Genomic DNA, 144,179 nt, shown 5'->3' on the forward strand with positions numbered 1-144,179 from the left:
AAACTGCCTTGGAGATGACATGGTTGTCTATGTAGAAAATCTTAAAACAACAACAACAAAAATCCTAAAAGTATAAGTAATTATAATAAGACACCAGAATAAAAGTTTAATATACTGAATCCAACTTCTTTCTTATACACCAGCAACAACAAATTGGAATTTGATATTAAGAAAACAAAACCATATACACTAACATTAAAAACTCCCAAAACACTAAAAAAAAAAATGTAGTAAAATTGGTATAACATCTATATGAGATAAACTATAAAACTCTGATGAGAGATATCAAAGAAGATTGAAATAAATGTAGAGATATTCCATGTTCATGATCAGGAAGACTCAGTGTTGTCAAGTGGATCCATAGATTCAATATAATCCTAATAAAAATGCCAGCAAATTACTTTTGGATATTAATAAAGAAATTCTAATGTTTCATTTATATATAAAGCCAAAAGATCCAGAATAATAACCACAATCTTGAAGAAGAGAATGAAAAAAGTCAGAAGACTGACACTACCTTATTTCAAGACTTACTCTTAAGCTGTATTAACCAAGAGGTGTTGCATTGGTAACAAAACACACAAAAAGATCTAGAGGGAAGGGGGTAGGGGGATGGGTTAGCCTGGTGATGAGTATTAAAGAGGGCACGTACTGCATGGAGCACTGGGTGTTATACGCAAGCAATGAATCATGGAACACTATATCAAAAATTAATGATGTAACGTATGGTGATTAACATAACATAATAAAATAAAATTTAAAAAAAAGATCAATGGAAAAGAAGAGAAAGCTTAGAAAGAGACCTACACAAACATAGTCAACTAATATTTGACAAAGGACAAAGGCAGTTAGATGTAGAAAAAGGATATCTTTTCAACAAGTGGTGTTGAAACCACTAGAAATCTATGTGCAAAAATGAATATAACCATGTAATTGTAATAAATTATCAGTGGGTTAAAATATTAAACATGTAGTTAGATGCATCTTTCAAAAAATCAATTAAAAGTGTATCATAGAACTAAGTATAAAACATAAATCTATAAAATTTCTCTAAGGTAACATAAGAAAATATCCAGGTGACTTTGGTTTTAGTAATGACTTTTTAGATACAATACTGAAAGACAATCTATGAAAGACAGAATTGATGACAGGACTCATTAAAAACTTTTGCTATGTGAAAAATTGTTTCAAGAGTAAGACAAGACAAACCACAGATTGTGAAAAATATTTGCAAAACATACTTGATAAAGGAAATGTATCCAAAATAAACAAAGAATTCTTGAAACTCAACAATAAAAAAATAAAACAAACTAAAGTAAATCCAATCAATAAAAAATCTGAACAGAAATCTCACCAAACAAAATATACAGATGGCAAATAGCATATAAAGAAATGTTCAGCAACATCTATCATCAGGGAACGGCAAGTTAAAAAATGAGATACCACTGTGCAGGAGCTTCTTATCTTGATGAAAACCCAACAGTTTGCTTTTGTTTCCCTTGCCTTCAGAGCCACGTATAGTAAGAAGGTGTTATGGCCGAGGTCAAAGAAGTTGCTGCCTGTATTCTCCTCTAGAATTTTAATGGTTTCTTGTCTCACATTTAGGTTTTTCAGCCATTTTGAATTTATTTTTGTGTATGGTGTAGGAGAGTGGTCCAGCTTCATTTTTCTGCATATTGTTGTCCCATTTTCCCAACACCATTTGTTGAAGAGATGGTGTTTTTCTCATTGGATATTCTTTCATGCTTCATTGAAGATTAGTTGACCACATAGTTAGTTGAGGGAATGTTTCTGGGTATTCTATTTTGTTCCATTGATCTATGTGTCTGGTTTTGTGCCAGTACCATACTGTCTTGATCACTATAACTTTGTAATATACCTTGAAGTCAAGAATTGTGATGCCTCCAGCTTTGCTTTTTTTTTTTTTTTTTTTTTAGGATTTCTTTGGCTCTTAGGGGTCTTTTGTGGTTCTATATAAATTTTAGGATTGTTCAAGCTCTATGAAAAATGCTATTGGAATTTTGATAGGGATTGCATTAAATATATAGATTGGTTTGGGTAGAATAGACATTTTAAGAATGTTTGTTCTTCCAAACCACGAGCATAGAATGTTTTTTTCATTTCTTCATTTCTTTCCACATATGAGTGAAATCATACGGTATTTGTCTTTCTCCACCTGACATATTTCACTTAGCATGATATACTTTAGCTCCATTTATGTTGCTGCAAATAGCAAGTTTTCATTCATTTGATGGCTGAGTAATATTATATATATATATATATATATTTCTTTCATAAATTTATTTCATAAATATTCTATAGTGTTCCTAGGTATCTTATTGTTTTTGGTGTAGTTGTAAATGGGATCGATTCCTTGATTTCTTTTTCTACTGCTTCATTATTGGTATATAGAAATGCACCAGTTTTCTGTACATTGATTTTCTATCCTACAACTTTGCTGAATTCATGTATTGGTTCTAGCAATTTTTTGGTGAAGTCTTTCAGGTTTTCTACATAGATTATCATGTTATCTGCAAATAGTGAAAGTTTGACTTCTTTCTTGCTGATTTGGATGTCTTTTCTTTCTTTTTGTTGTCTGATTGCTGAGGCTAAGACTTCCAGTACTATGTTAAATATTAATGGTGAGAGTGGACAATCCTGTCTTGTTCCTGACAATGAGAAACTCATTTCCCCTCAAAAACTGAGAGTTTTTCCCTGTTGAGGATGATATTAGCCGTGGGTCTTTTGTATATAGACTTTATGATGTTGAGGTATGTTCCCTCTATCCCTACTTTGTTGAGAGTTTTCATCAAGAATGGAAGCTGTATTTCATCAAATGCATTTTCTATATCTATTGAGAGGATCATATGGTTCTTATCCTTTCTTTTATTATAGTGGTATATAATATTAATTGATTTTCGAACATCGATAAAGCCCATGAATAAATCCCGCTTGATCATGGTGAATAATTCTTGTAATGTACTGTTGGATTTGATATGATAGTATCTTGTTGAGAATTTTTGCATCCATGTTCATCAGGGATATTGGCCTGTAATTCCCCTTTTTTTGTGGAGTCTTTGGTTTTGGAATCAAGGCAATGCTAGCCTTATAAAATGAGTTTGGAAGTTTTCCTTCCATTTCTATTTTTTGGAACACTTTGAGAAGAATGGGTATTAACTCTTCTTTAAATGTCTGGTAGAATTCCCCTGGGAAGCCATCTATCTGTTGGGAGATTTTTGATTACTGATTCAATTTCTTTGCTGGTTATGGATCTGTTCAAATGATCTATTTCTTCGTGTTTCGGTTTTGGTAGTTTGTATGTTTCTAGGAATTTGTCCATTTCTTCCAGGAAACACTCAACAAAACTAAAAAGTAGTCTATGGAATGGGAGAAGATATTTGCAAATGGCACATTTGATAAAGGGTTAGTATCTCAAATCTATAAAGAACTTATCAAACTCAACACCCAAAAAACAAATAATCCAGTTAATAAATGGGCAGAAGACATGAGTAGACATTTTTCCAAAGAAAACATCCATACAGCTACCAGACACATGAAAAGATACTCAACATCACTCATCAGGGAAATACAATTCAAAACCACAATGAGATACCAGTACCCCCCTGTCAGATGGCTAAAATTAACATGAGAAAAAACAGATGTTGGCAAGGAAGGGAGAAAGGGGAACTCTCTTACGCTGTCAGTGGGAATGAAAACTGGTGCATCCACTCTGGAGAATAGTGTAGAGGTTTCTCAAAAAGTTAAAAATAGAACTACCCTATGACCCAGCAATTGCACTACTAGGTATTTACCCAAAGGAAACAAAAATACAGATTCAAAAGGGTACTTGTAACCTGATGTTTCTATGTTTATAGCAGCATTATTAATGATAGCCAAATTATGGAAAGTGCCCAAAAGTTGATTGAGTGATGAATGGATAAGGAAGATGTGAGATACATACATATATAAAATATACATATATGTGTGTGTATATATATATAAACATATATATAATATTACTCAGCCATCAAATGAATGAAAACTTGCTATTTGCAGCAACATGAATGGAGCTAGAGTATATCATGCTAAGTGAAATAAGTCAGGTGGAGAAAGACAAATACCCTATGATTTCACTCATATGTGGAATTTAAGAAACAAAACAGATGAACATATGGGAAGGGGGAAAAAAAAGAGGAAAACAAACCATGAGAGACTCTTAAGGATAGAGAACAAACTGAGGGTTGATAGAGAGAGATGGTTGGGGGATGGGTTAAATGGGTGATGGGTATTAAGGAGGGCACTTGTTATGTTGAGCGCTGGGTGTTATATATGTAATTGATAAATCACTAAATTCTACTTCTGAAACCAATATTACTTTATATGTTAACAAACTAGAATTTAAATAAAAATTTAAAAAAATAAATGAGATACCACTATACATATATTAAACTGCCTAAAATCTTAAACACAGATAACACCAAACACTTCTGAGGATATGGAGCAACAAGAATGCTCGTTCATTGCTGGTGGGAATGCAAAATGATACAGCCATTTTGGTAGACAGTTTGGCAGCTTTTTATAAAGCTAAAGCAAAACATTATTATATAATAGGATTCAGCCATCACGCTCCTATATATTTATCCAAATGAGTTGAAAATTTCTGTGCACCCAAAAATTTGCACATGAACATTTATAGCAAATTTATTCATAATTGTCAAAAACTGGAAGCAACCAAGATATGCTTCAATACGTTGAGTGGTTAAACTGTGATACATGCACACAATGGAAAGTTATTAAACCATAAAAAGAAGTGAACTCTCAAGCCAGGAAAGAAAAAAAAAACAAACAAACATGGAGAAACCTCAAATGAATGAATTCTAAAGCAAAGAAGCCAATCTGCAAAGTCTACATATTACATAGTTTTAACTACATACAAAAAAGGCAAATCTATAGAGATAGTAAAAATATCAGGGGTGGCCAATGTTTCAGGGGGAGGGAAGGAGGGGAGAATGAATAGCTGGATCACAGGGGATTTTTAAGACAGTGAAAATATTTCATTCAATCCTGTAAATGTGGATACATGACATTACTCATTTGTTGAATCTGATAATCAATGCCACACTAGTAAAGGCAGGATGTTAATAATAGGGAAACTGTGGGGCTGGAGGAAGGTCAGGGAAAAGGAGGTATATGAAAACTCTGTATTTTCTGTTCCATTTTTCTCTAAACCTAAAACTACTCTAAAAAATATAGTCTATTAGTAAAAGAAGAAAAAAAAATCAATTCCACCCCAGACACAATCACAAGCTGAATTTCTGGTTCTGATATTACAAATTAGTATGCTATTCAGCTGTAAAGGTTATTTTAAATTTTTTATATATATGTTAAAATTGCTTAATATTCCTTTTCTCTAACAAAATGCCTGCTTCAGAAAAATCACATAATAAATGCACATATAACTGGCTAATTTAGATATAAGAGGAAGAAACCAAATCTTGTTAATAGAAAATTATTTTTCCCTGCCCTCATTAAAATAATTATTTGAAGATTATTAGTTTAACTATTTGCCATTTTTCATCTTTCCAGGAGTCCATATGCCTTGGTCTAATTCATTCTGTAGTTGGATGTGCAGATTCTTTTAAAATTCAGAGAGACACAAAATATACCTTATTTTTCATCTTCCACAACAGAGAATAGATTGAACAGTGTGATGAGCAGTCTTCCTTCCATATGTTCTGTTTAAATCTTGCCAGTTTCTACGCTGTAAAAGGTGAGAATAAAATGAACAACCTATTTTTCATTCTGTATGATTCTCAAGTAAAGGGAAATTGCTTTCACATTTGGTGGTCAATAAAAAAGTATAATAAAAAGTTTAATTTAAAGTGAGTCTTAAATAAGATTATTTGTAAAATAGGCAAAGAAGGAGCACAGAAGTCATAGCAGATGTAAAGAGTTTGGTGAAGGGAAACTAACAGGCAATAGTTGGAAAATTACGCTGTGGAAGTTTAGAGAGATTGATCACGGCAGAAAGGTGAATTATTTACACTGGGGAAAAGCTATGTATCATAGAGTTTCTTTTAAAAACGAGAAATTTGAAATGGCTAATGATACTATCTTTCACATGCTGAGGCACAAATAAAGCGTATTTATAGACAAGAAGAGGGGGGTGGTGATTAAAATAAGACATTCATTTCAAGGGGTTGGTAGTTCAGGTCTTGCAGATAATAGGGTGTGTGTGTGTGTGCGTTTGTGTGAACAAAATTCCATTTGAGAAGATTATAAGGGGGTGAAGTAGAAATGTAGAGCAGTTGGTGGATTCTAGAAAATAAATGTCATATTGCTGACAAAATTTGGGGGATTTACAAAGAAATGTTATATTTGAATGAATGAGGTAATCAGAGGTTTATTGAATCAAACAATGGCTTACATGCAGATAGACTGGGGATATGAATGTGGCTAATTCTCTTGCTTGTGATATAAAACAAACTGATATTCTTCTATCAGATTGATGTAGCATACCTGAAGTCCTGAACCAACAAGACTGAATTGCTCTGAAAAATTTAGTTAGGCTATGGACTCAACAACAAACGGATGGCTTAATTACCCTTTGTTATTTTTATTTTAAATCACACCTGCTTACTTAGTATGTTTTACTATAGCCTTTAAATATTAGGTTTTCATTGGTGGGTGTGTTATATAGATAATATAATATGCTAGAAACATTACAATCAGAATTGCAACTGAAAATTAATTCACATGTATCTTTGTTTCAGCCTACAATTGATTGCTTCAAGTTTTTATTAGTTTAAAATAACCTTTCTATTAAAAATATTATCACATTTCTTTTAAGTTGTTTAAACTCTTTTGAAATCCTCTTTCATGTCTGTGATAGTGTACTTCCAAACATGGAAAAAAATAATCTCTCCAATTAGTTGACCAGCCTCTTAAGTACATTACCTTTTATGTACTTTATGTACCATTAAGTACATAAAACTGAATAATTTAATATTTTGCAAAATAACTTAATTAAACAAAGAGATTGTTCAACCATGACATGTTTTCTTTAATTTTTTAAGTACTTTAAATATTAACTTTTTAAAGTCGGGAATTTTAAAATCTAGTTCACATCAATTAACATATCAATGACTACACAGATCTAAGAGTCCCAAAGCTTTGTTTTGTTTGTTTGCTTTGGCTTCCAATGGGCAGTTGCAATTTGTACATCATAAAATCTATGATGAATATTCAACACTAGTTCAAGTTAGGTAAATTCAAACTACACTTGCATGGTTATAGACACTTTGTTAGTAATTGGCTAATTTTTTCTCATAAAATGCTGTTTGCATTATCCAAAAATTAAATAAATATATATAGTACATACGTGTATATATATATAAAGTTTATTTTTTATTATATGTAAGATATATATGACATATATGTTTATTTATTATATATATATATATATATGGAAATTCATAATGCCTGGTTAGATAACATTTAATAAACACATGCCTCCCTGGATGAGACTAGTTGAAAAGCAAAGGAGTATCTGGAAAATTGGATCTTCTTTAAAGTTTCTGGGCTGAAAACAGCCGGATCCTTGTTGTGGCTCAATACACTTTCCCAAGGAGTAAATGCTTAGAAGAAACATTCATCTATGGCGGTCGAATACCGCATGTACTCCCTGTCCCCACGTGCGTCGTGTGTAAGGAGCACAGCTTGTCTTAATCACACAATACTCCTTTGTTGCATTGATAACATTCACAGTAAAAGTGGAAGCAGAGTTTGGCTCGGGGCCTTTCACCACTAGAGTGTCTAGTACCCAGGCCCTCTCCTTTGTCCTACTAACGTGTCTGGAGAAATCCTTTCATTTGCCGCCTCAGGGTTTGCTGGGCCAAACCCGAAATATATCAAGAGTGTACACAGTGTGGATAGATAGGTATGGATATATGGATATGTATGTATATGGAAGGCAAGTTAACACCTCTATCCTAAGAAAAATACTTTCACCACTGTGAGGTTTAATTTACATGTTTGGTAATAAGGTGTTTATACAAAGCAGTGTCAATTTACATCAGAAATTCTGCTCAAAAGTTTTCTACATTTCATGACTTCTCACATAACTCAAATATCTTTGCTCAAATGTCGTATACTCAGTGGGATGTATTTTGACCACCCTGTTTATTTATTTTTTATTTTTATTTTTCAAGATTTTTTAGTTTTTATTTCACAGAGAGAGAGAGAGCACAAGCAGGCGGAGCGGCAGGCAGAGGGAGAGGGAGAAGCTCGATTCCAGGACCCTAGGATCATGACCTGAGCCGAAGGCAGACGCTTAACCATCTGAGCCACCCAGGTGCCCCTTGACTACCCTGTTTAAAATTACATCCCATACCCTCAATAAAATGCTCTATTATTTTTCCTATAGTTCTTATCATCTTCTGTTACCCCATGTAATTTATTTATTGTAATTTTCATTCATAGTGCCAGAAAAGCAGATAATTTTTGCCTATTTTGCTCAAGTCCAAAAGCATAGAACAGAACAGATGCACAAAATTATTTTTGAATGAATGGATGAATGGGCAAATTAAATTTGCTCACATTTTCTCAAATTCTATGAAAGATTTTGATGTCTGTATCAATTCTTAAAGAAAAAGTGCACTTATATCCATTTAAAAACATAATTATCTTTTAAATAGAAAAAATAAATCAGGCCGTTATTACACATTTAATTATTATGAGAAAATAAATGGTAATATAATTGTAATAAAGATAATGTCTATGAAAAAGAAAGGGCATCCTGATTGGTGGTAGATATCACTTGGGATGATCATTTCTGGTAAGCTTGCTGCTGTGTTTGGAAGAAGCAGAAATCAACCATTCAGCTAAGGGCATGCAGCTGTGCCCCTATAACTGAAGTTTATCCACTTGGCCTTTGCTCATGGGGTTGGTGGTGGGGTCACAGTTTTATAGTTTTATTTATGATGTTTGGTTCCGTCTTGTTAGGTTACCCCTTCGCTACTCCTTTGACTAGAGTGGGCTACTTTTGTCTGCACCCATGGATATTTCGAGGTGCTCATCATTTCATTTTCAAGTCAAAAGCAGTAAGAAAACCCAGGAAATTCACTATCCAGTCAGTCCTTGGATACCAAGGATCTTGGACAGTGAAATCCCTAGCTGGTTGGTCTTTTGCTCTCTACTTTGATTTTTTTTTTTTTTTTTTAGGATTTATTTTACATATAATGTCCAGAGCTTTTAGTTTTACTTAGGGGGAGGAATGGAAAAAAAACATTTTTACTTTGTACTTCTGGATACTGAGCTAATTTAATTTTTACTGATTTTTTTTCCTCAAAAAAAGCTTTTATTTTCCATTTTTTTAAATGGTGTTGCAAATTTATCTGGAAAAGTTCCACAACTGAATACTCTAAATTTTTTTTTTAATTTTTATACTGCCATGCTTAAGCAAAATTTCCCTTTCCAAAATCTGAAAATATAATTTTGGCATTATATAAATTCTCTTTATTTTACTGAAACCAGAGTTCAAGTAATATATAAGAATGAATAAATCAAGCTATGGTATTTCTTTCTATCAGCATACTTAAAAATATTGAAATAAATGTTTCTGCATATTGAGTCTAAATTATGAAAAAAAATTTGTGCTAAATTAAATCAACAAGGTACCAGCTAATTTTTTCTTAATGTGCTTCTCAATTATATTTCTCTATCTTAGTTCTTTTTCCTGTTTAAAGTGGTCGTATTTATCAGGACAGTTTTATTCCTAGGAAGGAAGTTTAAATTCTTTAAAACATTATATCTGCAAACAAGTAAAATGGACATTTTTGTTTGTTTGTTTTTAAGATTTTATTTATTTATTTGACAGAGAAAGAGACACAGCGAGAGAGGGAAAAGAAGCAGCGGGAGTGGGAGAGGGAGAATCAGGCTTCCCGCCGAGCAGGGAGCCCGTTGCGGGGCTCGATCCCAGGACGCTGGGGCCATGACCTGAGCGGAAGGCAGACACTTAACGACTGAGCCACCCAGGCACCCTAAAATGGACATTTTGAAAATTTGATTATTTCATGTATGCCCACATAGTTTCCTCTCTTAGAGCGATTATAATTGGCGAACACTACTGTACATTTATGTTGAGGTTCTTGAACGTCATAGCTGTTTTGACGTTGAGGTCATTGCTTTTATTAGGGGATTGTTCATTTTCTTACCAGATAAGACTCTAACTATACTGAATGTGATAGATGGAATAAAAATGTAAATAAGGCTGTGAGGGCACAATTTAGTCATCCACATTGGCTAAGGATTAATGCTTCCTTGATTAACATTATTTATAAAGTTAATGGAGAAAGTAAAGTTTGCACAGAAAAAACTTAGGGAAAGTTAGCATAATTGAATTACAATCAAAACGGTTGTATGCAACACTAGTGATGAGAATTTACATATATCATTAATGTTTAATAAGACAATGTGCATATTAGTATACACACCACTATGTGTCTATGTATACATGCTTACATAAATGTGCACTTTTATTCTTTTAAATAACTCTCATATTAATTGATAAAGCTTGTGTGTTGTGTCCTGAACTTTACTAAAATGCAGTAATTTTAACAATTAAACCATTTTCTTTCTCCTCCTTTTTTTTTTTAAAGATTTTATTTATTTATTTGAGAGAGAGAATGAGAGAGAGAGCACATGAGAGGGGGGAAGGTCAGAGGGAGAAGCAGACTCCCCGCTGAGCAGGGAGCCCGATGCAGGACTCGATCCCAGGACTCCAGGATCATGACCTGAGCCAAAGGCAGTTGCTTAACCAACTGAACCACCCAGGCGCCCTTTTTCCTCCTTTTTTAAAAGATATATTTATTTATTTATTTTAGAGAGAGAAAGCACATGCATGGGGGGGAGGGCAGAGGGAGAGAGAATCTTAAGCAGACTTCAGGATCTCCAGACCCTGAAATCACAACCTGAGCCAAAACCGAGTTGGATATTTAACTGATTGTGCCACCAGGTGCCCCTCCAATTAAACCATTTTCTAACCATATTTCACACATTTGAAATATCTGTCTCTGAAAAATCTGTCTGTATGAGGTTTCTGTCAGTTTGTCAACTTATCATCTATAAATAGCTGGAGAGATTTTAAATAGTTTTGGAAGGCATATTTCCATAAATTAAAATATAGCTAATATGGGATATATATATACTCACACCCTGGGTCATAATTAAAAATAAACAAAAACAAAAATATAGTTATATTATGGACTGCCTGAGCAGAAGTGCTATAAGAAGCTTGTTGAGAAATATTCTAGGGCCGCACCATCCAATATGGCAGACACCAGCCACATGTGGCTACTGAGCACTTGAAACATTGCTAGTAAAACTAAGGAATTAAAATTTTAATTTGCTTTAATATTAAATAGCTTAAATTTAAAAACTGAAACAATACAGAATACAAATCAAGTACTTCCCATGAAAATTTAGCATTCGATTTGAGATATTCTGTATCTATGGAATACATCCTGGAGTTCAAAGTCTTGGTACTATCAAAAAGAATGTAAAAATATTTTGTTAATAATTATTATACTGACTACATGTTTAGATAATGGTTTTTGATGGATTAAGTATAACATATTACTAAAACAAATTTTTTTTTAAAGATTTTATTTATTTATTTGACAGAGAGAGACACAGTGAGAGAGGGAACACAAGCAGGAGGAGTGGGAGAGGGAGAAGCGAAGCAGGCTTCCCGCGGAGCAGGGAGCCCGATGCGGGGCTCGATCCCAAGACCCTGGGATCATGACCTGAGCCGAAGGCAGACGCTTAATGACTGAGCCACCCAGGCGCCCCACTAAAACAAATTTTATTACTTTTAACTTTTTAAAATATGGCTTTAAAAATCTCCCTCTGACTCCTTGACCCTCTATCTCTGACTCACTCTTCTCTCCATCTCTGACTGACACTTCCTCGCTCTCCACTAAAAGTGGAGGTAGTACTCGTTCACTTGTATTACCCTCAACAACATACTTTCCTTCACCTTTTCCATATGTTCAACAATAAAGGGAAGCAACTGGTGACTCAAATCAAATAAAAAGAGTACTAAGTACTATGTATGTTGCTGTTGATCTTGAGAATGCTCTTTTCTCTGTATTTACTTAAAGACTCTGAAAGGCAGTTTGTCTTTTCTTGGCAGGGACAGAATCAAAGCTTCAGTGTCTTAAGTCAGGGCAGAATCAACTCTTCAGCTCTCCATCCCAAATTATTCAGGCTTATCCACCATTTTGACAAAAATCATTCCGATTGGACCTGTTCGGTTGGAGTTAGCATATAGAATAGATGCATAGAAGATAAATGTATGCCAGAGGCTCAGAAATATCATATGACCATTAGGAGGCATTCAAAGACTCTATGGGTTCAGTGGTATAAGGCATCTGCAAGATGAACACCGTATTTACATATTCACAGAAAAGACACATACTTACTGGGTCTCCGAATTTCAGCAGCAAACCTATACTTTGTTTGGACTTACTATCCAGACTCATTTGCCAATTAAACTGTAAGTTTGGAATAGGTCTAAGTTTCCATGTTAGCTATTCTGCCTTTGCCGTTTGACTCAATGAATCCAAGCGTGCTTTAAGTGCCTATAGCAAATATATTTTGTACTTTAAAGCAAATCCAAGTTCTCTTCTGCAGGTATCTCCCCACCTTGTGATTAACAGTTAAAGCTTGGTGCTGGACCCCCGCAGATACAGAATACTCGTCCATAGCTCTCAAGGCACCATGACACTAAGAGAAACCCATCATGAATTGAATGTAATCAGACGCAGCAAGCCATGGATTTGGGTGTGTGCAGCCATACTTCATCATCAAATTAAAGTGCTTCGCATGAGATGGACTGGAACAGAGGCAGTTGTGGCCAGATGCGACATTCACAGAGAATTCTCATTATTTGTTTTCTACTTATTTTGCAGCAGTATTTTGAGATGGTTGGTGTGAAATTTTTCAGAGATTTTGGAGAATTGCAGCAGTTTCTGGGTGAGATTTTGAGAAACAATTCCTTTTGTACAGCGAGGGATTCAGTATCTGCTGCTTTGTCTTTTCAGCGGCAGTTCCCCTGACGTTGGCAGCACTCTTACCTCTGTGTTGAGCAAGCCAAGATTCTGTAAACCATAATTCCTACAGTAAAGTGTTTTTCTTCCCAGAATTCTTGACTTGGCTCTAGTTTTGTGACTGCCCCCAAACTACTGACAACAGACTGCTGTGTCCCCTGATGGAGTTATATGAGATGATCCAAGGCAAGTGTCTTTCTAGTATACAGCACATAGTAAAACTGAGTAAGTCTTTGTTGGGTGTCCTTCACTACTTAGTTATATTGCACTTATTGTTCTGTGGTCTACAGAAAACTGTAGTTGGGATCTTGAAATTAATGGACAGCCAGTTGTATCTTGAAACTTGTTAGAGTCAGCCTTGTGTATTTTGTTTTGTTGATAGATAACCACACTTTAGACATATTTTAAATTTGAAAATTTTGGGATAATCTCACATTCTTTATGACTTTATCAACTCTTTATGGCTAATATTAGCTGCAATTTCTTTCAAGATTAGAATACCTGCCAATTTTCCATAGCAAGATTATTTTATCATTTTACCGTTTTCTGATAGGTTCTTAAGGCTTTACTGAAGTTTAGCATATTTCAATACAATTCCAGAAAACACCTAATGTTGGTGATATGTTACCTAAATATCCCATCTCTTGTGTCAAGAAGTAAAACATAGGTGTGTTTTATCGATTTAATTTATCAATAAAAAGAGGCATTACTGTCCCATAAAGTACTTTAACATGATTATCATAGTTTATGCATCTGAAGATATTACCCGATATATTCCATGCTTTATTTGAAAGATACCATCAATGCTAATGTTATTATAAGCACTAACTCTAAATTTTACCGGGAGTCTGGAGTGTCCTAATTGTGGCAACCATCCCAAGGAATCAATATCTGTCTGTATCTGGGATAACAATATGTGTCTGTGAACTAAACAAATTGAGACTTCGCTTTAATTTATCAATTCTATGCATCAGAGTTTAATGAACAACTCATATGTGACCAGTTGTGTGCTAAATGTCCACAATGCTAAAGAGTAAATGCAGATGTGTGGGTGTTTGTCTACAAGTGTGTCATGAACACGTGTGTGTACTAGGGGGATGCTGGGTAAGTTCTTCTTTCTCTTGAAGTAAGAAATGTGCAGTGGGTATAGAATCATGCTTGTTAGAACAAGCAAGTTGAGGCAAGTCTTTTTTCATAATTATGTCAAGGAAGTGTTTATGGGTACACTGGTCACATGACTTTATAATACTAGTTATGTCAAACAGTCTAACTCAAGAAGCAACTTTGTATGAATAGCTGTTTAGTCAATTTGTTCCTCCCCTTTTATTGTTGGTTTTCTGGGTGACACTCCATTTTATAAATGCTTCCTTCCTTTTGAGTACTGACATTTCTAATTTATTAAATTCTTCTTGTCAATATGTAATCTCTTCCCTTTAATTTTTTGTAAGAATGGTTCCTCTGAATCCCAAATACTTTAGTACTGGGGCTTTTTAACACTGGGATTGGGGGTTTATGAACACAAAGAGAATCTGATTAAGATTTATCATAAACACTCCATTCAGAATATTGCATACATTTCCTTCAAAGCAAGTTTTCGCATAAGATTTTAGACATTTTTCAAACTTTACAAGCATTTTCCATGAAGTATGAATTGCTTTAGGTACACTATATAACGCAATTCTATAATATACTCACTTATATAAAAAAAACTAAGTTTTAGCCTTGATATCTATGGTGATAGATGACTGAATACAATGAATGTTGATAATTATATTTCCTTCTGACCCTACATAAAATGTTTCTATGTCTCTCCTATATATTCAATAATTCATTTCTGGAAATTAAGTAGTTAAATAATCTCTAATTGCTGGTAAAGTAATCGTCCAGCCTTTTCTTCTGAGTTGGGCATGATATACCTTATCTTTAAAATCCCTATTGCCATTGATAAGCTCAAACTGAGTGGTTATTGGTACATCTTCTTAAAATATAACTCTAAGATGAAGCAGACTCCCCCTTGAATTTATCTTAAGGCTAATTATATTTAAGCTAATATTAAGTTGAGCAAGGTTTTAGAAAAGATCAACGTGTGTGTGTGTGTTTTTGTGTGTACATGCAAGTAGAATTTTACCATAATTGCAGATGTAAGAAGTATTAGCATTGAGCAGAAATCTCTAAACAAATACTAAAACCTCTTCAAATGCTTCTTTGCAAGTGACGCTAGAAGGCTCTACAGGGATTCTTGGAAATTTATGCATTTTGTAGAGGAATGAATTTTATAATCACATTCACAGTGGGGGCTGCTACTATCTTTACTTATAAGAATGAATAACTGTTGCTCCTGTCTGTTTGTAGTTGTGACAGAGAAGGAAACTTACTGATCCATTTCTCTCTCTCTCACTGCTCCATCATGAGAATATGGCTGAAAATGTGGTTTCTCCGCTGTCACCATAACTTCTATGACAGTGACATCAGCAGCAAAAGGGTAAATTTCCCTTTTTCTGAAATTGTTCCAACTTGTGCAGGTACAGAGCTATTTTATTGATTCACCCTTACAAAACAGGGAAGATGAAAGATGTACTCAAATCTAGAAATCTTTTAGCTAATGTAGGTTAAAAACACTAATTCCACTTACTCAAAGTAAGCTCTGTAGAAGAATGGGTAAATAGTGTTTAAAGCATTTTATAGTAATGATACTAGAATCATATAAACATGATGACTGATAAACTATGTCCTTCTATATTCTAAAAAAGGAATGAAGTTACTTTCTATAGCTACTTCATCAAATTAAAAGTTATACAGAAACATTACGTTGCCTGAAAACTTTGACCAGTTCTTCTTAGAATATAAATTCATTACATTAATGTAGCCTAGGAATAATACAAATTTATCTGAGGGATTTACAATGTACAGAATACATTACATAATGCATTCCTCCACTGATTGTTATATTTTTCATTCTTTCTTCCATTAACAATTATTTTCATTTTTCATTGCTCCCACATCTACCTCAGTAGTGCCCCCTTTTACACCACATTTTCTGCATCCTCCCATTCTTAATTTTTGAGGCCTTGGTTGAATATAACAAATATTTAATAATACTCTTTTTGCTGGCTCTAAGCTAGGAAGATTGACATTCAAAGATACATCACCTCTCCCTTCCCATTTTCACATCTACTCTTCTTTATCCTCTCTTTTCTCCTTCAGTCTATTGTTGTTGCTCTTACATAGTTCATAAATGTGATAACAATAGAAGGCCAACACAACTAAGAGTTAAAAATTAAACAAGTTTACCCTAAAGATACAGATGTAGTGAAAAGAAGGAGCATATGCACCCCAGTGTTCATAGCAGCGATGTCCACAATAGCCAAACTGTGGAAGGAGCCGAGATGTCTTTCAACAGATGAATGGATAAAGAAGATGTGGTTCATATATGCAATGGAATATTACTCAGCCATCAGAAAGGATGACTGTCTACCATTTGCATCGACATGGATGGAACTGGAGGGGATTATACTAAGTGAAATAAGTCAAGCAGAAAAACATAATTATCATATGGTTTCACTCATATGTGGAACATAAGGATAGCACAGAGGACCATAGGGGAAGGGGAGGGAATATTGAATGGGAAGAAATCGGAGAGGGAGACAAACCATATGAGGCTTTTGACTCTGGGGAAAAAAACTGAGGGTTGCGGAAAGGGAGGTGGGTGTGGGGGGTAATTGGGGGATGGGCATTAAGGAGGGCATGTGATGTGATGAGCAGTTATGAGCACTGGGTGTTATACTGAACTGATGAACCATTGAACATTATATCAAAAACCAATGATGTACTATACCTTGGCTAATTAAATTTAAATAAAAATAATAATTAAAAAATGAAACAAGTTTATATTGGATATGATTTTTTCAGCATACCAGAGGGATAGTATGTATTCAATACTAGGTAGAATAAATGCTATTATCTGCTCCGCAATTAACTTAATATTATGTTAACCTAAGTGGATTGTAAATTATTTCAAATAGAAAATAAGTGGTATTGTACTTTATTATATAAGTTTACAGGTGCAACTTGCAATAGAATAAAAAAGAGATTAATAAATTGTGAACTTTTCTGAGAAGTTTTCTGTGACTAAATGATCCATTACTTGCATGTGCAAGCAAATCAACAAACTCTGTCTTTCATATCCATCATTTTCATGTTTTTAATACAGTATAAAATATCTTTTATGAGACAACAATATATATATCTTTATATTATTATTGGAAGTAAATGTTAATTCAATCAATGACTATTTGCTGGCTACCAGACACCGCTCAGCACTGAGAATACAGCCACAAATAATACAAGCATGGTTCCTGCCCTCATGGAGCTTACATTTAAATGGAAAAAGGAAAAAATACATCCTTAATATACTCATATAACTTACTACAGATTATGATAAATCCTATGAAAGAAATTATCAGGCATTTATGAAAGGAAAACACCTGACCGTTTTGTATAGGTCAGAATTGTCTTTTCTGGGGGAGTGAGATCTCTATTGAGATGTGAAGAGTCGGACAGTGCGGCGGGCTGAACGTTTGTGTCCCCCCCAAATTTACAGTTGAAGCCTAATCCCCAAGGTGATGGTATTAGAAGGTGGAACTTTGAGAGGTAATTAGATCATGAAGGTGGAGTCCTGTATGTGATTAATCGTTTATAATAAGGACCCCAGGGAGCTCTCTTCCTCTCCTACTGCCATGCAAGACCCATCCACAGGAAAGACAGCAAGTCCAAATGTATATGCACCAAGAAACAGAACTGCAACATATGTGATACATGTGGAACAAAAGATAAATAGAATCGCACAGTTATCATGGAAGACTTCAACTCCTCTCCATCAAAAATTGATAGAACAACCAAGAAAATCAGAAAAAAATCGACAATATCAACCAGCACTATTCAATTGACATTTATAGAATATTCCACTAAACAACAGCAAAATACACATTTTTTTTCCAATTTTCAAAGAACTTCCACCAAGATAGATGAAAAACTGGGCCATAAATAAAATCTCCACTAATTTACAAGAACTGAAATCATACAGAATGTGTCTTCCAACCTCAATAGAATCAAAGTAGAAATAGGAAGATAATAGGAAAATCTACAAATACTTAGAAACAAAACAATACATTTTTAATTTAGGATAAAGAGAGAAAGTTTCAGGAGAAATAAAAAAAAATACACTGAACTGAATGAAAATGGCATAAGGAATTTCAAACTATGTGGGACACAGCTAGTGCAGTATTGAGAAATTTACAACACTAAATACATGTACAAAGAAAAGTCTCAAATTAATCCAAACTTCCTTCTCAAAAACCTAGAAAAATAAGAACAAAATTAAAAAAAGCATTATGTATATAAGACTTTTGTCATATATATTATTTTCAAATATATTCTCCCAGTTTTTTACTTTCTATTCACATAGTGTCTTTTTTTTTAAGAGTTTTTAATTTGATAAAGTCCCATTTTGCAATGAATGCAAAATCCTGGCAATAATCTCATTTACAAAAAGAAAATGTCCTGAAATTCCATCCTAGGTGAAATTTACAGGAGCAGTGAATGATCCAAGAATATCAATTCTTTTCAGTGCCACCAGTACACATTGAAGAGATGTGGGAGAAATAAGGAAAATGAAGACAGTCAAGAATTCTGATGATTAAGACTGAATCAAAAAGATCAGCTCTTGAGTGAGCTTCTCATGGCATTCAAACTGATATCTAAAAGCTGTCAACTGTGATACACTGCCATATTGAAAGCTAAGACAGTTTGGGATTTGGCAAGAAAAAAGAAAGTAAATATGGTGCATTCCTAGAAATTAATCAGACTGTTATAAAAAGATCACAGATACATTACTTTGTATCTTAAACTTCATGTAACCTTTGTTTTTGCTATCTTTGCTCTTCGTGTACAAGAGGCTTTAAATTCCTCCCTTATTACCTTGTGTTTAGGTTAGCGATGGTTTGCAAAAAAATTTTCTGTCTGCTCTCCTGTTACTTCGCATGCCCGCCAGTGAGGGCCTCTCTCCACCTTTCAATATCACTCACCACTGTTGCCCCTGTGACGCATGTGGAGTTAATTATCTGTTTAAGCCCCAATCTTAGGCTCACACTTATCTCTGGATATTTGGGGGTGTCAGTGTTCTTACCACCCTCCCCAGTTGTAACTTTCGGGATCAGAAGGCGGAATGCCCTTTCCTCATGAATAGAGGCTTCTTTCCTTGTTTGTTTTGTTTTTGTTTGTTTTTTTCCAGCTCCCTTTCTCAGGTGTGATGTGTTTTCAAAAGTGTTAAAAACCCCATATTCTTAGTGTCCAAAGTAAATAAATAGTTTAAATGCTATTCTTTATGTCAGAAGTTAGCAGCTGAAATTTTATTACAACACTCCTCATCTCTCCATTTAGTCCTGAAGTTGTACTCAATAGTAAGACTAAAAACATACATTTTTATACCTAGTTTATATTTTCAGGGTTTTGTTGTATTTAATGTTTTAAAGGATACTTTTTATTGTTTTTGAAATTGGCATGTAGTGTGATAAAGAATCATGAGGTTATGGTTAGAATAAAAATCCCCTAATAGTTCTATATAATGATTATTCATGTTTTATACTTGAGAAACAATCTATTCTAAAGCAACAAGTCTAACATTTTTGTGTCTGTTGGTCAGAATTCACTTAAGTAGACAAAGATACAAAATAGACACTTAACAGACAATGTAGTTCACTTAGGCAAAGATAAAAAATTAATGCAAAAGTGCTAACTTACCTACGTGATATAGAAATAAATGATTGCCTAAGGGAAATATTCACAATGGGAGAAGTTTTAGGGTATAGAGATAGAATTTTTCTCACTCAAAAATTCCTTGGAAGGATTAACTCCTTCCAGACTGCATAAAAATCAATTTACATTAAGAATTTACACTCTTAAAAAATAAAAGAACTTAAACTCTTGAAATAGATCAGTTAAAATACCAAATGGAAATAAATATATATATTTTACCTGAGGTATGAATATATCTGTCATCATTATAGTGAATGAAATTGTTAATGGATAATATATCAAATTCCAACAAATTCTGTTTGTCACCAAAAGCCTTTTTGGGTTTAGAGTGAGAGAGAGAGAAGGAAAGGAGAGAGAAGGGGAAAAGGAACAGAAGAAAATAATTTAATTAGCTGGGTAATTGAGCAGTTAGCCCATATTTAATTTAACTTCCCTCAAAGTATTGGAGACTTTGTGATTTCAAATCTTTGCTTTAAGCCAAGCACTATATTCTTAAGGGAAAAATTACAAAGGACAATTAAGTGGATAACTATACAACATCATAATAGCCATTATTATCACACGATATAAGAATCAGAAGTATAATATTCTTTATGGGAATACTAATAGTTGTCTTTGGAAAAATTATTGCTAACTATACAGAAATGTGCCACGTTTACCTACTGTTTTTTTTTTTTTTTTTTTTTCTCACTAAACCCTAAACTGTCTTAGCTTCCTATGTGGTAATGTGCTGCAGTTGACAGCCTACTAGAGGTCAGCCCATGGGCCATGAAATCTCACCCTTTGGCTGGCTTTGTATTTTCGATCTATAATAATTGGAATGAGCTTTCTACCATCTTCATTTCCCGTTTCTCACCCCCTCCCTTTTTTTTCCATCTCTTCTGTGTGTACTGGTAGCACTGAAATGAATTGGTTAGCTTCTTGGATCACTGCTCCTTCTCTAAATTCTCCCTGGTGTGGAAATCAAGAACTTTTTCTACAAATGGAATTGCTTCTAGTATTTTGCATTAGATGTACAGGATTTGGCATGTTGTGTTCTAAAAATGTATACTACCAATCGTTTAAAAATTTTATAAAGCATATTTAATATTTAATGTTAAATTGTCAGGAATTACACACAATTTCACAATCAAAATGTGGTTTCTGATTATACTGACATTTATTTTTATGTTGGTGTGATATGTGTGTGTGTGTCTTTGTATCTATGAATCAGTAGTTTCTGAATTTTTTCTTGAAGAGAATGTGAGGAGAACAATTCATAGCAGCAATATGTACGTATCCTCTGGGTTTACAGGGGAACAGAATTTAGAAGAAAATTATAATGTATTGTTGACTCAGCATAGTGGTATTAGCATACATTTCAGATTCTTTGTCATAGCATTCAACTGTAGCTGTGAAAACTGATGTTCTCTCGAATCTCTTCAGAACACTCTCCCTTCTTCCTGAAGAAAACATGTTTGGCTGGTATAATGCAGAGTTTCTCAACTTTGGCATTACTGACACTTTGGGATGGATAATCCTCTGTTGTGGGGAAGAGCATGTACACTGTGGAATGTTTAGTAGCATTCTTGGCCTTTGTTCATTGACACCAAGAGCACCCCTCTCCCAGTTGTGACAACCAAACATATCTCCAGACATTGTCAAATGTACTCTAGGGGACAAAAAGACCCAGTTTTAAAATCACTAGTGCAAAGGAAAGAAGCCAGCCCTTGGCATTAGTTAAAACTAGATTTAAATCCCTAATTTGCGGTGGTAATCCCTATTACTTAACTTTTCTAGGCTTCAGTTAATAACAGATACTTCACATATTTGCTGCAAGGGTTAAAGAACAATGTACGAAATACATATATTAGCTTGTCCACTACCTGAAATATAGCACTACTCCTTAATTATTTCAGAACTTGGACAGAGGCCACTTTTCTTAAAGGATCATTTCAGAGGCACTTACACTTAGAAGCCTTATTTTTACTCCAGACATTTTAACATATACTATATAATGTTCTTTTGTAATTCACATCCACTCCTCACAGGACTTAGTTGGTCTCTGTCTGGGGTGCCATACCTTCTGAGTCCCAATCTATCATACCATTCCCCACACTGACTAGATGTAAATTGCTGGTTTACATTCGTATGTATAGATCTATAGGATGACTTCTTGGAAGATAAGGAAGATTCTTATTTATCTGTGTTTTTCTTTCTGCTTGCTGCTCAGAGCTTGACCAGTAATACATGAAGGTGTGTATGAATAGGCCACTATCCATGGCATGTGTTTCATAGAGCCCCACTAAGTGGCCTCTGTTATTCACAAGCCTCTCAAAATGAGACACTCTGTTGTTATGTTTTGTATTCACAATTTCAGAAAATAATAGGTCCCAAAGCAAAACAAAATAGGGAAATGACAATGAAAACAAGAACAATAAAACACATATTTTGTTTTCAAGGGTTTTGAAGCTACTCTTTGTCACTTAGACTCCATGATAATATTTATAAGTCATGCTTTTTCAGGACCCTTTATGCCAGCCATATTCTTTGCAATAATTCCTTTGCTATTACCCATTATGCTATGTGTGTTGTTTTGTTTTGAGTCTATGTCATTTGTGGTTATCAAGAATGAATTACTGAATGGTGAAGTAAATGTAACAGACTGTGGGGGAAAAAGACCTAAAAAAAAAAAAAAGCAAAAAAAAAAAAAAGAAAAAAGACACAGAAAAAATCTAGAGGGATAAAACAGATTAAAAAAAAAAAAGAAGAAATGAAAAAATAAGTATCCCATTGTTCCAGTACCAGTTATTGAAAAGATATCCTTTTTGCCATTGAATTATTTTTTGCCTTTGTTTCAAATCAATTTATCATACAAATATGGATCTGTTTGATTTCTCCATTTCATCCGTACTTATCCTTATGCCATTACCACATTGCTTTTACCATTATATTGTTAAAGTAAATTTCAAAATCAGTTAGTGTATGTCCTCCACATATGCACTATGTTTCCAAGATTGCTTTGACTGGTCTGGTTCCTCTCCATTTTCTTTAGAATTCTAAAACTGCTTGTAAATTTCTAAAAAAAAAGGTTCCTGTGATTATAATTCATATCATAATGAACTAATCAGTTAATTTGAGAAGTAACAACTTAAAATGATCTTTTAAGATTTTAAAAAAATCTTTCCGTCCATGAACACAGTATATCCCTTCATTTATTGAAATTTTGCTTAGTTTCTCTTAGGATTGTTTTATACTTTTCAATGGACAGGACTTACACATATTTGGTTGAAATTTCCCATGAGTGTTTTATGGTTTTTAACACTATAGAAAACAGAATTTCAAATATTTCCAATGAATTGTGTTTTCCATAGAAATACATTTTATTTTTGTTTACTGATGTTGTATCCTGAGATTTTGCTAAATTCCTCATTTTCATAGTTTGTTGTTTGGTTTTTAGGATTTTCTACTTAATTATGCCATCTTCAAATTGAGATGGTTTTTAATTATTTCTTACTAATTATGCTTTTAATTAACCTTTATTCTTATTGCTCAGGATAATGATTAATACAACTGTTGAAGATGGACATCCTTGCCTTTCTCCCAACAATAAGGAAAAGGTATTTAATATAAAGAGACAGGCTAATAAACCTGAATAAATGAATTTTGTTCAAAATGTGTAATGAAAAATGCCACAGATTATAAAAAAGGATTTGCAAAATCTCTTATCCTTCAAAACTTTAACTGTGTCTAACAAAAGAAAAAACGAACACTGAAATATAAAATCATATAAATATCAGAGGCAATTTGTTTTTTTAGGGGGAGGGGCACAGGGAGTGAGCGGGACAGAATCTTAAGCAGGCTCCACGCCCACACAGTACCCCATGTGGGTGGGGCTCAATCTCAAAACCCAGAGATCATGACCTGAGCCAAAAACAAGAGTCAGACACTTAACCAGCTATACCAACCAGGTGCCCCCAGAGAGGTAATTCTTAAAATAATAAATGCAATTTGCTTTAAAAAAATATAAAAGCATATAACACAGAAGAGTGAGATAAATTCTGCCATCTATACTGATAAAGAAATAATGCCAATGCTTATAAATGTCTTTGGAAATACAGACTTTCATATTCGAAGCTGTTTGGGTATATTAGCCTTTAAAACATCTCTGTAGAAGGATTTAGAAATTATATCAAAATCTATTAAAACAGTAAAGACTTTGGACCAGTACTTAAAGTAGATCACAACAGTTTGAAATAAGATGATTTAACAAATATTTGTCTAGCGAAGGGTTATCTTTGACAATGATATGAAAAAGATAAATATCTAAACAAAAAGATTGTTAAAATGTGTGATCTGTAAGTGAAGAGGGATATTACATGGTCTTTCATGTTCACTACATTGCAAGTTATATTTATCTTTTTAACAAATATGTAGTAATTTCTTTAAAGTGAGGAAATGCCAAGAACCTCACTTAAGTCCAGGTCAGATGCTGAAAGTTTTGACATGTGGAGACAAGGAACTTAAACATATTCTGCAAACCATACTCCCGTGGCAGGCCTCCTCTTAGTTGGTGGATCTTCTGCTCTTCTTTTTGCTCAAGCCACAAACTGTGGACTCACCCTTAATATCTCTTTTTCTCTCAGTTCTTACATTCAGATAAATCCCACTGTCTCCTTGTTGGAAACCTATGAGGGTTCTTTTTTTTTTATTAAAGATTTTTATTTATTTATTCATGAGAGACAGAGGGAGAGAGAGAGAGAGAGAGAGAGAAGCAGAGGGAGAAGCGGAGGGAGAAGCAGGCTCCCAAGGAGCAGGGAGCCCGATGCAGGGCTCGATCCCAGGACCCTGGGATCATGACCTGAGCCAAAGGCAGACACTTAACCATCTGAGCCACCCAGGTGCCCAAGAAACCTATGAGGGTTCTAAAAATGTCTTACTGACTCTACTCCTATTCCCGTGGCCCAGCCTCTGTCCTTTCCTGCCTATATTAGTCTCCAATAATACTCTTTGCTTACATCCCTGCCTTAGTCACAAATTCCTCTTTTAAAATATGTCAAATTATACTACTCCTCTATCCCAATCTTCATATCACCTCCAATTTTATTTTACAATACCTCCCCTTGTCTTTACAATGGCTATAAAATCAGTTATGATCTGCCACTAATGTTTTTGAGTCCTGTCTAGCTATTTTTCTTTTTCTTCCTCAGGTCTTGTTATATTAATCTTCTTGAATACAGAAGCACACTCTCATTGTAGGATTCTGATCAAACTGTTCCCAGATATATGCTTGGCTAAATCCCTCCTTTACTTCAAGCGTATGTTCAAATTTCATCTTTTCACAAAAGACTGATCACACAACTATGCCACCTCCCTCCCCCATAATTAAAACTCCTGATCATCTTTACTTGGTCCGCTGTTACATTTTCTGTAAAATGAATTATTTTCTCACATATTATATAATTAATTTATTTTCGGAGTCTAATATTTCCTGTTTACCTTCTCCTGCTTGCCACGCTCTGCATGGGCATGAATCATTATTTTTGTTTTTTATTTTTTCATTAATGTATCTCAGGTCCTAAATAACTATGTGGCACATGATAAATACGTGATAAATATTTATTGAATAAATGAATGAATGAATGACCTCCTTTTTATCTTTTATTTTTTAGATGACTTCATATCTAAGTATTCATAATCAGTTATGTACACAGTGCATTTTAGTTTTCAATTGCTCTATCTTTATTGTCTCATTTTAGCCTCAAACTATGCTTCTTTTACCTAGCTAAATTATTTTTCCCAAATTCACACAATTCTATTAATGCAGACTTTATTCATAATTATAAAAAAGGGATATACACAATCTACCAGAAGTTAACTTATACCAAAATTCCCATACTTTCTTGTGAGTTTTTTTCAGAATTCTTCTGGACCATCAAGTAAGAAAGGACAGACTGAGGACACACAGATTCCAGCTGACAAAGAAAGGAAGTTTTGTCCTTGCTATCTGATTCAAATGAAAATTATGTTTGTGTAAGCGTGTTTTTGAAAGGATAACAAAGTATGAATTTCAAATATGGTTATTAGTGTTATATCCAAATAATTAGCCTTTGATGATAGTTTATTTGAGTAGAGCTGGAACATTTGGGAGCTATTTGTACATCAGTGGTATTCCTAGAATCTACCAATGTAGAGCAAACATTTGCATCCTTACATCTACCATGTAGCTTGGACTGTTTTGGATGTACTAAAATTGTTTCTTTAAAAAATATATATGAATAGTTGCATTCGTACATACTAAGATCTCTAACAAGTTAGGAAAAGAAACTGGCAAGGTCTAATATGGAAACTAGGCAAAAATAAAGAATAATTCTTAGAGGGGGCCTGCATGGGCATAGAGCTCATCTTTGTTGCAACTAATGATGGATCATTGAATATCCATCATTGGGCCACTGTAAACCTTGTCTAAATGAACATTATAGTTTATTTTATTTTTTTTAAAGATTTTTTATTTATTTATTTGACAGAGAGAGAAACAGTGGGAGAGGGAACACAAGCAGGGGGAGTGGGAGAGGGAGAAGCAGGCTCCCTGCTGAGCAAGGAGCCCGATGCGGGGCTCAATCCCAAGACCCTGGGACCATGACCTGAGCCGAAGGCAGATGCTTAACAACTAAGCCACCCAGGCACCCCTAAATGAACATTATAGTTTAAAATGACTGACTAGGTCTAAGCAAGAGCAGACACATTAAATTAATTTATCATTTCTGCTTTTTATTTTTTAATTTTTTTAGAATTGACATCCTGGAGCAGTGTAAAGGATGTGGGGTAAAGGGATTAAGTAATCTCATGGGATTGGTTACACGGTTTGAAGAAACAAAAAGATATACTCAATTAATTTAATATCACTGACTCCCATTTCTTTCCCAATGAAACGCCTTCCAATTTTTCATCAATTTCCTAAAATGCAAATGTATTTGCCACTATTACTCAGTTGACTTAAGCATTTTATACATTTTTTACGACTGTAAGGATAGTTTAGAATTTTAACTTTACTTAGCTCTTTGAACATAACTCTTCCCAGTCCTCTAGAAACAACATAGCTTTTAAGTAGACAATTTATCTCCTCCTGTAACATGGCCTATGTGTCTCCAGTTTTCTCCCATTTATATATCTTTTACATTTTCAGTGTAGTCTGGTTTCTGTGTTCATTCTCTATTTCACCATAGCACCTTACATGTAATTACCCAGTGTGTAATGGAAAATATTTTTTTTAAAGATTTTATTTATTTATTTGACAGAGAGAGAAACAGCGAGAGCAGGAACACAAGCAGGGGAAGTGAGGGAGGGAGAAGCAGGCTTCCCGCCGAACAGGGAGCCCGATGTGGGACTTGATCCCAGGACCTTGGGATCATGACCTGAGCCGAAGGCAGACGCTTCACGACTGAGCCACCCAGGTGCCCGGAAAATATTTTTTTATCCACCACTTAGTGTGCGTCCTTGAAATCATAGACTCTACTTTCATTTTTGTGAACAGCAGAATGCCACTCACCACAATCGTCCCTACATATACATGCATACACATACAAAAAAAAAAAAAGAGTGAATACTTGAATCTAGGATGGATTGTTTTTTCAGTTTTTAAGGATTTCAATATTTTTGGAAAATCCTGATTTATTGTTATCAATAACATACCACAGTGTTTATTTTTAAAATACAAATCAAGATTATAGTGGAAGGAAAGTAATTCATCAACTTCAAAACTTACTCAAGTGATACTTGTTCAAGAAAGCATGCTTCATCAGACCAAAAACTATAATGAATTCACATCCTTAATTTTTCAATTGATGACAAATTAAAATTAATTGAGAGAGCAATTCTGTTACAAAAAGAAATAACTTTAAATAAAGTAGTGAAAAATTAAAATTGACTTCATTTAATTACTTCAATTATAACTTATAATTATAATTTAATTATGGTTTAATGATAACAGAATAATGCTCTCCATTTAAAGTAAATGGATAAAATGCTGATTTTTTTCATGTAAGAACAGATTGGAATTAATTAGCATTACAGTTTTATAATAACAAATTTCTTAAATTGTTTTGAAGCTTATTATTTGTCTCTAAGACAAAATAACTTAATCATTTACATGTGTCTATATATTACATATAGAAATAAAATACAAATTATATATATGTATACACATATATTATCTAATAAGTATATTATTTTTAAATAACATATTATTATAACCTTTTAAAAAGAAGAGTAATTTTATTTAGCATATTTTTTGGTTGACAAAATTTTACAGACTGATTTTCAGTATTTGTGCAATAATTTAATTGGGGCGCCTGGGTGACTCAGTTGGTTAAGCGTCTGTTTTGATTTTAGCTTAGATCATGATCTCGGGCTCATGAGATCAAGCCCTACATTGGGCTTCTTACTGGGCATGGAGCCTGCTTAAGATTCTCTCTCTCCCTCTCCTCCTCTGCCTCTTCCCCCACTCCCTCCCTAATAAATAAATAAATAAATAAATAAAAATAATAATTTAGTGTAGGTTGCTGAAATATTTAGGAAAGGTTTTTAGAATAGTGACTTAAGTATGTAACTTAATCATGATTAATACAATAATATAACAATAAAAAACACAGCTGTATCAATTTTAAGTTAGAGGGCCCACTGAAAGCAAAGTGTGTATTTTCTCCCTCCATTGTTTAGAACCATTCAGAATACCCAAGAGGATAATCAGCCCTTAAATTAAATTTGAAAGTTCCCCTGATGTGCAGAAAGAGTGCTTTGAAGCCAAGTTTTTCATAAGAAAATATCCATGCTTTATCACAATTTTGTGACATTTTCTTCCATGTTTGGGATCTAAACACTGAGTTGAATAATTATTGATATGAAAAATGAGGATGGCTTTTCTTAAGAAAGACGTCTTTTAATTGTCTTTTAATTGACTTAAATGTTCTACCAAATTCCTTCAGGTAATTAGCCAAATTCTCAATAAAAATGGGTCTTAAAGATGGAAATATTTTCCTTATATGTCTCTTTTTAAAATAGTAAAACATGCTTCTCAGGAAATATTCAAAAACATTCACATGATTCTTTTGTTTCACTGAATACTAGTTTTCTCCAATAAAGAAAGGTTTAGAAGGGTGGCTCTAAAATTGTCAAATTGATGCTCATGAACTCAATGAAAAAAATGAATGAAGGTTCAAGAAAAAAAAATCTGTGCCATATGAAAGGCTGCACTATCCAAATCTATAACAAAATTGCAAATATATTTCATATATCTTGGTTTTCCATAACTGGTTGGTGGTAAGTAAAAATAGTTTGATTTTGCTTTATGTTTTCCAGGACCTAACATAAGATACAATTATTAGAAATCAAGGTTAAAAAACAAAAATCTTGTGAGGTGCCTGGGGGGCTCAGGTGGTTATGGGGCCAACTCTTGATTTTGGCTCAGGTCATAATCTCAGTGTCAAATGAGCCCTGCATTGGGCTCCACCCTCTGCAGGGAATCTGCTTCTCTCTCTCTCTCTCTCCCTCTGCCCCTCCCCCCTCACACTCTTTCTCTTTCTCTAAAATGAATAAATAAATAATCTAAAAAAAACACAAAAAAACAAAAGACTTTTATCCCCTAAACCTGATGTCAGAAGATGGACATTTCTATGATGAAAAATAAGGTAGGAAAGCCTAGGAAGTGTTGAAATGTCACTAGGATCTTATTTAGAGCCAGGAACTGATTACGGAGAAGCTGACACTGCTTCCTCTATGAAGAGATCAACCAGGCAGAAATTGAAGGGAAGTGTATTCCATGCAAAGGGAAGAAAAAGTGCAAATGGCCTGAGTGCAGAGTTTGCTAAACATTTTTAAGAGGAAATCACAAGGAATAAAGTGTGGCTGGAACAAAATAGTAAGTGGGTTCAAGTAGGTGTGGGAAGCCAAATTGTGTAACATATTCTAGAGCTTTCTGAGAAGAAATGAGATGGGTGGTGATGGCAGGATTACAAAAGTGTAACAGGATCTGGACTGAAGCCTTTTTTTTTTTAAGATTTTATTTATTTGAGAGAAAGAGAGCACTCTAGAGAAAGCACAAGCGGGGGGAGGAGTAGAGATAGAGGGAGAAGCTGACTCCCCGCTGAGCAGGGAGCATGATGCTGGACTCAATCCCAGTACCCTGGGATCATGACCTGCGCTGAAGGCAGATGTTTAACCAACTGAGCCACCTAGGCGCCATGGATTGAAGTCTTAATATAAGAACATTCAGGATGCTGTGTTGAAGAGAGAGTGAATGAGACAATGGCAGAGGCAGGGAGATCAACAATAACAATATACATTGACTTGTTTTCCTTAGATTTAGATGGTATATTGGAAAGCAAGATGGCAGTTTATATTTAATTTTTAAATTTGTTAATTTTCATTTGATTATCAGAAATGCATTAGACTTTCATTTATAAAGATTTTGTTTAACAATGTTTCTTGGTTTATGGTTCTAAAATTTAAATTCACACAAAACTATTAGGAGGTGAAGACCCATAGAAATGATTCAAAATTTCATGAAGCTTCAAATAACCAGAATATCAGAAAACTTGTGAAAAAGCATGCCATCCATTAAATTACACTTAGTAATGTCTTTGTATATGGATATACCATAAATAAATGAAAAATAAGGATAAAATTTCAAGTCTGTGCATCTCAATTTGATTCCAGTGTATGTCAAAGGCTCAAACCCTTTTAATTTAGTAGAGTTCTACAAAGTCATTGCTAAATGTTAATTTGCATTGCAATTGTAGAGCTAAAAAGGCTTTACTTCAAAGATAAGGGTCAAAGTATAATAATAATTTTAACTTGGAACAAGTTCAATGAATGTCAATATTTAAATGGATAGGAACAAAGGTTGGTTAATTGAATGGTTATCTGATATTAGAAGAAAACTAAACCCTACAATCAAACTGTCCTGGTGAAACAACTAATAAATGGATCTTCACTGTAAAATCAGTGTCATGACATGAAAGATGCTCACTTGAGAACATAATAAGCCACAAAGACTTATTAAGAGCTCTGTCAATAATATCAGAGATGTCAACTCTCAATGGATTACAAAACCATGATCTTTATCTGTGGAAGGATATGGATGGTGTGTATGAGTGATAATTAAATTTAAGGAACAATTGGTATTCCCAATAATTTGGTGGACTGATAAATGAACATTTAGTCAAGCTTAAAATCTCATCCTTGACTTAAACATGTGAAGAAGAAAGCAAGACTCAAATATGGTAAATAACTTATCAAATGATTACTAACAAGTAAATAGCATCCCTGTAAATATTGACTGAAAAATAATTGATATTATGTGCTTTTCAGTTCATTAGGCTATATCCGGGATAAGTATGAACAGGGTAGGTTTAATGAAATTGTTGTTTGTGATAGTTGAATAAAAATGCATCATTGATAAAATAGCTAAGAATAAATAAATTTTTCTTCTGTTACATAAGAATAAATACATGACTCAAAGGTTGATATTCATTTGGAGGAAAACATATGTCTGATTTGGATTAAGTTTGCTATTGCTCAACAGGAAATTCAAGTATTTAATATGCATATTCAACAATTACATAAACTATATTTTTAAAGATTTATTTATTTATTTGAGAGAGAGAGAGAGAGAGAGAGAGAGAAATAAAACAGGGGAAGGGGGCAAAACAAGAGGGAGAGAGACTATCCTAAGCAGGCTCCACACTCAGCACAGAGCCCGAAGCAGGGCTTAATCTCACAACCCAGAGATCATGACCTGAGCCAAAACCAAGAGTCAGATGCTTAACTGACTGAGCCACCCAGGCACCCCTATATAAACTATTTTTGATAACCTACATATGAAGTAATGTGAAAGACAATATCATTTTTTTTTCAAAATTGACTTTGTTCAAAACTGCATCTTAATTATCTTTTTAAGATAGTAAAGAGGTCCTGGCTGAGTGTCAATTTTGATCATCTCATTTCTAATACTGCTGTCCATCTTTGGAAATCCCATCATTTTCTGTGCTCCTTTATATACTAAAGAAATCAATATACCTGATGAAGCATCTATTCATTTAAGATAAGTAAAATTACAGTTCATTATACAAACAGGGCAACAAAAAATATTACTTGCATTGGTTTGAAAAAAAAAATCTATGCAATTATAAACAAGCTTCTCCAAGGAAGGATAATATCAAACTTTCAGAAAAAAGTACAACCAGGAAGAAGGTCAGAACTTTTTTATTTTTTTTTATTTTTTTTTTACTACCTCATTATGCTGACTTTGGCCAAGGTCCCCTGGACCTAGTTTAATGAAAGGATAATGACAGCTCATCCTTTCCCATTTTTTGCTGGGTCAACTCAGTATTGTTTAGGAATGCCTCTCCCTTTTGGAAATTCACATTACAGAGTTCCTTTTGTCCTTTACATTTTAAAGTACAATCATCTCCTTTACTTAAATTTGTTAACTATATGACTTCAGCATGTTCCATCCCATCCTTAGTATAAGATTGATAATAGTTCCTACTTTCTAAAGTTGTTAAGGATTTTTTAAATTAATTAAAGCATGCAAAACATGTTTCTGGCACATTGTAGAGCTTGACAAATCTCATTTATTTGCATTATTATTGCTAATAAGGATAGTTCGTAGAATACTGGTTTAAATGATTTCTGGGTTAATGTGCTAGACATTAGAGTAGAGAAGGAGATGATTTAGAATTAGCTACCCACCTTACAAAAGCTTATATTCTGGGAGTAAATAATCCCATACAAATAAACACTGGAAAAAAATCAAGTGATTTTGAGTTTTGTTGGTTTACTCAGTGAAGTGTGTCAATATTTCAATTAACATACCCAGGGTGTTCTGATAATGCTTTTTCAGTTTCCTTAAGACTGTTACAGGTATCAACTCAAACACTTTCAGTGTCTATACTGTGTAACATTCAAACAATAGCCTAATTTTTCAAGTGAGATACCCCATAAATTTTTTTTACATCCTTATGTTTCTATTGTTATTTTTCATACCTGTTTTTAGTGAACTTCCAATAATAAATATAGATAGAATTAAATCATTTAAGACATAGATAGGAACAAAAATCAAGTAATAAATAATGGGTGAAGGAAACAGATGCATGAGGTAGGCAGGATATATTATAATAATACATAGTCAGAAATAGAAACAGTTGTATAAATCACCTCCATGGTACAGCCTTTGTCTGCAGATGCCTAATGAGGTCAGGCCAGGCCAAGAATATTCAGGCTTGCTGCTAAAATATTGCTACCAGGTTCAAATTCAACCCTCAAAATCTAGCACTATAATCTGTGGAAATTACGTTCCAATCAAAAAACCTAAAGGTAGTGGAAATCACGCATTAGTAAACATAAAAACAAAAACATATACAAACACAATAAATACAGAGTGACTTCTGAAAATTACTTTTCAGTCAAATTGTGTTTTGGTGTGTTTGTCAGAATAAATTAAAAAAAAAACAAAATATTATCTCAGATCATGAAATGAATTAATCTGATGGATAGGCTGGTTAAGTATTATCCATCCGGGTAGAAAAAAAGATACTGCCAGTGTCAACAATTCTGATTTTCAAATAGTTGTTATAGAACTGTTCATTCTGATAGTAACTGACCAACATGTTCCATTGTTTCTAGAAACCACCCTTTATTATGAGAGAAAGATCATATCATCAGCACAGTGTGACTAAGAACACGCTCATTGTTTGGCTTCTTCCAGATGCAGGGTATATTTTCAGTTTATCTAAAAAATATACTTATATATAAATTGAAATAAAGAATGATTAGGGAGTACTTGTTTTACTCCATTTGGTTTGCTCTGTCAAATTCCCATGACTTCCAAACTATTTTTGTTGTTTAAATGGTATCCAATATCCCTGTTTAGTGTTATAATGCTCATAATACAATATGTGAAAAATTCATACATGTATAAGTCTTCTGAGTCCTCTCTTCTTCCTAACTCTTCCTGCTCATTCCACTTTTCCTTTCCCTCCTTCCTCCCTCTTCTCCTGTCTCTACTATCTTTTCCCTTTCCCTCTCTCTTCGTGGAGCAAGTAATCATGTGTGGACCTTCCAGGCAATAGTAATAATTTTAAAAATTTATTTTGGCAACAGGTAATATATTAATTTTATTAGTAGTGGTTATAGAACCTGATGTATTGTTTCAAAGACACCTCAAACAGATGAGTAAAGAACTATCAGAAGTGCAAGAACAGTGGCAGAGGGACCAGTTTGAAGGCTTCTGCAGACCAGAAGCCATGGGATATGTGAATGAGTTGGCAAATTCCAAATTAAAAAAAAAAATATTGTGAAGTTTCTATAAAATACTCCCACCTTAAAAAAAAAATCTGATTGTTACAACATCCCTAATTCTAACAAGGAAAACATTCCTTCTAAATTTCATCCAATGATAATATCTGCCATTTGGAGCAGTACAAAATAAATGTCCATCTTCTTCTATTTGACAATAAAATTTTCCCATATTTTTTAACCTTTAAGTCTTATTTTCAAGTAATACCTTGATCACATTTAAGAGGGTGTAAAACATTTTTTCAAAAGTAGTACCTTTTCAAAAGTAGTACCTCTCTAGAAACTCCCTGTGTAAATTTTTCCATCAAGATATACTTTTGCCTTTCCAGGTTAACCACCATCCTGATATTAGTGATATTATACCTTTGTTTTTTTTTTTCTTTTTTTGAGCTTGACCACCCATTATTTGCATGCTTAATCAATACATCCATATAGTTCAACTCAGCAAGTTTTTTAAATTCACATACATAGAATCATATCATGCTTTATATCTTTAACTCAAGATTTTATTTCTTTTCTTTTCTTTTTTTATTTGAGAGAGCACATGTGCGTGCATGTGAGTGGAGCAAGGGGGCAGGAGGGGGTTGGGCAGAGGGAGAGGGATAGAGAGAATCCCAAGCAAGCTTGAAGCTCAGTGAAGAGCCCTATGCTGGGCTTGATTTCAGGACCCTGAGATCATGACCTGAGCCAAAATCAAGAGTTGGACACAATCAACTGAGCTACCCAAATAGCCCCTCAAGATTTTATTTCTAAGAATCAGGCAGCTGATTATGTATGGATGCAGTTAACGTCTTTCCATTACTTTGTATTCATCCATTGCATGCTGCTACCACAATTCAGTTGTGCATTTACCATTTAGTCTCTTATGAATAATGCTGCTCTAAGCATTCTTGGATATAACTGGTGCATAATTTAAGATACAATCCACAGAGCAGAATTCCTGGTGCTTAGGGTATTAGTATCTTTAAATCTACTATACAAGGCAAATATTGACCACAATTATTATACCCTTTACACTTTCATCACAGTACAGAAGCAGTACCATTGCATAGTATATGAGCCATAACTTGGTCATGTTAGATTTATTTATATATGTATATAAAACCTAGAGGCAATGAAATCATAATTTATTTTGGCTTTAACTTGAATTTCAGCCATTATTTAATAATAATTGCAAATTTTGATAAATGTTAGGAAAAATTCTCTTCAAAAAAGCCCTGACAGAGGCGCCTGGGTGTCTCTGTCAGTAAACGTCAGACTCTTGATTTCAGCTCAGGTCATGATCTCAGGGTGGTGAGATCTAGTCCCATGTGGGGCTCCCTGACAGCAGAGAGTCTGCTGGAGATTCTCTCTCTCCTTCTCCCTCTCTCTCTCTGCCCCTCTCCCCACTCATGCATGCTCTTTTTTCTCTCAAATAAGTAAATAAATATTTTTTTAATGCCCTGGCAATTTACATTCATCCAGAGTGTTTATGAGAATAACTATTTGTCTCAGCCTTAAAATAACAAATATATTGACTGTATATTTTGGCAAAATGTTAGGATAATAATTATATCTTAATCTTGCTTTAATATGCATTAACATGATAATAGAGTACTATGAACTATTATAAACCAACAAACTGGACAACCTAGAAGAAGTGGATAAATTATTAGAAACATACAACTTACCATGACTGAATCATGAAGATAGAGAAAATCTGAGCAAACTGATTACTAGTAAGGAATTGTGTCAGTAATCAAAAACCTCCCAACAAACAGAAGTTCAGGACTAGATAGCTTCACTGGTGAATTATACCCAACATTAAAAAAAAAAAAAAAAGCTAATACCTGCCCATCTCAAACTCTTCCAAAAAAATAGAAGAAGGAAAAACTCTTCCAAACTCATTTTATGAGGCTAGCATTACCCTGATACCAAAACCAGTCAAGGTTGTCTCAAGAAAAATAAAATTATAGGCCAATGTCCCGGATGAGCATAGATGTAAAAATCCTCAACAAAATATTGGCAAACCAAATTTAACAATATATTAAAAGGATAACACACCATGAACAAGTGGGATTAATTCTAGAGATGCAAGGCTGGCTGAACATCCACAAATCAGTGAATGCGATATACCACATTAACAAAATGAAGGATGAAAATTATACCACTATTAGGACATAATTCTTGGTGTATCCCTCACACTCCTTTATATTTAGGCATGCACACCTATTTGCTCAGAGAGTAAAGATAAATACTTCTCTGTTCTCTTACCAGAGACCATTTGCTCACTTTCCAGAATACTAAAAAGATTGTCCCTCTCCAAGAGGGAACAATGGGAAGACCTGCCAGTAGCTCACTTGTAACTTTGGAGGTTTCTTAATCTCAGTGTTCCATTTCTGCCACACAAACCCACTGTGTGCATGGCATGCAACAGCTAGTTCTGCATCACTCCCACTGATTTAGGGGAGGGGAACAAGGGGAACAAAAAAGCATGAAGCTCATGCTTCATGATCCACCATGAGTCATAACGCACTTTGTTTCTGATCCAGGTATCTATGTCTTCTGTGAAAACAAGACAGGCTATCTAGGTAGCTTTCTTTTTTTTTTTTTTTTTTCCTAGGTAGCTTTCAAGCAGGATGCAATCTCGGAATCCTCTTAAGTTCTTGACAGTCACAAACTCCTGGAGGAGAAATGAAAAACATGACACAATTTAACCTTAGGCACAGAACAAGTGTAAAATATGGCTGGTCGGAGGGGAGTGTGGGAAGGAAGTAAGAAGCAAAGAAAGGCAAGAAACTAAAGATACCAGCAGACAGCAGGTTACCTCTGTAGAGTTCTCCTCTGTAGAAACTTAGTCACTCTAGTCCATGATGCTTCAAAAGCTATTTGATGCCTTTAAACACATTACATTGATATTTTTTTAAGATTTTATTTATTTATTTGACAGAGAGACAGCGAGAGCAGGTATTTTTATTTCATTTTTCTATTTCTTATAGGGAGTAATGTTCTCCCATAAGCTTCTCTATTCTACTTGATATCAGAAATCATTAGAGATTAATTTAGTAACTTAGTAATAGAAAATAAATTCCTTAACCTTATAAAAAAACATTCATTGAAATCCTACAATATACATCACCCTAAAAGTTTAAATAAAGGGGAAGCAAATATTGAGTATCCTTCTGAAAAGGAAGAGCAGAGAGAGGGGAGATTATCACATCAGATGCAAGGTTTTATTGTAAAGCTATAGTAATTAAGACAGTATGGTACTTATACAGCAATTAACATATTGACCAATAAACGGAGAGAGAGAACTCTGTCAAAACCAAATAGGGAAAATTGGAAGTTGCAGAGGTAACTTCGCAGATCAGTTGAGGAAGAAGGTAGCCTTGCATTAGAATTGAAATAAATAGTCATATGAAAAATACAAGTAAACTGATAAATCATAAATAACTCCAAAACATACTTCACATGTGTGTTTTCGTCTTTAATGTGAAACAGAATATTTAAAAATTTTGTTAAGAAATATTTGGACCTTGGGGTAATAAAGTATTGTTGTTATATTTTTTAAAGCTAATTTTTTAAAAATGCAAATTTGATTTGTCAAATATTCAGACCTAAATTTTGGGTATTGGTCAATGTTAGTAATATGTAGAGAACTTCTACAAACAAATAAGAAAGTCATAAACAACCCAATATAAAAACAGGTAAAGACATGCACGTGATTTCAAAAAAGGAAAATATCTAGTAAATAATTTTTATGAAAAGATACTGAACTTGAATACTAGCCTGGGAAATCTTAATCAAGACCTCATGACCACATTTCAGGTATTATTTTGTCAAAAATTGAGGCTTGACAAAACATAGTTTTATTTAAAAAACTGAATTAATTGAAGTTTTAACATAAAATGATATATTCTTGCTTATGTATTTGTGTATTTTCTGTTTCTCTACAATGCAAGCAAACATAATGAAATTGTGGATTTTGTCTACTGTGTTTAATACTACATTTCAAATACTTAGAGTGCTTTGACATATGAATATAGAAATATTTATCAAATAAACAACTATGAAATAACTGTTGAGTTCCAAATGTGAACGATGGTGAAACATATTTAGACTCCTCATCTTTTTTTCCTTTCCATTTTCTTAGTTTGATAGTTTTTAACTTCTGCTTTTAAAGATTTATCTTTTTAACATTTCCTTCTATGACAATAACATCTGCAGTTGTCTTTATTTAGTTCAGTATTCAATTTACTAATGTACACCCCATAGTCCTTTGCTACTATTGCTTTTTCATCGTGTGAATACTATTTAAACAATAAATCCCATTTCGATTCATTTTGGAAGGCTCTATTTTTGTGCCCCTAAGATTTATTTTATTTCATTTTTTAAAGAATAGCTCATAAATTCTGTATTTCCCAAGCTCCTCTTTTTTTCCTGGTTTCTTCATCTATAGCATATTTTGCAGGATCCATTTGGCTGGGATATTTATAACAGTGTATAAATATCACATATAATTTTACCATGTGCAAAACAATATTTTAAGCATGGAAATACATTAATTCACTTATTTTTCACAACAGCCATATCAAGTAGTACTATTATAATCAGAAAGCAAAACACTAATGAATCAGTTACTGACAAGCTAGATGCTCCAAAGATACAGACAAACATCTTACTGCAAAATGATGCAACCATAAATTTTCTATTTACCCCATTACTCTGCTGCTGCTCTGTATTACCTTGGATTCAGGAATGTGTCCATAAACTGCTTATGATTCCAGCCTTCTGTTAGGATTATTGGAACAATGTCATTTATTGGGCTAATATGCTTTGCTATGTGAGATGCCTCTGATGTGATACAATGATTCTTTTTTAAATATTTTTTATTATTCTTGGCTACATAGTAAGGCATAAGCAGTAGAAATTATTCTGCCAAATTCAATGAGGATTCCTCTGAATTATAATTTTTCAGTCAGTAGTGGGAAATATCTTTCAAACTTCTAATATATTATCATATTGTATTCTTATACCTAGCAAAGATATAACATTATTTGAGTTCTATTGTTTTGTTTTTATTTTTGTTTTTTAATATCTGGAATTTACTCTTTTGAACATTTTGTCCTAAGTAATCAGAGAGATAAGGCAAGAAAGCCCAACTTTCTTTTTCAAGGAGACTTGTCAATTGAATTTCTTAAATATCGGGAAGCCAAATAGATAATCCAAATCTAGTTGTGATAAAGGCAAAACAGATGTGTGCAACAGTGGAGTGCACACTCCATCCTGTGTGAGGCAGTAAAGTCCATAGCATAGTATCTACTTTCTACCTATGTCTGATTCTGAGATTTGAAAGGTGAAAAAGAATGTAAACATTTTGAAAGTAATCAGCTGATGCCAGATTGTATGGAAATACTCTCTATTTGCCCCAAATCCTCTCTATCCTATCCTCTCCACTGTACACTATGCTCTAAGATCTTTATGGGTTACATAAAGTGCCTCCCTTTTTCTCGACTTTCAACTGGGTTCACATACAGAAATACCAAGACAATATGATAGTGAGGCAATATGGACTTCATTAGGAATGCAGCCATTATAAATACATGAACATATTCCCGGTGGGGCTGCTGTAAAAGACATTTATGATATTTATTTATTAATTTAAAAATGCATTAATGAAACTGGTCTGTGTGCCAGGTACTTATAGTCTTGGATAATGTTTTCAAAAGTAGATGGCTGAATAAGACTAGGTATCACCTATGAACAAGGGAAGTTTATCTTCCAACTACAATGAGAACATCTTATGAAAGACAGAATAGGATTCCAGCATAATGAAATCTAATGCATATTAGGTTTCATGGATCTTAAAAATGATTTTAGAATTTTCTCTCTTGAATTTTTAGTGAGATTTAACTTGATGTGCTGGAATTTGTTTATTTAGCAGTTTGACATATTTTAATGCAAAGACACATTATAGTCTATATGAGCTTATTTCAATGTATTTACATACACTAAATTATGCAAATACTAAAAAATGATGGTTAATAAGAATATTTTTTATTAATTAGACAGTTGAGTTATCAAGGAAATGACTGTATTTTGTAAACTGGGAGATCTGCATTTTTTTTTCAGAATGCTTGAAAAGGATGTTGAATCTTAACATTTGAGCCTCTTTAAGTTCTCAAAATTGTAGAGTTCATGGCATATCCTCTCAGGTCAAATTCAAAGAAGCTGATTCTATTTAGCCCTCTGGAAGAATACTACATTAATTAGTGGTGTCCTAATTAAGGCTGCTGGTGAGACGGGCAAGCTAATTAAGTTATAGCAGCTTCTCTCTCTTTACCATAAGTGAAGATATATCATTTAGGTCTGTCCTGGTTTAAATATAAAAAAAAGTTAATGCTTCATATATTCTTTTTTTTTTAAGATTTTATTTGTTTATTTGACAGAGAGAAACACAGTGAGAGAGGGAACACAAGCAGGGGGAGTGGGAGAGGGAGAAACAGGCTTCCCACTGAGCAGGGAGCCGATCCCAGGACCCCGGGATCATGACCCGAGCCGAAGGCAGACGCCCAATGACTGAGCCACCCAGGCGCCCCTTCATATATTCTTTAAACTACTTTTACTTTGACTTTAGCTTTCTTATTTTATAGGATAACTAGATACGGAAAAAACTGTGCATGTTCAAAAGAATAAAAGAGCAAAAAGTGGTATTAACTTTCTAGTAAATACAGTACCATTCAGACTGTAACAATTTTCCTTTTTTTTCCCCCCTGATTTAAGGTATACACATATTCACTTGGTGAATCTGCAATATATAATTCATGGAACATGGCTGCAAATTAACTGCTTGAAGATGAACAACTTTCATATCAATTCACATAAAGTTAATTTTTTTCTCAGAAAGTGTTTACTATTTGGTGAACTATTTTTTACATTTTAAAGTTTGATTTAAGTTTACCTCAGGTTGTATGCAGAAAATCCCCATGACTTGTAAATTATTCTCCTTTTTGCAATGCCATCACTGTTTTCACACAAATCTTCTGTCAACTTACATTTGCCCTTAGCCCCGGCCATTAAGTTTTCAAAGCTATGTGGTTTTCTATGGTTCTTCCAAAATTCTAACATAAAACTTCCAAATGGATTCTTTTGGAGGGTGGGTGGGAAGTATTTTTTTTTTTTTAATTTAGAATTCTGCAAACTAAGGATCACATTTATAAACAAACAACAAATAAACACAAAAATTATTGTAAAGAAGAAACTGAAAACTAGACTGACAGACCACAGGCTGAAATAATTTAGTGTGAAATTATTTCTTGGAAATTGAACACTGTTGCGCGCCTGGGTGGCTCAGTTGGTTAAGCAATAGCCTTCGGCTCAGGTCATGATCCAGGAGTCCCTGGATCGAGTCCCGCATCGGGCTCCCTGCTCGGCGGAGGGTCTGCTTCTCCCTCTGACCCTCCCCCCTCTCATGTGCTCTCTCTCTCTCTCATTCTCTCTGTCTCAAATAAATAAATAAAAATCTTAAAAAAAAAGAAATTGAACACTGTCATTGCTTTGGAATGGATAAATCAGAATTTTTGTCTTAAAGGAATTTTGTGTATGCTTTAATATTCAAACAGATCACTACAGTACAAGCATTAACTTGACATGTATATTTTAAAAAGTTAGACAAACCTAAGTAACCTAACCATGTAAAATAAGATTAAAAGCTACTTATATATTCATAAAGTATCTGCCAAAGTGAATTAGCCAAAAATGAGAAATGATAAAATATGGCTGTGTTCTCCATTTCTTGCAATGGGGCATGTTAGGTATCTGTCAGTATATAAAAATGCTGGGGAAATATGACAAAACATATTTCTAAAAGCCCCCAAAATTTTATGAACATATTCAAACTGAAGATGCAAGCACAGATTGATAAAATGAGTAATAAAGTTGGTTTTGCTTGAGAATGTTTGGTTACTTTGATGATGTTGTGCTTACATGGCCCTCCTGGCATACAACAGACAGAAAAATTAGCTAACAATCCAATTATGAAAGGGTGTCTAACACTGCTGGGGATATGGAAGGGGGAACGAGGGTCCTGTATCCCCATATCAGAGCAACAACATTCCTGCTTGACATGGAGCAGGGAAGGCAAGTGAGGTAAAAGACCTTTGAAAGGTATAACCATGAAGCAAACATAGTATGGATTTCCCAATCAAATTTTGTGTTGAAAACACTCATGTTTTAATTCTAGTTTAAATTTTCCTTGGACTGGTAGTGCCTCAGTGTCTGTTAGAAGCAAATGCAACTCCTCTGGAGGAACATAATTTCCTCCTAGGGCTCATAAACTGCTCCGAGCCTTTTCACAAAGAAACAATAAAAAATAATCAAACACATAAGAAGCCAAGTCACTGCCTCTTTTGGAATAGAACCAACGGGATTGGGAAAGCAAAAGATCTACAGATCCATAAATACAAAAAATACCAGAAAGAAAAGGTAAAATAGGGGTGCCTGGGTGGCTCAGTGGTTAAGCGTCTGCCTTTGGCTTGGGTCACGATCCCAGGGTCCTGGGATCAAGCCCCATTTGGGTTCTCTGCTCCGCGGGAAGCCTGCTTCTCCCTCTCTCGCTCCCCCTGCTTGTGTTCCCTCTCTGGCTGTGTCTGTCTCTGTCAAATAAATAAATAAAATCTTAAAAAAAAAAAGAAAAGGAAAAGCAAAAGTCAAAGTACAATAACTATGTTTAATATGAATAATGGTGTAAAAAGTCAAGCTTAAATACCTTCAAGAACAAGAAAAATCAAACATCAACACATCAACAGTCAATTGTTAAAAAGGAAAACTTCTCCAATTGAAAAAATGTTTTCATCTATTAATTAAAAACTAACTGAATGACTATAAAACACAGAAGTTAACTGCCGAAGATAGAATTAAATTACCATAAAATAGTTCAAAACTTAGCTAGAACTAGAGACCTACAATTTCAGAAAATATGAAAGAAATATTGATATAAAGGAGAAGAAAAGGCTTAATACACTTTCAACTGGTGTTCCAGATGGAAGAGAAAGGAGAAAGAAATTTTATGAAAAATATCTAATAATTGATAAAATGAGCTAATTATAGGGAGAAAAGTAAACTTAAGTTTTAAAAGCCACACATAAACATTTTAAAATTGAAGAACTAAATAAAAAGGAGAAAATATTAGCAGCAGTCAGGGTAAAACAATTTTTAAAGTAACTTTAAAAAAACAACACAGGAACATATCAAATACAATATAGGATGATATATCTTTAATGTACTGAGAAAAATAAATCCCTTGGTATTTTATCACAAGTTTATGTTACCTGGTATTCATGCCTGATGGTGGATATACAAATTGATATAACTTTGAGAAAAGAGTGCATATACCTTTCTATTGCATGAAACAAATTATATGCAAGTTTTGAGATTCATTAAAGAATATCCAAATACAGGGGCGCCTGGGTGGCTCAGTCAGTTAAGTGGCTACCTTCCACTCAGGTCATGATCCCAGGGTCCTGGGATTGAGCCTCGCATTGTGCTCCTTGCTTGGCAAGGAGCCTACTGCTCCCCCTGCTTGTGCTCTCTCTCTCTGTCTCTCGCTATCTCTCTCTCTCTGTCAAATAAATAAAATCTTTAAAAAATTTTAAAAAATAAATAAAAATAATATCAAAAGACATAGAAAAGGTACCATGTTATTAGACTGGAATAGCCACTAATGTAATAATTCTGATTATCTACAAATTCATTCTTTGATTCCATTAACACCAGCTAAAATCCCAAATACTTCATTGTTATGTATGTGAACCTTAACAAGCTGGTTTTGAGGATACCCAACAAAACCATAATTTGCTGACTGTGAACTTTCTAATAAAGATAAATATATACAACACATATTCACACCGTGTGACACAACAGGATCACTATGCTGCCATAGTTACAATAGAATCTTTGCTAATTATAAATCATGAAATTATATCCTATGTTTTCTTGCAGAAGTTTAAGTTTTATATTTATGTTCATGGTCTATTTTGATGTAATTTTGTGTGTAACTTATAGCATGAATCAAGATTTACTTCTTTGCATACAGATATTAAATAGTTTCAGCACCATACTGAAATGTTTAATCCTCCCCCACTGAATTCCCTACCCCCCAACTGAAAATCAATTAACTCTATCTGGGCCAATGTATTTATTGGCTCCTTCTGTTCCACTGATCTATTTATCACCATTTATGACAGTACTCCCACTTCCTTGATTACTGTAGCTTAAATATATCTTGAAGGTAAGCCAGTTTTTTCTTCTCTTTCTTAATGCTTTTTGGCTGTACTTGTTTCTTTGGATTGTCTCAAAAATTTAAAATCACCTTGTCAATTTCTACAGAAATTCTGTAAAACGTTTTCTAGTTACTTCTTTGATTCTTTAAAAAAATATTAGGGAGAACTGTCATTTTAAGAGCATGGGGTTTTTCAATCCATGAAGAGGAAATATCATTTCATTTATTTGGTCCTTCAAAATTAAATTAAATTAGTTAATTAATTTATTTATTCATTTTGTCCTTTCAAATTTTAAACACAACACTTTATAGGTTTTAACATGTGGGGTGTTACATATATTTTGTCATATTTATCCCTGAATATTTCATATTTTGATCCTATTTAAAATGGTATTTTAAAATTTCAATTTCCATCACAGTTTATTCCTAGTATATAGAAATATATTTGATCTTTACATATTGATCAAAAGAAAGATAAATTGGACTTTCATCAAAATCGAAACTTTTGTCCTTCAAAGGCAATATCAAGAAACTAAACAGAGAAACAACAGAAGGGGATAAAATATTTGCAAATCATGTAGCTGCCAAGGGAACTGTATCTATAACGTAGAAAGAACTCGTACAACTGAATCATAAAAAGTCAAATAAGCCAACTAAAAACAGCAAATGTGTGAACAGACTTTTCTCCAAAGAAGACATATAAATGACCAAAAAGATCATGAAAAGATATTTAACATCATTAGTCATCAGGGTAAAACAATTCAAAACCACAGTAAGGTACCACTTCACACCCACTGGGATGGTCATCATAAAAACCAGTGTTGGTGAGGATGTGGAGAAATCAGAACCTTCATACACACGGGTGGGAATGTAAAATGGAACACCACCACCACAGGCTAGAAATTCCTCAAATGGATAAACATAAAGTTACCTTTTGACCCAGCAAATCCACTCTTAGGAATATACTCAAAAGAAATAACATATTCCATATATAAACTCATACACAAATGATCATAGTTGCATAATTCATAATAGCAAAGTAGAAAACAATCTAAATGTCTACCAACCGAGGAATGGATGAACAAAGTGTAGTTTACCTAACTAACAATGGTATAGTAGTCATCCATAAAAATAAATGAAGTACTGCTACATGCTAAAACATGCATGAACCTTGACAACATTATGTTAAGTGAAAGAAAACATACACAAAAGAGCAGATATTATATAATCCCATTTATATGAAATGTGCAGAATAGACTAAACTATAGAGACAAAAACTAGACTAGTAATTACTGAGGGCTGGGGTGAGGAATGTAGTTAGGGGTTGATAGTTAAAAAGTCCAGGGTTTCTTTCCAAGGTGATGAAAACATTTTAAATCAATTATGGTGATGGTTACACAAATCTGTAAGTATATTGAAAGGTTGTATTGTACACTTTAAATGGGTGAATTGTACCTACATGTGAGTTACATTTCAACAAAGCTATTATAAAAAAAAATCACACCTTAAGAGAAGCTAGAAAATACTCTCCTTTATTTTCCACCATTTTATTTACTTACAGACCTATTTGTTTCAGGATTTGCCTTTAAAAGTTTTGCAGAATAATTTTCTTACATATTCTTAGAGAAAGGCATAATAAATAACTTATTTTTTCCAAAATTCCCTTTTTTCAGAGGATTTTTTAGTTTACTATCTGATATTAGGCTTAAACCAGATATTTCAATGTTCCTTTTATAACAAGAGATTCTTAATTAAACTCTGTATTTCCTACTGCCAATAAAAATACATATGTAATTTTTTAACAATACAAAGACTGAAGACAACCATTTAGTTTAAGTGAAATCTAACCAAGTGCTTAAAAATAGTTTGTTTACAATAAATCAAAGATCTTTAAATTGTAGATATGTTCAGCAAAGTAAACTAACTCTTGTAGAATATTAAAATGTGCTATAAATCAATGTTTATGTTTCTAAGTTTTGAATTTAGTCAAATGTGGATTTGTAACGTGTCACTGTCAAGTATCAGCGATGTGATTTTATCAGTTAGATGCTCCATCTTCCAGTCTCCTCAGGTAAAATGGACTGACAATATCTCCTCCTTACAAGGACACATTTAAGATAACTCATATTATATATTGAATTCTCAGTTTTATTTTCTATTATTATTAGTAGTAGTAATAGTAGCAGTATACATTAAAAAAGTATGAGGGGCGCCTGAGTGGCTCAGTTGTTAAGCGTCTGCCTTTGGCTCAGGTCATGATTCCAGGCTCCTGGGATCGAGCCCCACATCGGGCTCCCTGCTCAGTGGGAAGCCTCCTTCTCCCTCTCCCACTCCCCCTGTTTGTGTTCCCTCTCTCGCTGTGTCTCTCTCTGTCAAATAAATAAATAAAATCTTTAAAAAAAACACATAAAATATGATTGCCCCAAAATCTATACATTTTGATAAAAACCTAGCCTGGGGCACCTGGGTGGCTCAGTCAGTTAAGCATCTGCCTTTAGCTCAGGTCATGATCCCAGGGTCCTGGGATCGAGTCTGACATCGGGCTCCTTGACAAGCAGTGAGCCTGCTTCTCCCTCTGCTTACTGCTCCCCCTGCTGTACTCTCTCTCTCTCTGTCTCTCTGACAAATAAACAAAATCTTAAAAAAAAAAAAAGACTAAAAAAATTAAAAAACTAGCCTTCTTGAGTGATTAATGTCACTTTTTGGAAATCAAACAATTAAAATACATTTGTTAATATTATAGTTCCCTACAGAGCTCCCTTTTCAAAAGATTTAATATGGACTAATCTGGGTAACTGTTACTTTGAATCATAACATATGAAACAGATATTTTATAAATAAGATTTAAGAAGCCTATTTTACATTTCCATTTGGTGCCTTTAATTATAAATGTTTTTCACAGTGTACCTTAGTGTCACCAAACACTTGGCATGTTTGGTCCCTTAAAATATTTATTTTTGTTCTAGCATGAGTCAGCATCAAGAGAGAAACAGCAGTTAATGTATCATGGGATTTATCTCACAAAATACTTATTGGGAGAACACTTCTTTATGTATATACTAGAGAGAAACAATTATTCACATAATTCATTATTTTTCTTCCTGGAGGCTGAAAGCTCATGTTTGTGTTTGTTTGTATTTATTTATTTATTTTGCGGTACAGTTATTTATTTACTATTAAAACACCTCATCCTCATTAATATTTTCACCTTGAAGGAGAAAATGACTACTCAAGCCAGGTAATTTTGCTTTAATGTTGAAAAGAGTTTTGACAAAGGGGAAGATCCAACTATATTTGAAAATTAGATTTGGGGTCCGATGTGAGGTTCACCTTTGCAATATTTCCCCTTAGCCCCAGTGGAACAAATAATACTTGCTTGGACAGACAATGCAAGTAACAAGTCAGTTCTTTGATTTTAAAAATGGCATTCCTCAGGGGTGCCTGGGTGGCTCAGTTGGTTAAGCGACTGCCTTCGGCTCAGGTCATGGTCCTGGAGTCCCGGGATCGAGTCCCGCAGCGGGCTCCCCGCTCAGCGGGGAGTCTGCTTCTCCCTCTGACCCTCTTCCCTCTCGTGCTGTCTGGCTCTCATTCTCTCTCTCTCAAATAAATAAATAAAATCTTAAAAAAAAAATGACATTCCTCCGTGTCTTATGCTGCAAAACAGCAAAAACCATAGTTTATTTTTTATTTTTTAAAGATTTTATATATTCATTTGAGAGAGTAAAAGAGTGAGAGCGGTAGGAGAGGGACAAGCAGACTCCCTGCTGAGCAGGGAGCCCCCAAGGACTACAGTGGCAACACGGGGCTTGATCACAGGACCCTGAGACATGACCTGAGCCCAAGGCAGACACTTAATCAACTGAGCCACCCAGGCACCCCTGAAGCCATAGTCTAGTTTATAATTCAGCTGAAATCTAAGTGTACAGGCAGGTGTTATCATATCACACTCATGATTAGATTCCAATGGAGGTGATTAGAAAGAAAGACAAGCTAAAATTCCCGGGACAATTTTTGCATGTTTATAAAGTGGAGCACCAGATAGATAGATGATAGAGACAATATTTAAACTGTCATACATTTTCACCTTCATCACAGGCAGAGGAATTCAGCTTAAGAAGGAAACTAACTGTTGGCTAGAAATTTGTCCAAAAAAAAAAATATCCAAGAGTGACAGGAATGACAACACCACTTGTAACATTACTACTATATTAGATAAATAACAAAAAATACAATTAGTCAAAAAATATTTCATTAAACAATCTAGTCTTCCTTATGTAGATGTTCTTAGTCCCTGAGAAATAATAAAAGTAAATTATATTTTAATATAACAAAATATATCTACTCAATATTAGTTAATAGATTTGGAAGCAAGCAAAAGTATATATATATATCAGATATATATTAATCTATACCTATATATTGCTGTTTATAAGAACTTATAAAATAAAAGCTTTTGAGTAGCTAAGTGAAAGATATGCTGATTTTATTTAAAAAAACAAAGAAGAGCATGCACATATTTATTAGGTGACTTAAATTGTATTATTAATAAATGCAAAATATGAATGAATAGTAAAAATTTGGGTTCAAGTTTTGCCAGGCTTTGCAATAGAAACATATTGGTAAAAGTGTAATTGGAAAGATATTGGTCAGAGAATGATCAAGGATTGAAGAGGATGACAAACATAAATAAATATAGACAGCCTTATAGACTTGAATATTTGATACACAAGAGTATTTAATTATAGTTATTGAGGGCACAAATACTAAAACATGCTGCGTTGGTTTGAAATTCATTTGTGCCCTTATTAATAGAGTAACCTTGGGCAGGTGATTGAATTTTCTGTGGCTCAATTTCCTCAAACTTAACGTGGCCATGGTAATAGTACTTATTTCACGGTAACGTTTGAGAATTCAGTAAGTTACTATGGTAAAGCTCTTAGATGACTAGGACCTAAAAATAAGGTATGTGTGTGTTATGTGTGGTTGTTCTTGTTGAGACATAGAAAGCAATGGGTAAAAGATCGCAGAAATACAGCAGTTACTTGCTGCAGACAAGACCCTGGAGGGATTCTACTTCCAAATAATGCAGAAAATTATCTTGCTCTTAAGGTAATTAAATAATTAAAGATTGATGCTTTTAGCTATAACATATTTGATGATATCAATTTTTTATGTTAATACCATGATTTGGAGTAAGAAAATAACACTTTTAGTTGGCTATGGAAAAAGTTTCTAGATTATAACATGTATATAAAGAGGGTAATAAATACATGTGACCCAAAAGAATAATGGTTTTATATGAAGGAGGACGAGTAATGATTTAGGAGTGCAGGGGCAGGAGACTGTCGCAAACTCATACCATCAGGAAAAAGAACTCTAAACATGAAAAAAAACTGCAGAGAAAGCAGCATCTCAAGAGTAGAAAAGAGTTTCAGTTAGTGTATGAATGAAAATGTGGATGCCACTAAGTTTGCTAATACTGTAGCGGAATTTCATATGTCATATGGAAAGATTGGGGAGGATGGAGAATCAGATCAGAGAGGAACTCAAGGTAGTAAGAACACAGCAGATGTATTTTGAGCAGCAGTCATAATTGGATTGGACTGGATTGTCTCATATGGTGGTTGGGGCAACTTCAGTTAACTATAATGATGCAAGTCTCACAAGCCCTCAGATGAAAGAGAGTGTTAGCATTCAGATATTGCCTCAATTAAGTTATACTACCTAGGGATTGTTTTCATTTGCAGATTCCAGGAGATATCCTGGGTGCCCTGAATTTAAGGATCACACAAGATTTGAGGACTGGATTATATCAGATTCATAGAAAATGCTGGTGGGATGAACCGAATGACTAAATATGTGACTGCTGAGCGAAATAAGTCATTCAGAGAAAGACATGTATCATATGACCTCACTGATATGAGGAATTCTTAATCTCAGGAAACAAACTGAGGGTTGCTGGAGTGGTGGGGGGTGGGAGGGATGGGGTGGCTGGGTGATAAACATTGAGGAGGGTATGTGCTATGGTGACTGCTGTGAATTGTGTAAGACTGATGAATCACAGACCTGTACCTCTGAAACAAATAAAATATTATATGCAAAAAAAGAAAAGAAGAAGAAGATAGCAGGAAGGGAAGAATGAAGCAGGGGAATCAGAAGGGGAGATGAACCATGAGAGACTATGGACTCTGAGAAACAAACTGAGGGTTCTAGAGGGAGGGGGGTGGGGGGATGGGTTAGCCTGGTGAGGGATATTAAGGAGGGCACGTATTGCATGGAGCACTGGGTGTTATGTGCAAACAATGAATCATGGAACACTACATCGAAAACAAATGATGTAATGTATGGTGATTAACGTAACATAATAAAAAACTAATAAATAGATAAATAGATAAAAATGTGTCTAAAGGCAGTAATATTCCCAAAGGGAAGAAATTTTATCATGAGTTTAATGGGTCCTGTATTATTGAGCATTTGCTTATATTCCCTTAATCATATTTTTCTAACAAATAAACATGTAATTATTTTTGTTTGTATGCATTTTTGTCAACATACCCTTCCTGGGGTAGGTTTGAAGGAGAAAACAATGCTTATTTTTACTTTAACCTGCTATCACAAATGAATTGCTAGGATCATTTTTCTTGTGGAAATGTGCTCATTAATTCTGGGTAGGTGTGCTACAGTAAAATGCTTTATAAAGTATCAGAACATACCAGAAATTTGTGTTGTTGAATTAAAATCAAGTGTTCTTGAATTAGTAACAAATTCTTATATACTAATATAGGAAAAGTACATCACTAAATCAATACATATAAATTAAAGAGTCAGAATATAAAAATGAAATTGCAAATTCCTGTTTTTTGTCCCAATGACTATATTGTTTTACATAATTTTGTTGCTATTAATTAAGTTTAGTATTAAGTTTTAGGAGGGGATGTCATTTTTGCAAAAACTTCCATGTAGAAATTATTTCAAGTAAGTGTTTTTCTTCTATGACATAAGTTAGTCTATCGCAGGAAATAATAGTGACAGTCAAATACTAAGTTTGTCTCTAATAGAAACATTAAAATCATTATACTTTCCTTAAAAAGTCAACTTTGATTTAGTCACCTAGTGACAAATCTAAACCATGACCACTGGGTTCTGGGAACAAATTTTAATCAGATTTTAAAAAAGAGCTATCTTGTTATATGTAGAAAATGAATTAAATAAAGTTAGGTACCTACTCCCATTTTAGGAAGTAGATCTCCATTAAAAACACAATAGAAAATATAATTGAGACTGCTGTTCTTTGTGATAGATACTTTCAATGTCCAAATTCCTATTAATGATAGCACTTAACTATGATACCCTGCACTGAAGACAATACAAAAGGTAAATTGTTTGCTTGAGAGACCAATGCCTACCATTGCCATGAGTTGCCAATAATATGTTATATGACCTTAGATAAAAACATACTGTATTTCTTTTAAAGAATGGAAGGATTATACCTTCCAAGTTAAAAAGCTGCATTCTATTTTAAAAATATACAACAGCACTACTACTGTTTTTTAATGTTCACATTACCGGTACTAGTGTTGTAAATTAGCTTCAGAGTCTCTAAGTAAACCACAGAGAACTTCCTCTCTCTGTTTCTGTGAATTTTTTTTTCTTTTTTTTAAAGATTTTATTTATTTATTTGAGAGAGAGAGAGAGAGAGAGAAACAGCATGAGAGGGGAGAAGGTCAGAGGGAGAAGCAGGCTCCCCGCTGAGCCGGGAGCCCGATGTGGGACTCGATCCCGGGACTCTGGGATCATGACCTGAGCCGAAGGCAGTCGCTTAACCAACTGAGCCACCCAGGCGCCCTGTTTCTGTGAATTTTTACCAGTGAAGTATATAAAAGTCACAGGAAAAAATGACATAAATCAAAATTTCTGAACAAAACAGGAAAAACTATGCAACATGGCTATTCCCAAAGGATTAGATAATTCTAATTTAAACAAATTTCAGGCAAGACTGGCACTTCTAATAAGCAACTACAGCATGTAATTCAATCCCAAATGTATGAGCTAAACAATGAATTGCTCAAATGCAAAGGTGTGGTATAGAGGCACTACTAATGGGAAACATAAGACAATAAAGTAATATCTCAGTTGATATACTAGGTGGAGGATTAAGATTCAAAGAAGAGTTCTCAGGGCACCTCGGTCGCTCAGTTAAGCGTCTGACTCTTGATTTTGGCTCAGTCATGATCTCGGGGTGATGAGATCAAGTCTACTTCAGGCTTCATGCTCAGTGGGGAGTCTGCTTGAGATTCTCTCCCTCTCCCTTATGCTCCCCCCCCCGGCTTATATACAAGTGCTCACTCTCTCTCTCTCTCTCTGAGGTAAATAAATAAATCTTCAAAAAATAAGATTCAAAGAAGAGTTCTCAAATAAACGAAAATTTAGAAAAGCTATGATATGATGTTCCTTTCTTAATTTTTTTAAAATAGTGATCTACGAGAGAATGCATTTGTTGCATAATATTACATTAGATTAAGTGTCAGAAATTAAATAACAGATACACCTCTGAATATGGTGATTAGACAGAAAGAGAAAGATAAACAATAATGCATAAAATGCTATCACATTGCAAATAGAGGAATCATCTGAAATTACTATACTGAAAATTGATTATTCTAGCTGTTGGTTTGCGCTGTTTGTGTGTGTGTTTTTCTAGGCAGAAGACTGCATAATTTTTTTCTGAAAACCTTATCATTCTAAGAGAAAAGTTTGGAAAATACACATGATTGCACACCCCAGACAATGCTGTTAGGTAATAACCCTATAAATTCCCAATAGTAGAGGCAGACATTTTAAGTATGGAATTGTTTTAAAAGTCTGTGATTGGGGAGCCTGTGTGGCTCAGATGGTTAAGCATCTGCCTTTGGCTCAGGTCATGATCCCCAGGTCCTGGGATCCAGCCCTGCATCCAGCTCCCTGCCCACTGGGAAGCTGGCTTCTCTAGCTCTCTGTCCCTCTGTCCCTCCCACACTCATTCCCTCTTCCAAATAAATAAATAAAATCTTAAAAAAATAAAAAAATAAAAAATCAATAGCAAACATACTGAACTACCAAAAATAACTATTCAATGCAACTGTTTATTTTTTTATTTTTTTTATTTTTAAATATTTTATTTATTTATTTGAGAGAGAGAGAGCACATGAGAGGGGAGGGTCAGAGGGAGAAGCAGACTCCCTGTTGAGCAGGGAGCCCGATGCAGGACTCGATCCCGGGACTCCAGGATCATGACCTGAGCCGAAGGCAGTCACTTAACCAACTGAGCCACCGAGGCACCCTCAATGCAATTGTTTAAATTACAAAATATGCATGAATCAAACAAATACTACAAAGTCTTTATGTAGAAAAATACAGAATGCATATAATAACATAAAATAAGATCTGAATAGGGAAATAGTCTATGCTTATTAATAGGAAAATATAACATGAAAATATTATTTAAATTCTACCCCAAGATGTACTAATACAATAAAATTTCAATCAAAATTATCACTTTTTTAAATTTGTTATGTAACTCCTTAAATTCATTCTATAATTCACAGTGGAGTATATATGTATAAGCAAATTAAACTCTGAAACAGAAAGGTACAGATAGGCAAATATGCCTACTAGACATTTAAAAATATTATAAGATGACTATGCCCATAAAATGACAAAATTAAGAAAAATACATGTTAAAATATGTTATTAAGAATTTGAGAAAACAAGAATTTTTGTGCACTGTAGGTAGTAGTGGAAACTATTTGCTATTTTATGGAAAACAGGCAGTATTTTGTGGAAATAAATATGTGTATGACCCATAAACTATACATTCCACTGCTGTGTATCCATCACAAAAAAAATTTCACAAAAATTTATAGAATTACATATTCAAGGATGTTCATTATGTGTTTTTTTTTAAAGATTTTATTTATTTATTTGAGAGAGAGAGAGCATGCGAGTACAAGCATGAGTGGGGGGGAGGGGCACAGGGAGAGGGAAAGGGACCAGTAGACTCCCCACTGAGCGGGGAGCCGGAAGTGGAGCTTGATCCCAGGACCGCGAGTTCATGACCTGAACTGAAGTCAGATACTTAATATATGAGCCACCTAAGTGCCCCCATAATTTGTCGTCTTAATGAGGAAAGGAATGGAACCAACTGGTGTCATTATGAAAGAACTTGTGAGTGAAATATGTGATGGCTTCAGAACAATATGCTAAGAACTCAGGAGTATTCTCAATGCTGAAACTGAGCATTCTTAATTTATGGCAGCCTGAAAATTTATGGCAGTCCATTTCATAACAACATCACAGCTCATGGGTGGCTCAGTTGGTTAAGCGACTGCCTTCGGCTCAGGTCATGATCCTGGAATCCCAGGATCGAGTCCCGCATCGGGCTCCCTGCTCAGCGGGGACTCCGCTTCTCCCTCTGACTCTTCCCCTCTCATGTGCTCTCTCTCATTCTCTCTCTCTCAAATAAATAAATAAAATCTTTTAAAAAAATAACAATATCACAGGAATGGAGGTGAAAATATTCATATTTAGGGGTGCCTGGGTGGCACAGTTGGTAAAGTGTGGGACTCCTGGTTTCAGCTCAAGTCACGATCTCATGGTCGTGAGATCCAGCCCCATGTTGGGCTCTGCTCAGCATGGAGTCTGCTTGAGACTCTCTCTCCCTCTGCCCCTCCACCCCGTGCTTGTGCACAGGCACACACTCTCTCTTTCTCTCTCTAAAATAAATAAATAAATAAATAAATAAATAAATAAATAAATAAATAAATAAAATCATATTTAGAATAGTAATGTCTTTTTTTAAGCGAGGGAATTGTTTTAAGAGTCTGTCATTGGGGCACCTGGGTGGCTCAGATGATTCTCTCTAGGGACAAAGAAAATTTAATTTATGTATATGCTAATAAGCATATGACCAATTGACATCCCATTTGAGGATGTTGCATTCAAGGTATCAAACTAAACTTAAACCAGTAACACCTACAGTTTCACTGGAATTGGAAGTCAAAACTCTTTGCATTTGTAGTATCTGTGACTTCTCTTAAAAATAGTCTGAGACACTGACTAATCCTCCTATTATTGATCTACACAATAGGTCATTGCATTAATTTATTTCTTAAGGTAATTTTTTAATATTTATATCATAATTTCAATATAAAAGAAACATGAAGAAAAAGTACTTTACAAATATGTAGAATATATTTCTTAAAAGTAAATTATATGTTTACATAATATTGGCACATATATCAGTAATAGTCCTAAATGTTGAAAAGTTTATTTTGCAAGAACACAGAAAAGTGGCAGAAATCCGTCCAAATATAGTAGGTATACTTGCCTATGCAGGAAAATAACACAAAATAATTGGAGGATAATCAAAATTTTATCAAAATATATTATTCTACCAGTTTTCTAAAAGAACAGAAATGTGTGAAAGATATATTCTTCAGCAAAATAGAAAAGACTATCAAGTAGGCTCAGGTTGTTCTACAACTGAAGACTTAAAGGTCTTAAGTTCTTAAGGACACAACTGACCCCACTGAACTAAATTGAATATATCCAACCCTTTTATGGAGCTTTTCTGTGTCTTAGGACTGTTTAAGCAGTATCATAGCCAATGAGGTTTATCTGAGGCATGATTATTGCTACTTGGAAACTTATCCATTTCTTTAATAAGGGACATTTGTTTTAGCTTTATTCACAAGTCACTGACTGTCAACAGGACTTTACCTGGAATGGGCTGCAGATCTATTTTATTGGTTCTTAGATCTGCTCTGAATTGAGTTACAAGTGTCTATTAATTTATTTAACAAGAATGTCTACAAAATCCATGTACTTTATGTGATACACAAATATCAATTTATATGCCACATATAAACTCAGTGAAAAAATAGATGTTTGCACAATAATAAATCAAGCTCATTTTATTATTACTACTATTTCTAAAGTTACATTTTCAACCATTTAAATTAGGTTAAAAAGGAGAGTAGTGTTAACAACTGTGTTGGAAGAAACCAAAATCTGCAAACACACGATTTTAATAATAATTGATCATGTGGTAAAATGAAATTTTAATATCATATATAATCATAAGTTATATTTACAAACACTGGTGTTTAATAATGAAATATATTTAAAAGCTAGATTGTTGATATAGCCAAAAAAAGAAATAAGGTATTAAAAACTCCATATTCAATGTTAATTATAGTCAGACATATATATGCCATAAAATGTGAAATACTGAGGAAACTATAAAGCTCAATTTTAGACAGATTTAAACCCATAACCTTAACAAATTAATGTTTGTTGACAATTTAGGGGCACCTGGGTGGCTCAGTTGGTTAAGCGTCTGCCTTTGGCTCAGGTCATGATCTCAGGATCCCGGGATCGAGCCCCGCATTGAGCCCAGCATCAGGGTCTCCACTTGGCAGGGAACCTGCTTCTCCCTCTCACTCTCCCTCTGTGCTCTCTCTCTCTCCCTTTCTCTCAAATAAATAAATAAAATCTTTAAAAAAATATGTTTGTTGACAATTTAAAAAATGCACAAGTAGTTTTCTCTCAGGTGACAGTAACAGCAGGGCTAAGTACATATATATTTGCATTAAATATTCCTGTGAAATTTCATTATTTAAAACTCTAATATTCTATCTCCTTTGGTAGAGTATGTAACAGAGTACTTGTCAATCTTATGCAATAAGTGAATATACCATGGACCACAGGAGAGGAAAATAATCTTTGTTAGTGTTATTTATTTATTTATAGAGTTTCTGTAACTTTTCAGCTACCTATTTGATATCACCCCAAGGATATCTCAACAAAATATCAATTTTGGAATGCTCCTCATAAAATCATAATCTCTTCCTAAGGCATTTAAAGCACTATACTTCTCCAGAATTTCCTATCTCAGGCAAGTATACTATCATATTATCCATAAACAATCCATTACAAAGTATTATCAAAGTCATTTAATAAGTATTACTTTAATGTACGTGTTCATCTTTTCTTTGCACATATACCAACAATTTTCTTTTCTGAATTTTTGTTACCTCTTGCCTGAACTAATGCAATAGCTTCCTGATTGGATTCCTACACCTTTCTGGTCCTCTCCAATCTATACTCAGTAATTAAGACAAAATTATATTATCACACTCAAGATTTCCAAACTAGAAATGTTTAAGCAACACATGAAATTCTGTATTTTTCTATGGTATTTAAAATATGTGACAACTTTATAAAAATAGTAAAATAAAATGATTAGAGGAAAATAGAAATGACTTCAAGATCAAATATAAAATATTAGAGTAATCTAAGCTAGAACTGAGAAATATTTGGAACACAAGTTTTGAACAAATGGGGCTTCTGCTATTTTCTAAGTTTCAGTGATAATACAACCTATAAGTGCTTGATAAGACAGATAATGAAAATCTAGCCCTCTAGATAAGTTTAGGAGGTTAATTTTGAATGGAAATTATTTACAACCATAGGTTTATAGTAAATATTTCCTATGAAATATTTTAAATATTTCTCAAATTGCAGTCATATGATATGCTTTCATTTGTCTATTAATATAAATTCTGATTATAAATTGTCAATGTATGTCATCCTTCCATTTCTGCTTTAATAATTTTCAGCCTAAAAACAATGAAATAAAGTAATGTCATGGCTCATTATTAAAAGAATGGTGCATAATCAATGTGTAAAATACCATTACTGTAAATCTCTCTTCCTGATTTTGGCGGATTTGAGAGATTGGAAAATGTGATATGTTGAAAAATAGTAACAATAAAGATATTCATGCCCTAATCCCTGGAACCTGTGAATGTTATCTTATATAACATAGTAGAATATTGTAGATGTGACTGAGATGAAGATCTCAAGATGGGGATAGTATTATTTGGGTGGTCCCTAAATGCAATCACATGTATCCTTGTAAGAGGGAGCCAGAGGTGGATGATTTCACACATACAGAAGGTAGTTTGTCGCTGAGGAAGAGATATGTGATGAAGAATGATGCAGCTATAAGGAAAGGTTGATGGAAGCCCTCACAAGCTGGAAGAAGAGAGAAAAAGACTCTTGCTCAGAGCCCTGTTGACACCTGAAATCAACCAGTGAAACTGAATTTGGACTTCTGATCTCTAGAACTGAGAGAGAATAAATTCTGTTGTTTTAGGCCAATTTTGTGGTAATTTATTACAGCACCTATAGAAAGAAATACATGTGATAGGCAAAGTAAATTGTTGATATCTTATTAGTTGATTTTCTTAACTTTTCTTGGCTTCTCAGTAGTATCAAAATGACTTAAAATCACATTTCTCATTTATTATTTACTTAACTACTTCCCTCTAATGCACATCTTTTCATTATAAAATATCAATATTACACATTTGAATATCAATTTGAATGCAAAACAAATATCAAACATTTTGTGTGTGAGTGTATTATGTTTCAATTATTCGCCCAAAACTGAAAGCTAATAATTGTAGTTAAAATATCCTAATGCTAATAGTAAAATAAAATATAATTATTCTCCCTCTTCTTCTCCCCTATGATCTCTCTCACTCTCTCCAACATAAATAAAATATTAAAAAAAAATAAAAAATAATAAAATATAAATAATTCCTGCATTAATCATAGAGATGTCTTTATTTTGTTTTAAAAGTCTTTTCAGGTTCTCTTTCTAGCAATTACAAGCTAGGCTTTTTCAGGTCTACTTTCCTGCTAGGATTAATTATAAAACCAGGACAAATTATTTTCATATATTTGAAGCATCACAGAGCTAATAATGTAATCAGAATTTATAAGGTAAAAAACCCAATAAAGAAGAGAAATCAAAAGAGGTGATCAAGGCATCTGGTGCTGTATTTCTCCTTGGGTCATTTGATGAAAAGAAGGGTTGAAAAGAAGTGAAGCTGAGCAGGTCTTTTTTTTTTTTTTTGAAAAGAATGAAAGAACTGACAATAAAAATGTATTTCAAGTGTGCTAAACTTGAGAAAGCCCTAGTGAATACTCCATGCATTCAGGATTACACCTTTTGAAGAATGGTAGGCTATATTGTGACTGAAGCTCAGTGCTTGATTATTCTTTTTTATTTTTTTAAAGATTTTATTTATTTATTTGACAGAATGAGTCAGAGAGAAAACACAAGCAGGGGAAGTGGCAGAAGCAGAGGAAGAAGCAGCCTCCCCACTGAGTAGGGAGCCTAATGCAGGGTTCCATCCCAGAACCCTGGGATCATGACCTGAGCTGAAGGGAGACGCTTAACCAACTGAGCCAACCAAGAGCACCAGGGCTGGATCATTCTCATCTTGGAATTGATTAAGATGATCCAATTTAGTAGTGTGCCTACTCCACTGCCTGCCAGAAAGAAATGTAAACTGTCTAAGTCAGAAAATAATATCAATCAAAATCACACACATTATCTACTACACACTGTTTTTATATGTAATATTTAACATTGTCTCAATAAATTAGAAATAGAAGGAAATTGCCTCAAATCAATAATAGGCATTTAAAAATAACTTAGAGTTAACACCATATTTAATAACAAAAGACAGGATAGTTTCCTGAAATCAGGAAACTTTCATGGATGTCTGAATTGATCACATTTATTAAACACTATGCAGAGTCCCTAACCAGTACGATAAGGCAAGAAACAACACATACAATCTATTCAGATTGATAAGATAAAAATCTATTAGATAAGAATCCAATTTATTCTAAGACATTATATAACTGTCTACACAGAAAATCCTAAAGAATTTATAAAAATGTTGCTAGCAGGCACATGAAAAAATGTTCAAAATCACTCAGCATCAGGGAAATACAAATCAAAACTACAATGAGATACCACCTCACACCAGTGAGAATGGCTAAAATTATCAACTCAGGAAACAACAGATGTTGTCTATCAACTGGAGAGTGGAGGAACAATTTGTAGTAAAACAAAAAATAGGAGTATTTTTCATTAATAAGAGAATGAATTGCTAATTAATGCAAGAACATGAATAAATATATGGTAAGCACTGCATTAAGTGGAAAGGCTAGAGGAAAAAAAGGCTACATAAAGTATAATTTCAAATATTGACATTTTATAAAAGGGAAAATTACAGGGAAAGAGATCAAGGCTGAGATGCTGGATGATACTCAGAGAAAAGAGACATTAGGGAGCTTCCTACTGGCGTGGCAATACTCTATATCGGGACCATGGTGGTAGTTATATGACTATGCATATCTGTTGAAACTCATCAAATACTACATTTAACAGCTTTAATGTTAGTGTATGTAATTTATATCTCAATAAATATAATTTAAATATATAAAGAAGATGTTGCTAGGGAAATTAAAAAGCAAGTCAAAACTTACAAGATAATGTTTGTTAAGGAAGAAGCAAAATTTTCACCATTTGCAGATGACATGATACTATATACAGAAAACCCTGAAGACTCCACCAAAAAACTACTAGAACTGATGAATGAATTCAGTAAGGTCTCAAGATACAAAATCAATGTACAGAAATCTATTGCATTTTTACACTAATAATGAAGTAGTGGAAAGAGAAAATGAGAAAACAATCCCATTTACAATTGTATTAAAATAATAAAATATCTAGGAATATACTAACCTAAGATGGTGAAAGACCTGTACTCTGAAAACTATAAAACATTTATCAAAGAAATCAAAAATGTTACAAAGAAGTGGAAAGACATGCAGTGCTCATGGATTGGAAGAATAAATATTGTTAAAATGTTTATACTATCCAAAGACATCTACACATTATTGCAATCCCTATCAGAATATCAATTGCATTTTTCACAGAACTAGAACAAATAACTCTAAAATTTGTATGGAACCACAGAAGACCCCAAATAGCCAAAGCATTCTTGATAAAGAAGAGCAATGCTGGAGGAATCACAATTTGGGACTCCAAGTTATATTGCAAAGCTGTAGTGATCAAAACAGTATGGTACTGGCACAAAAATAGGCTTATAGACCAATAAAACAGAACAGAAAACCCAGAAATAAATCCACAACTATATGGTCAATTAATCTTGGACAAAGCAGAAAAGAATATCCAAAGGGAAAAAAAATCTCTTCAACACATAGTGTTAGGAAAACTGGACTGCTATATGCAAAAGAAAAAAAAACTTGAACCATTTTCTTACACCATACACAAACATAAATTCAAAATGGACTAAAGACCTAAATGTGGGACCCAAAACCATAGTAATCCTAGAAGAGAACACAGGCAGTAACTTCTTTGACACTGGTCCAATAAACTTTTTCTAGATATGTCTTCTGAGGCAAGGGAAGCAAAAGCAAAAATAAACTGTTGGGACTACATCAAAATAAAAAGCATCTGCACAGCAAAAGAAATGATCAATAAAGCTAAAAGGCAACGGAATGGGAGAAGATATTTGCAAATGATATATCCTATGAAGGGTTAGTATCCAAAATACATATGAAATTATAAAACTCAACACTCACAAAACAAATAATCCAATCTCACACCTGTCAGAATGGCTAAAATCAACAACACAAGAAACAAGAGATGTTGTCTGGGATGTGTCTAGGAACATTTTTGCACTGTTGGGAAAGCAAACTGGTACAGCACTGTGAAGAACAGTATGGAGGTTCCTCAAAAACTTAAAAATAGAAGTACACTACGATCCAGCACTTGCAATACTGGGCATTTACCCAAAGAATACAAAAACATTAATTCAAAGGGGTTCCTTCCCCCACCATGTTTATAGCAGCATTATTTACAATTTACAATTTATTTACAGTCACCAACATCAAGTGTCCATCGATTGATGAATGCATAAAGAAGTGGTATATATACAATGGAATATTGTATAAATAAAAAAGGAAAGTAAAAAAGAATGAAAAACCATTAAAAAATGAAATTTTACTATTTACAATGACACAGATGAAGATGAGTATATAAAGCTAAGCAAAATAAGTCAGAGAAAGACAAATACCATATGATTTCACTCCATATATGGAATTGAAGAAACAAAACAAACAATCATAGGGAAAAAAACAAGAGAGAGGCAAACCAAGAAACAGACTCTTAATTATAGAGAACAAATTTATAGTTACCAGAGGGGAAGGGTGGGGGATGAGTTAAATAGGCAATGGGGATTGAGAAGTGCGCTTGTGATACGCACTTGTGATAGGAACTCATTCATCACTGGTGGGAATACAAAATGGTAGAGCCACTTTGGGAGAAAATTGGGTAGATTCTTAAAAATTAAACATAGTCTTACAATACAATTCAGTAATCACACTCCCAGGTATTTATCCAAATAATCTGAAAATTTATGCCCACACAAAAACTGGCATGTGAATGTTTCTAACAGTTTTATTTATAATCGGCAAAAACTTGAACTAAGATGCTTTTCAATAGATGGCAGATTCATACTATGGAATAATACTCAAGTTATAAAAAGAAATAAGCTACCAATCATGAAAAAACATAGATGAATCTTAAATGTATATTGCTAAATGAAAGATGCCAGTCTGTAATGAATATATATTGTATGGTTGCAATTATATGGCATTCTGGGGGGAAAAAAAAAAAACTTATAGTAATGGCCAGAGATTTAGGGGGAAAAGTTATATAATAATGCATATAACCAAAACCATGTTCTGTGACCCCAAATGCCATTTCCTTTTTATACTCTCCCCAAAATGTGTACATTACTCACCAAAGACGTAGACTATGTATACTGGTATGTTCATAATAGCACTATTGTTAGAGTCAATATCTAGGGAAAAAACAGGTAAAAAGTAAAACAATATTCAACAATTGGAGAATGCTAAATAAAATTTGTTATGTTTATAGAATAATTCCTTTAATCTATACCATATAGTTTGAAAGTAAACTAAAATTTGCTACATATACCTAATGGATGAATCCCATGAACATAATGTTGAATGACAAATGCCAGATATAAAAGAACACATTCTATATGCTCCATTTACAAATGTTTAGAGGGTCACAAGTAAGCTGTGAAGTCAAGTCCTCAAACAGGCCTATCACACTTATTTTAAAATACATGCAAGTCAAACATGCCATGTTGGCAGTAACAAAGTAATGTCAAAGAATATTCCATGTTGTGGATTCATTAAGGAGATTCATTCATTAAATCAAAATGTCTTGCTAATTATGAAGTTGTCAGTGAAAAGGTAAAAGGGGAATCATCTGTGAAAGTCAGGTTTCTGCTTTGTGTAAATTGCAGATGAAATAATGGACAGAAAGAAAAAAAAGTTTGGAGGATGAAGTTAAAGAGAAGCAAAATTTTAATTTTAGAATGTTAAGTTGGAGTTTCTAGAGAAATACCTTAAGTGCATGCTGACACCACTTAAGTTTGCCTCATCATGAAAATATTTTCATTGTAGACTGTTTATTTTTCTGAAAGGTATCTAGTATTTTGCTTGGTTAATAAGAGATAGAAAAAGTATCACTGATTCTCTCAGACCAAATATTCTTTGATTTGCTTTAACATTCTATTTTCTTAATCTAAAAATACATATAATTCATTGTATATATTACATATTTTATATAAAATTCATTTAATGTCTACTCCATTATGTTATTTAATTCATTAAAAATGCAATCTAAAAATATTTTTAAATATTTTTAAAAAGCTCTGGTTGATCTAAAAATGTATTAATTTTTATAGTGATGATGGCACATCCGATCCAAAAAATATACTTATATATATAGTGTCTTGTTGAATAAAATCAAAGTTTTATAGTTTGCATAAGCTGAAGTCATTTATGGCAAGAAAAACATGTCAAAATATGTAGTAAACTTAAAGTGCTCTAGGTTTGACCAATATTGACTCTTACTTTGGTAGAATAGCTAAATATTTTCTATTCAGCTCCATACACGGTGACTATTACAAAACCATTTAAATATTCATTAGAGACAATATTTTGTTGGGGGAACTTCCTTCTTTTCTTCAACCTGCCTTCATAATGGCAATTAATTCATGCTTATTATGGGTTTAGCTCTATGCTAGTCGTTGTGATTAGAATGCTGCCTAATATTCCCTGCTCTCAAAAAATTTACAGAAGATTAGAGGTACAAAAAAGCACATCGCAATAGCATCATCATGCAAAACATGCTGTAATAGGTATATTCTTGGGAATAAGTGTAAACAGAGGAAGAAAAGCCAATATAATGTGTGTATTGGTATCTCAGTGGCTCCTGAGGATGAGAGGAATTTGCACTAAAAATAAAAGAATCAAAGAGAGTTTTTGGCACAGAAAGTAGCACATGTAGTCACCAGAAGGGAAGATAAAGAATGGCACATTTGGAGAGTAGTAAGAAAGTCACTATAAATTTAACACAAAGTAATAGTGGCTTATAAAAGACTCGAAGGATAAACATGGGTAAGTTTATAAAGGAATGCTTATATATATGGCACACTAAATGTCTGGACTTTTTCCTGAGGGTAATGGAAGCTCTTAAATACTATTAGGCAGACAAGTGGAATGGAGATATTTGCATTTTAGAATGATTTTTATGTCTTCACTAAGAAGTGTATATATTATGGGACAAAAGAAAAGCAGTAGTAAGAAGAATCTGGAATGGCTGTGGGAATCCAAGGAAAAAATGGTAATGGTGATGCACACTAATAAGTGGCACGTGGTATGTAGAAAAGTGAGTGCACTTAAATAGTTAGCAGACAGAATGAGTAGAATTTGTTAATTGGTGGGTTATATGATGATAGAGACAGCTGTGAAAGATGAGGCTTAGGTTTCCAGCTGGTGTAACTTTGGATGGAGATGGGAAGCACAAGAAAGTGAAAAAGATCTGGTATGGAGAAGATAAGATCAGTCTGGGACTTATTAAGTTGGAGTCTCTTGGGAACTGCTCAAGCATATTTCTTGAGTGGGCAGTTTAATTTATAGCTTTACAATAAGACAAATATTGACTGTGGGTAAATATGTGAGAAAAATCAATGTATAGAATGTAATTGAAGAAATGCATAGGACCATCACCCAGAAATGATGCTCAGAGTAAGAAGGTGCTTACAGGCTTAAAACAGGAAAATCAGCAGAAAAGTGCCCAGAAGGGAAAGAACATTGTGGTATTTTAACAATATCAACATAGACAATAAAAAATTATCCATTGGGTTAGAATTTTTAAGTTTTTTGGCAATTATGTCAACATCAGTTTCAGCAAAATCATTCCAATAGAAAAAATGCCTGCAGGGGCACCTGGGTGGCTCAGTTGCTTAAGTGTCTGCCTTTGGCTCAGGTCATGATGCAGGAGTCCTGGGATCAAGCCCTGAATCAGGGTCCCTGCTCAGCAGGGAGTCTGCTTCTCCCTCTCCCTCTGCCCCTCCACCTGCTTGTGCTCTGTTTCTGTGTGTGTCTCTCTCTCAAATAAATAAATCTTTTAAAAAAAAAATTATCAGGCTACAATATAACGAGAAATAACTAAGAAGGAAGGCATATGAAAGTAAATTACAGATTCCACTGATATGAAGCTTACTAAAAAGGGAAGGAAATAGATAACAGTAAGTAGAGATGTCAGAAACCAAGGTTTTTCTCTAAGGTATAAAATGACAACTTGTGTTAAATGCAAACGTAAAAATAAAGTAGAACGTTCGCTGGATGAGTGGGACTTCCAGAAAGTTAGGATATCTTTTCCCTAAAAAAGCAACAATAAACTGGAGAAAACTTTCAAAACAACCATTCCTGGAACCAAGTAATTGAACAAAAGCATGCAACATACAGCAAATTGAGTGGCATTTATCTAAGGAATACTGGGAACTTCCAATTTCCTGTTCCACATGTAAGGATCTTTGAAGTCACCACTCTGTCTCAATAAGAAGTAAAATTTGAGCAGACTCAAAAATCAGCAACTCTTCTTGGACTTTTGAGGGAGGGAAGGAGAGAGGGCAAACCACTCTTCCCACGATGGAGAGACAGACAGACAAATACAGGGAGTCATGGCCTGCAGAGTATTTCATGAATGGATTCTAAAAATGTTAGTCCTATACAATAATGCACTCTAACATTAAAATAGGTTGAATTTATTCATTTGTGGTATATTTAATGATTTTGAATTTAAAAGGCTAGTCCGCATAATTGGAGGTGACTCAAGAGTTTGAAATACCAACTGAAACTTGATCTTCAATTGTGTTGGCTTAGATTCAATTAGGTTGAGATACTAAAAATGTCCTAGAATAATGAAGAGAAAAAAATCCCAAAGGTTTAGAGAGATGGGAATTCTGGAGTGTATTTATCATGTGCTACTGGCAAAGCCACCTGCTTGATATATTCTCCAGCAAGTCAAGAATATATTCATTTCCCTAAAACTTAAGATGCATTAATGAGGGTTGTAAGATCATCCTCATAAATGCTGTTGTGGCTGGTTTGTAGACCATAAATGATGACAAGAAATGGGATCACTGAAATTGGGGAGATGATTTCCTTGAGTATAATTACATCAGGAGCAACAGACACAAATATTAGTACTTAATAATTAGAGACAAAGTGAGATACCATAATAGGCCGCAACAATTAAGTAGTATTCAAAATACTTTCTTTGACATCATCTTTGCAGTGGCCAACTAATAATGGATGACTGGCAATAAAATATGAGATTAATATCCTAGTTATTACTTGATATATATTATAGAAAAAATATTTTGGTTGAGAGAATATTTATTTGTATTGTCACAATAGTAAGTAATAAAACTAAAGAAATGTCTAGACTATTCAAAGTTCTGTGATCCCTTGAGTTAGTAAGAGGCTAGGTTTTCTTATGGGAAGACCTTACAACACTGAGAAATACAAACTGTAATTATGCTTCCAAGGCTATCTCTAAAGGAACTGAGACCATTTATAAAGATGACAGAGTACTAGAAAATGGGAATTATTTGGGACTTATGAGGATATATAGATATTAACTTTAATATAATGCAATTTCCTGAGGACCACAGACAATACTCTGTCTATGGTGGTGAGAAGATAAATGGAAATTGTGACACAAGGCCATCTCACAGTGGGATAGTACGTTTGTAGCCCTACCCTGTAATTATTTTATCAGTTCTTAAATGCATGATTGGAATAAGCATAATCTATACTATATCAGAGGCTCAATTTTGGCAGGTATGCCTTACATTTTCTTTTCCATAATCATAATAGGCATAATCCAAAATCCCAACATTGGATCCTGGACTTATGGATTGAGAGACACTTTTATTTACTATACATTCTGCCCAAACTCAATTTACACCTACTGGCCAAATGTGATTATTGCATCCCTTTCACTTACAAAAGTGTCTAGGTGTGCACAATATACGAAAATGTTCATCCTCGCTTTTAGAGTATGGCTAGTACTATAAATTACTCTTATCAGGATAATGAACCAAATGAATAGTTTTATCTTAGGGAATTGCAGAAATTAGTGCCACAATTAAAGACTTGGAAGATGGAAAGATGAAGATTCCCATCATACCCCCTTTTACTTGGCTGTATTTCTTATGTAAAAGGAAGATGAAATTTAATACTAAGTTATGGATTACAGTCTTAATCAGATGGCTCTTCCACTTGTAAATGCTTTTCCTGATATGTTATCTCACCCGGAACAAATTTTACACAGCACTTGGTTTGCAGCTATTGATCTGACAAATGCTTCCTCTCTTTTATGTAAATTTAAATGTATCACCACAAATTGTTTGCTATCATCTGGCTGGAATGACAGTGCAATTTCATGGTCTTGCCTCAGGATCATGCCAACCTTCCTATTTCCGCCCATAATCTCTCCAGTGCTATTTGATGTCTAATCTATGGATTTATGTCAGTCTCTATTAATGTAAATAAAAGCTTACTCCTTTTTATATATTTATCTCATTGTGGGCTAATAACAAATAGTTTTCAAATCAGCCCTAGACCACGGGACTTTACTTTCAGTACCACTGATCAAGTTTATCAAGATCTTAATTATAACCCATGGACAATCACAGTGGCCAATTAAATTCATAATGTCATGCTAATTGTACCTAATTAAAACAAAACAAAAGAAAACTAGCAAGTCTATAAGATTAATGTGTCTTACCAATGGTATGCATCTCAAATAATGGGAGAGAAACCCATTAATAATATGAGTCATGCATGTATTCACAACCTTGGTGAAATTTCTGTCCAGAGGTCTTGACCCTCCTAAATAAAAGATGGGTTTTTTTTATATCTTACACTGACTTTGACCAAAAAAATAGGAATAATTCTTAATGGGGCTTGTGCAGTTTTAGAGGCAATACAAGTCATATATGACTGTGTTTCTATGGCTCACTAATGAGGTAACCATAAAGTTGCCATTCTGAGTAGGGCTCAGAGCAAGAGAAGGCTTTGCAGCGATTTGTCTGCTATGAAAACTGTTCTGCTAATTTTGCCTCATGACCAAACAGATCTAAGTATAATCTATGTATCCTTGACATGTAGAATATTGTATAGAGCCACCATAAAGCCTTAATAATGGAATCACTAAACCAACTTCCAGAGTTTGGGAAAAAGGCCATACTTTTCCTCTAGTTGAGAGAAACAGGTCTTCTCATTATTAGAATAGTAAATTATGAATATCATAGAATCAAATAAACTTCTGGTTATTATTTGGATTATATCTGATCCAACATGTCATAAAATCATCCAAGTTACAAGAGTAACCCATCCTCAATTGAAAATGTATACATGTGATCAGAATTGAATAGGTCTTTATGATAAAAATGAATTCCAGATGCATATGTCTCAGGTTCTCAGTGCACTTGATCTTGCTACACATCCCTCTTACCTCATTCCACAACAATGGACCTATGGACTGTTTCCCAACACCAGTGGATTTAGGTAGGAAAAAAAAATGGTTTAGATCTTGTTAACTGATATGTGGACATCAATGGAAATGACGGGTGCAGCATTAACATTCTAATTGAAAGTCTTCCTGATATGCAGTAGTGAAAGGAAATGCCTCCTTAGGCAGAACTCTGAGTACTGCATCTGATTGTTCTGTTTTAAAGTTGAAAATATCACTCAATCACAGTGGTGCAAGAGCAATGTTCAAAAGTTTGACCAGGTGTTTAGAATCTTAGAAAGACTGGGACTGGAAAATTACTGACTTGAAGGTCCAGAAAAGAGGTATATGGATGGACTTCTCAAAGGGTACAGAGGATGTGGAGATACTCGTGTCTATTTGAATGTTTACCAAATAATATACACTGCAGAGTCAGTTCTTAAAAATCTGATGGACAATATTTTATGACATATGGATATCAGTCATTCTCTTTATTTTGTTGTATGTACAATGCATGCAGGGACAATGTGGTCATGACATTAGCCATTTAGAGGCTAAGTATGAGCTCAACAATGTGAACTTTTCCTTGCTAAATCTGGTCTGACTACTGCAATTTCTGATGGGCAAACTTGTCAAAACGGAGATCATTTCTTGAACTCCACTGGAACTGAATTTCTCTCCAATAAGAGAAAACAAAAATGAGAGGAAATAAAAATGCCTGAGCTAGGTCAAATTTTTAGCTGGACCTTCCTATCGGTCCTTGAGCTTTGCGAGATGCAATTAAGGTTATGTAATTATGTGTCTTCCTGAAAAAGACTGAAAAACACATTTTAAGTGTATCAGTCAGGGTCAACTCAGTAAAATGGAAATTGCTGAGGCAACTGAAAGAATTTAATATAATAATTTGGCTACACAGAGGAATTATAGTCTAGTGTAATTCTACCACTTGATCCTTGAATCCAAGCATCCTTGTTGCACCATAAAATATTAGAAACATCTATCCAGTATGTAACACTTCAACCTAACAGAAAATTCTATTACAGTATTACACCAGTCCATAGGCATGAGCACAGGGCTGCATATCTTTTGTTGTGAAACATTCCTTCAAGAGCAATGCTGAGTTGCGTACCATGACTCTGGATAAAGCGCTCCCTAAATCTACAGATGATGGTATTAACACTGTCATTTAAAGTACAAAGGTAAATCCGTATTACAATGAGGGCAGATGATTGTCTACTCACAGAAGGGGTTCAATGTCATTTTCTACTTTCAGGTGATTGGTTGCCCTCCCTGGGGAAAGGATACTTTATCAGGGGCTTTCTCTCCACTGACCTGTATTAACAAGAGACTCATTTCCATCAGTGAGTTATTCTTTTGTGGTGTGTATATGAAGAGGGAGATATCTCCTTAGGAGTTATCTAAAAATGCAGCATCACTAAAACTATTTCTTCAATCAATTCGACCAAATGTAGCAAAGAATAATAATAATAAAAAAGATACAGAGGTAGTCTAGATTAAAAGAGACAACACTTAATCTAATGCAATATAACAGACCTTATTTGAATTCCAAATCTAATAAAATAAAATGTAAATGTGAACAATGACTAGACATGATAATATAAAGGACTTATGCTAATAGTGTGATGATTTCTTAAGTTTGTATGTGATACAAACTAATAATTGGTTAGAAGGGGCTAAATGGAATAAAGTTAACACTTATTGAAGCTGAGGTTTGGATGGATCAGTCATCATATTATACCCTCCCATTTTAATATCTTTAAAATTTCCATAATGAAAAGTTTTTAAAGAATAAAAAATTAAGTTTCTTTGTTGCCCCACCTTTTTAAGTAAAAATTTACCATTCTGACTTCTAGATATTTGGGGAAAAATACTTTCTAATTTCCTTGTACAACCCAAGACACTAGTTGTATTAGTTTGAGAATTATCAGAAGAAATAATTTCTTTAAGATTTGGTTTCACTATTTCAATTCAGACATGTTTAAAACAAACTCTAATAAAATAGGGCAGAAAAAGAAACAAAGTTGTCAGAAAGTACTAACAGTAATTTTGTCTGGACAGAAACAGAATAAAAACCAGAAGGCTTCCTGGTAACTCTTGAGGGCTTTGCTATCAGATAGTCTAAGTAATAGTCATTCCATAGAAAGAGCCCAATTCTTTTTTGCTTAACGAAATTATATTACATTGTTTATAGATTGTATCAGAATTACTGTAAAGGGTTATGAGTAGATTTTCCAGAATGGCATTTTAAATACAGCATGATTGATTCTTTGGTTCATTCTCCCAAACATTTTTATTGCTGACAAAAGCTTCTCGGAAAATGCTACAGTTCAATCACAACAAAAACCACATGTATGTATGTGTTTTCAATTGTCTACATGTATTTCATATAAAAACTTTATCAATCTGACTAGGGTTATTGTTTGTTTAAATGATTAATATATTCCATGTAAATATCCTTCACAAGGAGAAATGAGAAACTCCATTACATCATAATCTTGCTCTATAACTACTTCCCTGATATCATTTTTAAAATGTCTTTCTTAATTGACTTACTATAAAAAAAACAAACAGTTTGGCAAATTGTGTTCCCTATGTCTTTATAAAAAGTACAACGTATTCACCTTGTGCTTTCTCTTTACTTGAACATATTTCTCATCATAAAAAAAGACATATGGAGCTTTCTCTTCTTAAATAGTTTCTAAAACTGAGACTGCATTTGAAATTGAGAATGGTAAACGTTCAGCAGCAACTGCTTACATAATCTGTATTTCTTTAGATTATTTTATATTGATTTCCTGTTTATGACTTTGCTTTAATAATAATAAGCAATATTCTTAGATCTATACAGATTTGGTTGGCTTAAACATGCTCGGGCGATCCACCCATGAATTTGTGGGTAATATAATTTGACTCAATTTCTGATGAGATCACACTTGTGTGAAGGGCTCTCCTATTTTTGTAAAATTATTTTTCCTGAATAAGTAAATAAATAACTAAATCACCACTGTCTTGAACCTTCAAATATGATTTTTCTTTCTCTCCTGGTTCTTCTTGGTATCCATTTACACCTTTGATAACCCAATAGCAGGTTTGAGAAAATATGATTGTGCTAGTAGAACACAACACAAACCTACTGAATTTGTTTAAACAAACTGTCAGCTATTAACATAATTACTTTGTTTAACTGAATCAAACTGTGTAGTCAAAACGATGACTGCCTCTGGTAGACTTTTGTCCATGTAACTGATACCTATTCTGCATTCCATACAGTAACTTCTCTTAGCAAATATTGTTTCACCTGCTGGGAATCTCATCTCAAGTTTAATCAGATTCTTTTGAATTCTGATTCAACATTGCCTTTTTAACATTCTGACATACACTAAAATGCTAAGTATTATTGAAAGTCAAAAATTTTTTTAACACATCACAAGAAACTGATTTCTGAGTACTTTTTCTAAATATTGAGTCCTCCAGTAGCTGTTCAGAATAAACCTTGAAAGTTCTGACAGGAAAAGCAAATCAATAAGTGGTACATGGCCTCTATGAAAAATTCTCCCAGTGGTGGTCTGTTCTTTGTATTTGAAGCCCTGTCAGTTTTTATTTCTCAGTGGTATTATCTTCTGCTTAAATGTTTCTTATGTAAAAAGTAAAATAGTAAATTAAATTAAAAAAGATATGCTCAATAAAATAAAACCCAGTTAACGCTAAGATCTTACAACAAATAAGTATCAATCTTCAGAAATATAAGGTCAAATGTGTTGTTTTGCCCTGAAAATCTACAAGATTACATCAAATATGTTATTTGTATCCTTTAAGTCCTACCCAGAATAATCAAAATGTATGTGAATTGCCACCTATCATAAAAAATGTCTTCAGCACTTTTGTGTATTCTGTTTCAGCAAAGCACCTACACAGCATCAATTTTTTATTACGTTTTTAATTTTAATTCCAATATTGTTAACATACAGTGTTATATTAGTTTCAGGGATACAATATAGTGAGTACTTTTATGCATAATGATTCCATAAAGTCCTTTTGGAGGAGATACTTTCTCAATAAGAATATTTAAGGTTTATTTTTAAGATTTTATTTATTTATTTGACAGAGAGAGAGCACGCACAAGCAGGGGACAGGGAGAACGGTAGAAGCAAGCTCCCTACTGAGCAGGGATCCTGATGCCAGGCTTGATCCCAGGACCCTGGGATTATGACCTTAGCCGAAGGCAGATGCTTAACCCACTGAGTCAGCCAGGCAGCCCTATTTAAGTTTTTTTTTTTTTTTTTAACATTATGAACATTTTTTTTAACTAGGTTGTAAGTTGAATGAAAACATGTTTTTTATTATTTCTTGAGCATTACTAGATAGGGGGAAATCAGTTCAGGAGACAAAAACCAATTGTGAGATGCAAGATGCTAGATGGACAGCCACACTAAGTAATCACAGCCAAATTTGGCTTACTTACCACCTTTGAAGGTTCATGATGTAAGTATGTGAACCAGAGTAATTACAGATCACTTTGTATAATAGACTTTCAAATTACTTGCAAAAGTTTAAATTAAGAATAGTAAACTTTAAACTACCGCTTTAAATAAAACTTACCAAAAACACAGTAAAAGCATTTACAGTATTTTTTGACTATAACTTTATTTTAAACTGGGTTAAACAGAGGTTGTTTGATCCCTTTTATTGTTTCAAGTGACTTCAGCAAATATAAAGCAAAACCTCTCAAAGGCTTGACAGCGAGGCTGTTGGTGTTTGGGAGGAGGTATTCAGGGACACAGATACCTCTATCTCAGGGCTTTACAGAAGGGAAAATATTGCGAGAGCTGAGCCCTAGACTCAGACTAGAAAAGGTATATATCATTTCTTCCCACACCCCATTACCTACTCTCATGGCCACACTTATCTGCAAGGGAAACTGGGGGCTTTAATCCAGCATTGTAGCTTGGAAGAAGAACAAATCTATTTAATTATTATCCAGCAGTCTCTACCACCCCCACCAGAGCAGAACTTTCTATTTCTACGAAAAGTCTTGGTGAGACACATGCAGATGTAGAGAAGGAATTATATTGAACAGAATTCTGAATTCAATATTGTTTCCTCCTATGCAGAGAGGAAATCTAAAGCACACATTAATTTGGCCTGACCTAGTTTGTATGCTTACAAAATCAAATGATAATAAAATATAATTAAAAATTTAAAAATGACATTTTAACATTTTCAAATAAATGATTCCAATCCATAACATATGTTCTTCTGGAATACAGTTTCATCTTGTTTTCCTGTCACATGTTAGAATCTCAAAGATAGTACTGTATAATAAAATTAGTGAGCAGAATATATATATATATAATAAGCACATTATGAAGGGTAATAGATCCTTTACCCCTTAGTGTTTTTTTTACATAGATTAAAGGTTATAGCTGTGCTTAGAACAGCAGTTTTTACTTTCTTCTCCCTCTCTTATCAAGGATATATACTACTTATATCACCCCTGCTTTCATAGAGGGGAACCTATATTTTTGCTTAATTGCTTATTATAATTCCAGTTCAGGGCTAACTGAATTTCTAGTTTAAATAATTATTTTATCCTGTTTAGTTTTAAATTATAAAATTACACTTACGGAAAAAATAACAAAATTGAAAAAGGAGACTATTTCTGAATCAGTATTACCTTGGGCTAAAATCTGACTATAAGTCTCATGAACAATGTCTGTGAAACCAAGAATTTAATATCACTGCAAAATACATATGACAAACTCAATTTACTATTTCAAAGCAAAGGTTGTCCCCCCACCGCTTTTTAGGAGGAGGCTACTATGCCATTAGATTCAGCATATTTATATTGCCAACTAAATAAGACCTAGATTTTTCATACAGGTACTACAATAAATCGTAAGAATTCATTTTGAGGTATGGATATCTTGCTGAGCTAGGTAGGACCTCTGAAGAGGAGTTTAACTTAATGCTGCTTTTCTTGGCATATCTCTATTTGCAAAGCTATAAAAGAGCAGAACTTATAGTTGATAATTAATAAGATCCCACTAAAGTTACATATCATTATTGGCTCAGTAATTCAATTATTAATGTTTCAGCCAGGTTTTGGGCACAAAAACAGAAAGCAGTCTAGATGTTTTAATCAGAGGGAAGGAATAGCAAATCCACTGCTAAATTGTTAGAACAATCTGTGGGGCTGCAGGGGGCAGGGCATCCAGAGAAACAGATAGGAGGAAGGAGAAGCCCAGAGAACAGAAGAGCTAATGTTCCAAGGCTAGCATATATGAGTCAACACCTACTCTACAATGAAGAATGATGTCACATTTAATTCTTCATCTGCCTCAAAGGTGCAGCTCCATACAAGCCGAGAACCACCGAAATTAGGCTGCCTCTGCACTGGCCACTGGGATCCAGGATAAACCCACCACTTCTCCCTAGACAAAAAGCAACAGTTGTAAGAATTAAGTCAGAGAGATTGTTTTCCCTCCTCCCATTTTATAACTTCACTTCCCCTCTTACTCTTTTGTTGACTTAGCCCCTCCAATAACTTTGTAACCAGTTTCCTCTATAGACTTCTCAGCTTGAAATAAGGAGCATAAATTTGGGTTGTTTTTTGTTTTGTTTTGTTTTTTGTTTTTGTTTTTTCATAAGTAGGGTGGTTTTCCTCCATGCATGGGTTTTACAAAGGCAACTAGGAAACTTGTTCCATCCAACTCACTAGGTCTAATCAGCATGCCAGCAAAGTAGGAGACCAGCATGATGTTCTTTGCAATGTGGAAACAATTAAGGTCCATGAGTAATAATTACAGAAGAGACTTAGAGTATTGATAGAATGTTGATTTAAGATGGTGGAGGTGGACAGCTGTTCTGGCAAGTGGAAAGTACCTACCACTAGCCATCCTTACTAATTGATATGTAGGGAAAAAAGTAGGGGGGGGAGAGTATTTTCCAGATCCCCACATCAATAGCTTAATCTTAAATCCTTTGCTCTGTTACTTTGTTCTAATAAAGAGATCACAGCTTGAACAGCAGCTACAGTTGGGAGTCACTAACATATTATCTAGATCATACTCAGTAACGAATGCCTGCAATGAGCCCTCACATTAGACACAAATATCCTTATACTTCATGCCGTTAATGAAGTTCATCTATAGTTCTCTTTATCAACTTCCTTTAAACAATCTTCCAATTTTGTTCTTTGTGATTATCTTATCAAACTGTTTGTTTCTAACCTACCAAACTGGTCATGAATCAGAATCAACCTAGTCCTCTGGCTATCTCCCCGCATGGAGGCACAGCAGACAACCAAATATGCTCCTTGGCCTTTTGCCTACTAGGAAGATTTTCCTTCCTGCTGTCTTTGGATGGAACTCCTATGAGGGGACTATCATGTTTCAACAATATACATGTGGTTGGTGGAAAGATATTGCAAATAACCATCAAAAATTCAGCTAAATATATATATATATGTACATGTATATATGCACTTTCAGTGAGACAGTAGATGTGGATGGAAGCAGATGGAGCAAAATAGTTAAAGTGCATGTCTTGGGACTCTGAGCCACATATTCACTTAACTTACTCAAGAGTTTGTGATCTGTTTGAGCCAAATCTTGCACATAGTACTTCTAAATAATGGTAGAATATAGTACACAAGCTCAACTTTATATTTTTGTGAACCCCTATTTTATGATTGATAATTCAAGTCACAGTTTGACTGGGGGATGCTAGGGGTTTAATCCCTACCAGGGCCAAGTAGCAAGCCACACAATCTAGTATTTAATTTTAATTTAATTTAATTTAAATTTTTTCTCAAAAAGAGAATAGTTTTCTGCACAAAATTGGATTTGCTTAATGATCCTAGAATCTGACCTATAATTCTCCAACTAGGATAGCTAACAGAGAGCCAACTATCAATGGTGCCTAGATGTGTAGATTTTAGAGGGTTGCAGACATAGCCAACTATCCATTACATTAATGTATTGAATATTTACTAACTGACCTGAGACAAGATTAGGCACTATAAAAACATAGATAAAGGGGCGCCTGGGTGGCTCAGTTGGTTAAGCGACTGCCTTCAGCTCAGGTCATGATCCTGGAGTCCCGGGATCGAGTCCCACATTGGGCTCCCTGCTCAGCAGGGAGTCTGCTTCTCCCTCTGACCCTCTTCCCTCTCGTGCTCTCTATCTCTCATTCTCTCTTTCTCTCTCAAATAAATAAATAAAATCTTTTAAAAAAAAACATAGATAAATTCAGAAAAGTGAGCTTTGCTTCAAATAATCACATTCTATCTGTCTGATGTGAGAAACAAGTAAGACATTTTATAAATTCAAATGTAATACATCTTGTGTTAGAATTAGAGAGATATGGGAGGAAAAATGAAAAATTCATGGTACAGGCAGCTAACAGTGGTGAGCAAAAATACACATGGTGGGGCACCTGGGTGGCTCAGTTGTTAAGCATCTGGCTTCGGCTCAGGTCATGATCTCAGGGTCCTGGGATCGAGCCCCACATCAGGCTCCCTGCTCAGTGGGAAGCCTGCTTCTCCCTCTCTTAAGCTCCTTGTTTGTGTTCCTTCTCTCGCTGTGTCTCTGTCAAATAAATAAATAAAATCTTAAAAAAATATATACATGGCTCCTACCTTCATGGAGCATAAGCCAAATAAATATACCTGAATTAATTATGTGAATCTGCAGCTACAACTGCACCCAAGGGGAATTTACTGGATACCTCATTGACTATACTACAGGGCAAAAATTTTATTCATTTTAAAAACTTTGACTCAACTTTCAACATGTCACTTTACTGATTATCATTCATCTGTCTAGAGTCTCTAGACATGGATCATATTTTCCTTATTATTTTATAAAATCATAAGTAACACCACTGATACATAAATTTATAGTCCTTTAGTTTTAAAACTCAGAATATAATAAGCTGGTTTCTTAAAACCTGTCATATCATAAATGGTGTGATTTCTATATGGCAAAGACTAGGCTAAGAATCAGGAATATAAAAAATGTACGGCGAGTGTCTGCTGCTGTTAAATCATTCAACAAGGACCTTAAATTAGAGGAAACAGGAACCCTGTCTCTTTATTATTCTCTAATTATTATAGTATTTTATCCTAAAGAATTTAGAGTGATTTTCCTCTTTATAAATGGGATGGTATTAAGCTGCTCATGCCTCGGTCCCAGGAATTTCTAAAGCACTTAAAATATTAAATCCATTAAAAAGATAAGGCAGTTATACCATGTTATGTTAAATGTTGCATTCCTTGATAAAGAACCTAAAATAATCTTCGTATCACATATATGTGAAAATTATTTGGTTATTTAAAATACAAAAAACTGAACATAGCATAAACAAAGCAATTTCTGCAAGTAAACAAAAAATAATGTAAAATTTTACAAGCATAAAACCAGTTTACAAAGTCGTATCTCAGATTTAATTTTTCTAGTTAATTATATGTAGTTTTATAAACTAAGGAAGGCTCATCTTCAAAAAATTAATTCCCGAATCTCTATGTTTACTTCACAATTATAGTATCAATTCAATAGGAAAAATGTTATCAGTCATAAATATTGAAGTATATTAACACATGAAAGTTTATGGAGCCATACACTCAACTTTGGAAATGTAAAATAATCACACTATTAGGATAAATTTTAAATGATACTGTAGTCTGAAACCCCATGTATAGCTCAGTATAATTCATATAAAGTCTATGTCACAGAGAAATAAATGTCTCATCATACTATTTTAGAATTGTTTTTAAGTATTCTCTGAAACCATCTACTTGCTAAGAAAGAAATAAAAGTCAAATGCAAAGAGATATCCATAATGTATTCATGTCCTTCAGCACTCAGTAGATAAATCATTCTTATTCAAATGAAATCCTTGACTTATTATTTTTTTCTGCTCCTATGTTAGGGAGATATGCTAAGAGTATACGAATACTTAGAGAACACTCTCTCTCCATTTCTTTTTCCTCTGAGGATGAAGAATGAAACTAATGGGAAGAAGGCAACCTAAAATGAAATCTCGAAGGATAATTTGTTGAAAAATGATGCAGGACATGGACTATTTGGCAGAGAATTTTCTCATGTCTTGTTATTTCTATTCACAAAGTCCTGCGAGATTTTTCTCCTTATCATACAGAATGTTCAACACACTAACTGTAAACTTAAGGAGAATTGAGACATTTTATAACACCCCTCTTATGGCAGAAATGTTATTTTCCTCTAAATTGGCTTAACAGTGATTGCCCAGGGACCAGTTTGAGGTATCAGAAAAAAATTTAACTAGAGTTGGTATCACCTACACTGTATGGGTGAGACAGAATTATTCACTGTGAAAGTGGGGACAGACTTAATGGAAGCCCGGTTGTAGAAGAAGTCAAATGCACCTTAACAAAGTAATGCTAGTGCTATTATGTTTTTAGAAATAGCGTCAAAATTCTTAATAACAGGAGGCATATGCTTGTGTGTGTGGGTGTGTGTGTGTGCATAGAGCTGGAAGAGATTATCTCCAGAAAAAAATAATAATAAATACATTAAAAATTAAAAAAATAGGATTAACCCTCACTTTTGCAATACACAGTGCTTTTTAAAAATAACTATTGTGGAAATTGATAAAGCTCTATGTGTAGGGTGGGAGACTGAGTGGCATTACAGCATAAACAATGGGCCATAGCAGCCCACCTTCCCTTTTAGTCTAGAAATGGAGATGGTAGACTGTCCTTTAGCACCTGGTCAATATCTGAGAAAGTCACTTTTGCAAGATAAAGGAACTAAAAAGATTTTTTTCCCCCTTTCTATAGGGAGTAGTTGAAATTCCCGTTGAAGAAGAAGAAACACCATATTGAGGATTTTCAAAGAAGCTGCAAGAATAAAGCAAGGATTTTAAGGAAATTAATACAATATTTGAAAGGCATTCATGTTGTTTTTGCATTACAATCACAATTTACCCCTTTTGAAAATTCTACTTTAATGGTTTTGTACATCACCCCCACGTTGCCAAAGCGATTCACCTGAGATAGCTAATAAACTGTTTCTGGAGAAGTATATCCTTCATCGTCTGCTTAAGTCATGCACGTCTTTTCCCACCTTCTAGAGTAAATCCTTTTTTCCTACCTGAAGTGTCATATCTGCAAATAATTCTCACTTAACAAGTTCTGACAAGGACACTATTAAGGAACACAAATTGACGTTATATGTGGAATCAGTGCTCTATACAAAGCCTTCTCAAGAAAACTGGCTCAGTATCTGGCACCTAGGGATTCAATCTCACTGGTAAAACCACTGACTGGCCAGAAACTTTAGCAGATTTTTGAAACCTCAGTAACAGAGGAATTTAGCCACACTTACAGGAACTAAAATCTGATGTCTTGGGCTTATTTTTCTAGTGTCAGAATAGAGGCAGTGATCACATGAACTTTATAAAATCCAATCTAAGATTCCATGTGAACACTGACAAAGAGAAAGCCTCAGTTTGCCCAATAATGTGTTTTCCAAATAACTTACATATAGTGTTAAATTAAGCAAAGAAGCCATTGGAATGAGGTGGCTTTAAGGTATTAGTAGTCTAACTAAATAAACCAAAACCTACGGCTATAATGCTGCAAGATCAAGAAACAAATACCTGAAGACAACCAAACACAAACAGCTAATGAGGCTTTCTCAAATAAGGCATCATTTAAGCTGTAGCCCACTAAGTAATTAGCTTGCTTTGCTTCAGCCTCTTCTCCATAAAGGTCTTTTCCCCAGCTCCTGTGGGTGGATGGTTCCTAGCCACTTCTGGTTGAGCATTGCCTGATGTGACTAGATTTTGCTCAAACTCTTAAAGTTTTTAATATCCCTCAGTTTATCTTTTAATAACAGTGATCAATACTTTTGCTGTGCGTATGGAAATAAATAGGCCAAATCTAATGAGGACAGCCCTTTGTGATCATGAATAATTTCTGGAGCTTACTTGTGATCACACAGGGTTAGACTGTGAGAGTAATTAGCAGAACCTGGGAGTAAACTGAAGCGATTGCTGTTTTACTCTTGAATGTTATACTGGGCTTGCACCCCCTAATTGATTTTCTGTGTACTGAGATCTCTTACACCTTATCTTACAGCTCTGTAGAAGCAGAAGTTAACATGTATATATTTATGAATGATATGTATATATTTATGAATGATTTCTGTCCAGCGAGAAAGAAAATGCCAAAAGTCATCATTTATCGTTCTGTTTTTTAACCCGTTTTAAAAATAATCTGACATTCTTTTTGTAAAGCTCCTTTATTAAATAGTCTATAAATAATACCTTAAACACATGTAAAACTGGTTTTAACATTTCCTTGATTAATGAAATCTTTGATTCATAAAAAATATAAATTAGCATACATTAAATAATACATATGGTAATAATACATGTTAAGAAAACATGTACTTTCAAAAATAAAAATACAAAAAATATAAAAATAAAAAATAAAAATACACTGTAAACAGTACAGTTCCAAAATAAAAATAAATGGGGAGCACCTGGCTGGCTCAGTTAGAAGGGTGTGCAACTCTTGATCTTAGGGTCATGGGTGTAGGGATTGCTTAATAAAATCTTTAAAAAAATAAAATAAATGGATCAGTAGAATACACTAAAATACCCTATGCAAAGTATGCAAAGATTTTTATTATAAATAGTGTTCTATTATAAAGTAATATAGACATTATTTGAATAAAGATGATGGAACAATTTGTTTAAATATTATACATGAAAAAATGCAAAAATATAAATTTGAAAACTTAATTGATATAAATAATTTATAAAATTAAAAAATTAAGACATTTAAATTTCCATATATTAAAAAACTGAAGGAAAAAAGTTAAATTAGATAAAAATATTCAAGACTGGAGTGGTGGGGGGTGGGAGGGATGGAGTGGCTGGGAGATAGATATTGGGGAGGGTATGTGCTATGGTGAGCGCTGTGAATTGTGTAGGTCTGTTGAATCACAGACCTATACCTCTGAAACAAATAATACATTATATGTTAAAAAAAAAAGAAGATAGCAGGAAGGGAAAAATGAAGGGGGGGAATTCGGAGGGGGAGATGAACCATTAGAGATTATGAACTCTGAGAAACAAACAGGGTTCTAGAGGGGAAGAGGGTGGGGGCATGGGTTAGCCTAGTGATAGGTATTAAAGAGGGCATGTACTGCATGGAGCACTGGGTGTTATACGCAAGCAATGAATCATGGAACACTACATCAAAAACTAATGATGTAATGTATGGTGATTAACATAACATAATAAAATTAAAAAAATAAAAAATAAAAAAAAATATTCAAGACATATATGGCAGAAAATTTTATTTTATGAGATTAACTTTAATTCAAATGGTCAAAGATAAATAGCCTATATAAGAAAATAAGGTTGATGGTGATTAACATAACAATAAAAAAATTTAAAAAAAAAGAAAATAAGGTTGACTGAAGGAAAAATATGAAGTCACAAAAAAATATTAATAATATTCTTAAAAATTTCTAGGTTCTTATTTAGCTAAGTGAATGTAAAGTAAAAGAAATCTTTTGTAGGGTTTTAAGAATATAGTTCTTTTCAAACTGCAGTGAAGTGTGTCGGTGAGACAGCAATTTCATATGCTATTGCATCAACCACCTGTGCAAATGGAATGGAGCCTGCAGCTACAGAAGTAGATGGAAGTAGTTAGAAATCTGTATAAAACTTTTAAGACCTATTATTTTATTTGTCTTATGTTACATTTAAAAGTTAATTTGGAGGAACTAGTTAGAACTGTACATCAGATTAAGTGTAAAAATACTGTGGCATTCTTATAATAAAAAAAGAATCAATGTAAAAAGCTGTTGATTATACAAATTGTGTTAACCCATTAAAATTCAACATAAATTCATGTTAATCCCTTAAGATTCATAAGAATAATCTTGCAAAATATTTTATTACAGAGGAATAGAAAAACACTGCATACATTGTAGGGGAAAGGTGATTATCAATTAGTATGTAAAGTATAATATTTATGTGTAAATATTTGTATAAAAATGTTTATTTGTATATTCTATATGCTTCCAACTGTGAACCTTACTGCATAGAGTTTTCATAGATAGATAGATAGATAGTTTTCACATATATGTATATATATATATACATATATATATATACACAAAGGTAAAAATTAAAGGATGGGAACCACCACTTTGAAAAACTGTTTTGTACTTTCTTATAAAGTTAATTCTATTTCTAGGTAATTATCTAAGCTACATGAAAATACATATCCACAAAAAACTTGCACACTAATTCTCATAACAACTTCATTTATAACAATAAAAATCTGAAAATAATTCTAAAGCCTATCAGCAGATGAATGCATAAGTGCAGCATATCCATTAATTGGGACACTCTTCCGTCACAAAAATGATTGGATATTGACACATGCCACAACATCAATGAATCTCAAAATAATTATGCTTAGCAAAAGAAGGTAGACACAAAACAGTATATTCTGCATGATTTTCTTTATATGGAAAGCAAGAAGATGCAACTAAGTCAATAATAATGTAAAGCAAATTAATGGTTGTGTGGAGTCAAAGATCCAGGGGGATTGGTGATAAACAACCATGTGAATTTTTGTGATTGGTAGGAATACTCCATATTTCAACTGTAGTGTTTAAATTTGTCAGATTCTTTGAAATACATGTGTTAAAAAATGCCTGCCTTTTATTATATGTAACATCAGTAAAGATTATCATGCTAGGAAGATTATCAAACTAGGAAGGCTAATTAAAATACCTTCTAAGTAAATAACAAATATATTTAATAATATATTTTATATGACTTGGATATTTTTTACATGTTTGCCATTGGAAATATTTACTATACTGTGGTAGTTCCAATTTGATAAGGCTGAATGAACACCACCTACATTATTTTTCACCTATTTCAACTACAGATTTCTTTTCTACCCACTGGAATCTAACCTACAAATTAGCAGGGGATTTCAGTCTAGTAACTTCTCAGAGATCAGTAATGCTTGTAAGTAGATCAAATGTTTCTAATAGTTGAAAATTGCTGAGATGATTGGTTGAGAAATTTTAAGAGAACAGATTTAGAAAAGAGCAAATCTGTCTGTGTTTAGTAATGCCATATGGGAAATACAAATCAAAACCACAATGAGAGACCATCTCATACATGTCACAATGGCTAAAATTAACAACACAGGAAACAACTGATGTTGGCAAGGATGTGGAGAAAGGGAAACGCTTGTGCACTGTTGGTGGGAATGCAAGCTGGTGTCACCACTATGGAAAACAGTATGAAGGTTCCTCAAAAAGTTAAAAATAGAACTACCAAAAAAAAAAAAATAGAACTACCCTATCATCCAGCAATTACCTTACTAGGTATTTACGCAAAGGATACAAAAATACTGATTCGAAAGGGCATGTGCACCCTGATGTTTACAATAGCATTATCAACAATAGCCAAATTATGGAAAGAGCTCAAATATCCATCAACTGACCGATGGATAAAGAAGATGGGGCATATATATACAATGGAATATTACTCAGACATAAAAAACAAATGGAATCTTGCCATTTGCAAAAACATGGATGGAGCTAGAGTGTATTATGCTAAGTGAAACAAGTCAATCAGAGAAAGACAAATACCATATAATTTCACTTATATGTGGAATTTAAGAGACGAAACAGATGAACATAGGGGAAGGGGGAAAATAAAGAGAGAGACAGGGAAGAAAACCTTAAGAGACTCTTTAGATAGAGAACAAAATGAAGGTTGGTTGATGGGAGGGAGGCGGGTGAGGGATGGGCTACATGGGTGATGGGTATTAAGGAGGGCACTTGTGATGAGCACTGGGTGTTATACATAAGTGATCAATCACTAAATTCTATACCTGCAACTAATTTTACCACATATGTTAACTAACTAGAATTTAAACAAAAAACTGAAAAAATTTTCTTCCAAATTTAAAGGAATAAAAGAGTAGTATCATGGCATTTTAACACATGATATAACCTATGTGTTCACATGAATCATTCTTACATTGCCTCTTTGGAATCACCATGACTTGATGTCATAGAAGAAGTTATAGAACTACTAATTTTGGAAGTGTATTTTCTCTGAAGCTCAAGTCACAGACAATTATCCAGTGACAACAACGAACAAAAATAAAATGCAAAATAACAATCAAGCGTATTGCATGCCATTTGCTGTAAGGTAACAAAGAATTATTCACAATACAAACTAACTTTTAATCTAACTTTAATATCCCATCTTGAACACATGTACTTTCAGTTGGATGCGATTATAAGTATCCTGTTAAGATTCTCTTGTGTGTCCTTGATTTTTTTTTCTCCGTATTTGTTGACTTACAACACTGAATTCAAAGTTAAATATCCATCTTACTCTTCTTGCAATGACATCAAAAACCGTGATGATGACAATCATTTCAATTAATTTCATGCTTGAAGAAGAATGACGGGAAGCATTCATATTATACCAAGAAAAAACTTATTATGCAATTATTTAATTATGTTAAAAGCACAGAAAATATAACACAAAATCAATATTTCCAGCAAAATAATAAAAGTGAAGAAATTCAACTAAAAGAAAAGTATCAAAATGTTAGAAAGTATTATTATTCAGACCATTGTGTTTCAGAAAGAAGTATGTGAACATCAGAGAAAAATATTGGTATTTTAAGACATTGTATAGATTTGGTTTCAAAAACCCATAATTTTATACTTCAATTTACTTAAATTAAAAAATGGAATTAAACTAAAGTTTAAAATCCAAAAAATCTAGGGATAGCATTTTGTAGTGGACATTATTATTGAAAGCTAGCAGCTATTTTACCCTATCCTCTTCACATAGTGTTAATGTGGCTGTCAGTATTTGGTTTATGAACATGATTGAAATTTGGCCAAATGTAAGCAAAAGTCTAATCAAAAAGGTCTAATCAAAAAGTTGCTGGAAGTCTTGATGATAATTGTTCCCAACTTTCAAGTCATATATGTGGAAATTGATATATATATTTCTGTATCTCTCTCTCTCTCCCTTTAAAATTGGAAGCATTTAACCTCATTTGTTATTGGCAGCCATCCTACAACCAGGAGATTAAAGAACTTCAGCACTGATCCAACATTGTGGAAAGCATACTGAGACTGAGAAACACCTGTGCACCTTGATTATACCATTAAGTTGCTGGATCAACCTGAATACCACTCCTCTTCTGGACTTTATGATAAGTGAGAATATACTTCCCCACTGTTTGGGCCACTGTGATTTCACTTTTACTTTGTTGCAGAGGAAAGTTTTCAGACTGATAAAGAATTTGGGACCAAGAAGAAATGGTACTGTAATCAACGTAAAATGGAATGAATTTGTCAAAACAAAACTGCAGTGTATAAATTTAAACAGGCAAGGGAGACATTATTCAAGGCTTTTGCAGTAAGAGATTGAGGCCAGAATTCAGTCTGAACTCAACTTTGCTGAAATAAAGAGTTGGAGAGTTTAAAGAGCTGAGGTGGGGACATCATAGACCATCTGTGTTTCCTAATCTGCTTTACTCAAAGAAAAAGAAAAAAGAAAAAAAGGACCTTCATGACAGGAGGTAGTTTTACAACATGGAGCAAGGCTCTCGCTGAAGTTAAGCTCCTATCCTACCACAGAAAATGGGAGACAGGTGCACTATCTTCCTTGATGATTACGTTCCAAAGGGTTGGCTCCCAGTCCCTGAGAAAGACATCCTTGGGTTGGAAAACTGACCAGAACCTTTAAAAAAGATTTGTATCTCAAAGGGGCATAGAAAACGTTTACATGTTTTCTAAAGTAAATGCTCTAAGAGAGGTCATGGATCTAGTGTCAGAAAGAAACCTGACTTAAATTTAATCAAGTGCATAGAATGAAAGTTTGTGTCCCTCAAGACTCATATTTTGAAACCTAGTTCCCATTGTAATGGTGTTAGGAGGTGTACTTTTGGGAGGGTGGAGCCCTCATGAATGAGATTAGTGCCCTTATAAAAGAGACCACAGAAAACTACTTTGCCTGTTTTGGCCATGTGAGGTTACAGCCAAAAAAGGACTGTCGAGGAGCCAGGAAACAGGATCGCGCCAGACACCAAATGGGCCAGCACCCTGATTTGGACTTCCCAGACTTCAATTTATTGTGAGAAGCAAATTTCTGTCATTTATAAACCTCCCAGCCTATGGTACTTTAGTAATAGCACCCTAAAGAACTAAGACAGAGGGGAACATTAAAGTCATCTTGGTCAGACTGAATGGAGGAGACAGAGCAGAAGGTAGTGAGGACCTCACCATTCTAAGTTCAGATGTCAATACTTGTTATGTTGTTGAGAAACTGCTGATTAAACTATGGCCTAGTGTTTGTTTCCCATTTACTAATGGCATAGCAGTAGGAGACTTGGCAATAACTAAATCACTAAATATATATATTATAATACATTAGGTATTTCTTGGGGCATTCTGTATGTCACTACATGTAAGGGACACTTGGAGACAGAAAATAGAGGAAGGCTGTGTTTTCTTAGAAAGCCTGTTTCCCAGACTACAATAGAATATGTAAATTTGATAATCTGGCATTCCATATAATGTACAACAAAAGAAATTTTCTAACCCAATAATTGGGGTACAAGCATATAGAGGGAAGTGAGAAAATGTTATCAATGGAAAAATCAAGTTTGATCATCCTGGCTTCTCCCCTGGTTTCCCTCTTTACACATGCATGCACGCACGTGCACATACACATACACAAGCCAAACACACTCATCGTATTAATGCTCCAAAGAGGCATTCTCATCCAGTTGTCCCCCTGTCAAGGGCATAATTTCAAATACCTCAGTTCAGAAAACTTTAACTCAAGATCAGCATGAAAACATGGGTAAAGCTGAAGAAACAGGAATTCTATAGATCAAAAACACATTCTACAATACTTCTCTGAGTAGCTTCCATCCCATGAAATTGATCTAAAGGATTGTTTCTGTAACTGTGGTTCACAGACTGGTGTGAATTCCTGAAGTGTTTATTATGGGTTTGCTTATAGATTGAGAGTAAGTGTTTAGAAACTGTCATAACATTTTGATATTGCTTCAAAATCCGATACATTTTTTATTTTATTTTTTTTTAAGAATTTTATTCATTTTTATTTGAGAGAGAGAATGAGAGAGAGAGGGAGCACATGAGAGGGGGAAGGGTCACAGGGAGAAGCAGACTCCCCGCCGAGCAGGGAGCCCGATGCGGGACTCGATCCCGGGACTCCAGGATCATGACCTGAGCCGAAGGCAGTCGCTTAACCAACTGAGCCACCCAGGCGCCCCGATACATTTTTTAAATTTCATTTTTTTCTACTAATTCACTTATATACTAAGTTTTTTAAATACCATCCTATGAGAGATTTAAAAAAAAAAATGGCCCTTTCACAGATATATCTAGAAACATGATCAAAAACAAGTATTTTGCAAATATTTAATAAATTCCTTAAATACGTAAGGAAACCTGATTGTCAAAAGAAATCCCAAATCAATAATGTTTAAACCTCTAAAGCAATTCTTGGGACTCCAAACTCATACCAACAGAAAGTACTCTAATAATGCACAAGAACCAGAATAAGAGACCTGGAGAGATCTAATCCTAAATAAAGCCGGAGAAGACAATGTTCAAAAAGAGTCACTCAGAAACCAGATCCTGGAAATACCTGATTTGCTGTCTGCCTGTTCTCCACGGGGCAGATGCCAAGACAGGATGAAACACATAGACTTTAAAAGAGGAAATACCTGTGTGAAAGGAAGTAGGGATGAATTTGAAAGGGGTTGAAAGGGTTGTCGGACCAGGATTCAATTCTGAGGGAATTGGTTGGGTGGAAGTATCATGGGCTGCTTTGCAGTCTAGGGGATGTTCAACAAAGTCTCCAGGGAACCCCTGAGTTTTGAATAGGCTGTCAAAGGATTCCCAGTTTCCCAGGAATGCACCTGCCTCAATATGCCTTCTGCTCTCTGTCACTGCCTGGGAGCTGCACGAGGAAGCTTGGTAGTGGATTTCGGAGCAAAGAAGCTGGGGCCTTTGTTCAATTATCAAATGAAGCAATTCTCAAAACCACCACAGTTCCCCTTTGTGTGCACAAATCCATTTCACACAAGTCCAAGTAGTAGCTCTTGCACAACTCCTACTGGCTTTTCTCTCTGAAGGAAAACTCCTATGCAGGAGATTAGTGTGATGAACTACAGCTCCCACCACGCTATTCGATCTCAGGGCCACAATGGGTGCTCATCCTCTCTCACTTCACTATAGATTCTCAATTTCCTCCAGACTCAGCCGTCACCACAACAGGTCTTGGTAGCTTATTTGGTAGTGTGATACAAGCCTTCATTCCAGAAGGTCGGTCATACCCTTCTCAGTCCAGGGTGACTGCATATGTCCATTTGCAGTTATAACAGGGCAAAGAGTAGTCAGGAGGTATGCAAGGTGTCCTCAAACCTCCATTATGTGGAAGTAGCCCTACCTAAGCCTGCTGGTCAGTGTCAAATAGCACAGCCATTATGATGACTCCTCTTCTTGCCTGCTGGTTGCCAGACGCAAAGAATCCAAAGGACCCTGGTGTCACCCATAATTCGTAATGGCTGAATCATGCCAAGTCATGAAGATATCCCTGGTGTCAGGGCTATCCTGTCCAGAAGGATGTAGAAATGATGACAGAGGGGAGGGCAAGAGTTCATGTGCATATCTTGGATCCCTGCTTGTGGATTAAAATCAAGGGAAGGAAGTGATAGAAATATTGAGATAGGTTTCAGAGAATCTGTGGAAAAGAGAGCTGTGTCCTACTTTACTGGAGTGATGAACTGGTAGCCTACAAGCTTCTCAGAGAAGCTTCAACCGTGGAATGGCTTTCTATTCTGCAAATTATAGTGGTCCTGGCTATGACCACTTACTGTCTTTCTATAAGTACAGGAACTATTAGAAAGATGTAATGAACATGGAATTCTCTACCTGTTTTCATCAAGCCTGGGGTAGGGGGGGATAGATACCTTAAATTTTTAAAACTATTTTGTTACTTAAATGAGTCATTCTAAGGGCCTATGTGTTTCCTAAGTTAGGACACATATGTATATCATAATTCTATCACATTTCCCTAATGAAATTAAAGGGATTATACAAGGGATAGTTAAGAGGCAAGGGAAGTGAGTGATCACCTGAGAGATCAAAGAATATGGTAATCAGGTCAACTGTACAGGTAATGGCTTTAGCAACTTTGAAAGGAAAAATAAGTTTAGTTATAGGTTATATTAAAAACAAAACCCCCCCAAAACTCTAAACAATTCTATTTCTCATTTTAAACCTAGAAGCAGTTGAGGACAGAGAAATGCAAAATTATATCGGAAAAACAAAAACATGGGCGTTTTCAAATTCTCCTTTGTACAAAGACTATTTGTTTCCTAGGGCTGTGGTAACAAATCACCACAAACTGGGTGACTTAAAACAAGAGAAAATGTATTCCTCACAGTCCAGAGGCTAGAAGTATGGAATCAAGTTATTGTCAGGGCAATGACCCATTGGAAGACTTTAGGAAAGAATCCTTCCTTGATTCTTTCTAGCTTCTGGTGGTTTCTGGCAATTCTTAGTGTTCCTTAGATTGTCTTCCTCCATCTTCACATGGCCATCGAGTATGTGTGTCTGTGTCTGAATTTCCGTCTTAAGAGGGTACCAGTCATATTGGATTTAGGGTCCATCCTAATCCAGTATGACTGCATCTTAACTTGATTACATCAGTAAAGACCCTATTTTCAAATAAGGTCACATTCATAGGTTCCAGACAGACATGAATTTTCAGGGAACATTATTCCAACCAGTTAAAATATTTGGAAACAATCAAGAGTGACAACATAAATCTAAGATAGTCCAAATATCCTTAATAGTGCCAAGAACATATAACAGGTGGTATAATAGCCAGATCCTTGGTTAACAGGAAGAAGATTCAAGAATACTTAGAAACAAAAAAATGTTCCAGCAAAATTTCCTTTTATTTTAATTGTTTTGAATATTCTCTAGTTAACTTTATATTAAGATATATTGAGTTCATAAAAACATGTTTTCTAAGTATATGAGAAAATATGGGATAAACACTTAACCATGAAATTATTTTGATAAAGCATTTTCATTTAGTACTCTAGCTAGCAGGCAAAACAAAAAACTTGATTAAAATCTTTTTGTTTTTTTAAGTGATAAAGAAAAACTACAAACAGAAAGATGACTTTTCATCAATCAAAAATGGAGTGATTATTTTTCTCTCCTCCTTTGCCTCAGTTCAATGGACTATCTTTAAAAACTTCCCTCATTCCTCTGGTCATCTCTCAAGGTCTGTGATCCTCTGGTTTCGACCTACTGCCTTCTGTTTTTGCAATAAAAGATCCCTGAAATAATCCCTTTTAAGCCAACAATTTCAGTCTGTATCTACATACCATGGATTCTTCTGAGAGGTTTCAAAGCAACTAAAATTATATCCCACACCAAATGTTCCCTTCTGTCTCCAAACTGCTCTCTTTCTAGTTCACACAGTTTCTGAATGGACTCCCAAAATCAGAGGTGACTGACCATCTCTCCCACACTCTCAGTTACATTTCAAATGCTGATGTTTCTACATTCTAGATTTATTCTGTCTCAAATATATTCTTATTTTTCCAGATTACCTAACATCTTTTTACTTGGTACTAATTATTATTTCCTTATCTCCAACCTTCCACTATGGATTAAGCTATGTGGCTGCACTGCTCACCAATGTCAAAGGTAAGGTTCCCTGGGACTCTGGTTGTGAAATTCTGAGCTTTGCAAGCAGGACCACTCCTGGGCCCAACACCTATGAGGGAGCAAGACAAACATGATTGGCAAAAGGGCGGGGCGATCTGAACCATATGGCAATTTCAAAAAAACCCTGAAATAGTATTTCAGAGATGTCTGAATTGAGATAGGCCCTATGTCTCCCTTCCTGCATCAACTAAGGAAAAATGTTCATTAGGATAGTTCCCTTTGGCTGAAGGAAGTCCTCAGTGAGAGACTCACTGATAAGCCATCAGTAGCCACTGTCCTGGGCATGGGTGGCTGAGAATGGGTGACTCAGTCTCAAAGTAATGCGGGTGGGTCAGGGCAGCACATCACACCATTCACTCTCTTTCTCACTCAGATTCACATTTTTGTATTAAATTTCCTTCAGCTGGAAATAGTTCTTTAAGGGTTGTTGGGTTTCTTTTCTTGTGGAAACTAACACAAGAAAGGCTTTTGAGATAACTTATAATTGTTGCTTAGCTGCTGGTCTTAGAACAGCAACTGCTATTTATTATTTCCCTCTTCTTATACCCATTCTAGCTAAGTTTCCATCATTCTCGGGTGTCACCTCCACTGGTCTCAGTGGCTCACCTGGTAGAATGATTTGAGGGATGTGAGTCTTTAACCACCGGGAACTTCTCAAGCCAGTGCTACTGTACATGGCAATTTACAATCAAAATAGGTCAAGAGTGTCCCAAGAATTTTCATAGAGTGTCATGTGGTGCCAAAGTCTCCTTCCCTGCCCTCATTGTGTAATAGCTACTCTACCTCCTCTAGAGAAGGAGATTACTCCTTTCCTTGATTACTGGTCCCTTGCTTCTTTTCCCTGGTAGAAGTAATATCTCTATGGAAATAAGAACCTCTATATGCACAGAGTATGCAGTTGTGGGGAATGATTCCCAAGTTTCCAAAGTAGATCACTGGGAATATGGTTAAGTAGAAACACTCCTATATTTTGACTTCTGGACTCACATATTCTGCCTATTGGGACAAAGTACTAAATGATCATTGATATAAGGTCTTCCTGAATCCTGACGGTATGGTTCCCCACAGACTCAGGGTACACTACAGGCTATTATCTCTGAGCTGGCACTCACATGCTGTTCTATTATTATCAGGTCTGTGGTTTCTCATTATTGTTACATGTAATAAGAGCACTGAATCTCATCATCATGTTCCCACTGTATCACCTCCTTTGCTGAAAGGTATGCCCCTAATAGAAGTATCCTGTTTGGGTGAATCAAATACTCTCTAACCTCAGTTATGGTTGCTATATGAGGCTCTGAAGGAAAGGCAAACTTAAAACTCATCAAGAGGAATCATTGTTCTTCCATGAATCAACTTGCTACCAATTGAATGGTTTATTTTCTCAAGATATGGTGCAGTACACTAGCCCTTTATTGGATATGTCATTTGCAAATATCTTCTCCCATTCCATAGGTTGCCTTTTAGTTTTGTTGACTGTTTCCTTTGCTGTGCAGAAGCTTTTTATCTTGATGAAGTCCCAATAGTTCATTTTTGCTTTTGTTTCCCTTGCCTTTGGAGACATGTCTAGTAAGGAGTCGCTAGAAGTTGCTGCGGCTGAAGTCAAAGACGTTGCTGCCTGTGTTCTGCTCTAGGATTTTGATAGATTCCTATCTCATGTTTAGGCCTTTCATCCATTTTGAGTTTATCTTTTGAGGTATAAGAAAATGGTCCAGTTTCATTCTTCTGCATGTGGCTGTCCAATTTTCCCAGCACCATTTACTGAAGAGACTGTCCTTTTTCCATTAGATTTTCTTCCTGCTTTGTTGAAGATTAGCTGACCATAGAGTTGAGGGTCCATTTCTGAGTTCTCTATTATGTTCTGTTGATCTATGTGTCTGTTTTTGTGACGGTACCATACTCTCTTAATGATTATAACTTTGTAAGATAGCTTGAAATCTGGCATTGTGATGCCACCAGCTATGGTTTTCCTTTTCAACACTCCTCTGGTTATTATTAGGGGTCTTTTCTAGTTCCATACAGATTTTAGGATTATTTGTTCCAGCTCTGTGAAAAATGTTGATGGCATTTTGACAGGGATTGCACTGAATGTGTAGATTTCTCTGGGTAGCATAGGCATTTTAACAATATCTATTCTTCCAATCCATGAGCATGGGATATTTTTCCATTTCTTTGTGCCTTCCTCAATTTCTTTCATAAGTGTTCTGTAGTTTTTCGAGTACAGATCCTTTACCTCTTTGGTTAGGTTTATTCCTTGGTATTTTATGGTTTTTGGTGTAATTGTAAATGGGATTGGTTCTTTAATTTCTCTTTCTTCTGTCTCATTGTTAGTGTATAGAAATGCAACTGATTTCTGTGCATTGATTTTATATCCTACCATGTTGCTGAATTACTGTATGAGTTCTAGCAGTTTTGGAGTAGAGTCTTTTGGGTTAACCTTATTTGTCTTCCCTTGTAAGATAGAGACTTTTGTCTTGATGCTTTTAGGATTATTTTATTTATCTCTACATTTTGCAATTTTTACTATAATATGTCTTAGTGTTGGCCTGCTTTTGTTGATTTTGATGGGAGTTCTCTGTGCCTCCTGGATTCAGATGCCTGTTTCCTTCCCCAAATTAAGGAAGTTTTCAGCTATAATTTGCTCAAAAAACCTACTCCCTTTTCCCTCTCTTCTTTTTCTGCGACTCTTATGGGACGAATATTATTATGCTTATGGAGTCACTGAGTTCCCTAAGTCTACATTCATGATCCAACATTTTTCTTTCCTTCTTTTTTCAGCTTAATTATTTCCATAGTTTCATCTTCTATATCTTATTCATTCTTCTATATCATTATTCATTCCTCTGATTCTTCCATTATATCCGTCATTATATCCAGTTGGTTTCAAATCTCGGTTATTGAATTTTTCATTTAGACTTGACTAGATCTTAAGTATTTTATCTTTGTGTTAAGGGACCCCCTGATATCTTCTATGTTTTTCTGAAGCACAACTGTATCCTTATGATTGTTGCTTTAAATTTTAGATCAGGCATATTGCTTATATCTGTTTAGATTAGATCCTTGGCTGTGACCTTTCCTTGTTCTTTTTTTTGGGATGAAGTCCTCCCTCTTGGCATTTTACCTAGGTCTCTGTCTTCTTCTATGTGATAGGAAAACCTGTTTTATGTTTCCTGCTCCTGAGAGTAATGGCTTTATGAAGACGAGGTCATACACTCTCCAAAGCCTGACACTTTAGGAAGTGTCTTTGCTGTGTGCTCCTGCTGTGTTTTGGCTGCTCTTTCCCTCTGGTCAGTCCTTTGCAAAGTTTCTTCTTGCTTGCTATGTGGAGTGTTTGTGCCTTGGTGAGAGTGTGGTGAATTTTAACTAGATGTGCTCTGGTGCGCTTGTTAAAAGAGAACTGGTGTTATTTCAACTATAGCTGAAGCTTTGCAGCAGTATATTGTCAGTAGACTTGGTGTGTATGGGGGTCTGTGCTGGTCTTCTGGGGGAGGGACCAGCTGCTGTGGTTCTTAGGCGTACTTGCTTGAGTAAAGCAGCACTTGAGATGTACAGGCGAGTGGGGCTTGGTGTAAATGGTTTAGGCCACCAGTGTTAGTGCTGTGCTGCTCACTGAACTTAGTTTATGCTGAGGGGTAGGGGAAGGAAATGGCACCTGCTGGCTCTTTTGTCCCCAGAAAGGCTATGCCACCTCTCCCAGATGTGCTCCAAGAAAGGGGAACCATATCTTCCAGTGCATCCCAGGGGATCCTCAGATCGTGCCATCTGTCTGCAGGCCATCTCCCCTCTTTGTGCACAGGAGCACTGTGGCACCCTCAGGGCTCCACACTGGCCACAATGTGGACCTCTAAAACTCCAGTCTTTGAGTCCCACTGGTTGTAAAAACTCACAAAAATCAGCCCTCTTGTTTTCCCAGTAAATGGCTTTGGGGAAGTGTCTTCCTTGTGCGATCCCCTATGCACTCATCTCTCTCTCTCTCTTTCTCTCTCTCTCTCTCTCTCTCTCTCTCTCTCTCTCTCTCTCGTGTGCATGCCTCTCCATGACCAGGGCTCCCTGCCCTCCAAAGCACCTGCAATCTGTTTTTCCTCCAAACCACATCTCTGCACCTCCTACCTTATAAGATGTGGCCTCTTCTCTCCCTCTAGTTGTGCAATTTTTTCTATCAGTCCTCAGATTGATTTGATATTTATCTAGCTGTGTTTGAGGGACAAGGCAAGCTTAGGGTCATTCTACTACTCTGTCATCTTAGCTTCTACTCATGCATACTCCTAAAGTTTCAACCCCATGCTAATTCTGTAGACCACCTTCTCTCTGATTTTCCAATATTTTCCTTCCAACCACCTCATCAAACATCCAAAGCAATGACTCTATATATGTATTACTTAGAAACACTTCTCCTTTCACACACACACACACACACACACACACACACACACACGATATGGATAACAATATACCACCCAAATCTCTGCCCATTGGGAGCTGTTCTTTGCTCATCTCTCTTCTGTCTTTTAGGGCCACACCTGAGGGACTCTAGGGTAGGAACAGTCTATTTTTTAGCTTGTACTCAAATACTGAGCCTACAAAGGCTTAGTGTTCTTTGGAAATTGGGGATATAAGATTTCCTAGTGTATCCACTAGGATGTTCCCAATCCTTATTTTAAGGTCCCACACTTTCTAAATCAGGAACATTTCACAGAAGGCTACATTTCATGCCAAACATCCCCTGCTATTTACTTTTACACAGGTGTGCTTGTAAGAAATTATCAGTTTTCAACTTAATAGGCTTATTTGTCAAAGGATACTTTAACTGGATATAGACTTCTAGGTTGGAAGTACTAACTTTCAACATTTTATAGATAGATATTGTCCTCTGGCTTCCATTGTTTCTGTTAAAAATTTAAGCGTCAGTCTTATTTTGGTTCCATTAAAGTAACATAGGGTTTGGCTACCTCCTCCAGCTGATTTTAATATTTTCATTTTGTCTCTCACCAGTTTTTATATGACGGAAGTAAGTATAGTTTTATTTGAATTTATTGTGGATGTGGCCCTTGATCTTCAGTCTATCTTGAGGTCTTTAGTTAGTTTAATAAATTATCAGTCATTAACATTTTAACTATTTCTTCTACCCTATTACCACTTTCCTAATTTATCTGGGATTTGAATTACACATATGTTAGACCTTTCACCACACCCTATGTTCTCTTATACTGATCTTATTTAGAAAGGATTTAGTTTTCCCTCTGTCAGGCAGCTAGCAGATAACATAAATCTAATTAGGTATTGAGGTAATTCAAAGTTTGTCCATTTATGGTTAACCTTTGTTCCTATGGTTTCTCCCTAAGGTTTTTTGTGTCCCGATTGGAAGTAATGGCCTCAAACTTTTCCCTCCATCCAATGAATCTTTCAAAAGTTCTGTGTAGCCTCTCTCGGCCACCATATTTTTAAATCTGCACATACCTCAAGACTTAAAAGGCCCAGGGGCACCTGGCTGGCTCTGTCAGAAGAGTGTGTGACTCGATCTCAGGGTCATTAGTTCAAGTCCCATGTTGGGTGTAGATGTTACTTAAATAAATAAATAAATGCAGGGAAAAAAAAGAATTAAAGGGCCAAATTTCTGGCTCTTCTGGCTTCTTTTCTTTCCTTATTAATGCCCTGTAATGTAATTCCTTACTGCCTTGACACCTTCCCAAAACATTTGAATAAGATTTTAAGAATATTTTGCTCAGATTTTCTAGTGGAAAGGCTGGTCAAGAACAACCTAATCTGCCATTATAGTAAATATCTGTTGGCCATAGAGCACAATGTTTAGAAAATGGGGTTTGGAAGCTAAGAATACTAAGATTGGTTCCTGGTCCCATTACCTACATGCAGCTATAACATTGTGTTTAAGAGAACAATACTAAAACCAGACTGCCTAGGATTGAATACTGAGTCTCTAAGTTGTATGACTTTGGACAAGGTTCTTAATATATATCTGTCACATAACTTCATATCTAAAATGAGAATACTATTAATTTTTACCTATATCACTGTTGTGAAGATTAATATGTTTAAGCAATTATAACATTGTCTAGCATAAATTAAACACTTAGTAAATGTTAGATTATTATTTTTCCATGTTCTCATTGGCAAACTCAGGATATGACCTATTAATAAGATTGCTTCAGGAAATAGAGGTTTTAATATAAAAATTTATGTTCCAAGTGCATAGTACACAGTAAATACTATTATTTTTTAGTAGGTAAATAGTAAATGAATGAGCAGTAGATAGTAAATAAATGAATTAAGAAGTGGTTTTCCCTTTTGTTGTATGCTTCCCTTCCCTTCTGTTTTAGCAAATTGCCTTGTCAATTTCAGAGTTAAAGGACTGACTGATTCGCAGATTTTTGTTTTTAAAATGATTAGATGTCACCATAATCAAATTTGAAACAGTAAGAAATTAAATGGGCTTTCTCTGCACATTGGAATGCACTTTTCCATAACTACATGAATGATTATACATGATCTGAAGGAAAAACTGTATTTACTATTCAAGTCAAAGGTCAGAGACCCAGAGGCAATTAAAATATTTTCTTTTTTTTTCAAAGATTGTATTTATTTATTTGAGAGAGAGAGAATGAGAGAGAGAGAGCACGAGAGGGAAGAGGGTCAGAAGGTGAAGCAGACCCCCTGCTGAGCAGGGAGCCCGATGCGGGACTCGATCCCGGGACTCCAGGATCATGACCTGAGCCAAAGGCAGTTGCTTAACCAACTGAGCCACCCAGACACCCTAAAATATTTTCTATGTATTTGGCAGAACTTTCAAATTTTATGCATTTAATCATTTTTATTATCATTTAATAGTTGTAAATATTCTTTTTAAGTAAAAAGTAATAAAATTTTCAGTAGTAATGATTAGAGATCACTGAATAAAAATTTGTTTTGCATTTTTCTGCTTGGTTTCATAATGAATACAACTGTACTCTACTAAATAATGAACTGGTTGAACACGGAAAAAGGTCTTATACTTGACCCTATGTTTTCCAAAAATTTTATTAGTCTTTGAATAAACACTTATTAAATGCGCAAGCAATTTCTCCCTGAGAAGGTGGTAATAGATCCTGGCTGAAGTCATCATCATCATCATCATCATGATCATCATCATCATCTGTAGGGTGAAAAAAGCATCTGAAACTCTAAAAATTTTTTTAAAAATATATAATGATGTAATTTCAACTCCTGCATTTAGGGTAAGAAAAAATCCAAAATAAACTATGTTTTCCAATCTTTGAAAATAATAATAATAATAAGAAGAAGAAGAAGAAGAAGAAGAAGAAGAAGAAGAAGAAACCAGAATATTTGATTATAAGATATTTAACAAAGAATTTAGAAGACAACTATTAGATCAGTGGATAAAGAGCTTATGACCCTAATTTTGTCATTTTATCTTAAATGTAAACTATATGTAGAAGGCACACAATGAGGTTTTAAAATTAGAATTCATCATATTTCAGATGTATAGAGTACAGTGTTACGACCACTTACATGCCATTCACATAGTTTAAGTAATTTGAAAATATATAAAAAAGCTAAATATACTTGTGTGGCTCTAACAAATTATATATAACATTCATACACCTCATCCTTACCAGAATTAATCAATCTCCTAAATTTGGTGTTTTTCTTTTATTTATTTAGTTTTTATTTATTTATTTGACAGAGAGAGAGAGAAAGACCACAAGTAGGGGGAGTGGCAGGCAGAGGGAGAAGGAGAAGCAGGCTCCCCACTGAGCAGAGAGCTTGGGGCTTGATCCCAGGACACTGGTGGCTCAACCGACTGAACCACCCAGGCACCCCTAAATTGGGTGTTTTTCATTTCCATGCATGTTTTTAGACATTTACTTTATACCATTATATCCATAAACACTATCTACTATTTCGCATATTTTAACTGTAATGTTAATACCTTAACATCATGCCCCACGTATTGTTGGGTTCCTCACATAAGGAGTTTGGAAGTCACCACATAGTCTTAACAAGTAAAAGCTGAACAGACTAAAAAACAACTCTTCTTTGATCCATAAGAGAGAAGAGGGCACAAGGCAAACCGCTGCTCCCAAGATGGGAAAGACAGGTGAATACAGAGAATAACAACTACCAGCACAGAAACTCATGAACAGAAACCTCCTGGAGAACCAGGGCCAAGAAGGAAAACCTGAACTGTAACTGACTAACTGCTAGAGGCTCAGTCCACAAGGCTGAGTTCAGAACTCCAGTCATGGTTGCAGGTGTCCCCCTTCCCCACTCACAATATTGTTAGATTTACCTCCAGGAGTTTGACCAGTTACCACAGGAATATCTAAGAAAAATCCCCTCATGCTTCCTGCAGGAGGAGAGGTGAAAGAACCATTTCCAAATATATCAGGGCACTCTGTTCTTAATAAGGTCAGCCCTCAGGAGAAACTAGTTAACTGGACCTTAACCTGCTGAGGTATTATCAGAGCCTAACTAACCTAAAGGAAAGGGAAATACCAAACTCCAGCCCACTATAGCTATTCTCTCCCACTTAAGGAGGGAGGAAGAAAAGAAAAAAAGAAAACAAAACCCAAAACCAATCAAGAAAACAAAACTCCTGAGAAACATTTGTAAAGTTCACAGTCCAGAGGCATAGGCTCATTAAAAGCTTGAGACAGAATCAAGGAAAGATGGCAGAGGAGTAGGGGACCCTATTTCAACTGGTCCCCTGAACTGAGCTGGATATCTACCAGACCACTCTGAGCACCCACGAAATCAACTTGAGATGTAAGAAGATCTAGATCTCTACAAACAGAATATCGCAGGCAGTTGGTTTTGAGGTACCAAGAAGGGAGCCATGATTCTATGGGCAGATATCAGAGGATAAATGGCAGCGGGAGGGAGCCTGTCTGCGGGGATCCTACACCTACGGTGAGTGACAGCCTCTTGAGCTGGGGACGGGGCACAGACAGGGCAGGGAAAGGAATTTAGGGCCGCCTCTGGGGCCGAAACCCGGAGCGGTGGGGTTGCACATGTGAACTGGGAGCAGCTGGTGGTTTTAGAAGCAGAAAGGACAGAGGCCCTGACCTGGAGGCAGGACTGGGGGTGCTGCACACAACCCAGGACACTGAAGTTTATAGCAGTATGGACAGAAACGGAGACAGTGTGGCCTGGAGAGCTCACTGAAGAACAGACTGTGATCTCTGCTCTGAGGCAGAGGGTTGGAAACAGTCTCTTCTGCTCTGACTCGCGGAAGAGACGAGGAAAGCCGCCAGGGAAAGCCCCCAGAGAACAAAAGTCCCAAAAACTGATTCCCATTGAGCCCATCCCCTGCCACAGGCGGCAGGGCAACTCTGCCCAAACAGGTTGCCAGAGTAACAGCGTGGCAGGCCCCTCCCCACAGAAGACAGGCTGGGAAAACAAGAGGCCAGCAACCCTAAGGCCCCTAGAAAACAGGTGCATCTTGCTTGGGTTCTGGTCACTAATTTGGACTCTATACATTCCCTCAACCACCCACCAACAGAATGACTAGGAGGAGGAACAACCAAAATAGAAAAGACTCAGAGATTATGACTTATGTTGCAGATTTACAAATGGATATAACCAAGATGTCGGAGATGGAATTCAGGCTAGCAATTGTGAAGACAATAGCTAGAATGGAGAAATCAATTAATGGCAACATAGAGTCTCTACGGGCAGAAATGAAAGCTTAATTGGCAGAACTTAAAAATGCTATCAATGAGATCCAATCTAATCTAGATAATCTAACAGCTAGGGTAAGTGAGGCAGAAGAACAAATAAATGACCTGGAAGACAATGTAATAGATAAAAAGGGAAAAGAGGAGGCCAGGGAAAAACAACTCAGAATCCATGAGAATAGATTCAGAGAAATAAGTGACACCATGAAGTGCTCCAATGTCAGAATAATTGGAATCCTGGAGGGAGTGGAGAGAGAGAGAGGACTAGAAGATGTATTTGAGCAAATCGTAGCTGAAAACTTCCCTAATCTGGGGAATGAAACAAACATTCATGTTCTAGAGGCAGAGAGGACCCCTCCCAAGATCAAGGAAAACAGGCCAACACCCCGGCATGTAATAATAAAACTTGCAAATCTTAGAACCAAGGAAACCATCTTAAGGGCAGTTAGGGGGAAGAGATTTCTTACGTACAGAGGGAGGAACATAAGAATAATGTCAGACCTATCCACAGAGACCTGGTAAGCCAGAAAGGCCTGGCAAGACATATTCAGGGTACTAAATGAGAAGAACATGCAGCCAAGAATACTTTATCCGGCAAGGCTGTCATTTAGAATGGATGGAGAGATGCAGAGCTTCCACGACCGGCAGGAATTGAAAGAATATGTGACCACTAAGCCGGTCCTGCAAGAAATATTAAGGGGGTTCTATAAAAGGAGAAAGACCCCAAGAGTGATATACAACAGAAATTTACAGGGACAATCTATAAAAACAATGCCTTCACAGGCAACATGATGACAATTAATTCATTTCTTTCAACAATCAGTCTCAATGTGAAAGGCCTAAATGCTCCCATAAAATGGCACAGGGTTGCAGATTGGATAAAAAGACAGGACCCATCCATATGCTGCCTACAAGAGACTCATTTTGAACCTAAGGATACATCCAGATTGAAAGTGAAGGGATGGAAATCCATCTTCCATGCCAGTGGACCTCAAAAGAAAGCTGGCGTAGCAATTCTTACATCAGACAAATTAGATTTTAAACTAAAGTCTGTAATTAGAGACACAGGACGCTATATCATTCTTGAAGGGTCTATCCAACAAGAAGATCTAACAATTGTAAATATCTATGCCCCCAACATGGGAGCAGCCATCTACATAAGCCAACTGTTAACCAAAATAAAGAGTCATATTGATAACAATACGTTAATTGGAGGAGACCTCAATACTCCAACCTCAGCAATGGACATATCATCTAAGCTGAAAATCAACAAGGAAACAAGAGCTTTGAATGATACACTGGACCAGATGGACCACATAGATAAATACAGAACATTCCACCCTAAAACAACAGAATCCTCATTCTTCTCAAGCACACATGGAACTTTCTCCAGAATAGACCACATACTGGGTCACAAATCAGGTCTCAACCGAAACCAAAAGATTGAGATTATTTCCTGCATATTCTCAGACCACAATGCTTTAAAACTGGAACTCAATCACAAGAAAAAATTTGGCAGAAATGCAAACACTTGGAAGCTAAAGACCACTCTGGTCAACAACGTTTGGTTCAACCAGGAAATCAAAGAAGAACTTAAACAATTCATGGAAATCAATGAGAACGAAAACACATCAGTCCAAAACCTATGGGATACTGCAAAGGAGGTCCTAAGGGAAAAATACATAGCCATCTAAGCCTCACTCAAAAAAACTGAAAAATCCCAAATTCACCAACAAACTCTACACCATAAAGAACTAAGAAAAAGCAACAAATGATGCCTAAGCCACGCTTTAGAAGAGAAATAATTAAAATTAAAGCAGAGATCAATGAATTAGAAACCAGAAACACAGTAGATCAGATCAACAAAACTAGAAGTTGGTTCTTTGAAAGAATTAATAAGATCAATAAACCACTGGCCAGACTTATCCAAAGAAAAGAGAAAGGACCCAAATTAATAAAATGAATGAAAGGGGAGAGATCACGACTAACACCAAGAAAATAGAAACAATTATTAGAAATTATTATCAACAACTATATGCCAATAAACTGAGCAATCAGGATGAAATGGAGGCCTTCCTGGAAACCTATAAGCTCCAAGACTGAAACAGGAAGAAATTGACAACCTGAATAGGCCAATAACCAGTAGCAAGATTGAAACAGTGATTAAAAACCTCCCCAAAAACAAGAGTCCAGGGCCTGATGGATTCCCTGAAGAATTCTATCAAACATTCAAAGAAGAAATAATACCTATTCTACTGAAGCTGTTTCAAAAAAATAGAAACAGAAGGAAAATTTCCAAACTCATTCTATGAGGCCAGCATTACCTTAATCCCCAAACCAGGCAAAGACCCCATCAAAAAGGAGAATTTCAGACTGATATCCCTGATGAATATGGATTTCAAAATCCTCAACAAAATCCTAGCTAATAGGATCTAACAATACATTAAAAGGATCACCCACTACGACCAAGTGGGATTTATCCCCAGGATGCAAGGGTGGTTCAACATTCGCAAATCAATCAATGTGATAGAACACTTTAATAAGAGTGATTAAAACTCTTCAGAGTATAGGGATAGAGGGAACATTCCTCAAGTTCATAAAATCCATCTATGAAATACCCACAGCGAATATCATCCTCAATGGGGAAAAGCTGAAAGCCTTTCCCTTAAGATCAAGAACACTTCAAGAATGCCCACTCTCTCCACTACTGTTCAACATAGTACTAGAAGTCCTAGCAACAGCAATCAGACAACAAAAAGAAATAAAATGTATTCAAATCGGCAAAGAAGAAGTCAAACTCTCTCTTTTCACAGACAACATGATACTTTATGTGGAAAACCCAAAAGACTCCACTCCCACATTACTAGAACTCATATAGCAATTCAGCAATGTGGCAGGATACAAAATCAATGCACAGAAATCAGTTGCTTTCTTATACACTAACAACGCAACTGTAGAAAGAGAAATTAGAGAAAGGATTCCATTTACAATAGCACCAAAAACCATAAGATACCTCAGAATAAACCTAACCAAAGAGATAAAGGATCTATACTCTAGGAACTACAGAACCCTCATGAAAGAAATTGAAGAAGACACAAAAAGATGGAAAAATATTCCATGCTCATGGTTCAGAAGAATAAACACTGTTAAAATGTCTATGCTACCCAGAGCAATCTATACCTTCAATGCCATCCCAATCAAAATTCCAATGACATTTTTCAAAGTGCTGAAACAAACAATCCTAAAATTTGTACGGAATCAGAAAAGACCCCAAATTGCCAAGGAAATGTTGAAAAAGAAGAACAAAGCTGGGGTCATCACGTTGCCTGATCTCAAGCTATATTACAAAGCTGTGATCACCAAGACAGCATGGTACTGGCACAAAAACAGACATACAGACCAATGGAACAGAATAGAGAACCCAGATATGGACCCTCAACTCTATGGTCAGATAATCCTTGACAAAGCAGGAAAAAACATGCATTGGAAAAAAGACAGTCTCTTCAATAAATGGTGCTGGGAAAACTGGACAGCCACATGCAGAAGAATGAAATTCGACCACTCTCTAACACCATACACAAAGATAAACTGAACGTGGAAGAAAGACCTCAATGTGAGACAGGAATCCATCAAAATCCTAGAGGAGAACATAGGCAGTAACCTCTTTGACATCGCCCACAGCAACTTCTTTCATGACACATCTCCAAAAGCTAGTGAAACAAAAGCAAAAATGAACTTTTGGGACTTCATCAAGATAAAAAGCTTCTGCACAGCAAAGGCAACAGTCAACAAAATAAAGAGGCAACCCACAGAATGGGAGAAGATATTTGCAATTGACACTACAGATAAAGGGCTGGTTTCCAAGATCTATAAAGAACTTCTCAAACTCAACACCCAAAAAACAAATAATGAAGTCAAAAAATGGGCAGAAGATATGGAAAGACACTTCTCTGAAGAAGACATACAAATGGCTAACAGACACGTGAAAAAATGTTCATCATCATTAGCCATCAGGGAAATTCAAATCAAAACCACATTGAGATACCACCTTACACCAGTTAGAATGGACAGGGAAAGAAACAACAAATGTTGGAGAGGTTGTGGAGAAAGGGGAACCATCTTACACTGTTGGTGAGAATGCAAGTTGGTACCCCCACTTTGGAACACAGTGTGGAGGTTCTTCAAAAAATTAAAAATAGAGCTACCCTATGACCCATCAATTGCACTCTTGGGTATTTACCCCAAAGACACAGATGTAGTGAAAAGAAGGGCCATATGCACCCCAATGTTCATAGCAGCAATGTTCACAAAGAACCAAACTGTGGAAAGAGCCGAGATGCCCTTCAACAGATGAATGGATAAAGAAGATGTGGTCCCTATATACAATGGAACATTACTCAGCCATCAGAAAGGATGAATACCCAACTTTTACATCAACATGGATGGGACTGGAGGAGATGATGCTAAGCGAAATAAGTCAAGCAGAGAAAGTCAATTATCATATGGTTTCACTTATTTGTAGAACATAAGGAATAGAACGGAGGACATTAGGAGAAGGAAGGGAAAAATGAAGAGGGGGGAATCGGAGGGAGAGATGAACCATGAGAGACGATGGACTCTGAGAAACAATCAGGGTTTTAGAGGGGAAGGGGGAAGGGGGATTATTAAGCCTGGTGATGGGTATTAAGGAGGGCACGTACTGCATGGAGCACTGGCTGTTATACGAAAACAACGCATCGTGTATCACCACATCAAAAACTAATGATGTATTGTATGGTGACTAACATAACATAATAAACTAAAAATAAAATAAAATAAATAAAACAAAAATAAAAGCCCGAGACATAATCTTAGGACTATCGAGTGCTTCCCCTCCCCCCACATCTTCCCTACCCCATTACTAAAGGTCTATTACAGCAGTTCCTTTTACCTGGTACATCATGTCTGGCTATCAAGAAAAAAATTACATGGTACACCAAATGGCAAAAAGCACATTTTAAAGGCACAGAACAAACATCAGAACCAGACATGGCAAAGTCATTGGGATTGCCACACTGGGAAGTCAAAACAACTATGATTAATATGCTAAGGCTCTAGCGAATAAAGGAGACAGCAGGAAAGAACAGACGGGCAATATAAACAAAGAGGTGGAAACCCTAAGAAAAAGACAAAACTAAACGCTAGCGATAAAAACCACTAAAACAGAATGGAAGAATGCCTTTGATGAGCTTACTAGTAAACTGGACACAGCTGAGGAAAGAATCTCTGAGTTTAAAGATATCTCAATAAAAACCTCCAAAACTAAAAAGAGAACAAACAGTGAAAAAAAATAACAGAATATCCAAGGATTGTGGGACAACTACAAAACATGCAATAAATGTGTAACGGAAATAACAGAACGAGAAGGAAAAGAGAAAGAGAAAAAATATTTGAAACAATAATGATTGGGAATTTCGCCAAATTAATGTCAAATACATGATACTTATTTATTTCAACCATTAACTTTATGTGATTTATCTATGTTGATATATGTAGTTCTATATAATTTACTTTCATTGATACATTTCATTTTATAGATACACTATCAAATTAGATATTTGTTTCTAATTATCTGCTGTCATAGTACTGCAATAAATATTCCTTTTTAATGTCATTTTGCATGCATATGAGGGTTTCTCTAGGGCAGTGCTGGACAATGGAATTTTCCGTGATAATAAAGTGTTCTGTATCAGTGTTGTCCAAAACTGTAGCCATTAGCCCCGTGTGGTCACTGAACACCTAGAATACAGCTAGTGTGGCAGAGAAACTGACTTTTTACTTTAATTTACATAAATGTAAATTAAATAGTCACATATGGCCAGTAACTATGCTATTTGGAGGTATACTAAGAAGTACTGTTAGAGAAGATGCCTGGAAGAGAGGAAGTCATGGCCAGCCATTAAAAAAGACAGACGCCTGTCCTGGCAGCAGAGCTCCAAAGAAAGTACAAGAAGCCAGATCAACACAGATAGGCCCAGGATGGCCTGTGTCATGAGAGGAAAACCCTTGACTAAATAAGGAAAAAACAAAACCAAACAAAACACAGAAACCCTGCTTCCAAGAAATCCAGTCTGAGTAATGAATATTCTACCCCCTTGTTAACATGGTCAATAAAAGACAGAAACCCAAACCCTGGCTCACCCACTCTCACATCTCAAGGGTGTATTTTCATTTTAATAAACTTCCCAGCTTGTGCTGCTCATCCACTCTATTGTGTCCTTGAATTCTTTCACCTGAAGACCAGCAGCCTCAGGCCACATCTTTGGGACTGGCTGGTCATGTTCTCAGGGCCCAAGGTCTCCCCAGTTCACCCAGCAACAGTACTGATATACTATAAAGTACTACTATACTTTAGAAGTACTATGCTTCTCGAAGTGACACCACTATGTCATAGGTATATTCATTTTCAACTTTACTATTTCATGTGGCCCAAAAAATGTTCAAACAATTTAATTTTTCTTCAACACATATAAGAAAATCTGTTTTATTTTCACTATCTTTACCAATCTAGTCCTTCTTTTTGGCTTGTGTTTCCACTATTTAATAATCTATTTAAGGCTCAGAAAACTAAAAAAAAAGGTAATATAGTTTAAAAACTAAACTAAAAAAAAAAAGGTAATGTAGTTTGTCAGAATTTTTGTGTCGTTTTGCTTTCAAGGCTTACTTTAGGAAATATTTTCCTAACTAAAGGTCTTCAAAAGCTATTCTATATTTTCTTCTAAAATTCTTGTGGGGGCACCCGGGTGTCTCGGTTGGTTGAGCGTCAGACTCTTGATGTCGGCTTAGGTCATAATATCAGGGTCTTGAGATTGAGCCTGGCATTGGGCTCCATGCTCAGTGGGGAGTGTGCTTGAGATTCTCTCTTCCTCTCCTTCTGCCCCTCCCTCCACTTGTGCCCGTGCTCTCTCTCTCAAATAAACAAATAAACCTTTAAAAATAAAATAAAATTCTTGTGTATAATAATTTAATAAATAAGAAAGAGAAATCTAACTATTTTTATCTATGTGAAAAACATTTGTCCCAACGCCATTTAACCCATTGTGTTCCTCCTAATATTTCAAAGTCATCTTTCTCATATATCAAGTTACCAAATATTCATTGATTTGTTTCTGGTCCTCTGGTCTATTTTTCTCTCCTTCCACAAATATTGCATATTAATTACACTATTTTTATAATTCTTGATAACTGGTAAGAAAAAGCTCTCCATCTTGTTCTTAATAGTATAGCCAATGTTGGAGCTCCTTTTTAAACTATTTTATATATCCCCTCAGCTTAGATAAACTTAGATAAACTCTCAAGCATGTTTGTGCTACTAAACCCAGATTTGTCCATAAACAGAAAGCTAGAATTAGCCCCTAACCAATAACTCACTAGTACAGAAGCATGAGAGAACAGATCCATTGTATTAGAATGGAACAACTCTGAGCTAATTTAGAGTTTTTCTATGGAACCAGCCTCAATCTGTTCATTATGGTACTTTGTCTGAAATCACAGCCTTGCTTGGCTCCCTCTTTATCTCTTACTAGTTTCTTCTTGGCACCCTTTCTTTAAAAAAAATCACTTGCACAAGCATACTTATTTTATAGGCTGCTTCTGAAGAACCTAAATTGAAAACAGCAGCTGTTAGCCCTCTGTTCTTTCATGTACTTACAGTCTGGTTGTCTAGTTTCTGACTCACATACAAATACGTACAAGCACACACACAAACGTGAATTAGTTGGGATTTTTAATAGAAAAATAATTGAACTTTAATAGAAAAATAATTGCTTTATCACATTCTATCTTTATATACATGAATTTATGTTTCTCCTTTTATTCAGTTCTATTATAATTATTCAATAAAAATTTACTTTTACATAAAGTCATGCACATCCTTTATTCGATTTATTCTTAGGTCTTAGGCCCCTTATGCTTTTGTTGCTATTTCCAATTACATTTTGTTGGTGACTTAGAGGAATAGCATTTGTGATACTAATGTTTACCAACATTGCCAAATTTCCTTTATAACTTTCTTTCCTTCCTTCCTTCTTTCCTTTTCTTGTCTTGTCTCTTGTCTTCCCTTTCTCTCTCTCTTTCTCCTTCTCTAATGTAACCCCTGGGATCTGTTACTTTCTTCTTAGCTCAGCTATGCATTTAAGAGAATTTTTAAAAACATATTTTGCCAACATTTGTAGGTATTATTTTACTGTAGAATTTTCAGGATTATCTACTTTTACCATTTTTAGATACTTGGTTCCTTAGGAGAGCAACAAAAACACCTGAACAAAATGCCAACATTTTGCTCAGTTTGTTAGTATTATGTACTTGGCATATCTCTGATTATTCACATGTAAATAAAGACCTATTTAATTTGATAACCCTAGGGAAGGGTGAAAGCTAACATTGATTTTTCTTAAAGTCTGAGGTATTCCAACCATGATCTCTCTTAAAGAATCTTCTGATGATTCAACTTTTTAATTTTCCTCTTCTGTGCATTTGTCCTAAAGTACAAGAGTCTTTTACAAAACTACCTTATATTTGGAGTATTTGTGATTAGATGACATTACCCAAAGACCCAAATCAGTGTTATACAAGTACACTGCTAGTTAAAAGGCTAATTCTTGGTAAGAACAAAGTTTCTTTATATTGCATTACTTTAAAAAATTACATTTATTACTGACCATCAAGATAAAACTGACAACTATAATAAAGAGCTAATATGAGAGATGTACTGAGAATGCCACTCCATATCTCTATCTGTATGCGTAATTCAATTAAAAAAATTAAATTGTAACCTTACTCTAGCCTTTCTTAAAGCAGAAAATCATACATAAAACGTGACATTGTCCCTAAATCATAACATATTTTTATAGTGGTTTGAAAGTTAACTAAGTACTTTTACTTCAATGGTCTCATTTGATTTGATTCTCTGATTATCATTGTGATGTAGACAAATGGAGACATTATTATCACTTGTACAAATGAGAGACCTGAACTTCAAAAATGTGGATTAAATTCTCAGAGCCTCTTATTTCTATAACGAGGATGAGGAAAGCGATCTTGGAGTCATTGTCTGACTTACATACAAAATAACAGACTGCTCAAGTATGCTGTGCTTTCTGGCACATTCTCAGGAGTTGGTCTAATAAGAAGGCCACAATAGAGTAACTCTAAGAAGAATGCATGTTCTTTTAGCATAACTGTACAGCTAATCAATAAGATAAATGTATTATTATACAATCGATTTGGATTGAGTAGGCAAATCCTGGTTCAGAAATCATTTTGAAAGCTAGAACACTTTCCGTTATAATCAGGGTTCAATGTAATAACTAATATAACTGCATTTTTTGGAGTACTGTTGCTTTTGTTATGGATTTTATTAAATATTTTTCCACCAAGGATAATGGACACTATAGTTATATTAGATATAAGGAACAATACTTACCAGTTTTGTTTCTTACTTTTTTTCTTCCTTTCATCTTTGCTTCCTCTCTTATTTATTTTTATTAAAAAGAAAACATCAAACCACATGGCAACAACAACTAAGGCACTAAAATTAAAATATAAGATATTCTAATGTTCATATTATGTTAAAAAATTCAGAGATTTGAAAAAACTTATAAAAGAAGTGTGATATATTGTGTTTTTATCTTATCTAAAATCATTACATGTTTCCACAAAGAAAAGGAAATGCCAGTGCCTCTGTGGTAATAAAAAATGAAAAGTGTCTATTTTAAATAGTACTAACAGACCCTTTTTACTAGTCTTTCTCCTATTTATGTATAGCTCTCCATTCTGCTCTAAAGTAAAATGTTCTCTGTCACTAAATCCATTTCTCATTGTGGGGACCTAAGCAGCTGTGTTAATAAGGTGAACACAATGATAGCATGATCCCTATGTCTCATATATCATTGTATATTAAGCCATAGCTTATAGTCATTAAAAATTGTGAATTAAATATCTAAATCCCAATTGATAACTCAACTATGGAAAACAACATACTTTATATCTTGTAGTATTTGATGAGAATACATAATGAAATAAAGTCTGAAAACAGATTATAATAATATTTTCTTTTTGTTAATGTGCAAACAAATAATAAGCTGTATACCATATCGGTAAAGTGTATACAAATTTTCGTATACATTAATTATAAAGACATATATGTATGTGTACCAAATATGTGTATGAGCACATAAATGGCAAATATGTTAGATTACTGTAAGTTGGATTTCACTATATATTTTTGTAAAAGTGAAATTTTTAGTGGGAATGTAATTTAGTAAAACTCAAGCTGTGAATGGGAATGCAAATACCTGCTGTATTATCTAACTGTTTCACTTTTAGGTAATTATCCAAGAGAAATAAAAGGATATACATATAAGGATATGTACTTGAATATTCCTAGCAGCTCTATTTAGTCCCATACTGGAAATAACCTAAATGACTGTCAACCAATGAATAAACACACTGTAGTACATCCACACAGTAGAATACTACTCATCAATAAAAGTAACTGAACTACTAATATAGGCAATCAACAAGGATTAATTTTGAATTAATTATGCCAAGTGGAAGAAGCAGGGAGAAAGAAAAGTCAGTACTGTATGAAATAAGTACATAAGTTCTAAAAATTGCAATAGAACTTATGTACTTATTTCATACAGTACCTACGCAATTTCTATACAGTACATACAGTACCTATGCAATTTCTACTGTTGTGTTAGAACAAGATCAGTTGTTGCTGGTGCTGATGTCACAGGTGGAAGAGAGGGGTGAGAATAAAGAGGGACATGAGGAAGATACGTGGGAGAGTCTCCAAAGGTCAGGAGAAAACCACTATGGATGATGGATATATTCATTATTTGGATGTAGGTGATGGTTTCAATGTATATACTTATATGAAAATTTATTTAGGTGTATATTCTAAATATATGCAGATTATATGCTGACATTTCAATAAAGCTATAAAAAATATAGAACCAGGCCCAAAGGCCAAAACTTTCCATCTACTTCTCAGATAGAATTATTCCAAAAGCACTATTCAAGAAAGACAGCACATTTACAGAACTGATACTTAAAATTTTTCTGTAAAAATCTGAGTTATCTTACAAGTGTTTAAGGGAAAATCTGGTCAGCTACCCTACAAAGACCCCAGTGGCTTTCCTTGACTATTTTTGTTTCACTCCACAAGGACCGCTGTGTGTGCTGGTGTCATACATGCTGCTCTTACACAATACTGTGTCTCTGGTTAAGAGAACTCCTCTTCCCCCCTACTGACATCTATGATACTGACCATCTTAGGCAGAACTCAGCTACAGGAAGGAGAAACCATGTCAGCTGTTTGAAGCAGAAAATAGTTTAGTATCAAGGGATTAGAAATAACCAACATTATTAGAAGAACTAAATGAGTGGATTCTAGACTAAGCCTATCCAGGAAGGTAGGAATCAGGAAACTATCACTGGAACCGGAACTCTTCATTTCAATTACATGATGTCTAGGTATCAGCCACAGATCATGTAGACACTGTCTGCCAACTCAAAGACTTTCAACATCGACAAAGCCAGTGATTGTACACTGGAAGGCTGTGGCAAAATCCCTAATATCTTCATGCCTGCAAATGAGCAGGGGGAGAAAAGAAGTGCAGCAAGATGGCCTTTGCCTCATCCTGACTTCACATCTTATAGAGTTGTTTATATTTATACCTGATTCACCTTCATATCTCTAGACATTTCCCAGACTCTGGGAAATATAATCTAACCTATGAGGTATAGGCAACTATATCATAGTAGAATGACTGTGGATGCTGAGTGCCATTCACCATGTCCACTAAATTATCCATCTCTACCAGATGCCAGTTAGAGTCTTGGTGTTGCCTAAATGGGAGCTGTGCCATCAGGCATTGATGAATTATAGAAGTTGCACTTTATTCCTCCAAAAGAGGGAAACATACTTGTCTTCCACTTTCGTCTTAATATTTTTTCCACAAGAATACCAAAGCAGTTGTACTAGAGATGGTATGTTTTATAGGATTTTTTAAAAAATTTTTTGGTCTTGGGCGCCTGGGTGGCTCAGTTGGTTAAGTGACTGCCTTCGGCTCAGGTCATGATCCTGGAGTCCCGGGATCGAGTCCTGCATCGGGCTCCCTGTTCAGTAGGGAGTCTGCTTCTCCCTCTGACCCTCTTCCCTCTCATGCTCTCTATCTCTCATTCTCTCTCTCTCTCAAATAAATAAATAAAATCTTAAAAAAAAATTTGGGTCTTATAGGATTTTTAATGGAACAGTACTATTAAAATAATTTTACTTATCTTTGACCCTCTCACTCCACAATATAGATATGACTCTAAGAAGAGACGGATATGGAACTTAGATTAGAGAAATCTAAATCTAAATCTAAATCTAATTCTAAATCTAAATCTAAATCTATCTTTATGATTAACTCCATCTGGTACTCTGGATTTTCCCTCAACAATGCAGGTTTTGTCAGTGGGTCATATCTCTTTGTCATATTTAACTCTTGGTTATCCTAGAATGAATTCTTATCTTCCATAGAAACTGATCTTAAAGAGTTTGGTAGATCATGTTTCCTAAAATGACACAAAAACTACCATTCTGCAATGTTACCTTGATGTTCTCTGATCAAGAGGTGAAGTCTATTTCATCTCCTTTTGAATCTGAGCTACCCTGTGACTACTATGACCAACAGAATTAAAAGGAAGTGACATTCTGGAACTTTTAGGAACAAGCAGTAAGAATGCTTGGTATTGACCACCTTTGTGCTCTGGAGTCAGCATGTAAGAAGTTGGGAGACCATCAAGTTGTGCAAAAGCCCATGCTAGCCACATAGAAAGACCATGTGGAAAAAGAGAAAGAGATGCCTGACCAGCTCTGAACTATTCTAGTAATTTCAACTGAGTAAAAAATACATGAGTAATGAAATCATCTTGAAATTTCAGCTTTCTGTGTCAGCCCAGTGTCAACCCACATGGAATAGAGAAAAGCTGCCCCTAGGGATCAGCACTCAATGTAGTATAGGTGCCTGACATTAAGCTTTTGATTGCCAGGCATCTGTTTGAAAGACATCCAACTTGAGTAAGAATATTTCCAGTTGCATGATACAGCTACTAGCAAGACAACCAGATAAGAAATTAGGCTGACCCCACACATGAGTCCCTTCTTTCAGAAAGCCCTGGAAAATCTAGATAACTGCCTGAATGCCCCTGCTTCTCCCTTCTCATGACCTAATTCCCACTCTTTGACTTTAAATTAGCCAATAAAGAGTGAGCTTGCAAAACCCTAGATGCCCCACCCTTGGACCCTAATAAAGGCAGGGCTCCAGGTTCCTACCCACCCTGCCCCGCTTCCTCTCTCTCTCCCCTGACCTTCCTATGTGGCCCTTAGGCATGCCAAGTACCCTCTAGGACTTGTGGGTAATACATCTTTTCTTCAAAGTTCCGTGATGGTTTTTGCTGAAGTGTGTCCTGAAATCATAGTAAGAACCATAAGGGTTGGTCCAGTCACAACATCAGCCCCTGTGGAGGGCTCACTACAAGTAACACTGGCCCAAGCCCGGAGAGCGTCACTATTAATTGGCTGGGACCAACATTAACACCTGAATTTAAGAAACAGGAGCTATGCTAAATAATTATTATTGTTTCTAACCTCAAAATACCCCTCAGCTACAGTTTTAGTATAATTAAATAAAATATATGGGGGCGCCTGGGTGGCTCAGTTGGTTGGGTGGCTGTCTTCAGCTCAGGTCATGATCCCAGGGTCCTGGGATCGAGCCCCGCATCGGGTTCCCTGCTCAGCGGAGAGCCTGCTTCTGCCTCTTCCTCTGCCTGCCTTTCTGCCTACTTGTGCTCTCTCTCTATCTCTCTGTCAAATAAACAAATAGAATCTTAAAAAAAAATCTTTAAAATAAAATAAAATAAAATAATATATATGATTGTAACATAACAAGAAACTTACGCTGATATTTTAAAAACAGGATTACATTTCAGGTATTTTTTACCTTTAGATTAAAATGTATTTTTAAAACTTGTTTTATGAATTGAGATACTTTAAACATGTTTTTTTAATGTTTAATGATGTTTAATATTATTACTGGAACTCTGATATTTCTTATCTGAACACTTTACAGTTTTAAATTTTTTGATTATCTAAGGATACTATCAAATTACGTAATTAGGAATAAAATTTGGTTTGCAATTTCTATTAGTGTCATTACATAAAGTTAAGAAAATATGCTATATTTCACTTCTGTTGTATCTTAAGATGAATGCAATTAGCAATTTATAAGTTAAGTGGTCTCCAGTTGCCTGAAGAAAAGGAGAGGATGAAATACTTGATCAAAATTAGCCTTCCTTGCAACTAGCAATCCTGAGCAAATGAAAAGGTATGGTCACATATTTAAAATACATTTCAAATCATTTACAACTGTGTTGTTGCGAATTCACTAAGTTCTGTGGAAATCTAATGAATTCTAAGAGCAACTGTGTGTGTGTGTTAGAAATTCTACATATGTTAAATATTTTAAAAAGCCAGAGGGCAAATGTGGTTAATTGTGAATAAATTTAACCACAGTACCTCTCATTGAGGGGTCTGTTGAGTCAAAGAAGTTGGCTAGGTCAGTGTAATGACTGATATCCTGGCGGCTGACACAAAAGCATGAGCTTTCTCTTTTTTTAGGATCATTTTCCAAGAAAGCCTGCCTGAGCACAAATTGACTTGTGTTGGCAGTGAATTTCTGAATCCTGACAGGACAGGAAAGAATATCATCCTTCGATCCACTCTCTTCTGGCATGTCAGGGGCGGGGGAAAAACTATGTTAGCCCCAGGAATAAAGTTACCAAACATTACTCAATTCCCAAAAGAAAGAAGCTGTTCCTGGGGGAAGTCTGTAACATTTAATTGGAGCATATTTGACAACTTCTTTCCTCTCATCACAGGCTAATACTATGGCTGTGTTCAGAGCACCCTTTGAAAAACATATTAGCGCTCCAGGCCTCTCCCTGCCCCTCCCTCTAGATAAGGCTGAATAGTTTAGAATAATCTTTGAAGGACTGGGTTGACAGCTTCAGATAAAAGCACTTCTAATTTATACGCAGAGCTGGGAGGGAATGAACTCTGAGGCCAGGAAAAGAAAGCAAAGGTTGAGGGAAATTAGCCGGGGATGCTGCAGAGGAATTCAATGTTAACACTTTTCTTATCTGGGCTTATTGAAAGTTTGCCTAACTTGTAGCTAGCAGAATCTAAAATAAATATGTTATGAATACAGCATTTAGAAAGCAACAATAATGAATATATATGAAAATGGACCTTTAGATCACAAATTCTAAGCAAATCAAGAAAGCCACTAATGATTGCTGCTACTTAATTTATTGCCTTTCCATTCTCTCTAATCTTTGCTACAATGCTGTTATGCAAATGTTCTATCCTCTGAATTCTAAGACAACCCATTTTCAGGAGGTACTTCCTAACAGCTTTACTGAAGATTTAGGAAAACTGGGATTTTATGTCAAAGATTTATATTAATTTTCCACCTTATTTAAATTCTGCAATTTTCAAAGGGTTCATGCTATTGGGGAAGTGTCATAGTCCCAAGGTGAGAGATCGCTTTATGTTTTGGATCTTCTATTAATTGGCATTATAATACACCACTTTCAGTGGAGAACATCACTATCCTTTTCTACTTTCTCCAGAGGTATCCTGACTTTCTTCCCAGTCCATGAAGACTGCTCTTCATTTCATGGACTTTATGACTTGTGTCTATTCTTTTTTTTTTTTCTAGGAGGGTAGAATCTAAGTTTGTCTAAATACAAACAAAATATTAAAACAACCTAATATATGTTATCATATGCAGTGCTTGTTTAAATCATTTGAAATGATTTGTTAATACAAATATGAAATAGTCATGTGTATATCATCACAATACTAGTAGCAAAAGTTTTTTTAAAAGCTTACTTATAGAAGGATCCAAACTGGACAAAATATAAAGAATGTATTAGATCATTAAATTTAAAACAGGCAAGTTGCATGTGACCTACATATCACTGAAGATACATGCTTAATTTAATCAGAAAAACATGTGTTTAGGTTGAAAAATAAAATTAAGGTAGAAAAAATGAGAAACGCTACTTCTCTAATTAAACATTAGATTGTTTTAACAACAAAAATAGCAACATTTTAAAGGGAAATATTTCAAGCATAAAATTGAAACAATAGTCATGACTCTTTAAATAATATAAATGATAAAATATTGAGAGAAAAAAGAAGCATAATGTAGATTGAGTTTTATTTTAACTTGTTTCTCAAATCTGATTCCTCTCAATTTTCAATCTACTTTTTATCCTATTAGCACTGCAGTTTATATCATTAAAGACTGTATTCACCTATAATTCTGATAGAGTATCTCATAAAAAACGTGTACGCTTCCAAAGACTACACTTTCATTAAATAACATTTAAGTTAAGGAAATTAAACAACAGGTTTGATGACTTATTTTCCCCAAAGAGGCTTTTATGAAGGAACTAATTCACATTTATTTACATTTGTTTTCTTAAACTATAACTTACCTTGCCATGAGGAAATTTTAAGCATACTTGAAAAGCATCTCATTATTGACACTGTACTTTAGACCAGTTAGTAACCTTCATGCTTTCTCTTTTAATAGATATCTTTACATATTTAATTGGAAAGCAACTTTATATTCTTACCCCATATGTAGCAACAAATAAAACAGATATTTAACTGATTCTACACAATGTTCATATTTTTTATTACACTAATCTGCTGGTATGCTGGAAAATATTTAATAGCCAACATTCAAAGAAATTAAGAAAAAGATAAAGGCCTGAATTTTCAACATTTGCCAACTTCTGTGATGTAAATCCTCCCACAGTGATCACTTTCAAGCTACAACCTGACATTACCAAACATGTAGTTTGGAAAAAAAATGAGCATAATTGTACCTACTGATCTTACCTGAGCTGGTTTCAGCACAATACATCGTATGTCTTTAATCACAGACAATTCCATACTTACCGTGTCAGCTTCTACTATTGAGAATTTCTAGGCTTATTTATCATTTTATGATGTTTGCAGTAATAAGCTTTTTTTTATTATGTTATGTTAATCACCATACATTACATCATTAGTTTCTGATGTCGTGTTCCATGATTCATTGTTTGCCTATAACACCCAGTGCTCCCTTCAATACGTGCCCTCTTTTTTTTTAAATTTTTTTATTGTTATGTTAATCACCATATATTACATCATTTGTTTTGGTGTAGTGTTCCATGATTCATTGTTTGTTCATAACACCCAGTGCTCCATGCAGAATGTGCCCTCTTTAATACCCATCACCAGGCTAGCCCATCCCCCCCTCCCTCCCCCTAGAACCCTCAGTTTGTTTCTCAGAGTCCATAGTCTTTCATGGTTCCTCTCCTCCTCCGATTTCCCCCCTTCATTCTTCCCTTCCTGCTATCTTCTTCTTCTTCTTTTTTTTTTTTAACATATAATGTATTATTTGTTTCAGAGGTACAGGTCTGTGATTCAACAGTCTTACATAATTCACAGCGCTCACCATAGCACCTACCCTCCCCCAGTGTCTGTCACCCAGCCACCCCATCCCTCCCACCCCCACCACTCCAGCAACCCTCAGTTTGTTTCCTGAGATTAAGAATTCCTCATGTCAGTGAGGTCATATGATGTAGTAATAAGCTTTTAAGAAACAATAAGAGATAATGATAACATATAAACCAGGCTAAACAATGGAGATATAAAACTAAATAATATCATTTTTAGATTGCTGCTTTTCTTTGTATCTATTTTTCTGCATTTTAGTCCCACAATTTTTTATTTTATTTTATTTTATTTATTTTTTTTAAAGATTTTATTTATTTATTTGAGAGAAAGAATGAGAGAGAGAGAGCACATGAGAGAGGGGAGGGTCAGAGGGAGAAGCAGACTCCCTGCCGAGCAGGGAGCCCAATGTGGGACTCGATCCCGGGACTCCAGGATCATGACCTGAGCCGAAGGCAGTGGCTTAACCAACTGAGCCACCCAGGCGCCCAGTCCCACAATTTTTTAAAATCATGTTTTGATCATTTGAGAATGATTCTTGAAGCCACTGAAAATATGCCAAAAGTACCAGATAGGTGTCATTATTCAGTACTAAATAAGTTTTTAGCATAAGAACTTGGGTAATATCCCATTTGGTAGAAAATTATCTTTTTTGATGTAATAGTGAAAAATATGTGAAAAATGAATATTCACCATTCTCAGTTTACTCATCTGATCCTACATTGTTACAAATATATCACTCCAGAAGGAACAGAACAAAACCTATCAACCTAATTTCATCAGAACCAAGGACTAATAAAAATGTAAATCCAAAATACAGGCTAGTGACATTCTTATTTTACAGTAATACATTTAAATACATACTTTATATTTATACACATACACACACACATGCTTGAATTAAGGTCAAACCCTAAAATAACATTTCAGAATTTCACATCACATGAAATTCTTTCCCATTCACATACAGTTATTTGCATATTCCTATATATCTCTGATCTGAAAGGAGCTCATGAATTATGATTTCCTCCCACCTTAGTGCCTCAAACATTCAAAGATCCACAGGCTAGTCCTTAACCTAGAAATTTTGCATAGCATTCCAGATCAGGCCATTTTGTAGAGGCCTTGCCCTGATATTAAGATTTGATCTTAGCCCAAATACCTTGATCCATGCTCTACTGCAGTTCCAGCTGGAGCCAATTCTACTAATTGCAAGACTTACTCAATTCCCTTTTAGGTACCATTGTCATTGGTAAACCATGTTCAGGGCCAGCACAGTTAAGAAACTCTGAGAAGTGGGCCAGATAGGAGACCTGACACCAAATCTCTGGGCACACATACTGAGGCTTGACTTTTTTTTTTTTTTTTCTCTTGGACTTGAAATACATGAAGTTCTACTGTAAAAAAGAATCACTCCACTGACCTTGAGAAAGCTGTCAAACATCAAAGGAATTTCTTCTTTTCTACAAAAAGGGAAATAAGACAAAAATGACAGGTGCCAAGTATCTTCAAATAATAAAATACATTTACAAATTTTTGAAGCTTTTTCTCTTTTCAAAAGTTTGCCAAGATATGTTACTTCATTACACTGTTTGGCAGGTGGACATCCTTCAGCAATATGTTTGATGGTAGAATATATTCCCTGAACAATTATTTAGATTCAAGAAGGTCTGGCAGGAGTGAAGGTTTTCTTCGGCAAATTAATGATTTAAGGCAGCGTTTCTGAGTATTGGGTTAAATTATTCCAGGGATACTTTGAAAATTTTTAAAAACCAAAATGGATCAAGACTAATTTAATGTGAAAAATAGACCAATGCAAAAGTAAATGATAATCACAAGAGAAATAAATTTAACTTAGAATATTTTTTAAAACAAATAGTTTTAACCTTTTGCCTGATAACTGATACACATCTAAGAATACGCTCTCATTCAATAAATTTCTTGACAATATATATAAATGAAGACATTGAATAAAAAAGGAAAACACACTCACTTATTTGTAATTGGCACTGATAACAGCAGGGTGTTGATGTCTTTGCATCAAATACAAATGTAAAAATTGCAAGAACATACATTGCTTCTGGTCTACATCCTTTACCAGGGACACCAATTTTCATTAATCCCACATTTATTCGGTCTTCAGAAATTGCTTGTTATAAAAGTTTACTATAATGTATTAAATTGCAAATAGAGGTAAGACTAAAAACATTGGAAAGCACAGGAAATCTGATATAGTCTAGGATACCATCTTGATCAGCTCAGGCTGCTAATCAAAATATCATACATTGGATGGTTTATAAACAAGAGAATTTAGTTCTCACAGAATGCTGGAGGTCTGAGATCAGGGTGCCACCATGTTCATTCTGGTGAGAACCTTCTTCTTTTTTTTTTTTTTTTTTTTTTTAAAGATTTTATTTATTTGAGAAAGAGAGAATGAGAGACAGAGAGCCCGAGACGGAAGAGAGTCAGAGGGAGAAGCGGACTCCCCGCTGAGCAGGGAGCCCAATGTGGGACTCGATCCCGGGACTCCAGGATCATGACCTGAGCCGAAGGCAATCGCTTAACCAACTGAGCCACCCAGGTGCCCCCTGGTGAGAACCTTCTTCAGATGACAGATGGCCCCTCGTATCCTCAGGTGGCAGGGAGCAGAAAGAGAAAGCAAGCTCTCTCCTGACTTATAAGGGCATTAATCCCATTCATTAGAGCTCTTTCTTTCTTTTCTTCTTTTCTTTTTTTTTTGCTATTTTTTTTTTAATTTTTTTATTATGTTTAATTAACCAAAATATAGTACATCATTAGTTTCTGATGTAGTGTTCAACGATTCATTAGCTGCATATAACACTCAGTGCTCATCACATCAGGTGCCCTCCTTAATACCCATCACCCGATTACCCTGTCCCCCACCCCCCTTCTGTAACCCTCAGTTTGTTTCCCAGAATCCAGAGTCTCTCATAGTCTGTCTCCCTCTCTGATTTCTCCCCATACAGTTCTCCTTCCCTTCCCCTGTGGTCCTCTGCACTATTCCTCATGTTCCACATATGCGTATATACAATGGAATATTACTCAGCCATCAGAAAGGATGAATACCCACCCATTTGCATCAACATGGATGGAACTGGAGGGGATTATGCTAGGTGAAATAAGTCAAGTAGAGCTCTACTTTCTTGACCTCATCTAATTCTAATTATCTCAAGAAAGCCCCACCTCTTTAATCACATGGAGGGGGAGGAGAGGGTCTGGTCCCCAACAGATAACAAATATAACTTCTAAATAAGTGCAGTTTATTCATGTGATTCCAGCAACTTTCTGACAGTTCTTAAAAATTTAGGAATTGTTGCAGTCAAAGACTAAATTATGGGTGTGACATTCAAGTGCAGACAAGGAAATTATTATAAAATTATTATAAAAGTATAAAATAAGTCTTAAATTAACACAAGAGCAAGGACTTTGGCAGTTCAGAGGATTCATGAATCCTCGGGGCTTATTTAAAAAAAATAAACAAAAAAATTGCAGCCAAGAATTTTTTCTGCAATTCCTTGTCTGTGATACCTGATCAAAATGGTAAAACAACATCTTAGCTTTTTTTTTTTTTTTTTAAGATTTTTTTAATTCTAAGTAATCTCTATACCCTACATGGGGCTTGAACTTAAAACCCAGAGATCAAATGTCACATGCTCTACCAACTGAGCTAGCCAGGTGCCCCACTTCTTAGTTTCTTAAGCTAAGGTTTATAATCAGGTATCTTTGGCAATATTAAAGATCTTGCAAGGGTATTAATCATAAACAAGTAGAAAAGTTTAGGAGAAGAACGATATCAAGAATTAAATCATGTTCTTACCAAAGACATAGAAAGACCTACAAAATTACCAGAAATGACACTAAATATTCCATTTTATATCTTCGAGGGTTTAATTGTGGTTTAGATACATATCTCTAAAGAATATCCCTTCAAAGCATTCAGGAAAAGAGGTTTTCTCCATAGATAAGAAATTATAAATGCTCATTTCCAAAGATATAAAATATCAAAGAAAGGGAAGAGGCAAGATGGTAAAAATCATTATGGAAAATTCTCTTATCATGGGGATTGTAATAGATGGATACATAGATCAAAAGATGATGTGGTAGATTGAAAGATAATAGTTATATAAATAGGATAAGATTAATCTTACATATCCCAAAAACAGACCTAGAAAAAGGAAGCTCAGACAAATACAATGTAAAAAGAGGGACTCTCTTAATCACTGTCTCTCCATTTTTCATTCATAGACAATGAAGTGTTTATATTTAAAGAATTAAAAATGAAGCCTAGATAGCTATACCTTAAAGTTGTATTATATAAAAGGGATGCTAAAATTATGTAGCAATTTAGACTGCATACTCTTTAAAGTCTCTTTTAAATCCCAAAACATTGTCATGTGCAGTAAGTTTGCTACACAGGAATAAGCATAATAATAGGAGGCAGCCTATGTTATTTATTCAACACTCAAAAAGCTTAGACAAAAGGCTGTTTGAGAGACTAATACTGTTAAACAATAGTGAAAAGCAGACCAGGATCTCAAATGAGTTAAATAAATCTTCAAATTTTAAAAGTCAATTGTATAACACCAAGAGTAAGCAAAATGTAAACTATGGCCTTTGCCGATAATGATGTGTCAATATAGGTTCATAAGTTGTAATTCACGGACCACTCTGATGTAAAATACTGATAGTGGGGGTGATGATGCATATGTGGGGGGAAGGGGCTTTCTGGGATATCTCTGTACCTTCCCCTCAATTCTATTGTGATCCTAAAACTGCTCTAAAAAATCGTGTTAAAAAATGAACAGCTAGAAGAATAAAATTGTTTAAGCAATGTATGTGAATAAAGACAATAAGCAGTGTACTGATACAAATTAAATAAAATCTTCACATCATCTTTGAATTTTTAGCTGAAATAAGCTTCAGAAATTTTTATTCCAATAACAGGTGAACTGAATCTTGAGAGTGTAATCACTGATTTCCTTTTGTTTTTTCCCTGAATGCCAGTAAACATTAAATATACTTCTTAGTTTGGAACTTTGTGTTTCGTGACTTTTTAGCTAAATATATTTTGTGTGCAAACTTTAGCTACTTTTTTTTAAAATTAATATCAGTCTCTGGTCGATTAATATGAAAACGATAGATTTTGTTCATGCATTTTCTTTTTCTTCACCTCTAAAATGTCCATCCTAACTGAAGGCCTTATTTAAGACACTATCCATCACACTATCAAGAAGAATAAGTTCTAGAATTAAAGGTGGCTTATTTTTCATTTTCTACATTTATTTATTTTTGCCTTCTACATTCTGTGTTTGATTATCAAATTAGATACTTAGACAACTGAAACTCATAAAAATGTATAACGTTGGCTCCAGACTAAAAAGTTGAACCTCTTCAATGATCCTTTAGAGCAGGGGTCTGCATAAGCCAATTCTGACCAAGACCATCTGTTTAGGTTAGGCCTACTGCCATTTTCCACACTACAGTGGCAGAGTTGAGTAGTAACTTAAGTGTATGATCCATGAAGCTAAAAATATGTATGAAAATAGTCTGCTGGCCCTGCTTTAGAAGGAAGCTTCCAGTGAAGCCTTAGACAATGGTGCCTGCCTAGCCACTTCACCAATCAATCAAGAATAACCCCTGAATCCACATTAGGTCCTTCATATTCAGGTCTACATACTACTCTATTGATGAATACTGGGGCTCCTTGAATATCTTAGAAATTGGGTCTTGTAGAAACTCCCAGATAGTCTGATTGGATTTTTTTTAGGATTTCACTGAATTATAAAAACTGAATTCACTATCTAGAGATACCAGTTCTAAAAGGCACCAATTACGCTTCCCTTTCCTCTTCCTTTCAACAGACACTATCAGTGTTCGAAATCCAATCGATAGTATCCAAATTGTAACAAACCTGCCTTTTATTTAATTGTTCTATCAAATAGGGGTCAATCAGGGAGGTAGAACACAATGAGTTCCATGGAATAGTAAACTAAATAAGTTTTTGTTTGTTTGTTTGTTTTTTAATTGAAATTGAGCTTATGCAATTGAGGAAAACTCAATGGGGATGTAAAGTTCTGAAAAGGATCTGAGGAAAGCTTCTATCAGTATGGAGCTTACAAAAGAGGCAATAGCTGCTAGAATGGAAATGTGAAGAAAGCTATTGAAGTGTATGGATTCTGTTGCCTCTCTGTTGCTCTTCCCTGTGAGTTTGCTGCAAAATACCTGGTGGTAGGCCTGAACCATTGTTGGTCAGCAAAAGCAGCAGTTAGGAATTAGAACAGGACGTGTTGAAGCAACAAGCCAAGAATAAACTGACCACGGAGCACTCATCTGTAACAGACTAACCAACAACAGCAGAGCTTCAACTGCTGTTTTATTATGCAGATTTCTCTCCGGACAAACCTAAACTGGTATAATAAACAGAAGAGGATGCTGGGAAACAGAGCTCACATAGACCTAAACTGACACAGTCTTTTTTTTTTTTTTTTTTAAAGATTTTATTTATTTATTTGAGAGAGAGAGAATGAGAGATAGAGAGCACGAGAGGGAAGAGGGTCAGAGGGAGAAGCAGACTCCCTGCCGAGCAGGGAGCCCGATGCGGGACTCGATCCCGGGACTCCAGGATCATGACCTGAGCCGAAGGCAGTTGCTTAACCAACTGAGCCACCCAGGCGCCCTAAACTGACACAGTCTTAAACCACTGCAGTGTTTGAAAGAGTAATACAATTTAAAAATATTTGTAATTGTGTGTGTGTGTGTGTGTGTGTGTGTGTGTGTGTGTGTGTGATCACCCATTAATCAAGTATGCATTTCAGGCCAATTTAGGGAACTCACTGATAGTAATAGTTTTATAACATTATATCAAATGAGAAGATGCATAATATAATACATACATGTTAAATGTTCACTTAAATGCCTTAACTGATCACAGAATATACAAGATAGAACAATATATAATTCCAAAATTCTGGTTGCTTGTTCTCAGATATTTTGGAAAAAAATAAGTTTAAACATGACATAATCAGTTTTAAAGAAGGGATAATATATAATCAGTCCTTAGTAACAGTAACAATATTTCTATGCCATATTAAAACTTTCTTAAATGGTCTAGGTCCCTATGAAAACGTTTGTTTCTCTTCTCTTCAATAAATGGCAAGTAGTTGCTTTCCTCTTCAATACTTGTATTGGAGATTAATTATTGCATTTCGTAATTTGAAAATAAACATAATTGAGACCAAGAGAAAAATTCTAGACTGTGAGATTTATGTTTATAAGTTCAACAAAATCATAGTGCTGGAAACGAGGGAAAGATTCTGATACAGCTCTTAGTAAAGCAGCTACACATGCATTTAATTGAAGGAGTATGGAGAGGGCAGGAGACTCATGTTCCTAATATAGTTCCTCATTGTATCTGTTAACTGGTATACACAACTAGCCGTTTTTTCATTAAGCTAAATATTTTATGCCCTATTGAAAATTAAATATACCCAGAAGAAGAACTGAACTTACTTATAGTCTTATATGTATTATTCATATCTTTCATTCATTCATTCACATGTTCAGCAAATATGCAAATATGGATGGACTAGTTTGTGAGAAGGAAGCTTAGCAGAACGGACGAGGCAGAAAAGAGAAATGATGATAAATCAGTAAATATCTTATATCCTTTACAGCATGCTTTACCCACAGTGGCTATCTGGTAAGTACATCCATATGAAAAAAAAATATCAATATGTTCAAACACTATGACCAAGTGCCTTTAGAGAAAGCATTTCACTTTTTCTGGGAGTCTTCATGTGAGGGGTCTGGCAATAGGAAAACGACTGTGTAAAGAACTCAGAGTTCTTGTAAAGAGCTTTCAAATGCTGCCCATTGCAGCTGTTCATTTCAAGACCGAAGCAATGTGTAGCTGTATTTTAACTGCCAGAATTGTATGATAATTCTGGAATATTGATTCTATTTCTATTCTACAAATACCTGCAAAAGTAAATTTACTCAAGGACGCTCATTGAACAGATTATTTGTGGATTTCAATTTTCTCTAACTGGATGTTTTCCATTGATTCTTTGAATTAGCTTTTTTTTTTTTTTTTTAATGTTGCAATGTTGATGAAAGGGAATTGTGATTTGAGACACAGTATTGCTATTTTCTGTTTCTAAGGAAAATATCATCTATCATTGCTATTTATTTTCTAAATGGACTGAAATGTGTGGTATGACAAGGAATCTCTCCAACTTGCTATTATATTCAGCAGCTGCACATAAACATTCTGTTAAAAGAATCTAACTATAATCAACTGTAATGTTATTTCCAAAACAGTTTTCATTGTAGTCCATCTCACTTAATATGCCCCCCTCATTCCTGGTACAGTATAGAAAAGATGGACCAGGCAAAACATTATTAAAATAGCAACGTGATAAAACAATAGCTTAAATGCAAGCACACCAATATATAAAATAAATAGGCAGAAATAAGTGCCATGCATACCATGGACTAAATTTTCTCAAATGACTTGTTATATGAAGAATATATGAATATAGAGAATCTGAATTAAAATATATAAAAAATGAATTTACTAATCTCAACTGAAAATGTTCTTTAGATTTAAGAGTTCCTTAAACTTCATAAGTGCTATTTAATGTAATCCTGCGATTATTAACCGAATTAACAGAATTTTGTCATTATCTTTTATAGTGTATACTGGGTTGCTCCATCTGATTCCCTATTAAAGACAACACACTTACACACTAGCTTTTGGGAAAGTCATTCATGTTAGCATCTGTATCCATCACTGAGAATTGCTCCTGGCTATAGGAAAAACTATGTCACTCAATGTTATTAGGGGGGAAACCAGTGGTAAATGAATGGATGGAAGGATATAAAGACCCAGTCCCCATGCTTCAATCTGAGACACATCAGAAGAGGCCTTCCTGGTCCAGAACTCCCTATAGCCTTGATAGTTACGAGAGTTGCAACTACATTGCCTTTCAGTTTCTTCTGCACAATCCTGCCTACTTTATTTCTTTACAGATACATCACCTGAGTTCTTTCCATGATAAACCTCTGAATAGAATTCTATATCCAGATGTGATAGTTAATTTTATATGACAACTTAGCTAGGCAGTAATGCCCATATTTTGGTTCAACACCAGTCTGAATATTGTTGTGAAGGTATTTATTGGATGTGATTGATATTTAAATCAGCGCCTTTAGAATACAACATATTACTCTCCATAATATAGATGACTTTCATCGAATCAGTTGAAAGTCTTAAGAGAAAAGACAGGGCCCTGAAGTAGAAGGAATTTTGTCTCTGTACTAACTTTGGACTCAAGACTGCAACATCAACTCTTACTGGAATTTCCAGACTGCTGGTCTGTCTTGGAGATTTCAGGTTTGGTTCTCTCCATATTTTCCTGAGTCACCTCCTTCAACATGTCTGTCTGTCTGTCTGTCTGTCTCTCTCTCCAAACACTGATTTTGGTGCCAAGAGTGGTGCTATAGAAACAGATTCTTTAGGGAACTGTTCCAAGATTTTGTGAACTGGTTCTAAGTTTTCTAGAATTGATTTTCTAATCTGATTAGATTTAAAGTAACTCTTTTTCTAATAGTAAAGAGAGCACTGATAGTCTATAATACGATGTGGGTTAAGACATGCTCAAAATACCACCACTGGACACTCCAAATTAAATAATTTTAAGAGACAAAGTTCTGAGTGATCATCTATTTGATATCTTAGAATATTTTTTGTCCAATTAACAAGAATAATGAGATTGGCATGTTGTTCCTAATTGTGCTGGAAAAAGTAGGGAAAGAAAAGGTTGAGCTCAGGGATTCAAATTCCCAACCCTCATAAATGATCTAAAAGTGTTTATGTCTGCCTTGAAAGAAATCCTTATCTCCTGTGTGGCTACAGAGCTGAGTTGCTTAAAACTGAATGCAGAGTCTCATCCTGTGACTGGTGGAATTAAAATGCAAATTGCACTCCCAACCTTGGAAAGTGTTTGCAGTTAAAGTGAAGCTACTGAATGGGAAGGAATGGGATCCTGAAAATTGGAATGGGACATTTGGGAAGATTCTGATGAAGCTAGAGACATTGAGTCCTTTTATTGTACTAAGTCTTTTTGCCAATAGAAACAGCTATTCCGTCCCTGTCTGAGGAGATTAACCCTAGTTTGCCTAAGGAAACTCTAACAGTCTCCCACGAGACAGTTGCCTTGAAAGACACTGCTGATTCTCCTCTATAATCACTCCTACAATCCCCCTTTGCTTCTGTACCTATAACTAGACACAAATACCACAGGTCCTGAAAGGTAAGGTACAAAATGTTACCCATGAGAAGGTGAATTACATTCCAAAAGAACTATATGATTTTTCCAATTTATACAGACAGAAATCTGGGACGCATGTCTGGGAATGAATATTAAGGGCGGGGGGGATAATGGTGGAAGGAACATAAAGTTAAAATCAGGCCAAATATTGTAGTATGTGCCCACTAAGCAGATATTTTGTGGATTTAATGTTGCATTGCAGAGGCTTAAAAAGGCTGGTAGATTGGCTGAAACATGGACAGCACGGTAGCCTATACTAAATGAAGTCGAACAGAACAGCCTTAGTACGCTATAGTATCCTAAGTAGTATAGTACGGTGTAGTAGACTGTAGAAAAGGGACCCAAAGGTTGAGGGAAACTGGAATGTTATAGTGGTAGTAGCACTGAAGATCTGGTCACCTGCCCCAGGAGGATACAAAGGACATACTTTCATCATAGCTGTGAGAAATAAGTTTGTGAGAAGAAATCTTGAAGATTTCTGTGATCACTCTTCTCTGTAAGTTAGAAATTAGAGTAGGAACTGCTGCCACTGAATTGAGAAACCTAAATGCAATGGGTCCCTGAGTAGCAGAGATCAAGTGGTAGCACATAATCTCCAAAGGAAAGATGTGGTGACTATAATGAACAGCTGAGTCAAAGAAGTAACAGAATAGTACGACTTGCATAGAGCTACATCATCGGCTAGTTGATCACGGTGCTCCTAGAAGTGAAATAGCTGGGCTATATATAAAATTCTTCCTTAATCAATATAAGTGCAAGAGTTCTTGGTCAAGTGAACAAGTCTTATTTGAATCATAAACAGGGGATCATGGCCACTCAATCAATTCCCAGACTTGAGCCAATTTCTAGAACCACACAGATGCAAAAAGGTCAAGTATTTTTGAAGAAGGACTCTGCTACACTGCCCCAAATTTAAACTGCTTATCTTTCTCCCAGCCTTCCCCAGAAGGATCTATGGTCTTTTACCAGGGGGACTATGCACTAGGAAAAAAGAAGTAATCAGAATTTAGATTTGAGAATTATTGGACACTGGCTCTGAACAAACATTGATTCTAGGAGACCTCAAACATCACTGTGGTCAGCAGTCAGAGTAGCAGCTTATGAAGGTAAGGTGACCAATAGAGTTTGGGTTTATTATCAACAATTGTATGCCAACAAATTAGATAATCTAGAATAAATGGACAAATCCTAGAAAAACACAATTTACCAAAACTGAAGAAATAATAACAGCCTTTCCTAAACTCTGCCAGAAAAATAGAAGAAGAGGAAACACTTCCTAACTCATACTATGAGAGCAAAATTACCCTGATAACAAAGTCTGACAAAGATTTCACAAGGACAAAAATCTATAGACCCAATACCCGTTACAAATACAGATGCAAAAATTCTCAAAAAAATGCAAGCAAACTGAGTCCAGTGGGATAGTAAAAGAACTTACACAGCATGAGCAAGGGAATTTATTTCAGGAATGCAACCTATGAAAATCTATCAATATAATACAATATAGTGATAGAAAGAAGAATAGCACATAATCCCCTTAATAGAAAAAGGAAAGAAATATGACAAAATCCAACACGATCTTTTTTTCATGGAAAAAAAAAAAAAACTAACAGCAAACTAGGAATAGTAGAAAACTTCCTCAACATGATAAAAAGTTATGAAAAACCCATAGAAAATATCAGCCTCAGTAGTAAAATAATGAGTTTTCCTCCTAAGATCAGGAATAGGACAAGTATGTCCACTTTTGCCACTATTCAATATTTTAGTAGAAGTTCTAGCCAGAATAATTAGATAAGAAAAAGAAAGAAAGGCATCCAAGTTGGAAAAGAAGTAAAACTATTTTTATTTGCAGATGCCATAATTATGATATAAATATATATCCCTCAAGAATCCACACACATAAAAAATTAGAACTAATAAGCAAGGTTAGCAAAATTGCAGGATATATGATCAATATATAAAATCAGCTTATTTCTATACATGAGGACTGAACAATCAAAAATGAAAGCAAGAAACAATTTCATTTGCAATAGCATTAAAAATAATAAATTTCTTAGGAATAAACCAAGAAAGTGTATGATTTGTACACTGAAATTCTAAAACATTGTTGAAAGATATTAAGGAAGACCTAAATAAAACAGAAAGGGATCCTATGTTTATGGACTGGAAGACAATATTATTAAGGTATTGATACTCCCCAAATTGATAAGGAATTTCAATACAATACAATATCTATCAAAATTACAATTGTCTTCTCTTTTTTACAAAAGTAAACAGCTGCTCTTTAAATTCATATGAAATATCAGGGAACCCAAAATACATCAAATCATCTTGAAAAAACAAAAAAAGGTAGTGGACTTGAACTTCTCAATTTCAAAATGTATTGCAAAGTTATAGTAATCAAAACAGTATCATAGTGGCATAAGGATAGACATGTAGATCAAACAAAAAAATGACGGGACAGAAGCAAACCCTTATTCCAACAGTCAACTGATTTGCAATGAGGCTGCAGCTGGGAAAAGAACAGTTTTTTCTACAAATGATGCTTAGACACCTGGAGTTCCACATGCAAAAAAGTTAAGTTGAACTATATCGCACAACAAATACAAAATTTAACTCAAAATTTATGAAATGGATGTAAGTGCAAAAACTATAAACTCTCAGAAGCAAACATGAGTTTAATCTTCTTGGCCTTGGATTAGATGACAGCTTATAAATATGACACCAACGGTATAAGCAACAATGGAAAAACAAACAAACAACTTCTGTATTTTGAAAAGCACTACCAAGAATTTGGAAGATTTTTTTCTTTTTTCATAAAATGTCCTTAGACAATTTAAAGAAATTTAGGAAAATATAAATTAAATATCATTTAAATATTAATAATATATTAATATAATTTAAGTGGTAAGGATTTTTATTCAGAATATAAGAATCTAAAAAGAATTCTTTTTTTTTCTAAAAAGAATTCTTACTACTGAACAAGAAAAAGACAAATGGTCCAACTGAATAATGGACTTAAATAGACATTTCTATAAAGAAGACATATAAAATGGCCAACAAGGACATGAAAAGATGCTCACATTTATTAAACATAAGGAAATGCAAATCAAAACCAAAATGAGATACTACTTCACATCCAATATAATAATAATAATAATAATAATAATAAAACAACTAACAAGTGTTGGTCAGGATGTAGAAAAAATGGAACTATCATACATTTCTGGTGGCAATGTAAAATGGTGTAAGTGATTTTGGAAAACAGTTGGGCAGTTCCTCAAAAGTTAAACATACAGCTACCATATGAACAAGAAATTTCACTCATATGTATGTAAACTATGATAATTAAAAACATATGCTCATAAAAACAGTAGTACATAATATTCATAGCAATATTATCCATAACAGTGATAAAGTGGCTGATGAATGGATAAAGAAAATATATTCATACCATGGAATATTATCTAGCCCAAAAAGGAAGTACTGATACATGCCACAACATGAATGAATCCTGAAAATATTACGTTATGTGAAAGAAACCAGACACAAAAGCCACATACTGTATGATGATTCCATTTAGATAAAAGGTTTAGAATGGGCACATCTACATAGAGAAAAAGTTGATTAGTGGTCAGCAAAGGCTGAGGCAATGGACAGTGACTGCTAACAGATGTGGTACAGGTTTTCCCTGAAATTTTCTCTGGAAAATCCTCTAAATTAGATAATGGTGAAAGTTCCCCAACTTTTGGTCTACTAAAAAGTAATGAACTGTATACTTTAAAATGGTTAAAATGGTGAGTTTTATAGTATTTGAATTGTAATAAAGAAACTTCCATTTCTATTAAACCTTTCCTTCCACTGTCATTGCCAGTTAAAAGTCCACGTTCTTAACATTTTTCTGCAATGTTGCTCTAATGCATTCATACTGCCACCTGCTCTTGATTGCGTATAAAAAAATATTCCCACTTGTTCCATGGCTACCATTTTGCTTAGCAGAATGGTTCCATACTTGCCTATTTGTCTTTCACATCCCTCTATTTGTCTACTCCATAATTACCCAAGATTTTGTCCACAACTCAGAAACAAATTCAATCAAATCATACTAATTTCTTCACAGCCTACCTTAAGCAATTTTTAACTATGTATATACATATGTTTGTATGTATGTTGGAAAAGCAGAAATGCCATCAAGAGGCTGGTGTGCAAGTGCATTGCTATCAAGTTCCCAGATCATGAGTCTCATCTCTGTATGATGTGTTTCCTGCCTCCACCTTTAATAGTATAGAGTAACATTAAAAAGTTTACAAGAATACTTCCCATTTACATTCCTTGCTTTTAAAATGTATCTTTCAAAATGTAATGGATGTCATACAACTGAAGAAATGAATATAGCTAGGTTAGAGACAAGTCTCAACTTTTTAGGACTAAACATAAGTAGTTTTAATGCTTACAAACCTACTACATAAAACTTTCTTTTCCTGGGGCACCTGAGTGATTCATCCTGTTGAGTATCTGACTCTTGATTTTGGCTCAGGCCATGACCTAAGGGTTATAAGATTGAGCTCCGCGACGGGCTCCACACTCAGCACAGAGTCTACTTGAGATTCTCTCTGTTCTTCTCCTTCTACCCCTCCCCCCTCACACACTCTAAATAAATAAATAAATAAATAAATAGATATATATATTTTTTTAAATCTAAGGAAACCCCTAAAAACAAAACAAAATAAAATAAAAACTTTTCTTTTCATGCTGGCTAGCAGGGCCCACACATAACATCTCAGTCCAGTTGTATAAATTTTCAGATATTCAGCCATTAAAACAATTACATTTAGGTAAGTCACTCCTATTCTTTTTTTTTTTTATTTCTTCTCCTTCTTCTTCATCTTCATCTTTGTCTTTGTCATCTTCTTCTTCTTTTCCTTCTTCTATGGCATTAAAGATGTGAATAGGAAAATACTGTTCTGTCAGCACTAGGGAACCACTGAAATACTGGTCAGATTTAGATGGTGGTTTGAATGGCTCTTGCTCATTTGTTGGTAATGAACTGAATTTAAAGGGGTGGAAAAAATAGAGGCAGTCCGCATTAGTGGATAGTCATAAATGGAGAAAAGCCTTTTGGGTTGAGCCAAGGTGACCCCCAATTCTGCTGCGTAAATTTTTGAAAGAGTGTTAAACTGTTAAAATGCTGCAATTGCTTTATGTCTACAGCTTTCTGAATTTACTCCTTTCAAAGATTTGATCTGTACGGCAGCAGATAGAAATGATAGTTCATCAGTATCTGATGAGCCACATTATTAACTCTACAAAATATCTTCCTACCTCCTGGAGTTCAATTACACAATTTGAAGGAAACGCTCCAGTGTCCTGATTTAGTCGTTGATATGTCTGGCTGAAGGATGAGGTGGGCTTCTCATTTCTGAGCAACTTGAAGGAAGGTCTTCTCCATTTAAGCTGAGCCTGCCCAGGCAGGGTATGACAGTAGAAGTAGAAAGGTGAAGACTTTTTTCGGTAATGTACCAAACTTGGAGCCTGTGAATATCCCAAACCTGGCAACCACCATGCTATAGTATAATAGCCTTTAAAATCTTTTGTTTTTTGTTTGACTAGATGTGAGCTAACGCTAGAGATTGTGTTTCATGTCTGTCCTCCCAGAGCTGTTGTACATAGTAGTCGATTAATGTTTGTTGAATAAGCAGAATAATTTTCAAGCACCGTAACTCTAACCTGCCAAAAGCCAAACCCAATTTTGTCTTTCAGTGGATGGCATGATAGCCAACTTTCCAAGAAACACAAACATTCTCCAGACCAGCAGTCCTCAAATTTTACTGTGCACCGGTGAGTTATCTGGGATCTTGTTAAAAATGCAAATTTTGATTCAGTAGGTCTGAGATGGGACCTCAGATTCTGCATTTTTAACAAACTCCCAGGCCATACTGATGCTATTGGTCTATATACTGCACTCTGAGTAGTAAGAGTCTAGACCCTGGTCTCTGCCTCTTCTCTAGATGTAATCCAAGTTTTGTTGACTCTCTCTCCTGTTCCAGCTCTGACCTCTCATCACTGTTTCTGTTGCCACCATTTTAGCCAAAGCCTTCATCATATTCTGTAGGGATTATGGCAAGAGCTTTCATCTAATCTCTCTGACTCTTTCTGCTCCACTCCAGTCTCTATACTATAGTCAAGATAATATCCCTCAAATACATTTCTTTTCCCCTCCATTTTTAATTTTTTTTTATTTTTCTTTCTACCTTTAACCTCCTTCACCCATTTATTTTCTTTCTTTCTTCTTTCTTTTTCTTCCTTCCTTCCTTCCTTCTTCCTTCTTTCTTTCCTTTAGTTTTTCTTTCTTTCTTTCGTTCTTTTGTTCTTTTCTTTCTTCCTTCCTTTCTTTTCTCCTCTTTCTTTCTTGCTTTCCTCCTTTCTTTTTTCTTTCTTTCTCTCTTTTGTTCCCATATTTGAGAGAGATTATATAGTATTTGTCTTTCTCTGTATGACTTATTTCACTTAGCATAATACCCCTGAACTCTACCCATGCTGTCACAAATGACAAGATTTCATTTTTATGGCTGAATAATATTCCATTGTGGTGTGTGTGTGTGTGTGTGTGTGTGTGTGCATGTGTGTGTGTGTGTGCACGCACACCACAATTTCTTTACTCATTCATTCATTCATCAGTAGATGCTTAGGCTGTTTCCATATCTTGCCTACTGTAAATACTGCTGCAGTAAAATGTAGTATATTGTCATTATTCCTTTTTTTTAAAGATTTTATTTATTTATTTGAGAGAGAGAATGAGGGAGAGAGAGAGAGCATGAGAGGGGGGAGGGTCAGAGGGAGAAGCAGACTCCCTGCCGAGCAGGGAGCCCGATGTGGGACTCGATCCCGGGACTCCAGGATCATGACCTGAGCCGAAGGTAGTCGCTTAACCAACTGAGCCACCCAGGCGCCCTATTGTCATTATTCTTAAGAATGACTTCTATCCTCTTATCTGCTTATAGAAATTGGAAGTATACATATACATGAAGCATTTAATAAATTACATATAATTAAAAAAAAACAATTAAACCTAAATTACTCTCTTGTATTTCTCAAATAAATAACCCATATTTTGTCCACTAGTAATTTTCTGTAATACACTGATAAACAAGTTAAGTATATGGAAAATGCCTCTGGAGAAAGAGCTACTATAAATGCCTAATGGACATAGTTATAAAGTAAGAGAAATCCTTAAAAGTAGAAAGCACATGTATAAAGAGAATTAATTTAACCAAGCTGGAGCTGCCCTAACATAACCTATCATTGCCAAAAGTCCTGGAAATTTAGTTCTATTCGTTCCGTACAGAGATCAAGACACAAGGTAAGAACCTGATTATTAATACGCACTGAATTAGAAATGATCTTCAAATAGCCAGTGCTGCAAAAATGACACCATTTATGTGTAAACTAGTGGTAGCAGAAGGAAAAGCAGAGGAAGAGGGAGGGAGAGGAGAAAAAAGGGTAGAAGGAGCAGGAGAAAGAGAGGGTAGAAGGAGCAGGAGAAAGAGAGGGTAGAAGGAGCAGGAGAAAGAGAGGAGAAAAAAGGGGAGGGAGAGAATTGGAGGCTAAGGCACTGTTTATGGCAGACTTAGCTTTGGGTGAAAAATAATAACAAAATATTGTACCCCATTCCCTGAGAAACCGGTAGCACAAGCTGACTTCCCAAGTAAATATAAATCTAGAATTCATCATAACTCTTAATTGTCAGATCTGTAGACAGTTTAGCTTAATCTGGTCCAGGATTGTTACTGCTTTCAGGTACCCAGTAGAAGTAATGCAAAACCCATCAAAATATAGTCACTCAGGGACACCTGGGTGTCAGCTCAGGTCATGATCCCAGGGTCCTGGGATCAAGCCCTGCATCGGGCTCCCTGCTCAGCGGTAGCCTGTTTCTCCCTCTCCCACTCCCCCTGCTTGTGCTCTCTCTCCCTGTGTCAAATAAATAAATAAAATCTTAAAAAGAAAAAAAAAGAGATAGTCATTTAAAAGTTGACCCCCAATTTTTTTTGAGGTCGTATATATTCACAATAAAAAATAAACACAAGAAATATGGAATGTAAGTCTTATTTACTGAAATGAATAAAATAATGAGAAGCTACATATACTTAAGATATAAAAAGTATTGTTATTAGAAAATGTTTATAAAATGTTTTAGATACATTAAGTTATAAGCTATAAGGAGAGCCTAGACACAAAAACTGCTCTGAAATTTTTTAAAAAGTGTGTTTCCATTAATAGTAATTTCATTTTTGCATGGAACAACAATACTAATTTATATGTTTGGGAAATGAGACTTTAAAAAAAGGAGAATTTTTATTTTATTGGGTTATGAACAGTGACTAATACTTCTGCACATCTAACAGAAGAAGAGAGGCAATAATTCAAAGAAAAAAAGTTTGATTTTCTCAAAGACAGCCTGGATTCCAGGAAATTATTGGAAAAAACCCTTTGAAAACTTATGATATGTAATCCATAATAATAATCTATAATAAGAACTTTTAAAAACAGCTTTACTAGATGATTACAGGAACAAAAAAGAGGAAGATTAACTGGAGATGACAATATCAGGAAAACGTATATGTGATATTTCTAGTAATATTGTATTAGATACAAGGTGACACAGTTACTGTTAGACAGTGATATAGTTAATTTCTTCCGATTTGTCCCTAGAGATCCCCCACTAGAACATGTTGGAGAATTACAGGAAGAAAGAGATTCACAAAGTACAAGACAGAGAACAAAAATAGGTTAAATCCAATCCAAGACTGGTAAGATAAGAAAACAAAATTGCTTAGTTAAAAAGAAAGAAAGAAAAGAATCTCTGGATCAGAAAACAATGTGAAGGGAAACGTGTAAAAAAAAAAAAAAAGATACTACAATTCAATACAACAAACAAGGCAGATGGGGCGCCTGGGTGGCTCAGTCAGTTAAGCGTCTGCCTTCTGCTCAGGTCATGATCTCAGGGTCCTGGGATTGAGCCCTGTGTGGGGCTCCCTGCTCAGTGGGGAGTCTGTTTCTCCCTCTGCCCCTGCCTCTCCCCCTGGCTTGTTCATGCCCTCTTTCTCTTTCTCTCACTCTCTCAAATAAATAAGATCTTAAAAAAAAGAAAAAAAGAAACAAGGCAGAGCAAAAATGTGACCAGCTTAAGAGAATATATATAAGCAGTAATGCCTAACTAGTAAGAATACAGGAATAATGGAAAAAAAGAAAACAGGTGGTGCGTGCCACAGCCTCAGAAAAATATGTGGCAGAAAGGAATCTATATGCTCCTGAATTATCAAAGGTTTCTACAGGCTTAGGTTAATCAAAATCCATGGAAAGGAAGAGTATCAGGCAAGAGCATCTGGCAGAAGTGGTGATTCCCCCTAGGTTCTCAGGAGCCCTGGTTCTATAGGCACTGGCGCTGATAGCAGCTTCATTTCCAGAAAGCACTAAAAGTAAGTCTCCTACTGAATCAAATGCAGATTCTCAAGGGAGGACTTCCCTATCATACATACACTGTATACCTAAGAAACTGCATTCCAAAATTTCAAGGGACCAGATACCATAGCACAAAGTTAAAAATGTACTGGGTCTCTGAGGAAGGAGAAAAACAGAAAAAAACGTAACAGGATTTGAGATATGTAGTAAAAGCACACTGTGAATGGAGAGTTGGCTGCTACAGATGCAATTGACTCTGCATAGTGGAGCGAGAAAAGCAAATGTCACCTGACAGAATTCACACTCAATTTAGCATTGAAGTGCTTGGAACAAAAGGCTCAAAGAGAAATGGAAATTTCAAAGTTCTAAATATGCAAAGTAGAGAATAAGACCAGAGTTCACCACTAAACATTTCCGCAGTTTTAAAGAAAACATAAACAAATAGAATTGCTCGGCACAAAACAATATTTTAAAAAATCCCTTTATATGTTTGAGTGCTTTTCTATACTTACCTTACTGATTGCAGACCACTTCCAATTAGGTTAAATTTCACAGGTCAGGGACTTGAGTAAACTATCATAAACACTTGAGGCTAAAACTAACCTTTTCCAGTTCTCATAAGCCCTCTATCCACTGTTTTTTCAGATTTCATTGAGTCTCTGCAATCAACTTTTAAGAAAGTAGCCTCTTTCTGTATTGTTCTATGTCTGAATTCTGAAAATTCAATGTCAAAATTCTGAAAATGTAATTTTGTTTGAGACAATGGCTCTAGTCATTTTTCCTTGAGTTTTCTGATATCATAGCTGTGGGGTGATGCTTTGATAATTCTGATGTGGAATCTAGGGCCTGGGGCTGTTGAGAGTCTTGGTATTAAAGAACTTCAATTTTGAGGTTTCAAATAAGCTCCCCCAATGCCTAGTAGACAACTCAGGTTGCAGCAACTGATGAAACAGAGCTGACTGAGGACTTAAGTCTTTTGAACATTAATTGCCATTTACTTTATAGAACCAGGAAAGGATAGAGTTTTGGCTTAAATTCCTCAATGGAAATTTGATAATGGGGCATATACTTAATGTTCAAATTTGTATCAATCTGATCTCTTGTTTGAATGCAACGAAAACTAATACCGATAAATACAAGAAAAAAAGATTTACTGGAACATTATTAGAGATGCATGGAATCCTGGGAGCAGAAGTATGGAAAATGAGCAGGAGTCAAGGTAACCACGGAGGAAGGGAAGGAATAATTCTAACAGCCATGTTTCAATCAGAAAAAGTCTAGAGTGGTGCCTGCTGTCATTGTTGGTGCACATCATGGCTGGAAACACCTAATGACACATGCTACTGCACTTGCCACTGAACACTTGTTGTAGGTGCTTGTGATGAATCCTAATAAATGATTTGTATGTGTCACCTGTTCCAGATTCAATTTTATGATCTCTGGAAATATTGAATTATCTAAGGGTAGGTCCTGTGCTAATGCCCTCCCTGCTGGGAGCTGGATGGTGGTGGAGAATCATGACCTTTCTCTTTGGGATTTTTGTTATAGAAGGTTGGTCGCCTCATTACAGTAAAGCTGGACACAATGGATTCTTTAAAATTTTATTTATTTATTTATTTGAGAGAGAGATAGGAAGAGAGAGGGAACACAAGCAGGGGGAGTGGGAGAGGGAGAAGCAGGCTTCCCGCCGAGCAGGGAGCCCGATGTGGGGCTCGATCCCAGGACCCTGGGATCATGACCCGAGCCGAAGGCAGATGCTTCACCCACTGAGCCACCCACGTGCCCCAAGACACAATGGATATTGTTAAAAATCTTCCCCAAAGCCGTTGGGGAGTTAGATTTTTATCAGCAATTTAAACATATACACACACACAAAGAAATTGTATTTTATATTTTACAAATTTAAATCGTCTATAGTATATAAATATATATTTGTATAAAATACATATCCATTTTATATGTCTAAATACATATTTAAATCATATTATGTATAGGTTACATATGTATTAATATGAATATTATATATATAATTCTCTGTTCCTTTTGATATAGAATAACCATATATGTCATCCTTCCAAATCACAACTTAACATGAATAAATAATTATGCCAAGTGTATTGCCAGTGACATAGATACTAAAATGGACCAAAACTATAAAAGCTCTGTAGGGAGTAACAACTATGAAAGAAACAGAAAAGAGAGACGGACTGGCCAGATGAAAGCACTGGGCCATGTTCCCACCACGAGAGTCTCGGCCAGTGTGGTGGGGAGTGCCAGAGAAATTCTCTACTAGAAAACGACCACATTAGACAGAGAGACTAGGCCCTTGCTTAACCCACTTGTTCAGTCACTGGCTGGCTGCCTTGGGAAGAGCAGAACCTTGTTTCAAAAATGAAGCAGGCCCTGAAAAATCTCACTGCTAGAGCCTCAGCTAACCATACTCTTTGCAGAGAAGCAGTGTATCATTTTTTGAAAGGGGTTCCAAGTTTCACATTTCTGTGTGCCCTGATAACTAACCCTAAAATAGCATAATATAATGATTCTTCTATAATGGATATCAAATATTCAGTCCCAAGGAAAATAATCCAAATCGTATTAATTTCTGCATTAGGTTCACAAGAGTTTTATAGAATTTCTATTTCTAATCTAATACCATCTCAGTTTAATATTTTTACAATTCAAGTCACAGCCTAAATTTGAAATTTAATTGCCATCAACACTCTATAAGTTGTTGAGAAAACAAATGGAAAAAGGCCGAGCATATATATAATACAAGTTAAAGATAGTAATTCAGGGAGTATCTTTGTGTGAGTGTGAGTTTGTGTGTCCGTGTGCGTGTATATGTGTGTGTGTTGCGTTGGCTGGTTTTTGTGACTATTTCTAGTTACCAATTGAAAAGTTTTTCTTTGTCTTCAGGTAGCACAGAATATCAAGAATCTTTAAAAATAAAAGAACACATGTAAGAAAAAATTGTTAACATATCTTGGCCAGATACGAAAGTACTGGAAAAAAAAATTGGTAAGAGGTAGATTTAGGGAAAAATTACAATACAAATGAGACACAATGACTGACATCTTTACTAACAACAAAGCCCTTATCAAAAAAGAAAAAAAAAATCACAATTCCCTTTTCTTAATGAGCAATTTATATAAGAACACATTCAAATGTCTATAAATCATAGTAAAAATACATTCAATATTGTAAAGAAAATGTTAATTGAAATTAAAATAAATATAACTTCAGCCCTTTTGTAAAAATTAAAATTACATTAAGATAGCTTGCTTGTTTTTAATAATTGGCTGATAATTTTATAAAATATATATGTTTGTATGAGTATCAGTGGCATAACCTCATGTTTAAAAAGAGTTGGGAGAGTGATTCCATTCCAATGAAAAAATACTTTAAAATACACGTATTTATACAGATTCTTGCCTACGTGTGTATGAGTCAGAAGTGGGGAGCTTGTGATGAAGTGAAGCTTGTGGACTGACATGGCTTGACTTCTGAGGCTAGGTTAAAAAAGGTAGTGTTGCGGGCGCCTGGGTGGCTCAGTTGGTTAAGCGACTGCCTTTGGCTCAGGTCATGATCCTGGAGTCCCGGGATCCAGTACCACATCGGGCTCCCTGCTCAGTAGGGAGTCTGCTTCTCCCTCTGACCCTCTTCCCTCTCGTGCTCTCTATCTCAAATAAATAAATAAAATCTTAAAAAAAAAAAAAAAGGTAGTGTTGCATCCACCTTGTGCTCCATTGTGGGACACTCTTAAAAAGCGACCCCATATTGTGAGAAAGGTCAGATCATATGGCAAGGGGCTGGCTTGCAGATGCATCTAATTTCCCACTGGTTAGCAGGCAACAGCTGAGAAAATGAGGCTTCAGAACATTCTAGTCCCCAGCCTTCGAGCCACCCCAGATGTTGTTGTATGGAATAGTTTACAGGTTGACCCCCTGAATCCTTCACAATTTGCCCATTGTTGTCATTGTTTACAATCATTAACTTTTGGGGTATTTTTTTGAGAGATAAATAACTGGAAAACTTGTTTCTCCCCATAAATGACATGTTGCATCAAAAGTTATAAATATACTTAATTTCACTAAGTACAACTATTATGTGCTCCTGAATATCTGGATAACTTTAACTGGAGTACCAGTGCAAAATATTTGCTACTGTCTCACATTTACGTTAACACTTTTTTTTTTTTTTAAGATTTTATTTATTTATTTGACAGAGAGAGAGAGAGAGAGCGAGAGAAGGAACACAAGCAGCGGGAGTGGGTAAGGGAGAAGCAGGCTTCCCGCGGAGCAGGGAGCCTGATGTGGGGCTCAATCCCAGGACCCTGGGATCATGACATGAGCCAAAGGCAGTCGCTTAACCAACTGAGCCACCCAGGGGCCCCTTAACACTTTAAAAAATAACTTAAAAAAAAAAGATTTTATTTATTTATTAGACAGAGAGACGGAGAGAGAGAGGAGAGCTCAAGCAGGGTGAGCTACAGAGGGAGACAGAGAAGCAGGCTCCCCACTGAGTAGAGAGCCAGACAAGGGGCTCAATCCCAGGACCTGGGATCATGACCTGAGCCAAAAGCAAACTTCCATCTGACTGAGCCACCCAGGCTCCCCTAAAAAATAATTTTTAATATTTTTCTATGTAATGGATATAAAGTGGAACATAATCACTGTTTTGATTTGTATTTCTCTGATTGCAAGTAAAAGTGACCATTTTGTTCTGCACCTATTAACTGTTCAATTTTTTCATTATGTAATTTGTTTATGCATAAAATTTGCCAATTATTTTTCTGATTCTCTTTGTCTTGTTGATTTACAGACATCCCTTTCTTTTCTAGATATGATCCCATGTTAT

At 35.0% G+C, this 144,179-nt stretch overlaps 1 long non-coding RNA gene and 1 pseudogene across 1 annotated transcript; one reads left to right on the forward strand and one right to left on the reverse strand.

Moving 5' to 3' along the window:
• Positions 1-5,666: 5,666 nt before the first annotated feature.
• Positions 5,667-114,604, reverse strand: LOC141373044 (uncharacterized). Its single transcript, XR_012378673.1, has 3 exons — positions 114,550-114,604; positions 75,667-75,801; positions 5,667-5,761 (listed from the first exon to the last, which is right to left on the reverse strand). It is a non-coding gene; the product is annotated as an uncharacterized lncRNA (long non-coding RNA).
• On the forward strand, positions 56,127-56,246 carry LOC141373146 (U4 spliceosomal RNA; annotated as a pseudogene).
• Positions 114,605-144,179: the final 29,575 nt, after the last annotated feature.

Source organism: Callorhinus ursinus, unplaced genomic scaffold (assembly GCF_003265705.2).
Source record: "Callorhinus ursinus isolate GAN/ISIS: 27379988/994484 unplaced genomic scaffold, GSC_fseal_2.0 scaffold7, whole genome shotgun sequence".
Classification (NCBI taxonomy): Eukaryota; Metazoa; Chordata; class Mammalia; order Carnivora; family Otariidae; genus Callorhinus; species Callorhinus ursinus.